General features: G+C 42.1%; 5 protein-coding genes, 1 long non-coding RNA gene and 1 other non-coding gene across 11 annotated transcripts; 2 read left to right on the top strand and 5 right to left on the bottom strand.

Annotated features, from left to right (window-relative positions):
* Positions 1–6,217: 6,217 nt before the first annotated feature.
* Positions 6,218–6,425, bottom strand: LOC133462986 (small nucleolar RNA U3). Its single transcript, XR_009784310.1, has one exon. It is a non-coding gene; the product is annotated as a small nucleolar RNA U3 (small nucleolar RNA).
* Positions 6,426–16,361: 9,936 nt separating this feature from the next.
* On the top strand, positions 16,362–33,983 carry tnfaip2b (tumor necrosis factor, alpha-induced protein 2b). 2 transcript variants are annotated; one of them, XM_061743809.1, is made up of 11 exons: positions 16,362–16,514; positions 20,942–21,217; positions 22,508–23,168; positions 25,058–25,169; positions 26,387–26,509; positions 27,071–27,261; positions 27,343–27,469; positions 28,569–28,688; positions 30,124–30,279; positions 31,560–31,681; positions 33,430–33,983. In XM_061743809.1, the coding sequence occupies exons 1-11, from the start codon at positions 16,454–16,456 to the stop codon at positions 33,578–33,580; spliced, it is 2,100 nt and encodes a 699-aa protein (XP_061599793.1). In that variant the 5' UTR covers positions 16,362–16,453; the 3' UTR covers positions 33,581–33,983. The 2 variants fall into 2 exon arrangements, with proteins under 2 accessions (XP_061599793.1, XP_061599794.1); XM_061743810.1 differs by lacking the exon at positions 16,362–16,514 and adding an exon at positions 20,123–20,153.
* Positions 33,984–49,443: 15,460 nt separating this feature from the next.
* On the bottom strand, positions 49,444–61,870 carry si:dkey-196h17.9 (uncharacterized). The gene is made up of 7 exons (XM_061744278.1): positions 61,783–61,870; positions 56,997–57,414; positions 55,487–55,625; positions 53,680–53,781; positions 53,458–53,558; positions 53,224–53,340; positions 49,444–49,582 (listed from the first exon to the last, which is right to left on the bottom strand). The coding sequence occupies exons 1-7, from the start codon at positions 61,868–61,870 to the stop codon at positions 49,444–49,446; spliced, it is 1,104 nt and encodes a 367-aa protein (XP_061600262.1).
* Positions 61,871–65,262: 3,392 nt separating this feature from the next.
* On the top strand, positions 65,263–67,226 carry LOC133462718 (putative nuclease HARBI1). Its single transcript, XM_061744106.1, has 4 exons — positions 65,263–65,695; positions 65,796–65,911; positions 66,549–66,660; positions 66,751–67,226. The coding sequence occupies exons 1-4, from the start codon at positions 65,263–65,265 to the stop codon at positions 67,122–67,124; spliced, it is 1,035 nt and encodes a 344-aa protein (XP_061600090.1). The 3' UTR covers positions 67,125–67,226.
* Positions 67,227–67,439: 213 nt separating this feature from the next.
* LOC133462810 (uncharacterized) lies at positions 67,440–67,902 on the bottom strand. Its single transcript, XR_009784287.1, has 3 exons — positions 67,868–67,902; positions 67,590–67,655; positions 67,440–67,461 (listed from the first exon to the last, which is right to left on the bottom strand). It is a non-coding gene; the product is annotated as an uncharacterized LOC133462810 (long non-coding RNA).
* A 13,722-nt stretch (positions 67,903–81,624) lies between these two features.
* On the bottom strand, positions 81,625–91,888 carry vps29 (VPS29 retromer complex component). 2 transcript variants are annotated; one of them, XM_061743940.1, is made up of 4 exons: positions 91,781–91,888; positions 86,035–86,226; positions 84,670–84,905; positions 81,625–82,140 (listed from the first exon to the last, which is right to left on the bottom strand). In XM_061743940.1, the coding sequence occupies exons 1-4, from the start codon at positions 91,781–91,783 to the stop codon at positions 82,023–82,025; spliced, it is 549 nt and encodes a 182-aa protein (XP_061599924.1). In that variant the 5' UTR covers positions 91,784–91,888; the 3' UTR covers positions 81,625–82,022. The 2 variants fall into 2 exon arrangements, with proteins under 2 accessions (XP_061599924.1, XP_061599923.1); XM_061743939.1 differs by lacking the exon at positions 91,781–91,888 and having other exon boundaries at positions 86,035–86,241.
* A 2,003-nt stretch (positions 91,889–93,891) lies between these two features.
* On the bottom strand, positions 93,892–104,757 carry eif5 (eukaryotic translation initiation factor 5). Of its 3 annotated transcripts, none has more exons than XM_061743734.1 (12): positions 104,667–104,757; positions 103,958–104,158; positions 101,137–101,416; positions 100,886–100,967; positions 100,331–100,503; positions 100,084–100,195; positions 99,869–99,999; positions 98,691–98,852; positions 97,742–97,903; positions 94,968–95,132; positions 94,635–94,772; positions 93,892–94,295 (listed from the first exon to the last, which is right to left on the bottom strand). In XM_061743734.1, exons 3-12 carry the CDS (start codon positions 101,206–101,208, stop codon positions 94,197–94,199), a joined length of 1,296 nt encoding a protein of 431 aa, XP_061599718.1. In that variant the 5' UTR covers positions 101,209–101,416; positions 103,958–104,158; positions 104,667–104,757; the 3' UTR covers positions 93,892–94,196. The 3 variants fall into 3 exon arrangements, with proteins under 3 accessions (XP_061599718.1, XP_061599717.1, XP_061599719.1); XM_061743733.1 differs by lacking the exon at positions 104,667–104,757 and adding an exon at positions 104,373–104,643; XM_061743735.1 differs by lacking the exons at positions 103,958–104,158; positions 104,667–104,757 and adding an exon at positions 102,347–102,471.
* Positions 104,758–118,397: the final 13,640 nt, after the last annotated feature.

Below are 118,397 nucleotides of genomic sequence, written 5' to 3'. Positions count from 1 at the left end.
TTCTCTCCCTCTGAATTCAAATATCGGTTCAACATGGCCTTTTACTTTATGTAGAAATGTCGACATCGGAGCCGCTCGGTGGAACAGTGGGTTACGCCAGCGGCTCATATAAGAAATGTCGACATCTCACATGTGGAAGTAGTTAGAGCGAAGAGTTTCCTGCCAAGGATTTTTCTTTTCAGTGCAAAAGATTTCAAACTTTGGGAAAGATTTAGTGGAAGAGAACCGGTTGGTGCAACGTGCAGATGAGTCTGAGGAACATCTAATAAATCAATGGGGGGTTTTCACACCAACCTCCTTGCTGTGATGTGATAAATTATTTAAAATAGGTTGTATACGAAGGTGAAGGTGTCGCCTTCTGGGACATGGATGGTTGGGAGTTTCTCAGGTATTATTTATTCAATGCCTGTATTTAATACAGTTTTCTCTAGTTGTTTTTGGACACATTATGATCAACAAGGGGAGGTGTCACGTGTCAGCGCGTCAAAGCTTTCAGCGTGATGACCCACAATAAATTACTACACATGTATAGATAGATAACTCCGTGTGTTTGTGTGTGTGTGTGTGTGTGTGTGTGTGTGTGTGTGTGTGTGTGTGTGTGTGTGTGTGTGTGTGTGTGTGTGTGTGTGTGTGTGTGTGTGTGTGTGTGTGTGTGTGTGTGTTACGGTTTGTCAGCTATTTCTCACCTTCAACCTCTCCTGCAGATGAATAAATGACATACTCACACACTAAAAACCACGCGCACATTTGTCCTAACAAGAATGCAGAACTTCAAGCCTGACGTGGATAATAAATCAGATGTCATAGATTATGAATGAACGCTTTTATGCTTGTTTTTTGCCGAAGCTTTGGCATGTTTTAACACAAATCAATGAAACGCTGCGTGACTGTGGTTAGTTTAGCAGCTAAACTTTAGCTGCTCTGCTGTACCAACGGGGAAGCTGCTGAGACTTGTTTTTGAGTCTTGGTTCGGATGGATTATAAACCAGTTGCAACAACTTTTATTTAACATTATTGTTATTATCATTAATATTATATTTTTGTTTTCTGTGCTTTGTGATGACTTCTGCTGGGAATTTAAAAATAAACTGCATTGAACTGAGTTTAAACTTTAAACTGTGACACAGCGTTTGTTTGCAGATTCTGGGTTTATGTCACGCGGCTGGGGAAGCCACGTCTATTTACATGTTCAAGTGCTTTACATAAAGATCTATACATTTAAAAGGGTTTAAAACTGATTAAAACATTGAAAAAGACACCAACAAGTTACCTTTTCCTTACAGACTCAAAAAGATTGAAAGTACATCATGATTTTACACTTGATTTAGTTTTTTGACTTTCTTTTGGGTTTACTTGGTTTTCTGACGCAGTTTGTTTAGGTTTATGAAAAGATTTCCATTTTTAATCCTCTGACTTTGCAAAGGTGATGATCCCCCCCCAACACATCAAATCACCACTTGGCTCTTTTACGACCCTTTTATACCACTCCTAAAGCATATGTTTATGCTGGCCTAACAGTTTGAAAAAGAGTGTTCTGGTTTTTAATTGTAAAGCTAAAGCATATATATTTTTTTTTTTTAATATATTTTTATCCCGGTTTTTTCCCCATTTTATCACCCAGTGCTCCTACCTAACAGTCCTGGGCATTGCTCCCTCTACCAACCCCAGGAGTTCCTGCACTGAGCTCAGGTCTCCTCCTTAACCTGAGGAGTGAGCAGCAGCTTTTCACCAGACAGGGTGGGGTTTCTCCAGCTGGACGTAGCGCGTGGAAGGATCACGTTATTCCGGACGGATCCTCCCCACCCCATCTGGCACCCCGGCTGGCCAGAGGGGGCAGAATAGCCCAGGACTGTGTGCATGTTTTTGTGAGGGTAGCTCACATTAGCTACCCAAGGGAACACGGGGAAAACATGCAAACTCCACACAGAAAGATCCTTTCTCCAACCCCACCCAGGGTGTGGGCACTGAAGTCATGGGGGAACTAACACGCACTTCAGCACCCACAGCGTCCCAGGCGGCAATCGAACCCAGGACCTTCTTGCTGTGAGACGGCTGCAGTACCTGCTGTGCCACCGTGCGCCTAAGCTAAAGCATATTTGATGTTACTGAGGAGCCCTGATGAGCTGGGAATGATAGATGGAACACAGGAAGTCTCCCAACTCCAGTCAGAGTGACGCTGCAGGGGAAACCATGAAATTGCACAACTGTACTCTCCAGCCAGTTTAGCGTCAGCTAAACTGGTCTTTGTTGCAAAACTACAGTAAACAACAGCTTCAAAAGACACAAAGACACGCATGAATCACAAATGGTCCGATGACCCCTGAAAACAAGATTTCCAGCCACTGAGGTTATGTTGATGAAGTAAGAAAGATTGCAAATAACACTTCTATGAAGTTGATGCCTCTGATATGACATATACACATGTAGGGAGGTGAGCTCCCTGGGACCAATCAGCACCTGAAATCCTGACTGACGCACAACATTTAGAAAAAATGACCTTGGAAGCTCCACTGGACTATTTAGTTGATGTGTAACGGAGAATGGCAGAGCTACTTATAAAAACTGTCAGCTTTCCATGGAAAACTGTGGCTATGGTTGGGGTGCGAGGTTACTTTCGTTATTAAGTAAGGGGTAATGCCTGATGAGGTGTCTATTGACATAAATATATGGACGACGCGGGAGCGTGAACCGTCCGACACAAAGTGTAAATCATTAGTTTTATAACAAGCCACAGCTGAGCGGCTGAGCAACTATTTAATGTCTCGTCTGCAGCCGTTGGAACCTGGTAAGTTACAAAGTTTTTTAACAAGCCATAACTCAGTTTCCTTGGTAACACCTGAGGGTCTGACTAATACCTGGAACAATCACTACCGTCCCATAAGCTCCTTAATGGACACAGTGTTGATTCTCCAGTAACTAGGACGGACCTGAGATACGACGGGAGATATTCTAGTCCGCTCAGCTCCGCTCGGCTATGCTACAGTAACAAACAGTAAATAGATTTGTTTCAAAGAATCAAAGTCCAGATAGTTTCCTGATTCATCAACCATTCAAAAAAATAAACGTTTCATTAAGCTACAAATGTTTGTCATCAAAATTGTTAAATTCACCAAATAAATTAAAAGAAATTACAAAATCACTCATGTGTCCGTCCTGCGGTAGTCGGCTCGTCTTCTCTGAATCTCCGTTGCCGTGGTTACCACCTGGCAGTTGATCCAGCCTGCGCAATGATATTAAAGATATCAAGCAATTTGACCAAAGTTGTTTTCTAGGTGTCCATTAACACTTTTAATGGACACCTGCCAGCCAATCAGAATGGAGTATTCACACAGACCTTGGTATAAAGTAAATTAAATCACAGACTGAAGGCTGAGTTTATCCTTTATTTAACAGAAACAGAGTTAAGCTACATTTTGGGAACATTTTACAAGATCCGAATCCAGTTAGATGTGTAAAGGAACTGTATCTCCAGTCAGTCAGTCATAACAGATACTGAGGAGTTTGAACAAACTTTAAAAAGAGTTAACAAAACACAGTGCAGTGAAGGCAGGGCTTTACTTTAATTGTTTCAGTTAGTATTCCTAACAGTTCAGAAACAGTTCAGAAAAGGAGGAATGCAATCTTGCAATCTTCTCACTGCTGCACATGAGGCAGCAATCTGGTCAAAGGATGAGAGCCACACACAGCCTGAAAGGACCAGATGAATAACACACGTCTCAGGGCATGATCCAACTCACAAATTCCCTGAATACATCTGGAAGAGTTGAGGATTCATTTTGTGAGAAGAAGAAGCCAGTGTTGCGGAGTGAGTGGGAGAAGCTGAATGATGTTGAAACTGTACTCACTGACCAGTGGGGACGGTTCGGCTTATGGAGGGGATAATGAAAATGGGCCAAAAAAACAAATGTTAAAGAGTTACAAAAAGAGAAAAGCTTAGACACATGGATTCATTATATACATTTTAAAAAAGTTAGTTAATTGCAATGAATTGTTTTTTCAGAACAAAAATGGCAGTTCAAAGATCTTACAACTTCAGCTTTCTGCACCAGAAATGAAAAACTACAGAAAGTCTCACAGGATCAGAGTACCAGAGCTCATCTGCAGATCAGCTCTGGTTCTCCCGGAAAACTCCCACAGATCTAAATCACCCGTGTGCTTACCAGACTGCATCCTGTTTAGACCTCAGACACACAGAAAAAGTAAACCCTTGAAAGACTGGATATGACTAGAAGAAATGAGGGCTTCTTCATTTTGAAATGATGCTATTGAATATATATTTCTTGTAAACTTGCACAGATAAACTGAGAAAATGCTTTAACAGGCAACACTGAGCTAACTGATTCTCCTACCAGATCTGGTTCTGGAGGAAACATCATATTTCATTCAGCTAAGTCATTTACAAATATGATCTTTAGAGGAACTAAATTTAACGATCTTTGAAAGTACAATAGCAAAGGTTTTTGGACGTTCTTTGGCATCTTGTTTCTTTGTTTCTACTTCTACAGAGATGTCTGCTTTTGGTGAAAACACATGTGCACCTTTCTTGATAGCTGCAGACCTGACCGAAGAATTCCAGTAAAATATATAGAACAACCTTTTATTCATCATTGATAGAACATGATAAAAATAACCTGTTTCTTGTTCAGCACTGTAGCCAGGTTGACAGAGTCACTGCTCTGTTGAGCTGTGGATTCCTGCAGCTCTCAGTACTGAAGACTTCTAATAACACATGTAAGACTCCTAGAGGTCTGCAGTCCTGCACGTTTTAGAGGTTTCCCTGCTTCAGCAAAGCATGATACAAATGACAGTATCATCAACAGAGCTGTACAGACCTTGATGACAAGCAGAGATGTGTTGGTCACAAATCATCCAATTCTTATCGCCAGCTCTTTGAAGTGAACTCGTGGCTCTTCGCTCAGAGCTAATCTGATTGGGAGCCGATTTGTTTGTTTTTCTTGTGTTTTTTTCTGTTAAAGCCGCATGTAGTGGTTCAAAATGTGTGGTGGCATCTTTGTGTCCACGATGAGCAGAAGGGGGAGGGAGTTACAGGCATGCAGCACACCAACAGGAGGGAGAGGCAAGCAAGGACACCTCTAAAACATGCAGGACAGCAGCTCTCGAGGACCAGGGTTGGAAATCCACGATGAAGTACTTCATCATAGCCCTTTGTTTTTAATTCATTTATTTTTTGTCCTTTTTTGTTTGTATCTATCTGCATATATATTTTAGTGCTTAGTACCATGATTTGGTAAAAACCTTTATCCGTGACATACATATGCATTTTAATCTTGCCGCAGATGTTAGTTTTCTTAAAGTGCATGAATGTGTGTGTCCTTCACTGGTCCTCTTTGACATTCTAGAATCTAGTCTAACATATTTTATTAATATTTGGATTCGATATTCTGACAGAGAGGACCCAAATCACCAACGTGAAACATGAAACAACAAGACTGGTAGAAAGACAGTGATGGGTGCAGTGTGTGTGGTCTGGTGACTGCTGTAATGGTTGTGTGATGTGTCTTAGTAATAAAATGGGCAGCAGTTAAAAAAAACTGACATGCCAACAGACGACAGACAAATAGGCAAAGGACAAATACGTGTGCGTATGTCTGTGTGTGTGCGTGCGTGTGTGTGCATGTATGTGAGAGAGAAAGAGAGAGAGAGAGAGAGAGAGAGAGAGAGAGAGAGAGAGAGAGAGAGAGAGAGAGAGAGAGGTCTATAAAGTTTGTATTTTGTTTGCAACTTTCTCTTTATTGGTGATTTTTTTTTTCTAACAATAAAGGAAGTAAAAAAAATGAAAATTAACCCCCCAAGTTTGTAAGTATTTTTGAATGCATGTCTTACATGCATGCATGTATGATCATACAAATACATATACAAATACAATACAAATATAAACATGCAATCATGTAATAGTGACAGAAAATAAATCTACAGAAACAACAACCATAATGCTAATAACAACACTACCAATCCTAGTATCATTATTGCTAGTATTATAACTAGTAGTAGTTCAACAGTAACAAGGCTAGTTACATCATCACTGCCTCCCTCGTCCCTGGCGGCCCCAAGACCCCCAGAGACACAACCGCTGGCTTCTTGTTTTTAAAAAGAATGTTTCTAACCCAGTCTATCAGTTAAAAGATTTGACCAGGTTCCAAACAGTTCTGGTACACACTGAACAAATCATTACTTCATTTTTAACATATGAGAATCATCCACTCAGAACATGTTTCCTTCATCAGTATCAGATGAACCAACACTGAACAATCATCAACAGGAATGGAAACATCAGGTTTCCTCACTGGTCTCCTGCTCTGAAGAAAACACCTTCCCTCATCATCATGGGTAGCGAGACCACACTTGTTAGAAACACATTCCTCAAGCCAGAAACTAAAGTGAATGATCCCTGAAAGTATAATCTTAGTTTGTGGAGGCTGTTGTTTGGGATCTCATATCTACAGACATGGATTTCTGGTCCTGGTGAACTCCTGCAGAACAGAAGACGCCTCCTCCAATCAGGCTGGATCCTGACCAGGTCCAGTTTTTAAAAGTCCAAACATACAACAGTGTTTCCCAACCCTGGCCCAAGCAGCACTTGAGTTCTGGAGTCTGAAGTCACTGACGTAAAACATAAAGCAACAGATGACAACTACAAGTTAAAACAATTATAAAATACATATCTGCATAAAATTATTGTATTTATTAACAAGTATAGAAAAACTTGTATGGTTAAAAATTATTGTAGACAAAACACTTTTATTTTTCAAATAAACCGGAGACGCCCCGCTACCCGCACGGCGGGCGCTCCTCTGGTCCTGGAGAGCCGCTTTTGTGGGGGCTGGTGCACCTGCCCACGTCGGCGGCCGGGGCGGCTCTGTCTCTCCGGGCAGGCTGGCCTCTCGCTGGGTGGGGGTCGTTGGCCTGGAGGGTGAGGGCCTCCTGGTCACATGTCTGGACCGGGCAGGGTGGCCGGGGATTGCCTGGGTAGCGGTCCGCCGCCGCGGGATCCTTCTTCTCCTTCTTCCCGTGTCGTGGGGGCCCCGCCCGCGGGCCTCCTCGGCCACCGCTGGGAGGGGAAGGGCCTTGCTGGTGGTGGGTTGCCTCCCGCCCTCTTCTCCCCTCTGTGGGTGGTTTATTTCACTTTTCATTTGAAAGAACTTTGTCACTGAAAAATCAGCGATGTAACACAAGATAATTTCATTGTAAAGCTGACCATTGCAACTCAGACTGATTTTTTTAGTCTAGTTCTCAATTATAGACATTTTTAAGCCACAAACTCGCACTTCCTCTTTAAAAGTAGATTTTGCAGTATTTCAGAATGTAAGTTAAAAGTCCCCTCACACAAGTGTGACATGCAATGCTGAGCAGACACAAACAATGGTATGGGGAGCTTCCTGTTCTGAAGGAAACACCCTTACTGATCATCTTGGGCTGTGAGGTCACATTCATTAGAAACACTTTCCCCCAGTCAGAAAACAAGGAAACTAACCATGAAAGCATCTTTTCTCAGAAGACATGGATTTACGCTCCGGGTGATCTCCTGTTCCAATTAACTGCTGATTGTGATTTGTATTTGAACAAAGTAAAACATCTCGCTTTGAAGTAACAGTGGCAAGAGCCTTGAATGCAGGAGCTTTCACAAAAAAGTTAAGATATCAGAATGCTTTAGAAAAACATCTCTAAAGTTAAATTAGACAAATGTGAAAAGAGTAAATACATTCTATTCAATTTAATTTTATTTATATAGCGTCTATTACAATACAAGTTGTCTCTAGGATCTTTCCAGAGACCAGAACATAAACCCCCAAGCAATTATTACATAAACAATGGCAGGTAAAAACTCGTAGTGGGAGAAAAACCTTAAGCCAAACAGTGGCAAGAAAAACTCCCTTTAGGAAGGAAGAAACCTCGACCAGGACCTGGATCATAAGGGGGGACCATCCTGCTGGAGCCCGGAGCCCGGAGACTGGAGGCTGGCACCACCTCCACCTTTAAAACCAAACCTAAAACGTTTCTGTTTAGTAAACCTCTAGTTAGTGTAAACTTAGGGCCACTAGCTGAACTGTAGGACCAGACTAGGGCAGCTGGTCTCAAACATAGCTTCATGGTAGATATGCTGCTATAGAGCTACGCTGCAGGGGGACACCAACATGATCCACTGAGCAGTGCCCATCACTCCTCCTTCTCTTTCCTTTATCAGTTATTAATTAGAAGTATTTCATAATCATCATTGTTGTCCATTGTTCTTGTAGTTTGCTGTGCACATTTCAGGAGCTGCATGCTGACCTGCAGTCCCTCCCACTGCTGCTTCCACCTGCCTGTGTGGATGTCTGCTAGATGCTTGCTGACTAGTCATCCCTGTATTGCACCAGTTAGCCATGGCGTCTGTGTCTCTCTTTTCTCTCTTCTTCATTCTCTCTGTCTGTTTTCTCTTTTCCTGCTCTGCCCAGCTGGTCTTCAGCAGGAGGGTCCCCCCTTATGATCCAGGTCCTGGTGCAGGTTTCTTCCCTCCTAAAGGGGGATCTAATTATAATAAGGTAACATTTGATAGATGTTGGATGATGGTTTCTTGTCAGCACTACATGATTAGTTATCTGATGTTGCAACCCGTAAGCGACCAAGGACCGACTTTAACGTGTCAACTGACCATCAGTCAAGCGGAGCGGCTTTGTCGCTACCAAAGTCACTAAAACATGTTGACAGATTTTTGAGCAGTGTACCACATAAAACTGGTTCAAGTCAGTAAGCGCAACAAGAGTTCATACATATCAGGCACCCAGGTCTTTAAGGCGCTCTGACGATTTTTGAGAAAAAATAAGGATTTTAAGTGCGATCTAGAGTGCGAAAATATGGAGTTTGACCCTCGAATTGAATTCCGAAAATTGTCAGTGACACAGATAAGCATGAGTGCTGTATTTACTCCCCACACAGTCCCCGCTGCAGCAGAGGCGTGTGGTAGAGCACATGAAGCAGAAGTCACTGGTTATCTGTGGCTTGATCTACACGTCTTTGAGGTTTGAGGGTAAAAACGGTCCTCTGTGGCTGCTGCATGATGTGGAGACTCTTAAACCTTTCTGTTTAGTAAAGCCTATAGTTAGTGTTTAGTAAACCTCTAGCTGGTGTTGGTAAATCTCTAGTTATTGTAAGTTCTACTGTGTTAGAGTCAGCAGTCATAGTTGCAGCTATAGAACAAGACTATAATAGTTAGTCTCAAATATAGCTTCGCGGTAGATATGCTGCAGGGGGGCACCGACATGATCCGCTGGGCGGTGAACATCACCCTTCTTCTCCTCTCCTCTTCCCTTCCTCTCATCTCCATTTCCATTTTTATTTATTATAAGTATCTCATAGCTATCATTTTTGTCCATCATTCCTGTAGTTTCTTGTGCTGGCCCTGGTGAGCCTGGTGCTGCTCAAGGTTTCTTCCCTCCTAAAGGGGAGTTTTTACCTGCCATTGTTTATGTAATAATTGCTCGGGGGTTTATGTTCATATTCTGGAAAGCATCTAGAGACCACATCTGTTGTTTAGACGCTATACAAATAAAATTGAATTGAATTAGGCCAATGAATGAGCAGCTGAATCAGTGCAAGCAGGGGAGGGTCGGTGGAGTGCTGCTCTGCAACGGAAACACCTGACCTCCACTCTCGAGTGCACTGCAGCAGGTGTTTGGCTTAAGGTTTCTCTCCCACTAGGGGAGTTTTTACCTGCCACTGTTTATGTAATAATTGCTTGGGGGTTTATGTTCTGGGTCTCTGGAAAGATCCTAGAGACAACTTCTGATGTAATAGACGCTATATAAATAAAATAAAATTGAATTGAATTGAATTGAATTGCCCCGTGACCCTGAAAAGGATAAAGCGGGTATAGATAATGGATGGATGGATGGATGGATGGAGGAATTGAATTGAATTGAATTAGATACTACCACAGTAAGAAGAAGAAGCATTACTTGCCGTGATTACTTAGATCAGTGTTTCTCAACCCTGGTCCTCGCGCCCCCCTGGCATGTTTCAGATGTTTCCCTGCTTCAGCACATCTTTATACGAGGAGCTGTGTCACCAACAGAGTTGTCCAGACTCCAGACCTTGATGACGAGCCCGAGGACCAGGGTCAGGAAACATTGCGTTGGGTTAAATCATGTTTAAAGTTGAGAAAAGTTATTATTTTGATAATATACCTCATGAGGATGCAGACAAATTGAAATGTGTCTTTGTGAACAGGAAGAGTTCCTTAGGACGACAGCTAAATCAGTCTGAGATTACAGTATCTTTGAGTGTAGTTGTTTAGTCTCTTGACCAGGGGTCACCAATCCTGGTCCTCGAGGGGCCGATGTCCTGGATGTTTAGTGTATCTCTCCGTTGCCTTGAACAGGCTGTGTGCTGCAAAATGTGCTGCAATGGTGACCGGAATTTCCCGCGCTGTCCTGCGGATGTGACGTCAAATGACGCTGCATGCGCGTTCTCGGCGGCGCACGAGTAAACATTGGATACGCGTTTGAGTCATGGAGGCAGCTTCAACTTGAATTGGGACTGAAAACAGATGCTGACATGGCTCATTTCCTACTGACCAGGTAAGATAACATTGTAAGTCATATTTAGAGCTTGATTTGAACGGCGCTCCCGTGCCGGCTTCGCTGTTGGCTGCAGGAACCCTGACGGTCGTCGTGGCGCTAATGAGTCTCATTTCTGAGAGTAGCCTCATGCTCCTTTAAGAGAATTGTGCAGACCTCACTGACAAGCTGATGACGATGATTAATTAGAATCAGGTATGTTAAAGCAGATAAAACTCTAAAACATGCAGGACACCGGCCCTCGAGGACCAGGATTGGTGACCCCTGCTCTTGACGGTGATGTGTCAGCAGTCTGCAAGGGTTTTCCTGTTTTTTCTCCATTCTGTATGGTTGTTACGTTGAGAAGGGAAGTTTTAGCTCAGTGAGGTCAGGTCCTGTTTCAAAATAGGAAATATATTTTGCTTTACATGAAGTGGTTATTTCTCTGGGTTGTTTCACCAACCCCACCCAGGGTGTGTGGGCGCTGAAGTCATGGGGGAACTAACACACATTCAGCGCCCACAGCGGGAATCGACCTGAAATAATACATAAATATTAAATAAAAAACTTAAAATTGAAATAAACAAGTCACAAATAACAATCAATTACTCATCAAAAGAAAGTTACCTCCACCACCTCAACCCCCCACAAAAAACTGAAAGTAGGTCTAGCAGGTCTGAAATCAGAGCTAAACACGCACGTGTGCCTTTTACAATATAAATTGATTGATATACAACTATAAACAATTTATTATATATTGGCTAAAGTTTGTAGCTTATATATGACCAACTGGTCATTTTAACACTCCTTTTCAACAACATCCCCACCTTCAAGTGAAGCATGAGTTTCCTCGTGAGTGTATTCAATTGTGAGTGTATTTCCCACAGACTATAAGTTGTGGAATATTACTTTTTTAAAGATAATAGAACATTTAAAGCAACTGTAAGTGTAATTTTTATTTTATATAAACTTAAAACATTTAAAAATATCACTAAAATATTTTTGGGTAATCAGTTACAACTTATTAGGGTTTACAGTGTATGGATGGAGAAGTTTACTGAAATAAATCAGGGATTCTGCTGAAAAACGGTAGCGCTCTCGCAAATACTCATCGGGGAAAGCCAAAATGTCATACCGTGGTCTTATCACCTTCTCACGGTGAATTACACAGACAATTTGGGCTTCTATATCAATAATGGGACCTTCGTCAAAAAGAAACGCCATTGTGTAAAACAGGGGTCACCAATCCTGGTCCTCGAGGGCCGGTGTCCCTGCAGGTTTTAGATCAGGGGTCACCAATCCTGGTCCTCAAGGGCCGGTGTCCCTGCAGGTTTTAGATGTTTTCCTGCTTCATTGCACCATGATACAAGTGACTGTGTCATTAACAGAATTGTGCAGCCCTGGATGACAAGCTGATGACGATGATTCATTAGAATCAGGTGTGTTAAAACAGGGAAACATCTAAAACATGCAGGACACCGGCCCTCGAGGACCAGGATTGGTGACCCCTGGTGTAACAAGTTACGCAGCAGCCCTCCTGAATTTGCGCTTAAATACCCGAACATAACTGGGTTATCTGAACAAAACCTGAACAAAACCGGCATAAAACCTACCCCTTACCGGGTTAGGTTCAGAGCCTATGTTACCATGGTGACTTACTTAACCTGACCATTTTGGAACGAAAAACCCAGGTTTACCATTTACCCTGGGTTAACATACCCAGTTTAGCCACTAAACCTCCTTCTTGGAATACCCCCCTGGTTTTGTGTCATCTGTGTTCATGTGCCAGAAGGGGGGAGGGTTTCTCAACAGACAGGAGCTTGCGGCCTATGGTGCATACCTTCTTATCTTTCACTTCACAAAAGAAGAAGCAGCTTCTTGCACACGGAAGAACAAGTTATTGGTCGCTGGAAAAAACTTTAAGATTTTGCAACGGTTATTCCAGTGTCGCATGTTGACATAGATGTTGTTATTGTATGTTCCCCCACAAACCACTGTAAGAGTGTTATTCCCCACACATGACCGTTACACATAGCCATGTATGACTTACAAAGGGATTTTACCTTGTTGTAAAACATGTATTCAGGCCTACTGTTCTTAAGACTTAATGCATTTTGATAAACCTTTCCACTTTACACACTGCTACTGGTGTGTTTAATGGTCCAGTATCTCAACAATTGCACTCATGTGTGCCATATCACTTTTATTGGTAGTGTTGTTATTAAGAGTTTAATTTCATTTAATTGAGGCGCCATTAAAATGCCACTAAATATGAACAGCATGGAAAGTAGAAGTAGGTACAATATATTAGAATCAAACTGGTTCTGTATGTTGTAAACAGTATATTTTAGGTTGCAATCTATCTGCATACAGTCTTTCATCATTGTGTACAGACAGAAAACGTGTCTATAGCAACTGAAAATCACAACACGATGGCAGAAGACAGTCAAGACGAGGAGATTATGGTGGTCTTTGGGAAAATCCCAAAATAAAAGAATAGACTGGAAAAAATCCAGGAACAAGGACTTTATAGTCTACTAAGCGAGCTCAAGCTGAGTTGTTGTCCCCACACCCATGACGATTTTTTGCCAGAAATATTGAACAAGTTTAATACTTGTGATTGTCACTCAAAACACTGTTATGTTTTCTATTGTAATACCTGCTCTGAACTTCTTAAACCATACCCACGACAAATACCCCGTATTATAATAAAAAACTAAAACTTATACTGAAACTAAAGGAAAAATACAAAACTATAATAAGTCTGGATACCCACTAATCAAAACTAAAGTAATGACAGAAAAACATTACAAATCTGAATCATAAATATCATACATACAACATAAATAACTGCTACATGTGCTACGGTACCTGCTGGGCACGTGATGAGGGCATGCTAGGTGCATGTCAGGGAGGGGGATGTTCATCAAATCATTTTATTTAGCTGAATTATTATAAATTGTTAGATGATATTGGTGAATAAATGGCACAATAGATCCACACTTGAAAATGGAAATCTTTTTTTTTTTAAAAGCCTTTGACAGAAGGGCACTTTGGGCATCTGAGCAAAGGGGGCGGGGCTTCAGCTTTTCCACTAGGGGTCTAACGTGTCGAGTAGATACTTTTTCTGTATCTATTCTGCCGAGGTTCTAAGCTGCTGAGTCGGCTGTATCTGACATCATCACACTACAGGCCACCGATTGGTCGGGGGGTTGGAGTCAGACGTCTGAGTCAGGAAGAGGAAATCAGAGAAAGAGACTCTGACGGATTCTTGTTCATTTTATTCAACCAGCAATGGCAGCAAAAGTCTGTTTCATGATCCAACTCTGAGGTGCAGATGTTCATAAACCTGGTGCTGAGGAGAGAATTAAAAAGATCTAGACGGAGATAAGGAACGACCAGATCTACCAGGAGCTCTGTCTCTTCATAGCTGCTCACGGCTCCAGCTGACTTTTCAGCAGCACCGAGACAAACTAACAAACAAACAAAAAAAGCGTTGCCGCTTGAAGCTTCTCTCAGTCTCATTTTTTAACTTGATATCAAACACAAGCCACAGATCCAGCAGCACATCTATCATCTCCTCCAGGTTCTACATCTTTAGTGTTGTTGTCTTCTTCCTTTAGATCAGTGGTTCTCAACTCCGGTCCTCGGGACCCACTGCCCTGCATGTCTTAGATGTTTCCCTGCTTCAGCACACCGTGATACAAGGAGCTGTGTCATCAACAGAACTGTCCAGACTTTGATGACAAGCTGGTGACGACTGTTAATTAGAATCAGGTGTGTTCATGCAGGGAAACATCTAAGACATGCAGGGCAGTGGGTCCCGAGGACCGGAGTTGAGAACCACTGCTTTAGATCACACAATCAAATACGTCACAGCAGCTTCACTCCAACCTCCTACCTCCTCCAGTTGCTGAATTGTTATGGAAAAGAAACTTGGCCAAGTTGAGTCGAGCCGAGCCGAGGTGAGTTGAGCCGATAGACCCTGTATTTTGGCATATACAGGATACAAAGGGTGAACATGCATGATGTGTTCTCTATTCGGAAAAAAGGCACATAATGTTGTTTGAAGGAGCATGCAGAGTGCTTTGTCCGTGCATAGGGCACATAAGCAAGGAGGAGGCAAGTGTTGTGTAAAACATGTGGAGCAACACAGGCTGCATGTTCACCCAAAGTACAAGGACTGGGATAAAGTTCGAGCCGTAGCAGGAGATACAAACACAGCAGTGGCACAACAAAGTGAAGGTCTCCCTGGGGTCGCTGAGGCCACGTATCCCCGAGCTGTGTTAACTTTGCTCTGCCAAAGTGTGTCGAAGATAACGCTGACTGATTCAGTCTGCAGATTGTGGATACCACGATACACCGCTTCTGTGTGCATGACAGTCTAGTTCCAGTGTCCTCTGGGTCTCAGGCTGTCGCTCCATCATGACCGTAGAGGCATTTGTGCCAGACAACTCTGGACTGGATAAGCCACAATCAAAATGTGTCTGGGATACCTTACATGGCAGGGCGGAGGCAGGTCATGTAGAGTCTATCGAGAAGCCGACCCTGGTGATTGGCGACTCCATAGTCAGGCATGTAAGGCCGACTCCAGCGACCATAGTTAAGTGCATCCCGGGGGCCAGAGCGGGAGACATTGAAGCAAATTTGAAGCTGCTGGCAAAGAGTAATCGTAAATTTGATAAAGTTATCATAAATGTCGGAGCTAATGACTCCCGTCTTCGCCAGTCGGAAGTCACTAAAATGAATATTGTCTCGGTGTGTAACTACGCCAAAACCATGTCGGACTCCGTAGGTTTCTCTGGTCCCCTCCCCAATCTGACCAGCGATGACATGTTTAGCCGCATGCTCTCGCTCCGTCGCTGGCTGTCGCGGTGGTGTTCAGAAAACGAAGTGGCCATTATTGACAATTGGGAGACGTTCTGGGGAAAGCCCGGTCTGATTAGAAGAGACGGCATTCATCCCACCCGGGTTGGTGCTGCTCTTGTCTCTAGTAATTTGGCCTGTTTTATTAGACCCTCCCCCTGACAACGCAGGGTCCAGGCCAGGATGCAGAGCTGCAGTTTAAGACCCTTCTCTGCTGCTTCCTCAGGACCAACGCCTGCCAATAAAACTGTAGGATTGCATTATGTAATTGGCGACTCTAAAACTATAGGATTACATGATGTAATTGGCGACTCTAACCAGGTGCCTAGCAAAATAGAAGTGGTTGCAGTTCCCCGCCCTCCAAAAGTTCACCAGGTGCAGCGTTATAGAGGCGTTAACCAAAATAACCTTGTAAAAATTAAAAGACCCCCCAGTCTGGCCTTCGGCAGCAGGGTCCCCCCTTATGATCCAGGTCCTGGTCCAGGTTTCTTCCCTCCTAAAGTTTTTCTTGCCACTGTTTGGCTTAAGGCTTTTCTCCCACTAGGGGAGTTTTTACCTGCCATTGTTTATGTTATAATTGCTCGGGGGTTTATGTTCTGGGTCTCTGGAAAAAGCGTCTGGAGACAACATCTGTTGTATTAGACGCTATACAAATAAAATTGAATTGAATTGAATTGAATATCGATGAACAGCAATTATCAAAATGTTTTCTGATTTGTAATAAAGTCCAAGCTAGGATACTGACTTTATAAATCATTGTATCTTGTCAAAACATGTCTTCCCCCGTGGAAATATTGAGGCCGTTCATCGCCTGAGGTCTGATTTCTGAGACTGTTCTTGCACTTGTTCTCACGTCGAGCGCCAAGTCTAAGGACGTACATATAAATGCAAGTGAAAGTGTTTCCAGTAGCATCACTTAACCAACATCCTGCCACGAAAGACTGTTTACATCTTTGCCTCGGCTGACGAGTCAGGGTGATTTATACACCTGTCAGTCTCAGCAGTCGCACTTCAGCAGTCGCACTTCAGCAGCGATGTGTGAGAAGATTTTTGTCTGTTTTCCGGGCAGATCGTGCAGATCTTTCAGACTGAAAGGTAAGAAAAGCTGTTTACAACACATGTGTGGGCAGTTAAGCTGTCATTTATTTATTTGTTCATTTGTAAGGATCCCCATTAGCTATGCCCTTAAACACAGCTAGTCCTACTGGGGTCCACACTAAAAAACAATACATTTAAAACATACAGTTAAAAAGAAGACATAAACAAAGAAAACAAAATAACACGACAAACATTAAACTTTACATGTTTACATGTAAATCATTACCTTAAAGCAAAATAACCTACATGAAACATTCCAATATACAGTGTCATCAGGGTTAATGGACGAAAGATATTAGTTCTGTTGTTGTGTTGGGAAATATAATTTCACCAGGAAACGTTAGCCCTGTAAAAACTGCCAATAGAATCATATAAACAGTAACATATACAACCTTTACATACAACTGTTTTTTTTATTTCTAGATACATGAAACAACTGTATCTAACGTGAAATCTTGATCTTCATATTATTCAAAATGACCATCAAAGTCTTCTTTCGATGAGAATTTGAATGAGTTATGGAGCAGGTTGTATTAAAGCATAGATCAAAAGTTCATACGTGTTAATGTTTGAGCATCTTAACCTGCGGGAGGAAGTGAAACCTCGACACAGCGGTGCGGAAAATGTCTAAAACCCCACTTTCATGTCTTCCTTTTGTATACTTCTCAATATATTAGAGTTTATACTTTACAAGCACAACGCAAAATATAAAACATTAAAACATCTCAATGCAGGAATAAAGGATCTAAATACATGAAATCTGTACAGTAAGATAGTAAAAATGACTGCAATCAAACCAGAAATAATGACAGATTCTGTTTTTTAAATTGGAATTTTAACTGTAAACCGATCTATCACAGGGCAGTATAAGCATGAGTGCTGTATTTACCCCCGCACAGTCGGTGTGTGGTAGAACACAAGATGCAGAAGTCACTGGTAATCTGTGGCTTGATCATTGAGGTTTGAGGGTAAAAACGGTACAAATACCTGGGGATTCATTATTGATGGGGAGCTTACATTTAAAGCACACATTCAAAATTTGGTCTCTAAATTAAGGGTGAAACTCGGTTTCTATGACAGAAACAAGGCATGTTTTTCCCTCAGAGCGCAAAAGTTTCTGATATCAGCTACACTGCAAAAACTCTAAATCTTACCAGGAATATTTGTCTTCTTTCTAGTTAAAATGTCTCATTTTTAGTCAAAAATTCTCATTACACTTAAAACAAGAGTCATTACCAGAAAAATAACTTGTTATTTGACAATTTTCACCTGTTTCAAGTAAATTTTAAATTGAAATAAGTAGAAAAATCTGCCAGTGGGACAAGATTTATCTTCTCATTACAAGCAAAAAAATCTTGTTCCACTGGCAGATTTTTCTACTTATTTTAAGTGAAAATCTACTTGAAACAGGTGAAAATTGTTTTTTCCAGTGATGAGTCTTGTTTTAAGTGTAATGGGGTTTTTTTTACTAAAATGAGACATTTTAACTAGAAATAAGACAAATATTCTTGTTAAGATTTTTGCAGTGTACTTTCCTGCCTGTTTTTGATTACGGTGATGTGTACATGTGTGCGTCAGCCAGCCGTCTACAGTCCGGTGACTCTGGTCTACCACTGTGCTCTACAGTTCATAACTGGTTGTAGCATCCCACTCACCACTGGGAATTGTACACTAAAGCTGGCGTGCCTTCTCTGAATGTAAGACGATTTACACACTGGATGACTCTGATTTATAAGGCTCTTCTTGGCTTGGTTCCTGGTTATTTATGCTATGCTTTAAGATCAAATTACATTTTGCACCTGGCTGTTCCTCGTGTTTGGACTGATTTGGGGAAAAAAGCTTTTAGTTTCTCTGCACCCTCTGCTTGAAATATGCTCCAATCTGAACTGAAACTGAAACTGACGTCTGAACTTATTTCACTTCAAGCCTTTCACTCTATTCTAAAAGACCGACAACAAGAATCCTTTCGGCAGTGCCTGTGTTTTTAAACTACATGTGCCCGTGTTTTTAAATTATTACTGAAGTTGTTTTTTATTTCCTACATGTTACTGAAGTCACCACTACTGCACTTTATTGGCTAAAACAGTTTGCACTCTCATTTTAATGTTTGTTTGGTAATTGCTATTGTTATTTGTGGACGTGTGCTGCTGCTTTTCTTGGCCACGTCACCCTTGTGAAAGGTCTTGATCTCAATGGGTCTTTTATCTGGTTAAATAAAGGTGAAATAAAAAAAAATTAAAAAACCGTCCTCTGTGGCTGCTGCATGATGGCTCTTTAAAGCAATGAATGAGCTGAATCAGTGCAAGCAGGGGGGGTCGGTGGAGGGTTGGTGGAGCGCCGCTCTGCAACGGAAACACCTGACCTCCCCTCTGGAGTGCACTGGAGCAGGGTAACGCCTGAGGGCTGAACTGAAACTCACTGTGCAGAGCCTCAAGAAACAAATGTTTAAACCTCTCCTCTCGGATCTTTCTCTCTGGTTTAGACATATGTTATTGTTGAGGAAGCAGATGAGATCTTCTTTTCTAGAAAAGAAATTGAGGCTCTGCTTCATGCTCTTTGTATATTTCTCGACACAAAGCTGTCAGAATCATCTACGGTGATAGTTACAGATTTATCAACACACTGTTTTAGAAGGACTTTTGCACAATGAGTTATTATGACAGTCATTTATCAGCCACATTTAACTTCTTTGTCACTCTTTAACAGACAGGATAACAACTTGGATAACAACGTGGATGTCAATGTGGATTCTTACAAATCAATAATCATGTCAGTAATCAGTAATAAGCAATAAGATAAAGGACATGTTCTGGATGAAAAAAACTAAAATAAAAAACAGTAGTGGACTAGGGAAGAAAGAAAGTTAGATACCTAAACAAACTGTCATATCTGACTAACGACTCCTGTTCCTTCATACTGTCAAAGCTGGAACGTTTCAGGTTGTGTGCTATCGAACACAGGGAAGTACGGAAGAGTATTAGGGCCATGCAGGAGAAAAAAATATTTGCCAGGGGAAGATTTTTTTTTATATTGTGCACTTCAAGAAAAAAGTCGAAATGTCGAGAAAAAAGTCAAAATGTCGTGAATAAAGTTGAAATACATTTAGACTTTTTTCTCGAAATTGTACTTCAACATTAATCTCGACATTTTTACTTTTTTTTCAACATTTCGACTTTTTTCTCGACATTTCAACTTTTTTCTTGACATTTCGACTTTTTTCTTGAAGTGAAAAAAAAATCTTCCTCCTCTAAAATATTTTTATTTTTCTCCTGCCTGGCACTAATACTCTTCCGTAGGGAAGTGTAGGAGGAGAGACAGACCTTTTTTTGAGGAAATCCCTTCTTCTCTTCTTTGTCACTGTTACGGGTCTTTGTTTTACTGACTTTCTGAATGTGTTACACTATAAATGAGGGGGCCACCCAAGTTGGCTGAGTGGCCTGAGAGTGTATACAAAGGTCCTTAAAGCACTGGTTCCCTCTCAGCGTTGCCCAGAGCTGCGTTTCTAAATCTGGCTCACATGTTTGGGGGGGTGTCTGGAGTTTCCACCGCACAGCCCTGCAGGGGGAGGAGCTGGTCTGTGTAAAAACCAGACCCTGACAGCAGTGAAGTCAGAGCAGCCTGCGATCAGGGATCAGGGTGAGTCTGGTCTGCATGTCTGGGACTGTAGCACGCTTGTCACACACAATTTGACTTAAAGGGGACCTATTATGGCATTTAATGTATATTTTAAACAGGCTTTGAATGTCTTAAAAACAATCTAAAGCTTGTTTTTTCTACATAAATGAGAAATTCAGCTTCTGGGCCATGTCTTTATTTTTACCGCTTCTAACCTCCTTCTCTATGAGGGCTTCTGAGTGAAAGAATCATCGGGCGGCTGTACAGACACTGCAGAATCTGGTTGCTTTCCTCCTTCTCTGAGTTGGCAGGCTGAGGGGAGACCACTTTATATATGTTAAAGCAAGAGAAAACCTGTTTTTCATTATAGACCTATTATGAAACTTTAACTTATGGGGCGGCAGTAGCTCAGGTGGTAGAGCGGGTCGTCCAATGATCGGAAGGTCGGCGGTTCGAATCCCGCTCTGTCCCAGTTTGCTGTCGTAGTGTCCTTGGGCAAGACACCTTACCCACCTTGCCCCGTGTGAATGTGTATGAATGTTGGCGATATGGCAGCCACGCTTCCGTCAGTCTGCCCCAGGGCAGCTGTGGCTACAAATGTAGTTTACCACCACTGGAGAGAATGTGTATGAATGAATAATGATTTCTGTAAAGCGCTCTGGGTGTCTAGAAGGGCGCTAAATAAATCCATTTTCATTATTATTATTATTAACTTTACTTTGTTGAGAGACATCATGTAAGTAACAGAGTATTTGAAGCAACTTTTTCTTCTCTTCTTCCAACATTTGCATGTGCATCTTTCATCTCAGATTTGTCAGGACCGTTCTCGGAGCGCTGGGCCCGTTTCTCTGCCTGGACCAGGACCGTCACCCAGCTGGATACCCGGCCAGATCCAGACATGAGGATCCGCTCAGATTCAGAGCACGTCAGGGAAAACTTGTTTGCCAGTCAGAGCAGGAGCTCCCCGGCAGGGAAGTGGTTCAGAGGAAAACTCCCGAGATTCTGGGGGAATCAGAACCCCGGTGCTGCTGTCCCCGGCCCCCCGGCGGACGGACAGCCAGCTGTTGATGCAGGACCCTCAGCTGGTGAGAGATTAGCACCAAACTAATAATACTTTCTTAAGCTTGCACTCAGCAGTGCACGGATATCCGCCGGGGGTCAACATTTGTCCTTTGTTTTAAATGATGATGCAAGTAACACCCATTTATTGTGATTTCTGGGATCTCTTTGACACTTTTGCAAGCAGCGCAGACTTCTGGAAACTATTTCAAACTTTTTGTTCTGGATCTATGGAGTATTTGAGCACCAAATTCCCCCACAAGTGTGGAAATAAATATCCCAGACTTCTCCTTGGCAGCCACTCAAATGTTTGTGTTCTCACGGAAACATTAACTGTTGGGGCTTTTAAACTCAATCACAGTTTAACCGGTAGAAGAAAAAAATACAATGGAGTGCGTTTAGAGAAAATTAAAAACAGATGGGGCCTGGAAAATCTGACCTTGTGACTGTTCTAACAAATCTTTTTTGAAGTAAATAAAGTTTGTGGAGATATGTGCGACAGGTGCTGGCCCAGACAACATTTCAATACAAGAGATATGGATAAACAAGACTGGAATACAGAGTTAAAAGGCAGGATCTATTGAGAACAGGGCTGATTTTCCTAATGATTCCTATCGACTTCAACACCTTTCTGGGCACACACTGCAAAAACTCAAAATCTTACCAGGAATATTTGTCTTATTTCTAGTTAAAATATCTCATTTTTACTCAAAAAATCTCATTACACTTAAAACAAGAGTAATTACCAGAAAAATAACTTGTTATTTGACAATTTCCACCTGTTTTAAGTAAATTTTCACTTGAAATAAGTGAGAAATAAGTTAAAATAAGTAGAAAAATCTGCCAGTGGAACCAGATTTATCTTCTCATTACAAGCAATAAAATCTTGTTCCACTGGCAGATTTTTCTACTTATTTTAAGTGAAAATCTACTTGAAACAGGTGAAAATTGTTGTTTTTTCCAGTGATGAGTCTTGTTTTGTGTAATGAGATTTTTTTTTACTAAAAATGAGACATTTTAACTAGAAATAAGACAAATATTCTTGTTAAGATTTTGAGTTTTTGCAGTGCAGAGTCGATCTTTCCAACAACATTTTTCGTTGACAATTACACCCAAAAATCGAGCCGAAGATACCTTATTCATTTTAATGCTCTGTTTGAGGACAACAAAACTCTTGAACTAAAAGCTAAATTAGGTGAATCTTTTCAAAACTTCGTTAACTTCAAAATAATGATGATCAAACGTGCTGCATTTCAGTGATATAATTGTTCTTGACTGTGTGACATTATTGAAAGAGGCTTGTTTGTCTCCTTCAGCGACCTGCACGTTTGAGCAGCTTCTGCAGGACAAGCGTTTCTTTGAGGCCAGCCGGCAGCTGATCGACAGGGAGAACCAGCTGCTCGGAGACACGACGGAGCAGGACAAACTGAAAGACTGCGCAGAAGAGCTGTCTCAGCTCCGTGCAGACCACGACGCCCTGGAAAAGATGGTGGTTCAGAGTGTGCAGCAAAGCCTCTCCCTCGTCGCTGACGAGGTCATGGACGAGGCCGCGGCCTCCGCTCTGGCCGCAGCTCTGGCGTCTGCCGTGAAAGCCGTCTACGAGGAAGAGGTGCAGGACCAGCGGTGGAAACGGAGGAAAAGTCGGAGTCCCAGCAACTGGAAGAAGCTCCACGACGCCACGCTTCGTAGTCTGGTTGAGAGTCGCCTGGACAGCCCGGTGACGAGGCTTGCCGGCGAGGGGGAGCAGTCCAGCCTGCAGCTGGACGTCCAGGCCATGGGCCGGCAGCTGAGGGAGGACCTGCTGCTGGTGGTGACGGCCCTGAAGGGCTGCTACCCCCCGGAGGCCGACATCTGCCACTTCTACGCTACGCTGTACCACCAGGCCTTCAGCACCAGGCTCAGGAAGATGGCAGACTTTGTTCTGGACGAAAAGGACTGCACGTTTGTCCTGCGCTGGGTCAACGACTACTATCCCGGGTAAGCCTTCGGTACCAGGGGCGTTTCCTAGGGGGGGCCAGAGGGGGCCACTTCAATTCTTGGGGTGGACACCAAAACTGAAAGCCATCATTACAGGACTTTATTATATTGTTGTAGTATACAGGCTCAGAAATACTTTTTTTTTTTTTTTCTAACTTCTGTCTGCATATATATTAATGGTTAATACCATGTTGGTAAAAACCTAAGGCATATATATATATATATATATATATGCATTTTTAATATATAATATCATATGCATTTTAATATATCATATATTTATTTTATTAATACATATATAATACATATTTTTTGTATATATATATATATATATATATATATATATATATATATATATATATATATATATATATATATATATATATATATATATTTTGTTTTTATTATTAGGTTCAGAAATACTTTTTTTTTTACTTTCTAACTTGTCTGCATATATATTAATGGTTAATACCATGTTGGTAAAAACCTAAGGCATATATGCATACACATATTTTATTATTAGGCTCAGAAATACTCCCTGATGCTCTCTGAAGTTCAAGAAAAAAATCGATATTGCAATATATTGTTGCGCTCTCTGTCGCAATAAATAATCGATAAACTGACGGCAAATATCAATATTTTATTACAACACACTTAATGAATTTACGCGGTTGTCACCGCACTATTGTTCATGCACTTCAATTTGTCCATCTGTACAGTGTTTACATTTACAAGACTAGGAGGCAGTGAGGTTCTATACCAGGGGTCGGCAACCCAAAATGTTGAAAGAGCCGTATTAGACCGAAAAGAGTCATCTTGTTTACATTCCTCCAGGGAGATTGTGACGGAGAGGCCTGCCAAGCCGTTCTGTCAAGGGCAATTTATAGAATCAACAATTTCTTGCAGGCAGCCCAGTAATTTTCCGTCTGCCTTTCAGTCTCTGGATCATCAATAGCAACTCCAATCAGACGAATTTGTGATCACTTCCCGCCAAGGTGTTGTCAATCTTGCCAATGAGCTCAAACACCGCAGCTAACCTGCGATTCTGTTTGACAATCGCATCTAGCTTATGGCCCTGCTCTACCAGCGTCAGAGTCTGTGCATTGGTCGCTTTGCTTGACTATTCAGCCACGTCCGGCAGCTTTGAGAGAGCCAAAACAGCTGTCAACGTTTTACGCGTTTGTCGATACACAAGTAATCCCCCTCCTCCGGTCAAGAGGACGATCAGGAGAAATCCTGCTATCAAAATTCCAATTATGAAGGCCTCTTCAACATCCTCGACAGACAGAATTTTGAGACACAAAGGCTTCCAGTTTTTGTAAGAATCCATTGTATATCCAGAAAAGAATGTCCCGTCGGGGCAAGAGGGCTCCCTTACCCCCTGGCTTCTTGTCACAAAAATTTGGTCAATTGTGCTGAGAGACCAGTTAATCAATTCCATGTTGTAGGGTTGTAGAGTTTTCGGAGGAGTGAAAAAGAAGAGTATCTGAAGACGAGACAGGCAAAGCAGTAGCAGGGAAGGTTGATAGGGTTGGAGAGGAGCAGAAAAAGCGTCCACCTTCGCTGAGAGCCTGAAGAAGAAGGAGAAGAAATATGGAAATAAAACAAGTCTTTTTCATGCAGCTAGTAACCCAAATTCCAAGTAAGAAGCACAGGAAGCAGCGCTCGGGAGCGCAAAAGTAGCTGTGTGTTTATTTATTTTCTATGAAACATTTTATACATTGCAAAGAGAAACTAATGTCAAACAGTGATGACCCCCTCGGATTGACTGTTTATGTGGAGTATATGGATCTAATATGGGTCTGAATGTCTGCAAAAGACGTCTGATTTCTGTAGCTATGCTGTGGGATGCTAACAGAGGTGCATGTCATTTCTTTTCGGCGTGTCAGAATCCTCAAAATGTCTGAGTTGACCGGCGAGATCGGTGTTGCAGAGCTGGGAAAACTGCTGCCCGAAGACACGCTGAAGTCCCTGGAGGAGCAGTACCTGGAGAAGCAGAAGGTAACCCAGCTCGGCTACCAGCACTCAGCACTGGAGTCACATATTAGTTTGTTACGGAAGAGTATTAGGGCCATGCAGGAGAAAAAATATTTAAGAAAGGAAGATTCTTTTTTATTGTGCACTTCGAGAAAAAAGTCGAAATGTCGAGAAAAAAAGTCGAAATGTCGAGATTAATGTTGAAATACAATTTCGAGAATAAAGTCGAAATTTCGCCTTTTTTCTCAACATTTCAAGTTTTTTCTCGAAGTACATAATGAAAAAAAAATCATCCCCTCTCAAATATTTTTTCTCCTGCATGGCCCTAAAGGCTGAAATATGGTTCTGCGTCAAAACGACGCCGTGCCTACGGTGTGTGGTTTGGGTCGACGCAGACCACACGCCGTCACCTGCGCCGTCACTGACGTGCACCTCCCGAAAATTGTAAGTACGCGTCGAGGCGACGCAGACCACACGCAGACGGAGAGCGCTGTGATTGGTTCGCTTGGAAGCAATGCATTTCCGGTTTCCGGTTTGAAGCAGTCGTGAACTTTCAGGGCTCTTTTCTTCGTTTATATGTGATTTCTTTTGTTTTGGTTTTTTGCACAATAGTTGTCCTTATCTCTTTGATTCACTGTAACTGGAAAAAGTCGGATAAACCATTCAGAAAAAGATCGCTAACTAGCGGCCGCGGGGGGTACTGCACCGTGGAGAAATGGAGTGATGGAGAAGTCCGAAGGGTTCACGACGGCGTCACGGTGACGGCGTGTGCTCTGCGTTGGTTTAACGCAGAACCTTAATTCAGCCTTAATACTCTTCTGTAACAAACTAATATGCATATAAAATATCAAAATGTATCTATATATCTAAAATATGTTTTTATTTTTCTCCTGCCTGGTCCTAATACTCTTCCGTAGTTTGTAGATGTGTAAGATAAACTCATTTTACAGTGACAGCACAGTTAAATCATCCATGTTTTGCTGATTTTTATTTAAAAACACATGCTCCCAAAACCAGAAATTAAAAAAATGGTAAATCACTTCAAAATGTATGGAAATCATTGAGTCAAACCTGACCAGAAGACGTTTTACCAGCAGGACAATAACAGATATATTTGTTGCAGCAGCGATGTCACTGCAGCGTCCAGGAGTTAACGCGGATTTACAGCCTCGAGGTTTATGATGATTAGGTCATGCAATGAAAAGCTTTAATGTATAAGCTGCACTTTCCCGTGTGTTCAGAGTGACCTGTGGACGTACATACACCGGGTCCTGGAGGAGGAGGAGAGGAAATGGGCTGACGGGGAGGAGCCGAAGAGAGACGACGGCTGCTACGTCAGTCCTCTGGCGTTTGACGTCATTCAGGTACTAAAGCACTTCTTAAGTTCCCAGCAGGAACGTTTACAGCTGGGATTTCTCAAGACTGCATGATCCAGTATGTTTCACATTAACTGGAGAGAACAACACATCCAGAGCACTGAGGGAAGCATTAACGCCAGTTTATTTGTACAGCACAATTCAACAACAAGGTCATTCAAAGTGCTTTACAAAGACATTAAAACATGGATAAAAAGCATGATTTTAAAAAGTTTAACAAAAAAAAAGAATAGATAAAATCAGTAGTTAAACGATGATGCGCAGTGCCCACCCAATCAGCGTCGCCATTTGTTTGCGGTGGTTTTTGAAAACCTTATGTCCATAATAACACCATGCCAAATATCAAAAACTTGTCACCAAGTGTACAATCTTTATGATTTTTGACTGATTCCCTCCCAGCTAAAATGAACAAGGAAGACGGGGATGTTTTTGCTGGAGGAAAACTTTGACCTGTTGTTTTCAAAGATCTCATTAGACTTGATAGCTGGATTAGACCGCTGAGCAGATGTTTATTACTGTCCCTGCTCTGTGTCCACCACCCACGCTCAGCTCATCAGTGGCATGGTGACAGCAGCCACGGCCGTCACAGGGAGCCAGGACAAAGCCCAGGTGTTAACGTGCAAGCTCCCAGACTTTTTATCCTCCTGGTTCAAACACTTTCAAGAAAACGTCATGAAGCAGAACGGGAGCAACAACAGAGCGCATGTCAAAGCCAATCTGGGCTGCGTGGAACAGTTCAGGTACGTTTCTGATCCGAAGAGGAGGAGATGTACTTTTTACTCTTTGCTGCGAGCTAATGATCCCCCGTGAACTCTCTGCAGGGACGTCCTTCAAAGGAAAAGTCATTTCTTCCAGGAGGATGTGCAGAAAAGCTGCCTCTGCATCCTGACCGAAATGAAGCAAGCTGTTCATTCCTATTTACTAAGTCCTGTGCACAAGACCCTCAGGGTGAGTGCATGATGCTCCAGCTCTTAGGGAGAGTTCTAACATGCATGTTAAAAAAAGAATACAAAAAAGTAAAAAAAATAAATAAATACAAATATATATATATATATATATATATATATATATATATATATATATATATATATATATATATATATATATATATATATATGTATGTACAGCACTTGGGCAGACCTCACCACCATGTTCGAAACAGAGTAGGATTCAAGTAAACACTTATCCAGTCCTACCCCTGAATCTTACATACATTCTTACATATAATGAGTTTCAATAAACCTACTTATAAAACACACATAACCAAACACCCCCACTTCAATTCAGTTCATGTATTTGTTAGACAGGGACTGTACATATTAAGTGTAAATATGTGTGGTTGTAGCAAGAGACTAATTTCCACCATTTGTCCTCGCAGTAAATTAACGCCAGACACAGAATCGGACATCAGCAGACAAAGTAGACAAGATATGACATTCATACCAACAAAAACACAACATTAAAAGATACAACAGAAATAGATAAAAATCATTAAGCAATAAAACAAGTTGCAATTGATAAACCAGTAGGTGACTGTAAAGTTAAAGTGCTAAGTGCTTAAGTGCAAGAATTTGTAAAGTGCCGATGCAGATTACACATTGCTTCTTAAAGTGCTTTAATTGTCAGATCTATAGTGCTAATGCCTATTGCAGTAATAACTATTGCAGTAATAACTATTCAATATAGTGATATAATACTCAATTATATGTATATATAAATATAGTCAAAAACAAAACAAATCAAAGCAAACAAAAAGAAAACAAAACAAACGCCCAGCATTTAGTTGCTACTATGTATGTATGTAATAATAGAAGTAATTACTATGTATAGTATTACATTATCATTACTTTACTATAATACTACAATATAATAGAGAATAGACAGCAATGGTATAACAATATACTTGAATAACTATATAAGAGTAGATATACTATATATACACTGGTTCATATATATATTTACCTCCATTTATATACATAAAAATGACTATACTGAGGTCAGACATGATAATGATGACACTAATACCGTACGTTGCTGCTTCTCACAGCCACAGTACCTGAAAGTGGGAACCAAAGACTGGCTGAAGAAGGATTTGTTTGACAACCTCCTGAGCAAGATCGAGAAAGAAGCTGTGGAGCTGCAGGGCTCGTCCCTGCCCTGTCACCAGGTGAGTGAGTGAGTGAGTGAGTGAGTGAGTGAGTGAGTGAGTGAGTGAGTGAGTGAGTGAGTGAGTGAGTGAGTGAGTGAGTGAGTGAGTGAGTGAGTGAGTGAGTGAGTGAGTGAGTGAGTGAGTGAGTGAGTGAGTGAGTGAGTGAGTGAGTGAGTGAGTGAGTGAGTGAGTGAGTGAGTGAGTGAGGCTGTGTCCCAATACTCCCCCTCATTTTCTTCACTAACCCTAACTTTTGCGCGTTCCCGTGAAGGTAGTGGTGTCCCAATTCCTCTTTTCACCTAGGGGGAGGGGGCATAACGAGGGCTAGGGGCTGAGAATAGCCCCTTCAAATCGAGGGATTTCAGATGCTGACTTGGCGAGCGAGGGGGTATGAAAATTTCCCAGAATGCTTTAGCCGTAGGCTCTGCGTCGATTTGACTCTCCGACCGAAGGCAAACAGACAGACTCGTCTCAGAGAAATAGAGAGAAATAATCCTGTGACTCGTCAGATTTGTTTTGGATGTTTCTGATATAATAGTCTTCAGAAACCACAAAGTAATCCAGCTGTTATCTGAGTAATTTACACACTTTCAGATAAAGTTGCCGAAGATCACGGCAGAATAAAGGGATTTATGGTTCCGCGTTACACCAACGCAGAGCCTACGGCGTAGGTTACGTAACCTACGCCGTAGGCTCTGCGTCGATGTACGCGGCGACGCGCGCCGTACGCCGTACCCTACGCCGTACCCTACGCCGTACCCTACGCCGTAGGCTCTGCGTCGATTTAACGCAGACCCAAACTCCGGAGCCGGCAGACAGAAATCTCTACATGTCGGAGCAAATTTCTTAACAGGCGTAGCTACAACTGTTAGATTTCATCTATTAAACCAACATCTTCCTAAATTATTCTCGCATAATGGAGACTTTGACAAGACGGAGCAAAGCTGGTTTTTATTTTGTTAATAAAGTTTGACATACGGTACTTTTCTTCTTGTTTTTTTTTTTTTGCATTTGCTGTAGGATTTTGTAGCATTTCCTGTAGCGCAGCTCCATCAGGTAGATACGTAACTCAACCCCAGCCACTATAGTATGGTATTTTACCATATATTTAGTGCGCCTTATAATGCGGTGCGCCTTACAGTGCGGAAAATACGGTAGATAGTTTTAACTTCGTTTGTGTACAGAAAGTCTGTATAAGTCGACTCACTACGTTCAATGGAGGCAAAAGGAGGAGACTCTGCTTCTAACACATCCCTATTTAGTCACAAATGTATCAGTACTTATGCAGTTCTATGGAAACATTCGATTTTGATGTAGCTCTGTTAGCGCCAGGGCTAACATGAATCCATCAATGCACATCATTGTGGCCCTCACAACGCTTTGCAGTCCTCGCAACAGCTGCAGCAGTAACAGCGTGGTCTGGAGTAACTAATGGTGGTGGGGTTGTTTCCAGGAGCTGATGGGCCAGTTCCACAGGGAGGTGACTGAGGAATACGTCCGGAAACTCCTGAGAGGAGAGCTGAAGCTGAAGAGCAGGGAGCAGCAGCAGGCGGCCTACACGGCCGTGGCCGACAACGCTGAGGGTCTGCACAGGCTTTTCAGGAAGATGGTGAGGAGGACACTAAAATGATCGGGTTTTACCCAGATGTTGCATGTTACACTCCGGCAGATGCCAATGTGCTACGGTGGCTTTAGGGAACGTTATCTTAAAAAGTAATAGAGGGTATGCATTGACGTCAATTCCCCACTTACGCCTCCTTACTCACACTGAGTGGCAAAAATGGCTGCAACTAGTGGAGAAGACGGGATAACAGCCGATTATTGGCTTAAATTAAAGGCAGTTGGACTTGACAGTGACCCGTACAGTTACCAAGAACCAGTGGTCCATGGACATTAATATTTGGTACAGTTACCCCAAGAACCAGTGGTCCATGGACATTAATATTTGGTACAGTTACCAAGAACCAGTGGTCCATGGACATTAATATTTGGTACAGTTACCAAGAACCAGTGGTCCATGGACATTAATATTTGGTACAGTTACCAAGAACCAGTGGTCCATGGACATTAATATTTGGTACAGTTACCAAGAACCAGTGGTCCATGGACATTAATATTTGGTACAGTTACCAAGAACCAGTGGTCCATGGACATTAATATTTGGTACAGTTACCAAGAACCAGTGGTCCATGGACATTAATATTTGGTACAGTTACCAAGAACCAGTGATCCATGGACATTAATATTTGGCCACGAATCCAGTTTCCTGATATTTATATGTACTTAATTTCTACGCCGGGGAAATACACGAAGCAAAGCTTGAAGGCTTACAAAAGTCTTGACGCTTGGTCCGACTTCAAGGCAGGATTTGTTGTAGAAATTAAAGTGATGAGGACACCGAACTTTATTAATCCAACATTACCTGATACAAAATGGGAACCACAAATCCACGTTTCGGTGTCTGGAATCCAGTTGTTTCTGTGAATTGCAGTGATCCATTTGTCTCTCTTAAGCTTATTTTTCGGCAGTCTGTAAAACGATAACTCCGATTTCTTGCTAAATCTATGAGTACAGTTGATCGCACAACAGCTCTTTTCCATTTTAGATTTTTTCGATTTGCTCAAACTGAAAGTCTAGTTGCATCTGTGCCATCATGCGCATTCCCAAAAAAGTGCCAGGCTGTTGTGTAAGTGAACTTGTTATGTCGGTCATTTATCATAAAGTTCAAAGTGGAAAACACCTTGTTGGTGTAACTTTCAAAGGCGAGAGATGTTCTTTGTTCCCACGGACGTCTGTTAAACAACACACACATTATGACTCCCTAGCGGTCCTGGATAGAAATGTTCTCCAGAATCTCTCGCAGCGACCTGACTCTCGTGTCATCGGCAGGGATCAAAGGAGGAGTGGCTGAAGGAAATCCTGACCATGATGGCGGAGGTGTTGAAACTCCAAGATCTTCCTGCCATACAGATGCAGATAGTCTCTCTGGGATCTGCTTATCCTGACTTCAGGTAACTTTCATCTTGTGTAATTTGGATTCACTCCAACTTTACTCCGGCCAGCTGCCTGGAGCGTAACAGGGCTGGTGCGGACACAGCGGTGTCCTGGCGCGTGTGTGTCGCATCACATCAGGGAAATGATCCACAGAGCTGAGCAGGAGCAGAAAAATGAGCTGCAAGATGAGGTGCATCATGGGAAGGCACGGTTGCTGAGAGAAAAGTGTTACTGCTGGCCAGTGTTGTGCATGAACGAGTTCAAATGAACGCGTTCATTGAACACTCTCTGTGAGAACGTTGAGCTGAACGTAACTTTTTTGCAAATAAAGAACTTGAACGTGAACTTGTTCATTCTGCAGATCATGAACTGGAATTTGAACTGTTCAGATTATGTGAGTTTCAGCTTCACTGTTTAGGTCCAATTATTACAGATTACAGGACTGTCTCAGAAAATTAGAATATTGTGATAAAGTTCTTTATTTTCTGTAATGCAATTAAAAAAACAAAAATGTCATACATTCTGGATTCATTACAAATCAACTGAAATATTGCAAGCCTTTTATTATTTTAATATTGCTGATTATGGCTTACAGTTTCAGATTAAGATTCCCAGAATATTCAATTTTTTTGAGATATGATATTTGAGTTTTCTTAAACTGTAAGCCATGATCAGCAGTATTAAAATAATAAAAGGCTTGCAATATTTCAGTTGATTTGTAATGAATCCAGAATGTATGACATTTTTGTTTTTTTAATTGCATTACAGAAAATCACAATATTCTAATTTTCTGAGACAGTCCTTCTCATTTCACCATCGGGCGGCGCGCACATTTAAAATACTCGACGAGACGACGACTTCACACTACATTACCCACAATGCAGTGCACACTAGCATAACAACGGGCACCAGCTCCATAGCCACCGCGGCCCGAGCCCGGTGCATCTTTACATGACCAGTGAAGAGAGAGACGTTGCAGACGCAGCGTCAGCGAGACGTCAGATGATGATCCTTATCATTATCAGAGGGAATTATACACATCGTCTCCGAAAGAGTCCGACTGTAAAAATCTAACCTTTCTGTGAATTATGTCCAGCTGCACTGAGAAAACAAGTCCGAGTTTCTGCCTCGTCAACTTCAACTTTGAAACGTCTTGTGGAGTTCCATCCGTCCAGTGTGAGAAAATATCTGCAAGTCCTTGATAATCAAACAAAGTCATCATGAGATTTACAGCCTCTGAGGAAAGTTGAAAAGCCACCAGGACAAAACATGATTGTATAGTTTAACAGTTTTAGGATAGGGGGGCGTTTCATTCGTACTTCTCACCTAAAGATATTGAAATGAACTGAATTTGAACTAGTTCAAAGTGAAAATGGTGAACTATGAATGTGAATTATTCATTTATAAACTATGTGAACTGAACTTTGAACTAGTTAATGAGAAGTATGAACTTGCACAACCCTGCTACTGCAGCTCAGAGATGAGAAGGGTCAGTCCTGCTTCCTGACTCCAGCGTTCTGCTGCCTGACCTCTGACCTCACACACATCCATCACACCTCTCAGGCGGAACAACAAACCTGCGTTAATAGAAACGTGCCGACCTCTGGACTCAGAACTTAAAAACACGCAATCGATCTCAGCTTTGATCTGTGGCTGGATTTATGGAGACTCATCTTAATTCAATGTTTGAACAACGTCTTCAGTGGTCGTCGTAATTCAATCTCTATTAGTAACAAATGTCTGTTTCTTTTCTTTTCCTCTCCAGCGAAAAACATGTTTCAGCTCTCCTCAAACTGAAGACGAACGTCTCCAAAGCCGACAGGAGAACCGTCAAAGAGACACTCTCAGACACTCGGAGAGAGTCGAACGCCGGCGCCGCCGCGCCGCCGTTCTTCTCCAAGATCGAGGTCAAGTGAGCCGTTGTTTGTCTGTTGCTTCCGTGTAGGGATTTGAACCTCGTAAGCTGGATTTTACCGAATCATAAGTCAGTGTGGCATTTGACACTGTGTGTTTTTGAAGATGTGAAACTGTAAATATCGTCGTTATCTGTGATGCACGTAAAAGAAAAGTGTCTCAAGTGCAATAACTGCTGGAGGATACGTGTGTGCTGTCTAGGAGACGCCTTTTAGTCCTTGTAAATCTGTGTTTTTGTAAATCTCTGATTGTGCACATTTTCATACCAGTTTTAGAAATTATTTTTGTATCATGTGTCTTGCAAAAGTAAAGTATAAAAGAAAAGAACATGTGTTTATGTGTGTGTGCATTACCTCAAATGTTCACTTGTACGTCTGTATTTACAAATAAATGCTCGAAAAACTTTGCTTTGCATTTATTACAGATTTTATTGTTAACAGTTAAAAACATGAACAAAAAAGCTGATAGGATTTGCTCCGTACTATTTCTATAAGTTTCAGCGCAACAATGTCCTACAGTTGGACATTTGTAGTTAGTTTGGTAGAAAACCTTTTAACTCTTTAACTCATCTAGGAACAGGACAAAACTTCAAGGATTTTTGTTTTTGAGCAGAAGCATAAAAACGGGGCTGAGTTGCCACAGATCACATTCTTGTCAGCGTGCCGACATACAAAATGGATGTATCACACTTCCCAAATATTTGAGCCAATGACAACATCCTGAAGCTCCGCTGGGATAACGACTAAATCATCAGTTATCGTTGCACGCCAACCATCGTTGATTAGAGCAAACACAGGTACAGCCGGGTGACACCTTACAGTCAGCTACGCAAGTTACCGCTTAACCAATGAGGAAGTCAATGTGGTTTAATTACTGGGAGACTAAAGAGGAAGCAAGAACTAGTTAACCATTTCTTAATCTTTAAGTTGTGAGTACGTTTTAAGACTAGTAATAGTTAAAGATTGAGTCAACTTAACTAACCATAAATGACCAGAAAGCTGCTGATTATTTCCTGACATTAGCCATTTAGGCGTTACCATGGCGACGACTGGGTGTAGGACGTTCCTACATTAATGAATCATAGGTAAAAATTAGTTAATGATTACGTTTGAACTGATCGTACTGATCTATCTCCACACCAGTCATGAATTAAGCCTGATTATATAATGATTTAAGTCTTATATATATATAGAATGTCATACATTCTGGATTCATTACAAATCAACTGAAATATTACAAGCCTTTTATTATTTTAATATTGCTGATTATGGCTTACAGTTTAAGATTAAGATTCCCAGAATATTCTAATTTTTTGAGATAGGATATTTTAGTTTTCTTAAGCTGTAAATCATGATCAGCAATATTAAAATAATAAAAGGCTTGCAATATTTCAGTTGATTTGTAATGAATCCAGAATGTATGAGATTTTTGTTTTTTTAATTGCATTACAGAAAATCACAATATTCTAATTTTCTGAGACAGTCCTGTGTATATCCCCTAAAAGGGAATTTTTCCTTACCACTGTTGCCTTATACCCAGTTATACCTCAGTAAACTGGGTATAATGAAGGACTTTATCAGGGTATTATCAAAGCTGCCGACCCTCCAGGTTTTTCCTTTTCTTTACTTAATAATTCCGCCATCAAACAGCTTTAGACAATTCTGGGAAATCATCAACTCCCTATTTTGGGAAGTGAGGGGCTCCCATCGAGCCGAGGAGTTTCCACTCTGTTTACTCGGAACAGCAGGTATAAGTCAGTCCTACAAGTCGGGAAAGGACGTGTATTTTCAGAGGTTGTTGGGGGAAACCGTTGTTGGCATGTGGCTTTTTTCCAGGATGTTGGTCTGGAGGGATGTGTTCAGGAAGTGGAGGGGGAGGCAATTAACATGTTTTTCAAGGAAGCCAGGACAAAACAAGGATGACCAACTCACGGGGCAGTGCAACGACACGGGGAATCACCACACCGAGAAAAAAAAACCTGGAAAGTCCATGGTGCTCTAGTGCTGTGATTTTAATTATTTCATTATTCTGAATTTTTTTCACACTTTGTACATTTTTTTGTGGTAAACCTCTTCTCCTTTTTGCCTCTATGCAGGTCAAAGATGTTAATCCAAAATCTGTCTCTGACTTGCTACCAGTTAATCCTGATTGGTTGTAAGGAAAAAATCAGTTGTGTCAGCTGATGAAAACACATGCAACTTATGAATGAAAACCTTTATTGTCCCCGTAGGCAGATTCGGTTTGTCAGCCAGTAACAGAACAGTTTAAGAAGAGTTAAAATCCAGTAAAGCCTGAATTAAGGTTCTGCGTTAAACCAACGCAGTGCCTATGCCATTGCCGTGACGCCGTCGTGAACCCTTTGGACTTCTCCGTCATTCCATTTCACCGCGGTGCAATATATATGGTTTACTGCCATGGAAACGTGACGAATCTCAACACGTATCTGGAGAAAAAGTCGTGCACAATAAAGATAATGAGACTGAAGACTTTTACCATCATCGACTGAAGCATTTTTGTCCAAATCATTGCTAAAGGTTTACAACTTCAATGTGGCTGACAATGACAGCTATAGTGTTTTAATGACTTTAGTCTTGGACTCAATAAGTTCAGTGATAATGTAAGTTCGTCACTTATTGTTATTGTGCTTTTCTTTTTTTTTTGTTTGGCAGAAATGTCTTCTGTCTCATTTTTTTTTAAACTTTATTTAGCACAAAAAATGTACAGATCAAGGCAGGGTGAAAAAGATATAAAATTAGGAAGTAATTACAGCAACAATGGTGAAGATAACAGATTCACACAAGAAACAAAAACAAACAAAAAGCACAAGGACAGCAAGGTACAATAGAATCAAAACAGCAAGGACTGAGTTATGGATGACTACAGTCTCTTGGCAACCCTATTCATATTATCAATCTTTTTCATATATTTAAAGTAGTTGGTAAAAACATGTAAAAATATAGTAAATGAGTATTTCCACTCCACTTTATATGGTATGATATTTACCCAAAATAATCACCATGTTGATAATGTTTGAATATTTAGGATCCAAGTTATCCATATAATAAATAACATAATTGTAAGTAAAAACAGGAATTTCATAAATTTTTTAAAGATAACTAATTATGAATGTCAGACCAAAAGGACTTTGTAAAAGAGCAATTGAAAATTAAAGCTGCAAGCAGCGATGAACGGGCCCTCGCACACTTGTGCACGTTCAGGCTGCAGTGGAAGCTTGTATGACTTGCATTAGACTAGAATCTAGTCACTAGATTCTTCAGGCCTGGATATTTAGCGCAGTGTTTCTCAATCCTGGTCCTCGTGGGCCCCTGTCCTGCATGTTTTAGATGCTACCCTGCTTCTGTACGGCTGTACGTGGCCGGCAAAGATGGATGCGCCCTCGTCCCCCACGTGCAATCAGACAGGATGGCGGCAGCGGTGTTTAAACTGTGATCAACTGGCGAAACGGCGCTGCAAAATAAACAAACAACAATAATGCCGGTAGTTGCCGGCGTTACACAGTAATACGCATATAGTAACTTAACATTAAACACAAATGTAGCTCTGAACCGCTCTAAATTAAACTGATCGCCCAAAACCATAAAACTTCACGCCTTCCAGTCTCCGGATCTGGGGCTGCGGGCTCTGTCGGGTGCGGATCGTGTTTCTGCCGGGGTTTTCCAGTCAGAGTCTCTCGGTTTCTGTCTTCTTCTCCCTGAAACGAAACGGGACAGCGGTGGAGCGCCGTCTTGGGCCGTGCCAGGCCGTGCTTTCGGATCAAACGGAGCCTCTCACGCGGCTTCGAGGTGCGGCGGAGGCCGGTCACTTGTGGACGTGCGGCTCTTCTCGTCGGTCGCCGAAGCGCGGGCGTCACAGATCCAGGAAATGCAGCTCACAGCTGAGCCGGGACGCCGGCTGGCCATCCTCAAGACGTCCCGATTCCTGATATAAACAGAAAACTTGGAGCGGGAAAAGGGGGTTAAAGGTAGAGTGAGTCAAGAGCGCAGCGCTCTGGTATCGGATTTTACGCTCGGCCCGTTAATCCAGGTCCCAAACAGCCCTCTTTCCCCCCAGCTCTCGGGAAAAATGGGGAGACGTGGTCCAGATGCGCTGGTCGGCAGGATGGGTCTATCCTGTGCGCTGGGCTGGGAAAGAGAGGGCGAGCTGGGGGAAAACAGAGGTTTTTCGTCCTGCGGGCTGAGGTGACATCATCAGTGCCTGGCCAGTGATTGGACGCGCCCTTCAGGCGCCGCCCCCAAGGCACAGTGGTCTTTGTAGTCTTTCACAAAGCGGCCATTTTAGGAGGCACTTAAAAGCTGATTTCAGACCGGGGGTTGAGCCAGCTTAAAGTCGAATTCACAAGTGTTCATAACAGTCAATAGGAGTTCATATGATCACATAACGTGGTCCAACAGCAGAAAGTAGGAACTATCAAATATGGACCAATCAGATGAAGGGGGGCGCGCTTTTTGGCGTCTATCGTCGCCACGGTAACGCTTTTGACTGAGAAAAGTAATGTGCATCGTCGCAGGATCGAGATGCACATTTTGATGTATAACACACCTGGGTGCACGTTACGGCTCGGGCCGCATTAACGGCCGAAGAAATGGCATAAATTGCGCCAAAATTACACGATTAATTCAAAATAGCCGACTTCCTGTTCGGTTTCGGCCATGGCGCCAAGAGACTTTTCTTTAAGTTGCGACATGATACAGGTGTGTACAGGGTGCACGTTATGATTCGGGCAAAGAAGCGGCTGAAGAAATGGCATAAATTGCAATTAGGGGGGCAAAAAGGCCCTCGTTTCGTAGGAAAAAAAAAATTAAAAAAAATTAAAATTCCTACAGATACAATAGAACCTTCGCACTGTAAGTGCTCGGACCCTAAAAAGTCCAAACCTTGCTGTAATCCAGCGAGAAACGGATCCTCCGACCGTTAATGGAAAGAGGGTCCTTCCTTGCAGCACGCAAAATAGCATGGCGGGTCGGGTAGCGAAGCACATTGAACTCCCTCTGATCTTTTTAACACGTGTTGACATTTAGATTCAAATTCGAAATATTCTTTCTATTTTGTTAAACTATTTATATTTAAAATAGTAGTTCTGTGTAAGTAAAAGGTCTCCCTGCTGTTTGGGTTCAAAAATGTTTTAAAAAAACAAGTGATTTTGACAGTTTAGTTCAATGAAGACAGATGTCTCACAAATGCAAACATCAAATGTGAATCACATTTTTTTTCATCCTTTCTTTAATCTTAGTCTTCTTTTATTGTCTCCTGTCTTAGCTCATATAGTTTCTTGGAAGTCCTCAAAATAATTTGCAGTGATTTATAAAACCTGTGGACTTCGTTGCTTTTAAAATATTTTTGTATCCAATTAAAGAGCCCACTTTATTGTCTTTTAAACATTCACGACAACTTGAGAGCTTTTTTGACACAGTTTGCCTGCTTTAATGTTCAGAAGAAAAACATTATTTTCTCTTAAGCTATTCCTGAAAAAGGTAAAAGAGACATGACATCCCGAGTTCAGGTTGCTCTACGGTAAAGAAGGAAACATCTCCGTCTCTGTCACAGTCTGCTGCAGGACAGACGTCTCCTGCTCCATCTGCTGATGGAGAGCGTCCAGCTCAGCTCTCAGGTCGTTGATGAGCTGCTGGTCCTGCTCCACTTTCTCTGCATGAGACTTTATTTCTCTCTGGAGTTCATGCTGAAGTGTTTCAGCATCCTTCCTCGCTGCAAGGACGTCACTTTCATATTTTACTTTCAGCTCCTGGCATGAATTCAGGGCCGTGTCCAGTTCTTGCTGGAGAGCCTGGCTTTTCCCTTTTTCCATCTGGATCTCACTGGAAAACGTCTGCTGGATGACAACATGAGCCACCTGTAGCTCCTCGTAGTCTTTCTGCAGCAGTTTCTTTTTTTTGTGTTTGATGGCGCTTTGCACCTGGGAAGCGATTTTAGCAGCGCCGAGCGTTTCCGTATCAGCGTACTTCTGCATCGTCTCAAGCTCCCTCTTTTTGTCTTTCCCCTGGTTGATATACATTTCCTTCAGGGATTTCTGTTTTTCCAACTGCAGTTTGGTTTCTTGCAACTCCCTCGACAGTCGCTGCACCTTGAAGTCTGCGTCCATGAATTTGGCCGTTTCCACACTCAGCAGGTGCTTCAGCCTGTTATTTTCTTCCACAAGAACATTGTGGTCCGTCCAGCTTTTGTGGTTTCCTCCTCTCCTCTCCTGACCACAATTCCTTCTGTTAGGAAACCTCCATGTTTGAGTGGACATTTTCAACTGGAAAAGTCGTTTGCCGATTTCAGTTGTAGATGAATAGATGTATTTCTTTCTTTCTTTCTTTCTTTCTTTCTTTCTTTCTTTCTTTCTTTCTTTCTTTCTTTCTTTCTTTCTTTCTTTCTTTCTTTCTTTCCCCGTCTGTATCTTTCCTACAATGTTGTTGAACAACAGGAGCGATCTGACTGTACCGAGGGAACTGATGGAATTATATATAGGCACTAACACATGTTGACATTTAGATTCAAATTCGAAATATTCTTTCTATTTTGTTAAACTATTTATATTTAAAATAGTAGTTCCGTGTAAGTAAAAGGTCTCCCCGCTGTTTGGGTTCAAAAATGTTTTAAAAAAACAAGGGATTTTGACAGTTTAGTTCAATGAAGACAGATGTCTCACAAATGCAAACATCAAATGTGAATCACATTTTTTTTCATCCTTTCTTTAATCTTAGTCTTCTTTTATTGTCTCCTGTCTAAGCTCATATAGTTTCTTGGAAGTCCTCAAAATAATTTGCAGTGACTTATCTAAAACCTGTGGACTTCGTTGCTTTTAAAATATTTTTGTATCCAATTAAAGAGCCCACTTTATTGTCTTTTAAACATTCACGACAACTTGAGAGCTTTCTTGACACAGTTTGCCTGCTTTAATGTTCAGAAGAAAAACATTATTTTCTCTTAAGCTATTCCTGAAACAGGTAAGAGAGACATGACATCCCGAGTTCAGGTTGCTCTCGGGTAAAGAAGGAAACATGTTAAGACGCTTAAGCTCAGTCAGCTTCGGTTTATTGACTTATAAGTTGTTTTCAGGCTGGCATCCAAAATTTCTGATTGTCTTCAGCATCTCAGCAAAGCTCTATAAAGATATTTTTAATCAGATTTGTCTTAAATGATGACTTGGACCAAAATAAATAAGTAAAAAAATATCAGAACAACAGAAAACGTCTGTGACTTGTACATCTTAAATGACAGCACAGCTGATATACATGAACATAAACTCATACAGTGATTTATTTTGAATGATTATTTTATTTTTATTTCTAGATTGAACTTACTTAGAAATGTTTTCTTACAAAGAACAGTGGTGGCCATAATAACAGCTTTAGTGGTCCATATTAAAAAAAATTAGTAGACAAGAAATGGGGCAGAGAGTGAGGTGGAGGACAAAAGGCCTCATTATAAATGATTCTATTGAACCACATTTAAATGCAGTGTCAGATTTTTGTTAGTCTTTCTTTCAGGAAATTTTTATTTTTTACTTACTTTAACCATGTTTTAGATTATTTCAGTGACCATTGTGGGCCTTTCTTTCTGTAATAGAAGGTTGCCAAAATGTATCAGACCCAATCACGAAGAAAAACCAAAAAGAAAAAGGTAAATATGATCTTTGAATGACTTTGGATGACAGGGTGTTCCTCTCCATCTCTCCATCCCACCAAGAAGGAGAGTCCAAGCTGCTGGTGATGCTGTGCGTGTCTCCCACGCAGCGCTTCCTCCAGAGTCCCTGCAGTCTCTGGTTTCGGGGCCGGAGCCCGTCAGGTCCAGAGGCCGCGGCCCCAGGGCAGAAGCAATGTGCTCAGAGTGAAGTGACGAGCAGAGGAGGACGTGGCGACAACCCCCATCCTCCACAAGTCTGAGGGACGGCGGGAAAAGAAACGTTTTTCACCAGGCCTGGCTTGCGTGCAAAATTTGGTGACCTTTGGGGCACGTTTAGGGGGGCAAAAAGGCCCTAATATCGTCAGAAAAAGAAAAACTAGAAAAACAAAAATAAACGAACATTAAGGGTATATGGAACATATTAAACAGCATAATCAGAAATAACTATAGGCAGATTAATTATCCGCAGTATTTTATAGAAAATGATAAGATCATACATAACCTGGATGAAATGGTTAATAAATGTTATACATTTTTTGTAAATGTTGGACCAAATTTAGCAAAAAAAATCCCAGATCCAGTGACATCTAATGACAATCTCATAGAAACAACAAATCCTAACACAATGTTCCTTAAACCTGTGGAGGAAAATGTATTATTTTAGATATTGTTTATTATAGATATTGTGAATAAATGCAAAAACAAAACATCAACTGACTATAATGAAATAGAAAAATAGTAAAAAAAAAAAGGTTGTTGACGGGATCTCCAAACCTCTGACGCATATTTTTAACTTATCATTACAAACTGGTCAATTCCCCAATAGCATGAAAATAGCTAAAGTTATGCCGTTGTACAAAACTGGAGACAAACTATAAAACAACAACAAATTACAGACCTGTCTCTCAAAAAGGGGGGATATCTATTGTTTTTCGGCACTACCTTGTTCTCCACAGCTGATATAACATGAATTACTCCTATGTGGGATCAATAAAGTTCTTATTTTTGCCATCTGAGAAAATTAAATATATTATATTTGGTGCCTAACTGTTTCCCAAGTATATTAGTGCGTGTGTGAATGAATAAATTAGACGTAAAACATAAATTTCTTTGTAGAAAGGCGCTTTATGAAAATAAGTCCATTTACTTGTATTAGTTTACAGCGCAGTCTTGAACATCCAATATGGCGGCGACGTTGACGTATCGCAGCAGCGGGCAAGAACACCATGGATGTATTATATAACGAAGAACACTCGATGTGGTGTCTACGTAAATATGTCTATGGCTGCTGCCATAAAGCGTTTTTTTTTTTTACAAACTTTATTGAACAAAATTCTGTAGGGTATACAATAAAAGGCACATGAAACAAAACAATCAATTATCTACAGATATTCAACATTTGGGGGGGGTTGAGAGCAAAAAAAGAGATACATTTACTGCAAGCTATCGGAAGTGTATTAATAAAAATTAAGAAACATAGACATTGTTTCATATAAGCTTTTGGCAATATCGTTTTTTTCACACATCAGTTTAAGAGACGCAAAAGTACAGTTTACATTCATTTTTCAGATGTACAACGGAGGGTTTGCTGTTATTCCATTTGCATTTATGTATGTGATATTTACCTAGTAAAATAATTATGTTGACCATGTTTGATATATTTCTTGGAAGATTATCCATAAATTAAGATTTGGTTGGAGTCAAAAGATGTGTTGTCAATCCCAGTGTTTAACCAGCTGTAGGTTCCTGCCAGAATTGTAATGAGATTGGGCAAGAGTAGAACAAATGCTCGACCGCTTCCGGTGTTGTGCCAAAAAGTGATTGCCTGCCAGAATCTGATTTCTCCCCACAAAATGGGTCTTTTTACCTGCCAAAAATTGATTGAAGGCCAAATACAGTTAATGAAAGGTTTTTTCTACCTAAATATGATTTGATCTCATTCTTGAGCTTTATAATATAAACACTAGAGCTCACAGGATTGCTTTTAACTCTTTTAAAGGACCATTACAACACAAAATAGGCATTTTCACCTGCCAAAAATTGATTGAAGGCCAAATACAGTTAATGAAAAGTTGTTTCTGCCTAAATATGACTTGATCTCATTCTTGAGCTTCATAATCTGAAAATCTGACGTTTGAACGCTATCGCTCAACGGGCTGCTGTGCGCGCTCCCGCGGCCACAAATCAGAAGAAATCAGATTCTGGCAGGCAATCACTTTTTGGCACAACACGGCTCTTCTTGGCAAAACCCACAGGGTTCTACAACAAAGTTAAATCTTTTGCGCAGAAATTCAGCAGCTGGGTATACGTTGTTCAAAATCTTAAATTGCATTTCTTTTATTTTTGCGGCTATTGGCCATTTAATAAATGTACAGAATTGATTAGTTATTATTTTGTCAGTTCCAATTTTTAATTTGGCTGGTGAGTTAAAATCAAAAAATAATTTGCATTTTAGAGCTTTTCCAATAATCTTGTTATTACATTTCTGGTCACTAATGTGTATTTCATCAAGTTTTAGTTCTGGAATTTTGACTGAAACATTTGAGTATATGAATGTATTCTGTATCAGCTGTATTAAAGGAAGTGGGATGGCTTTTAGAATACGATGGAATTCTCTGGAAGAGCAATTTATATACTTTCTTCTTTCTTTTTCCAACGAAATGAGGGCCTTTTTTCCCCCTAAACGTGCCCCAAAAGTCACCAAATTTTGCACGCAAGCCAGGCCTGTGGGCGTGGCAAGATGGCTCAACAGCGCCCCCTAGAAAACTTCGTGCCTCAAGCCCCACAATACGGTTTGACATACATGCACGAAAATCTGTACACACCTGTATCATGTCGCAACTTAAAGAAAAGTCTCTTGGAGCCATGGCCGAAACCGAACAGGAAGTCGGCCATTTTGAATTAATCGTGTCATTTTGGCGCAATTTATGCCATTCCTTCGGCAGTGAATACGGCCCGAACCGTAATGTGCACCCAGGTGTGTTATACATCAAAATGTGCGTCTCCATCCTGCGATAATGCGCATCACTTTTCTCAGTCAAAAGTGTTTCCGTGGCGACGCTAGACGCCAAAAAGCGCACCCACCCTTCATCTGACTGGTCCATATTTGATAGTCCCTACTTTCTGTCATAACTTCTGAATGGTTTGACATAAAGACTCGTGGCTGGTGTCATCCGCTAAATGTCCAGGCCTGAAGAATCTACATGCAAGTCATACAAGCTTCCACTGCAGCACGCCTGAACGTGCACAAGGGTGCGAGGGCCGCTCACCGCTGCTTGCAGCTATAATTGTTATTGTGCTGTTAATGCCGTTATGTTGGTTTTTAGTTGTTTCTTTAAATACTGCTCAGAAGAGTCAAAGGACCAAAACGTAATGATAACTTCATTGTCCTAATGGTGAATTAGTTTTTTGTTAATGATTGACTGTGATAAATCATTTATTCAACTAGGAATAGAGTAAAGATGTTTTATGATAGGGCCTAGTAATTTTGTGAAGTCAGTACATTATGGTTCATCCTACTGAAATGTAGGGAACTGCTGTTTTCAAACGGAGGTCTGCTGGAGCTGTATTTAATAAAAACTCAGAAACTTCACATGTGTTTATAAATGTGCCTGGAAAATTCATCATTTGCAGCTGATCAGGCCCCGTGTCCAGGGAGTGTGTGAACAGCGCAGTGCTGTGGATGTTTATTCTAACAGGGTGTCACCGCCATCTAGCGCTGGTTCCTCAAAGTACAGTTAACCTGTCAAAAAGTTACTTTCATACTTTTGATTGATTTTTTTCCATTTATTGATAAAAAGATTCACATTTTAAGACTCAGAAAAATAGAAAATAAAAGTTACATTGAATGCACTAGAAAACAATTAAACCCGTTAAAACAATTATGACACCTGCTACAACAAAAACAGCATGAATTCAGAATAATAAAGCATTTTACAACGTATAAAAATGTCAGTGCAAAAAGTGTAAACATGTTTACAAAAAATATAACAAGTATAAATAAGTATTACACAAAACAAACTGCCTTTAAAAAAATGTAAGTATATATACATAAATTATATATAAATATATAAATTATATATAAAACTTTATAAATATTCCAATATTAGTGTAATGTATAATAATGTATAAAAACAAGATACTTGTAGTGCTAACACATGAAGCAAATGTTTAAACTCATTTTTAAACTCGACTTCAGAGTTTTTCTCACTAATTCAAAAAAAGTTCCTGTTGTTTTATTTTGCACATTTTGGAGTATTACTTGAAATCAAAATATGGAGTACCTAAACTAATATCAAGTAACATTAATTGGATGTTTTTGGATGTTATATAAATTCACCACAATTCCACGAAATATCTTCAAAAACACACTGCGTTTCCATGCATCAATAACCATTTTAAAACCCGAATATTAGCAATAACCCGGTTTTGCACAGCCATGTAAACACCAATAACCCCTTTGAATAACCCGAATTTGCTCATATTCCGGTTTTTAAAAACCCCAATATGATCCCTGGGTTACTCCTTTTAAAACCTGAATATTCAGTCATGTAAACGCCAAACTGAATATCCCCATCAAACGGAACATGAATTTGTTTTCTGCACATGCTCTGTTCACAAGGAATCCTGGTGTTTTGAGTCCAGGAAGTTCTTATAAACACGGAGAAACCAAGACCAGGAGGAGACTAATCACTTCATAAATGTAATGAAGGATATGAACATTTCTGCATTTGTAGACGGTAGAAAGTACCGGGATAGCCAGATTTATAAGAAGGTGAGAGAAAAGTTGCGCGAAGCAGCATTTGTTTTGAATTTGGATACAGGAAGAAGAAGCGGAAATTACGTTAATTGCGTCATGATGTTTTCCGTGCATCGCTGGTTTGATCCAGATATCCTGAATGATTAATCACCATGTAAACGGAATATTCTGAATGTCTCAGTAACCGGTATATTAGCAATAACCCGAATTTTGACTGCATGTAAACGTAGTCACACATGTAAAGAATGAAGAAAAGAAGAGGCAAGCATGTGCTCATTTCTATTTCTAACAGTCGTCCATGGGTTCTCCAGGCTGGAGCTGCAAACGTCCACGCGGACGTCCACGCGGACGTCACATCCACACGGACGTCCTCCGGCGTGGCTCTCTCCCTGGGGAACAGAGCCTTTCACCAGGACTAACGCAGAAAGCTCCCAAACGTCTCAGACAGGCAGCAGAGAAGTTCAGGAGCAGCGGCAGGTGCAGCACGAGCCGCCGGAGCCAGAGCTTTCACTGCTCGGTAGGGCGGCCATCACCTCTCTCACTTTCCCTCTAGGAAGACCTTTCCATCGCAGCAGGGAGGGAAGGAGCTTCACGTCCTCGCTGGGGGAAACATCAGGGACACGCAGTCGGGGTTAGACAAGGCAAGGCAAGTTTATTTGTAAAGCACAATTCAACACAAGGTAATTCAAAGTGCTTTACATCAACATTAAAAACAGCAAGACACAATTAAACAGTAAATAACAAATACAATGAAATAAAATGATAAGAAAAGAGGTAAAATAATAAAAAGCACAAGTTGTTATAAAGTAAGGGCAGTAGAGTCCAGCAGGTACATTTCATTCTTACAATTCTTACAATTCTTACGAATTACGTTTTCTATACGGTCAAAACTTACAAAGACCGGGTCAAATACAGTATTACAAAAGTAATCTGTAACAATTTGTACGGTGAATTAAACCAATTTGACAATTTGACAGGACTGTCTCAGAAAATTTGACTATTGTGATAAAGTCCTTTATTTTCTGTAATGCAAAAATGTCATACATTCTGGATTCATTACAAATCAACTGAAATATTGCAAGCCTTTTATTATTTTAATATTGCTGATCATGGTTTACAGTTTAAGAAAACTCAAATATCCTATCTCAAAAAATTAGAATATTCTGGGAATCTTAATCTTAAACTGTAAACCATGATCAGCAATATTAAAATAATAAAAGGCTTGCAATATTTCAGTTGATTTGTAATGAATCCAGAATGTATGACATTTTTGTTTTTTTAAATTGCATTACAGAAAATAAAGGACTTTATCACAATATTCTAATTTTCTGAGACAGTCCTGTAAGCCACAATGCCTGTTTCCAGGTCTTATTTCACACAACTAACGAGAATTACGTTTCTATAAGGTCAAAACATACAAATACCGGGTCAAATACAGTATTACAAAGTAAGCTGTGCCGATTCGTGCAGTGAATCAAACCAATTTGACAATTCTACGTCACAATGCCTAAATTCAGGGCTTACCCATAACTTGGCGCGGTTTTCAAGAATCATTAAGTATTTAATTTAAGAGTATGCTTAAATAGAGCAGAGCCTCAACTCTCCAAGGAAAACATTCAAGTGGGTACATTCAAGGTGAAGGAAACCAGAACTCCTGACTTCACCTGTCATTAGGGGTGCAACAATATATGTCACGATACGTGTCGTGGAGGTGACAAACTGTATCGTGATATTGGGTTATTAATATTAATCTATTGTGTTGACTAGTAATGCGTATCCGACCACGCATGCCGACCGCACCTCGACCCGCGGAACAAAATCTGGCTCCGCTCAGAAGAAACTAGTACCGTTTTGGTCCCGATCACGGGACTCTTGCAGGGTTTTGAGCTCTGAACTTTTACTGATGTAAGGCTGGTGTAGAGTTAAGCCTTACGTTATTAAATTAAACCTTTTTGGGGTGGTGAGTAGGATAAACACGGGGACAACTTCTGCTGAGTTCCAGTGTACTTTAATGTCCCTCAACAGTGTAGGATTTTAGAACATCAACACAGCACCTAGTGCCGTATCACTCCGCCCAATCTAAAACAGACTAATCACTACAGATAAACTGACTAGTGTCATTATAGTCCCTGATTTACATCAGAATATAAAGAATATATTTATAAAATAATGAACCCTGAATTACCAAAATAACCTTCTTAACAAAAATAAATCTCTTACACTTATAAGGTGAACATGAATCAATCTTTTTTATGATGTAAAATTGTATGTATTTATTTACTTTTATTTATTTAATTTTAGTTGTTAAATTTCTGGAAAAGAAAAAATTCAAATCATACATGAGAGAAACTATTCAGTTTGTGGCTAAATATTTGTACTTGTATGAAACTGAAGATGCATAATGCAAACCTGACATTTACTTTTAGTTCAGTTTGTGGAAAATGGTTGGCCTGGCTTTCTCTTTAAAACTTAAACAGTTATAAAGCATTACAAACTGTAACAATAGGGCAAACACACAGCATTGTTTTGTATTTTGTGTCTTTCAAATAAAAGACCAATTTTTTCCAGTCATATGTTCCTCATTCAAGGTTGTTAAAAAAATACTGCTATGATATCGTATCGTTATCGTGACCTCAATATCGTGTATTGTACCGTATCGTGAGATTAGTGTATCGTTACACCCCTACATTCCAGTCTAGTGATGGTTTCCCACCCTGAAGCATCAGACGACCACCGTGTCGCCACCGTGTCAGTGCAGACGGCGTCACGTACCTCTGTTTAGCACACTCCTCCTCCATCTCTGCCACGATCAGCTTCAGCACATCTATGGACGGACACGCCACCAGTTGTGGGACTTTGAGCAGCATCCCGTTCCGCGGCTGGACGCCAGGAGCCTGACGCGACATCGTACATGCAGTTAATACATGCTTTGCAGTAAAAAGACTGAAAACGTGTGCGGGGGAGGATGATTCCGCTCACCAGCTCCGACATGGCCGAGTGCAGCAGCTGAGCATCGCAGCGGACGGCTAGTCCGAGGTCACAGGTCCAGCGCTTCAGCCGGGACTGGCTGTTCTGGGTGAGATGCTTCAGGTAAGTGTGAGCCATGAGCTTGTACGCCTCGTCCATCACTCTCTGGGGACAGAAAAACAGAAGGAAATGCTGCTTTATTGGATCAATTTTCAGGAGAAAAAACATTTAACTGCATATGTAGGAATAATATCGTGAACAACAGTTTGACTACCAGTTTTTACCCACGATTTACTCACCTTTTGTTCATCCGAAACATACGACAGCCTGGGGAAGTAAGTCTTCAAATCGGTGAAGTTGAGGAGCTCCCTTTTACTAGATTTGAAGTAATTTCTAATGATCCTCTGCAAGACAGAAAACATGTTTGTTCCATGCTGCTTTAAACGCTGCACAGATGATTTTTCATGGTCCCATTTATCTAAAACGTTGAGGTTAGACTGGTACCTCTGCCATGTCGGCGACTATTTCCATCAGGCGTTCCAGCGTGAAAGCCTCCATGTTTTCCAGCGTTCTCACGGTCTCCTTGAGCAGAGAAGTGTGGAGGCCTTTTCCTCCGGTCTGGACGTGCTGCCTGCACCCAAACAGGGGAGGAAATTAAACCATGCATCATTGTTAGGGCTGTTTGTTTAGCACCTTTATTAGATTAATTAATTACAATGCTGATTAACGCATTATGAAAATTAACGCAATTAATTATGATTGGCAAAATGCGCAAGCGTTTTAAATTTGTCCCATTGAGGGAGCCGTAGTTCACCTGGCAGTAACAGGTCACTTCCCTCCTGCTGCTGGTCAAACAGCAGCAGGAGGGAAGACCTGGACGACTCAGGGGAGACTCAGCAAATCTTTGCTGGACCTTTGAACGGCAAGTTTATGTATAAAAAGAAAGAAGACAGGACTATCAACAAGAACGCGGTGATTTGTACATTTTGTAAAAAAGAATGTTCCTATCAGCGGAGCTGCTCCAGCCTGAATTATCATTTAAACACTAAACATGTCCGGACCAGTTCCACTGTAAACGTAACAGCTACTAGTACTTGAATAGCTGTATTGAGTCAGCTTTAGTTTTAATTTTGAATTGAGAGTCTGCTTAAGTGCCTATTTGAGACTCAGCCTTATTTTATGACTTTTATTTAACTGTATTTGCATTGCATTTTTGAATAATGCACCTGGCCTAATTGGTTTGCTCATGTGCTTGAGCTTTTTATTTTGAATTTCATTTATGAAACACACTTCACCAATAAAAATTCAATTCAATTCAATTCAATTAAATTTTATTTATATAGCGTCTAATACAACAGAGTTGTCTCTAGACGCTTTACAGAGACCCATACCCAGAACATGACCCCCGAGCAGTTATTACATAAACAATGGCAGGTAAAAACTCCCCTAGTGGGAGAAAAACCTTAAGCCAAACAGTGGCAAGGAAAAACTCCCCTTTAGGAGGGAAGAAACCTTGAGCAGGACCAGGCTCATAAGGGGGGACCCTCCTGCCGAGGGCCAGACTGGTGGGTCAGGGACGGCAACAGCACAGCAGGCAGGTGGAAGCAGCAACGGGATGACCAGGGGTGGGGACCGCAGGCCAGCACGCAGCTCCCGAAGCTCCGGCCCAATCAGCAAGTCCCAGGTTGGGGTGCAGGGTCAGGGAAAGACTTGTGCTCCGTAATGCAAGCTACAAGCCACCCACGACCACCTGCAGGACAAAAGAGAGAAAAGGGAGGAGAAGGGGGGGCCAGCAACGGGATGACCAGGGGTGGGGACCGCAGGCCAGCACGCAGCTCCCGAAGCTCCGGCCCAATCAGCAAGTCCCAGGTTGGGGTGCAGGGTCGGGGAAAGACTTGTGCTCCGTAATGCAAGCTACAAGCCACCCACAACCACCTGCAGGACAAAAGAGAGAAAAGGGAGGAGAAGGGGGGGCCAGCAACGGGATGACCAGGGGTGGGGACCGCAGGCCAGCATGCAGCTCCCGAAGCTCCGGCCCAATCAGCAAGTCCCAGTTTGGGGTGCAGGGTCAGGGAAAGACTTGTGCTCCGTAATGCAAGCTACAAGCCACCCACGACCACCTGCAGGTTCCGGTGTCCGGCAAAGGATGCTGCAACATGGACAAAAGAGAGAAAAGGGAGGAGAAGGGGGGGCCAGCACAAGAAACTACAGGAGCGACTCTGACACACTAAAGTTTACACTACCTAGAGATTTACCAACACCAGCTAGAGGTTTACTAAACACTAACTATAGGCTTTACTAAACAGAAATGTTTTAAGTTTAGTTTTAAAGGTGGAGGTGGTGTCAGCCTCCTTAACCCAGATTGGAAGTTGGTTCCATAGTAGTGGTGCCTGATAGCAGAACGCCCGCCCTCCAAATCTACATTTAGATACTCTAGGAACTACGAGTAAACCTGCACTCTGAGAACGGAGAGCTCTGACAGGAACATAAGGCACTATCAGGTCTTGCAAATAATGCGGAGCTAAGCCGTTTTGGGCTTTATACGCAAGTAATAGAATTTTAAACTGGATTCTGAATTTTACGGGTAACCAATGGAGCGACGCTAACACTGGAGAGACGTGGTCTCTCCTGCTAATTCCTGTCAGTACTCGTGCTGCTGCATTTTGGATCAGCTGGAGCCTATTCAGCAAATTACTTGGACATCCTGCTAACAACACATTACAGTAATCTAGTCTAGAAGATACAAACGCATGAACTAGTTTTTCTGCATCACTCTGCGAGAGGATTTTCCTAATCTTTGCAATATTACGGAGATGGAAAAAGGCTATTTTACAAACCTGATTGACATATGGTTTAAACGACAAATCCTGATCGAAAATAACACCAAGGTTTCTCACAGTTGCACTGGAAGCCATCGCAACACCATCTAATCCGTTCCTAAGATGCTCTGGACCAAGAATGATAACCTCTGTTTTATCTGAATTTAGAAGCAGGAAATTTCTGGACATCCAGTCCTTGATGTCCCTAAGACATGCCTGAAGTTTAACTAACGGTTCTGTTTCATCCGGCTTCATAGACAAGTAGAGCTGCGTATCATCAGCATAACAATGAAAGTGTATGCCGTGATTCTGGATTATACTTCCCAACGGCTGCATGTATAAACTGAACAAGATTGGCCCTAGCACTGAACCCTGCGGAACACCATAACAGACCCTTGACTGTTCTGAAGAAACCTCATGTACATGAACAAACTGGAACCTGTCAGATAGGTATGATTTAAACCAACATAGAGCTGTCCCTTTAATCCCAACAACATGCTCTAACCTGTGCAGTAAAATGCCATGATCTATAGTGTCAAAAGCAGCACTGAGGTCCAGTAGAACCAGTATGGACACTAATCCCTTATCTGAGGTCCAGTAGAACCAGTATGGACACTAATCCCTTATCTGAGGCCATAAGGAGGTCATTCGTGACTCGAACCAGTGCTGTCTCTGTGCTATGATGCATTCTGAACCCTGACTGAAAGACTTCAAACAGATCATTTCTATACAAATAGTCACATAACTGGCTTGAAACTGCCTTTTCCAGAATTTTAGACACAAATGGAAGGTTGGAAATTGGTCTATAATTAGCTAAGGTGTCTGGGTCAAGAGAAGGTTTTTTAAGTAAAGGTTTAATTACTGCCACTTTGAAAACCTGTGGTACATATCCTAAACTTAGGGATAGGTTAATTTGGTCCAGTATTGTCGTACCAATAAGAGAAAAAATATGTTTGAATAGTCGAGTCGGGATGGGGTCTAACATACATGTGGTTGACTTAGCTCTATTGACGAGTGAGGTCAGCTCAGGGAGGTCTATAGGATCAAAACAGTCTAGAGGCAAGTCAGAGCGTAGGGAAGTCGCTAAAGCTGAAGAAACGCCCACAACCGGCTGGTTGATTTCTTCTCTAATTCTCGCGATTTTACTGTTGAAGAAGCTCATAAAGTCCTCACTACTGAGAGCTGCAGGAATGCACAAAAATGTGGATTTTAAATCTTCTCTTCTTAGTGTATTCAATTGATAAGTCATGCACTGCAATTTTGCAATGTCCTAGAATTCAAATTCTTTATTTGGGGACATTTACCAGATATGAGATTAAAATGCAATTAATTACATTAATTAATTATAAATCCTGTAATTAATTAGATACATTTTTTTAATCGCCTGTCAGCACTAATGATTATTTAACCTGGATTCTATTTAGCAAAGAGATGCAAAGCCGACCGTGCTCACCTGAGCTCTTTGCATGTTTTCAGCGTCTTGAGGAAGCGTATCGTTTCCAGGTTGCCTCTGTTTCCCAACCACGTCTTTGTTTCCTCTGCGAGCGCCTCAGTCTGCTCCTCTGTGTATCTGCAACGCCCACAATGTGCAGCGTGAACAAGGAAACGCGCAACATCAAGCACATCCAACTTGCTTGCCGTTCTTGACGTTGTGGCCACGTCGTGCATGCAGGGATCAAAGACTCACCTCCGGACCAACACCAGCAGCTCTCGGAGACAAACCTCCCACACCTGAGTGTGCAGTTCTGAGCTGATGTCACCCGCTGCTTTGGTCATGGCACCAATGCACTTTAAAAACAGATTTAAAAGCAAAACAATATGTGTGAGCAAAGTTAAACTTGTTGGAAAGTAGATGTGATTTTGCAGGACACGAACGCAATCCAGTACAAACACAAATACACAAAGGTACCTGAATGATGTCCACGTAGAGTCCAACGTAGGCTTCCTCACCGTGATGCGTTTGGGCTCTGTCAACCTCCAGGACTTTACCCAGCGACCCCCGGACATGGATCTGCAGACACGCGTTACGTCAGGTGAGCACACTTGAGCTAATAGAGGGAATGAGCATGACGTCACAGATGCAACTTCACACTGAGTGTCAGAAAGACTGAGTGTCAGAAAGACTGAGTGTCAGAAAGACTGAGTGTCAGCGTAAACTTTCAGTTTGAGCAACTGGAAAACATCTAAAATGGGAAAGAGCTGTTGTGCGATCGACTGTACTCATAGATTTAGCAAGAAATCAGAGTTATCGTTTTACAGACTGCCCAAAAATAATCTTAAGAGAGACAAATGGATCACTGCAATTCACAGAAACAACTGGATTCCAGACACCGAAACGTGGATTTGTGGTTCCCATTTTGTATCAGGTAATGTTGGATTTTTGGGTAGCTAACGTTAAACGGTCAAATCATAAAGTTCGGTGTCCTCATCACTTTAATTTCACAAACAAATCCTGCCTTCGGACCAAACGTCAAGACTTTTGTCTGCCTTCAAGCTTTGCTTCGTGTATTTCCCCGGCGTAGAAATTAAGTACATAAAAAATATCAGGAAACTGGATTCGTGGCCAAATATTAATGTCCATGGACCACTGGTTCTTGGTAACTGTACCAAATATTAATGTCCATGGATCATAATAATAATAATAATAATAATAAATTAAATTTATAACGCACTTTCCATTCGAGAATCTCAAAGTGCTACAAGAAAAAAAAATTTAAAAATTAAAAAAAAAATAATAATAATAATAAAATAAAATAAAAAAAATAGAATAAAATCATTTATCATAGCTGGCATATGCTTTCTTAAAAAGGTGGGTTTTGAGCCCTCTCTAAAGAGAGTCAATTGTCGGTGGTTCTCTCAGGTGGGCGGGGAGGGTATTCCACAGTTTAGGGGCAACGGAGCAGAAGGCCCGGTCTCCCATTGTGACCAGTTTCGTCAAGGTGGGTTTGAGGAGGTTGTTCTTGTTTGTTGAACGGGTGCGAGTGGGGGGCTGAGGATGGATCAGCTCCTTGAGGTAAGGGGGTGCGTTGCCATGGATGCATTGGTAGGTGAGTAGGGAGATCTTGTATTCAGTCCGGGAGGAGATGGGGAGCCAGTGCAGTGAGTGGAGGATGGGAGTGATGTGGTCATATTTGCGCACTCTCATCAGGATCCTAGCATCACTGGATCACTGGTTCTTGGGGTAACTGTACCAAATATTAATGTCCATGGACCACTGGTTCTTTGGGTAACTGTACGGGTCACTGTCAAGTCCAACTGCCTTTAATTTAAACCGAGAATCGGCTGTTATCCCGTCTTTTCCACTAATTGCAGCTGTTTTACTTACAGTGCGATACGGGGGCTGGTCCAGTGGGAAAGTGACATCAATGCATACCCTCTATTCTAAACATTATGGATCATTTGTGTTCCAAAAAATGCTTGTTTTACTTGTTCTGTCATATTAATGTCATATTAAACTCTGGCGTCTCCGATGTCGGCTCTTCCTATCATTGTGAAGCAGAATTCACCAAGCGTTCATCCACTAATAGGGAACGTGAGCTGGGGTTAGACCGTCGTGAGACAGGTTAGCTTTACCCTACTGATGATGTGTTGTTGCAATAGTAATCTTGGGAAAGCTGTCTGTGGTGACGCTGCCGTCGCAAATGGGACGTAAGACCGATCCTAACGCGCTACAGCCGGACCGAAGCTCATGCAGATGTTTTTGTGAGCGCTGCTACGCCACTAAAATGAGTGTAAAACATGTTGAGTAATAAGAACATCCAGACATGTACCTGCACGCTCTCCAGCAGTTTGACCTTGGCCTTGGTTTCCCACTCATGCAGCAGCCGCTGGTCGGGATTATCAAGCATCTCCTGTCTGGGGAAAACATTGCAAACATCAGAACTCTGTTATCTATCATGTTTCATTTCCATATTCACTTTTGTATTCAGAAGAGGAGAAGACTCTGACCTCTTTCACCAAATATTTTATATCATGGCTATTGGAGGAACAACACTGTTATCACAACCAGGCTTAAACCTATGTAGTTTGTCTTAATGTTAATTATCTGTTTTAATTCGTACGTACCAGGGCAATGTGCAATGCAACAGGTACTTTGTACTGTATGTCACACAACTTGGATACTCTCAGTACCATAATATTACCATCGCTGGTATTTCATTATTGTAATATGCATTTTTTGCTCCAGTCACTTGTGTATTTCCCCGGCGTAGAAATTAAGTACATATACATATCAGGAAACTGGATTCGTGGCCAAATATTAATGTCCATGGACCACTGGTTCTTGGTAACTGTACCAAATATTAATGTCCATGGACCACTGGTTCTTGGTAACTGTACCAAATATTAATGTCCATGGACCACTGGTTCTTGGTAACTGTACCAAATATTAATGTCCATGGACCACTGGTTCTTGGTAACTGTACCAAATATTAATGTCCATGGACCACTGGTTCTTGGTAACTGTACCAAATATTAATGTCCATGGACCACTGGTTCTTGGTAACTGTACCAAATATTAATGTCCATGGACCACTGGTTCTTGGGGTAACTGTACCAAATATTAATGTCCATGGACCACTGGTTCTTGGTAACTGTACCAAATATTAATGTCCATGGACCACTGGTTCTTGGTAACTGTACCAAATATTAATGTCCATGGACCACTGGTTCTTGGGGTAACTGTACCAAATATTAATGTCCATGGACCACTGGTTCTTGGTAACTGTATCAAATATTAATGTCCATGGACCACTGGTTCTTGGGGTAACTGTACCAAATATTAATGTCCATGGACCACTGGTTCTTGGTAACTGTACCAAATATTAATGTCCATGGACCACTGGTTCTTGGGGTAACTGTACGGGTCACTGTCAAGTCCAACTGCCTTTAATTTAAGCTGATAATCGTCTGTTATCCCGTCTTCTCCACTAGTTGCAACTGTTTTTGCCACTCAGTGAGAGTAAGGGGGCTGGTCCAGTGGGGAAGTGACGTCATTGCATAACCTCTATTGAGGGAACAAGCTAAGATGTTTTTCGTGTTTTCAGACTCAGATGGTGGATTTGGGAAAGCCCTTTACCTGCCACATCTCTCTTACTTTCCTCCTTCCCTCTGTTTCTTTATTACTGTTTATTTGCATATGAAGTGCAAAACAATTCCAGATTTCCTGGGTAGGGCAGACGCTAAATCACCACATGAGTAAACACACATGAACAGACAGTTACTCACCCCAGATATGTATGTGAGACCCAGTTCATCAGCAGAAAGGTGTTTCTAGGGGCGTTGACCCTCTGGAGCAGCGTGTTCAGGTGAGTGAAGGTGTGGCGATGGCAGTGGTCCATCAGGATCCTGCTCTCCTCCCGGGAGATCACGGGACCGTGCGTCTCCAGCTTGTGCACCACTGCCTCCATCACATGTGTCAGGTGCTCTCCCAGGCTCCCGTCTGGGTCAGCGGGGGGGTCGGGGAAGCTCTGGGACACAAACGCCTGGATCAGCTGATCCACGCAGAGCTTCTGCTTCTCATAGTTGGAGTCCCTCAGATCCATTCTGGAGGACTTTGCAAGAAGATTCTGCAGGAGTTGTTGTTCAGCACCGTCGTGGGGCTCGGGGGGCTCGGGGGGCTTGGGGGGGGCGTACCTGTGGCCCGCTTGGTTGGGAGGAGCCAAGAGAGAAAAATACGTTATTATGTCACAATCTGACACATTCTGGACTCTTTGTTTCAAATCCTTTTTATAATTTTTCACAATGAATATAAAAGTATCAATGATTCATTGAGAATGTATATCACAACCATAACCAAAACAATTAAAGCTGCAAGCAGCGATGAACGGGCCCTCGCACTCACGGCCACCGCCCCCCATAAGCATATCAGAAATGACCACCCACGACTTCCTATGTTAAACCATTCAAAAGTTATAGCAGAAAATAGGAACTATGAAATATCAACCAATCAGAACAAGGGGCGGGGCTAATCCGCACTAATTATGGTCAAGGACTCAAAACCGAGTCCAATGACACCACCCACAACTCTTTATGTCAAACCTTTCAAAAGTTATGGCAGAGAAAAGTTTTCTAGGGAGCGCTGTTGAGCCGTTAGGACACGGCCATTAATGCAAACCATGAAATATCAAATGTATCGCCAGACCTGGCTTGTGTGCAAACTTTGGTGACTTTTGGGGAACTATCAAAATATGGAGATGAAAGGGGGGAGCGCTTTTTGGCGTCTTGCGTCGCCACGGTAACACTTTTGAAAGAGAAAAGTAATGCGCATCATTGCAGGATGGAGATGAACATTTTGATGTATAACACACCTGGGTGCACGTTACGGTTCGGGCCGTATTAACTGCCGAAGGAATGGCATAAATTTCGCCAAAATGACACGATTAATTCAAAATGGCCGACATCCTGTTCGGTTTGGGCCATGGCGCCAAGAGACTTTTCTTTAAGTTGCGACATGATACAGGTGTGTACCGATTTTCGTGCATGTACATCAAACCAAACAAATTCCTACTGTCAGTGCTCGGGCCCTAAAAATACCCCCCACTGAAGGTTGTGCTGATGCAGGTTGAGGTGGTATCAAAATTGTGTTGTCTTACCGAAGAGAAAAAAGAAAAAGAGATCTTGGAATCTTGAGGTAGTACAGTGACCCCAACAACCCACCCCCGACCCCCCACCCAAATCTTTAAAGATATAAGTTAAAGGCACACAAAAAGAGGAAAACAAAGCTGGCAGGCGTAGTAATATCTAAACCCTGAGCTTCTCAAACGTCAAGGGTCCGCCGTGTTCACTCTCTCACGGTATAATCTATGTTGTATGAGAATCATGGAAATAAGTCAAAAAGGGTTGCCAGGTCTTATAAAATGTACCCTCTGATTTTCCTCTAATTGAAAATCTTATCTTCTCTAGAGTAAGACGGTGCATAATGTCTGGGAGCCATGAGTGTGTGTGTGGGCCGCCTGGCCAGGAGCAAGAAAGAGATCATATGACTCAGTAGAAGAATCATCCGGGGATCTTCATCGCTAGGAGGACCGAACAAAGCAGTCATAGGATTTGGAACTAGTTTACACGTCAGAATTTTCAAGAGAGTGTGGAAAACTAACCCTTGTACTGTCTTTGGGTCAAAATGACCTAATTCTCCTGTTCCTTCTTTCCCTCCTGCTCTCTCCTTCCTTCTCCCTTCCTTCCTTCCTTCCTTCCTTCCTTCCTTCCTTCCTTCCTTCCTTCCTTCCTTCCTTCCTTCCTTCCTCCTGCTCTCTCCTTCCTTCTCCCTTCCTATTTTCTCCCATCCTTCCTTCCTTCCTTCCTTCCTTCCTTCCTTCCTTCCTTCCTTCCTTCCTTCCTTCCTTCCTTCCTTCCTTCCTTCCTTCCTCCTGCTCTCTCCTTCCTTCTCCCTTCCTCTTTTCTCTCTTCCTTCCTTCTTTACTCCTTCCTTCCTTCCTTCCTTCTTTTTCCCTTATTTCCTTCATTCCTTCCTTTTCTCCCTTCTTTCCTTCTTTTCTCCCTTCTTTCCTTCTTTTCCCCTTTCCTTCCTTCTTTCCTTCCTTCCGTCCTTCTTTTCGCCCTTCCTTCCTTCCTTCCTTCTTTTCTCCCTTCCTTCCTTCCTTCTTTTCTCCCTTCTTTTTTCCCTTCTTCCCTTCCTTCCTTCTTTTCTCCCTTCTTTCCTTCCTCCCTTCTTTCCTCCCTTCCTTCCTTCCTTCCTTCTTTTCTCCCTTCCTTCCTTCCTTCTTTTCTCCCTTCTTTTTTCCCTTCTTTCCTTCCTTCCTTCTTTTCTCCCTTCTTTCCTTCCTCCTTTCTTTCCTCCCTTCCTTCCTTCCTTCCTTGTTTTTCCCCTTCCTTCCTTCCTTCCTTCCTTCCTTCCTTCCTTCCTTCCTTCCTTCCTTCCTTCCTTCCTTCCTTCCTTCCTTCCTTCCTTCCTTCCTTCCTTCCTCCATTCTTCCATTCCTCCTTCCTTGACCCGAAGACAGCACAAAGGTTATTTCCAAAAAACTTGTAATCGAGGGCGCAGCCAGTATATGTGAAAAAAGATTTGTGTCACATTCTCTATATGGGCTAAGAGACGTCACAGGTGACAGGGGTCACGGATCAATCAACAGCCAGGAATAAATACAGCTATTTGAACATGTCTACACTGCTTTCTGATGACGGAGCAGTCAGTCTATCAATAGAGCCGTTTCCAAGGAGACGGAAATCCTACAACTTTACTACAGCTGTGATTCATACATGAAGTAAAGCTGCTCCACCGTGTGTCTGTGTCTGTGCGTGTGCGTGTGCGCGTGCGCGTGCGCGTGTGCGTGTGCGTGTGTGTGTGTGTGCTTGTTTTAAAGCATGATCAGACGTCAGGTCAGGTCTTACAGACACAGATATCATTTTTGACAATCACAGTCCTATTTAAGTGTTATTTAAACAGATCAATTCCATCTCCTAAATCAAGATCTGACCAAACAGTGAGTAATCACAGCAGCCCATATCTGGTCTTTCCTTGTCATCACAGCCGGCCCAAGGCATAAGTGAACTAAGCGGCTGCTTAGGGCCCCGTGACCACTAGGGGGCCCCCAAGAGTTAAAAAAAAATAATGTAAAAAATAAAATTAGTTTTTTATGTGTGAGTGATGATTCATACGTTATCAAAGGTATGTTATTGTACAAAAACACAATCATTATTTAGATTTTTTTCTCCCTAATTTTACCAAAGCTTTTGCACATTTTTACATTGTTTTCAGAAGAAGATTATTTAAAGGAGCTTGAGGCCGGATTGTGGCAAGATTTATGAAAAAAATCCGTATACATTTTAAGTTTTCTAGTAATAATGTCAGATGAAGCGTTCCAAACCCAAAAGAATGATTCCTCTAGTGTATCTCTCCTTTGCCTTGAACAGGCTGTGTGCTGCAAAATGTGCTGCAATTCGGTCCCGAATTTCCCGCGCTGGGCTGCGGATGTGACGTCACATGACGCTGCATGTGCGTTCTCCCCGTTCTCCCGTGCCGGCTTCACTGTTGGCTGCAGTACCCCCAACGGCCGTCGTGGTGAAGGGTGGCGCTAGAGAGTCTCATTTCTTAAAAGGAGCCTCAAGCTCCTTTAACTTAATATTTGATTTTTAAACAATTCTCCTTACCTTGTTTCTGGTACCTCTGTTCATTTACATCATTATTTAAGTATTTGTTTTATTTTATTTGTTTATTCTATTTAATAATGTCTGTTTTTGGACATTTGAATTTTATCTGGAGAACATAATGACGAGGTACTGTTTATCTAAGTTGAGTGATTTTAATTATAGTTCTAGTTTTTGTAGTACTTTGTTGTTGCACTTAATTGTTGTTCCACTTCAAATTGTTGCACGTTGCTGTTGCAGTTTATTTAAAACCAAAAATAAAGTGGATGACGAGTTTACAGTAAATGGTTTATAAATGATCTATTTGATTATGTTGTTTCTTTTAGTAGGTCTACACTGTAGATGACACTCAGTATCACACTTAGTACTATATCATTTTAAATATTAAGTGTAAATCAACCCCAGGCCGCTCTTGTAGCTGAATTTTCTCCATTTCAGATTAAAAACCATAGATGGTAAAAACCTGCCAGTCTGACAGTAGGATGATGGAAACAACTCTGCTGCAACTGTGACCTTTGACCTTTTATCTGTTGCTTCTCTGTGTGGCCAGTAGGGGCAGTTGCTGACTTTGATCAATATTAATTGAAATATTATTCTGCAGGTTTGTTAATCTGTTTTTGCTTCCATGGTCTTAATCACTGTGGATTACAATCTAACTACAACAAAAAGTTCTTACATCTAGTTTTACAAGTGTATTTGTAATGACAGGAAAGAACATGAAATAAGTTTATAGTGGGTGTGTGAATGATCAATAATCAGTATTATTGGCAGTAATAGAGGGCCCCAAAATCACATTTTGCTAAGGGCCCCAGGAGGCTTGGGCCCTGCTTGTCATGCATGTAAAGAAGCAGAACACCTGTTTCTACTACTGATGGCAGATAATAACATAACAGATAATAACACTCACCGTCCTGTTGGTCATTGTTGTTGTTTTCCTCTAAAAGTGTGGTTGTGCTGCAGCTCCTCCCAGGTTTCCTCCATCTCTTGGCTCTCATGGTTATCCGTCTGAAAGCCTCCATCTCTGGGCTGTGATGGGACGTTGACACTGAGCAGGTCTGCTGTCTAAGACTCCTCTGACGGAGCAACTCCGGCTCTTATAAGAGGAGATGCTCTGCAGGGATTTTCCTGCTCACTCCCACTTTCACTTTCACTTTCTGTGCCTGAATGAGGCCTGTTGCATCAGATTCTTCAGAAATACATGAATACTACATGACAGGAGTACTACAGGAATTTTGCAGATGTGCACCAGTGCACACAAATAATGCTGTGCTGTAATCATGTGTATCCATATTTCTCCTGGATTTCACATGAGTTCACTTGAGTCCGACTGTAACACCAGTCTTAAGAGAGAAACGACACATAATAACCTAACAAGTAGTTAATCAAGTAACACAAGACCTTAGCCACAGAATGTAATTATATATACAGAGATACCATCTCTTTTGTTGTTAAACTCAAAGGAGGAAACAGTGCGAACATAATAGCAGTCATTGTTTGTTGATATGGAGATAGTCACAAATGACTATCTTACATAGGAATGTAAAATGATTTTTAGAACTAGGGCAAAAAGTGAGTGCATGTGAGTGCTTATGTGCACTCAACATGCTGCTGTTTTACTGTCGTTGATCTGGTTTTTTTTACTCGTTAATAGATTTACGTGGCAGAACAAAGTGCTCGCAGACCGAGGCGTGTAATCAGGAAAAGTCCCTCCTCACTTCTACTGTATATAAAGAGTGGGAGATGTACAGTAAAGGATTTCTTTTGTATTTGTCAACATAAATAAGGCAAAATAAGAAAATCCACATCAGACAACACAACGTCCGACTCTTAAACAACACAAAGTGGTTTGATTTTGATCTAAAATCTTAGCTTCACCGCTCATGTAAAAAATGTTTTTTTTAAAATAATTAATAATTATTTTCTAGGATAAGTGATGACTTAGCACCGTTTGACCAAGGATGTTGTCATCTGTTTATCTGTGAGTTGCAGCCTCTGTTGTGTCTGTGACATCATAATTAGGTAACTTACTTTCATTTTCTACAGGGCTGTTAGCTCACGCTGCTTCACTTTTCCCAGCTATGAATGAAAAGTGAGTTCCATCCCACACTTTTATGCTATCGCATCAAATCTAATAACAAAGAGCAGCTTCCAGACGCCACTTTCTAAAGTAATGCTCAACAAAATATTTGTGGAAGTCGTCTTTAAAAACTGTAGCAAGTAATAAATTCAACTGCATCTAAATCCGCTGACTTTATGTGATCAATTAGTTCAGTTCAATTCAATTAATTTTACTCTTCCATTAAATTCTGCTTATCTGAGTCTGGGTCTGGGGGGAAGCAGCTCAAGACGAGAAGTCTAGACATCCTTCTCCTCCAGCTACTACCTGCAGGTGTATCTACTCTGGTAACCTGCAGGTGTTTCTACTCTGGTAACCTGCAGGTGTTTCTACTCTGGTAACTGCAGGTGTTTCTACTCTGGTAACTGCAGGTGTTTATACTCTGCTAACCTGCAGTTGTTTCTACTCTAGGTACCTGCAGGTGTTTCTACTCTGCTAACCTGCAGGTGTTTCTACTCTGGTAACCTGCAGGTGTTTCTACTCTGGTAACTGCAGGTGTTTATACTCTGCTAACCTGCAGTTGTTTCTACTCTAGGTACCTGCAGGTGTTTCTACTCTGCTAACCTGCAGGTGTTTCTACTCTGGTAACCTGCAGGTGTTTCTACTCTGGTAACTGCAGGTGTTTATACTCTGCTAACCTGCAGGTGTTTCTACTCTGGTAACCTGCAGGTGTTTCTACTCTGCTAACCTGCAGGTGTTTCTACTCTGGTAACCTGCAGGTGTTTCTACTCTGCTAACCTGCAGGTGTTTCTACTCTGGTAACCTGCAGGTGTTTCTACTCTGCTAACCTGCAGGTGTTTCTACTCTGGTGCCTGCAGGTGTTTATACTCTGCTAACCTGCAGGTGTTTCTACTCTGCTAACCTGCAGGTGTTTCTACTCTGGTAACCTGCAGGTGTTTTTACTCTGCTAACCTGCAGGTGTTTCTACTCTGGTAACCTGCAGGTGTTTCTACTCGGGGGCAGGTGTTTCTACTCTGCTAACCTGCAGGTGTTTCTACTCTGGTAACCTGCAGGTGTTTCTACTCTGGTAACCTGCAGGTGTTTTTACTCTGCTAACCTGCAGGTGTTTCTACTCTGCTAACCTGCAGGTGTTTCTACTCTGGTAACCTGCAGGTGTTTCTACTCTGCTAACCTGCAGGTGTTTCTACTCTGCTAACCTGCAGGTGTTTCTACTCTGCTAACCTGCAGGTGTTTTTACTCTGGTAACTTGCAGGTGTTTCTACTCTGCTAACCTGCAGGTGTTTCTACTTTGGTAACCTGCAGGTGTTTCTACTCTGGTAACCTCCAGGTGTTTCTACTCTGGTAACTGCAGGTGTTTATACTCTGGTAACCTGCAGGTGTTTCTACTCTGCTAACCTGCAGGTGTTTCTACTCTGCTAACCTGCAAGTGTTTCTACTCTGCTAACCTGCAGGTGTTTCTACTCTGGTAACCTGCAGGTGTTTCTACTCTGCTAACCTGCAGGTGTTTCTACTTTGGTAACCTGCAGGTGTTTCTACTCTGGTAACCTGCAGGTGTTTCTACTCTGGTAACCTCCAGGTGTTTCTACTCTGGTAACTGCAGGTGTTTATACTCTGGTAACTGCAGGTGTTTATACTCTGGTAACCTGCAGGTGTTTCTACTCTGCTAACCTGCAGGTGTTTCTACTCTGCTAACCTGCAAGTGTTTCTACTCTGCTAACCTGCAGGTGTTTCTACTCTGGTAACCTGCAGGTGTTTCTACTCTGCTAACCTGCAGGTGTTTCTACTTTGGTAACCTGCAGGTGTTTCTACTCTGGTAACCTGCAGGTGTTTCTACTCTGGTAACCTCCAGGTGTTTCTACTCTGGTAACTGCAGGTGTTTATACTCTGGTAACTGCAGGTGTTTATACTCTGGTAACCTGCAGGTGTTTCTACTCTGCTAACCTGCAGGTGTTTCTACTTTGGTAACCTGCAGGTGTTTCTACTCTGGTAACCTGCAGGTGTTTCTACTCTGGTAACCTCCAGGTGTTTCTACTCTGGTAACTGCAGGTGTTTATACTCTGGTAACTGCAGGTGTTTCTACTCTGGTAACCTGCAGGGGCCTGTACTACGAAGCGGGATTTCGGGTTAGCGAGGTAACTTCAGGTTTAACCCTGGGTTTTCAGGACTACGACGGTGGTTCACTTTTTAGCGGGGCACATCGCCATGGTAACTTATGCTGAACCGCTAACCTGCTCCGGAGCAGGTTATGTTCGAGATACAGATCGCCGGGTGTAAAAGCACCGCCCACTGACCAATCAGCTCTCTTGGAAAATGACATGCCCTTTCGAAGAGAATCCAGTGGAGCTTGGTGCGCGGATCGTGAGAGGATCCCTCCGAAGAGAACGCGTATTCAGGGGCCGCCAAAACCCCTTTGCTTTCCCTGATGAGTACCTGTATGAACGATACAGATTCTCGACGGAGAGCATGGCATATTTGTGTCAGCTGCTCGACCCGTATGTGGCCAGTGCCACACGTCGGAGTCGTGCGCTCACAGTGCCCCAAACCATCTGCATTACCCTGCGGTACTTCGCCACGGGTACCTACCTGTATGCTGTGGGTGATGCTGAAAATCTAAGCAAGAATACAGTCTGCAATGCCATCCATAAAGTGGCACGTGCCCTCACAGACATGCTGGATGGATTTGTTGTGTTCCCTGGCCACTTGCCGACGCAGTCTGTTAAAGAGGGGTTTTATGCCATAGCAGGTAAAATATACATCAACCTATTTAACTACTTCATCTATAAATAATGTACACCCTATGACGTATACTATTGTATATTAAATGCAGCCTACTCCCGTCATAGGGTTCCCCAGAGTGATCGGTGCCATAGATTGTACGCACATTCCCATCTCCGCACGTCTGGGTGAGAATGAAGCGGACTATGTCAACCGCAAGTCATTCCACAGCCTCAACGTTCAGGTAAAGTTTGCAATGGTAATTTGCAATACACATTGTACATTCAATTTGGCACTTAATAGCAATATGTTGCCTTAAGTTAGAACTTGTAACCGTTTGTTAGTTCTCCACTTATTTTCATCTAGTATAGTACTGTCCATGTGTGTGTGTGTGTGTGTGTGTGTGTATATATATATATAGAATACAAAAAGCTTGACATAGAGTACAAGATAAAGAAAGTAAAACTTGAGGTGGAGAAACTGGAGTATGAGAAGGTAATTCAGTAACGCAATTCATTTCCAGGCATGGGAATACACATATGTATATCTCTATGGTAATCCACACACCTCATTGTGTTTGTTTTAAGCTACGTGTGTCTCGTGTAAGTCTGTCATTTATGTGATAGCTGCTGTAACACTAAACATTCCCCTTGGGAATAAATAAAGTTATCTAACAAGGGTACTAATTGTTTGGTCATACTGGCACATTGCAGGAAATGCAGTAGCCTGGATAATTAAAAGTAATTCCCTTTTAGCACATGTGGAAATATATGCACATAAGGACAAAATGACACAGCACAGGTCCAGTCAAATGCACATTGATGCTACAATGACTTCAATACTATTATCTTGTGGATTGTTAACCACAAATGCTTTTGCAGATGACATGTGACCATAATTGCATGGTCACGAGCATCGACGCCAAGTGGCCTGGGTCGGTCCATGACTCCCGGATCTTCAGGGAGTCCACACTGTGCCACAGACTGGAGCAAGGTATGGCAACTTTACTCTGCATATATGTCTTATGTTCTTTAAACTGCATTCTGTGATACTGATCATGGCATCATTCCTTTTTATCGTCAGGGCTGTTCAGTGGAGTGCTTGTCGGTGACAGGGGATATGCCTGCCAGCCCTTCTTGATGACCCCCTATCCTGACCCTGATGCAGGGCCACAAACTAGATTCAACGTGGCCCTTTCCAGAACCAGGGTCAGGATAGAAATGACATTTGGCATCCTGAAGGCCCGCTTCACCTGCCTTCGTGGGCTCAGAGTGGCCCCAGACCGAGCTAGCAGGATTGTTGCAGCATGTGTTGTGCTCCACAATGTCGCCACCATACGGAGGGAGAGGGCCCCTCCTGTCGACCAACAACCCCCTGATGTGGTGGACCCCATCACCCTCGACTACCCTACTGGCAGGGCTGTGAGAGAGGCCATCACAGACCAATTTTTTGCCTGAACAAAGAAATAACAGGCCTTGTATTTCAGTTATTCTTTTAATAATTTTTTTTCCTTCCATCCTTCTATCTTCTGCTCTCCCGTTCCTGAGGGAAAAAAGGAAGAAACATTTTAGTTTGTTTCCTGGAATAAAGGAAGAAACATTTTAGTTTGTTTCCTGGAATAAAGGAAGAAACATTTTAGTTTGTTTCCCATGATGAATTACGTTACTGAATTACCTTCTTTTCATACTCCAGTTTCTCCACCTCAAGTTTTACTTTCTTTATCTTGTACTTCTTGTACTCTATCTCCAGCTCCAGTGTCCTTTTATAAAGAGCTCTCACATTGTCTGCTCCAACCTGAAACAAATCAAACACATAATATAGTAGCTGTGACATTTAAGCATTGTCACTTTGCTATGGTAACTTGAAGAAAGGTGCAAATGTTACTCTTGACTACCCTATTTAAATGAAGGTTAATTCATTACCACTTGTGATCCCCTTGGCCTAGATGTGGAGGCCATAGGCTCAGGGGGAGGAAGATTTCCTTCTTCCTGCAAAATTAGGATCATAGCAATGGAAGCAATTGATTCATATTAGGATAGAGAGCACTTGAAGCAGTTTTTACTCCCATGTGCAGACCACCACCATTAGCAAGAAATTAAAGGGAAATCAATTACAGCCAAGTGTCCACACTCTCACCACCTGTGTTAAGATGGGCAAATTGACAACTGAATAAAATTGATTAAAAAAGACTTAAGTGTACCGCCAAAGCTCTCTCTGAACAGACAGAGACTGTCTCATCATCCTCCACCTGAAAACACAGGACATGTAAATGGTCTATTTAATCCATGATCAGCAACCACAGATGACATGGCAGTGTATATGACAGGTTGTTTCCACTGTTTTATACTCTGCTAACCTGCAGGTGTTTCTACTCTGGTAACCTGCAGGTGTTTCTACTCTGCTAACCTGCAGGTGTTTCTACTCTGGTAACCTGCAGGTGTTTCTACTCTGGTAACCTGCAGGTGTTTCTACTCTGGTAACTGCAGGTGTTTATACTCTGGTAACTGCAGGTGTTTATACTCTGCTAACCTGCAGGTGTTTCTACTCTAGGTACCTGCAGGTGTTTCTACTCTGCTAACCTGCAGGTGTTTCTACTCTGGTAACCTGCAGGTGTTTCTACTCTGGTAACTGCAGGTGTTTATACTCTGCTAACCTGCAGGTGTTTCTACTCTGCTAACCTGCAGGTGTTTCTACTCTGGTAACCTGCAGGTGTTTCTACTCTGCTAACCTGCAGGTGTTTCTACTCTGCTAACCTGCAGGTGTTTCTACTCTGGTGCCTGCAGGTGTTTATACTCTGGTAACCTGCAGGTGTTTCTACTCTGCTAACCTGCAGGTGTTCCTACTCTGCTAACCTGCAGGTGTTTCTACTCTGGTAACCTGCAGGTGTTTTTACTCTGCTAACCTGCAGGTGTTTCTACTCTGCTAACCTGCAGGTGTTTATACTCTGGTAACCTGCAGGTGTTTCTACTCTGCTAACCTGCAGGTGTTTCTACTCTGGTGCCTGCAGGTGTTTCTACTCTGGTAACCTGCAGGTGTTTCTACTCTGGTAACCTGCAGGTGTTTCTACTCTGGGGCAGGTGTTTCTACTCTGGTAACCTGCAGGTGTTTTATACTCTGCTAACCTGCAGGTGTTTCTACTCTGGTAACTGCAGGTGTTTCTACTCTGCTAACCTGCAGGTGTTTCTACTCTGGTAACCTGCAGGTGTTTCTACTCTGCTAACCTGCAGGTGTTTCTACTCTGGTAACCTGCAGGTGTTTCTACTCTGGTAACCTGCAGGTGTTTCTACTCTGGGGCAGGTGTTTCTACTCTGGTAACCTGCAGGTGTTTTATACTCTGCTAACCTGCAGGTGTTTCTACTCTGGGGCAGGTGTATATGGACAGGACAACAAGACAAACAAAAACTTAGACTTCTGGGGTGACATGAGGGAAGAAAGGAATAGCAGGGAGGATGGGAAGGACGACCACAAACAAATGCTGAAAGGACTCCTGTGAGGACATTCAAAAAAGACTGGGTTGAGGAAGTCAAACAGATCTGAACAAAACAACAGACTTTCAAAATGAGATAGGAAGCAGGTAAATAAAGGAGGAATGTATAAGACTAAAACATCCCAAAATAACCTAGAAACAGCAGGAGAATGAGAAGAGTTAAGTGCAATCCTGTCGTAAAAACGATGAGTAAATATCAGCAGCCCTTTTGCAACGTTTCTTTTACATTGCTGAGTAAACAGCCGCTGAAATTAATGTGCTTGACACTTATAAGTAATGTGATTATTTGTGTTCACGAGTAATGATAAAAAGCCTTCTGAGGATGAGAATGAGTGTTTTATGTTTTTTATGTGTACTCAGTTGTATCTACAGCACACTGAGAACAAAATGGTTTATCTGGTTCTCTAGGATCTTTTTTCCCCTTTTCTCCCGGTGAAGAAATCCTCAGGTCTAGACGAACCTGTAAAATACACATTTCCTGGTCTGATCCCAGAGCGTGCTGAAGGCGTTGCCTCCTTCAGTTACACCAGTCAAAGTTGACGAGGATTGCTCTGAGCCAGTCATTTAGCTGCCTTTGATTTCTTTTTAAATTGCTTGTTTATCTGCCAGCGCCAGCTTTCAGCTTATTGGTGGATTTCAAATTCCCTCCACTGAGCAGGAACCCGCCTCCGCACCAACACACCACAACACAACACACGCACCAACCCGGGGAATGTCCCTTGCTTTCCTGAACCTCCTTGAAATAACGACATACCTACCGGGCCTGATTGCCTCATAATGAGTATTTCATCAACTCTTCCTATTGTGCACTTTCACATGAGATGTGCATGCTTTTACTGTCCTTAACGGCAGAGAGAGTTGGTGTGGGTGAGTCAGATTTGGCAAACGCTGAGATTTGAAAACACCCTCAAAACCCAAGGACAGCACACGAGGGAAAATCCTAAGCAGCATTCATCGTTGTAATGATTTTCTACACTCCCTTGAATCCTTTTTAAGGTCATGGGGGGTCTATTCTCAACATTCTTTGAAACATGGGCTAAACATCAGTTTGAGTTTGAAGATTTTATTTCGAACATGCATGTTAAAAAAAAGAATACAAAAAAGGTAGCGAGTCTGAGTCTGCCCATCCGCCCCAGGAGCGCCGCCACGGAGCTGCCGCATCTCATGGTGGTCCCTACTACATCCGCAAATCACCCCCCCCCCTTCCCTCTTCCCCCTTTAACCTCTCATGGTGGCCTCAATTACGTCCGCCTTATGGATCCGCGTTAAGTCGACTCAGCCCTACGCTGTAGGCTCTGCGTCGGTGTAACGCGGAAGCATGAATCAGCCTTTAAATAATACAATGGGCGCATTGCGTCATTGGGCAATAAAAAAATAAGAAGTTTATATGCGCCTAATGGTTGCAAGAATACGGTATATAAATTACACAAATGTGATTTTGAAAATGTAATTATTATGTAATTGTTTGAATGTTATGATTCCCTGCTCTATTGTGTGACCAAACTGAGTGCTTTGGGAGGGCATGCACCGTGCACGTAGGATATTATTGTAGGTAGGGGCCCATAGCGAGTTTGTGTCCAGGGCCCGTGGTCATGTTAATCCGTCCTTGCAACTGCAGTGTTTCCCCTACCATTGTATTGTAACGAGACCCCCCGCCAGGCCTAAAAAAAAATTGAATATGCCAAAAATAAGCAACATATCCATTCATTCATAAATCAATTATCATTTACGTTTAGGAGCGCAGCGCTGTTTTGCAACGTGAGTCAACCTGCTTTGTTGCCTAGTAACGATGCGTGTAACGCTGCTGAGAGCGCGGGAATATTATTAAACATTATGGGATGTATAGAGTTTGTAGCTAGCTATGGCGCCGTCAAAAAAAAGAAAAAATATTGCAGGCGACAGACAACATGATATAAAGAAATGTTTCTGCCAGACTCCGGAGCCACGGAAAATAGATAAAGGGAGAGTAACAGAGACAACAGAGGAAACAATGACAGGTGCAGGTGAGACGGGAGAAAGAGGGGCAGATTGCAGTGGAGAGGGGGCTGCTCAATTACCCTTAAGCCTGAATTATGGTTCTGTGTTAAATCGACGCAGAGCCTACGCCGTAGGTCACGGCGTAGCTTACGATGTAGTGTACGCGGCGACGCGCACCGTACGTAAAGGTTAGATTAAGCCTAATGATTTCATTGAAAGTGATAATTCAGCAATATAGGCCTACAATGATTTTTGATGTAAAAACTTTGTTATATTGCTGCATGTCACATGTCACATGTCCAATATGCCGTCTCACGCGCCTCGTCTGGTTAGGGTTTTTTCGGTGGTACCACCGGGCCTGAAAAAAATTCTAGGGGAAACACTGAACTGCAAAGGTTTCATTTCTCCATCCAGTCCCGTACTTGAGGGGAAGCAGCCGTCGTACGGCCCTCGGTCAGGATCAGACTCTCCCGTCTGGAATTATCCTGAACCCGCGCTGGGACTTCTAGCAGCAAACTGGCTGCTGTGTGCAGGGGCGCAAGAAAACAAATGATATCTGCAGAAAAGGACACGAGGCTCCAACACAAAGATGTCGTGTAAAAGGTGGCTAAACATTAGTGTATAAAATACATCCTGCTCTGATAATATTTAGCTGAGTTAGTTGTTTCAATGACTTTTACCTTCCACAGGAGCAAAAACAACCCAGTCAGTTTAATTCAAGTTATTTATATAGCGTGTCTTACATTACAAGTCAACTGTCGGTGTCCAGATGAACAGAAACGTGAATCCTGAATTGCCACTTCAGCATTTCATACAGCGTATTGAACTCTTTCAGTTTCGGTCTGTCTGGTCACTTCTCACATGGAAATAATCTGGTTTGAAGCTCAGGGGAGGGAGGCTCTCGCTGAAATCTGTTACCAGAACCTGGCCCGGGTCAAGCTTGATAAGATACATCAGCAAAGCTCCCTCACGCTGAACGGGATGAGTGTTGGTTTGGAGCTCGGCCCACGTACGGCCCTCAGCATCGCAGACACGTGCACTCGGAGATGTAAATGTAAATGTAAATGTACTTTATTTCTATAGCCCTTTACAGCCACCTCTAGGTGAGCCAAAGTGCTTTATAGAATAAAACATACAGAAATACAACATACAATCATAAGACAGAGCAAAAAATAAAATAGAATAAAAAAAGAATAAAAACAATGAAAGAATAAAAAGTGTCACCACAGTACTGGGTATTAAAAGCCATTCTAAATAAATAGGTTTTAAGCCTTGATCCAGGTCAGAGATGGTGCGTAAGTTGCAGGTGAGCTTGTTCCAGAGCTGGGGGGGGTTGAAAAGGCTCGGTCTCCCCAGCGCTTGAACTTTGACCTGGGAACCTCCAACAACAGTTGGTTTGAGGATCTCAGCCCTGCCATGCTCACGCACCGTTAAAAGCTCCGATAAATAGGGTGCAGCAAGGCTGTTGAGTGAAAGCCAACATTAAAAGTTTAAAATCAATTCTAAAATGGACAGGAAGCCAATGGAGTGAAAAGAGGACCGGAGTAATGTGCTCACGTCTTTTAGTGTTAGTTAAAAGACGGGCAGCTGCATTCTGCACTAGCTGAAGGCTAATAGAGGACTTAGGCTGCGTTCAGACTGCCAGCCAATATCCGATTTTTAGCCCATCCAGATTGAAACTGGATGACTCTTTTGAAGTCTGAACAGTCCCAAACCGCATGAGATCCGATTTTTGCAAACCAGATGGAAACCACCTCCAGGAGGTAGTTTCATATCCGATCCATATCTCATTTGGGCAGATGCGTCTCAGTCTGAACATCCAAACACTCAGATCGGATATGACTGTCTCAGACGCTCCAAACCACCCGCCCATTTCCAGTTGTGGAGCTACTCATCCTTTCACAGAGAGCATGTACAATCTCTGATGTCACGTCAAAAACTATTATTTGTAGTTTAAGTGTTGCAAATTCACATTACAAATCATGTTTTAATAGCAGAAAAAAGACCGCATTTCCACGTTTTCCACGTTGGGTCGCCGCGTATCCTACGCCGTAGGTCTGCGTTGGTGTAACGCGGAACCATAAATCAGCCTTCAGTCGCGCTGTGAGCCTGAACCTGCAGCCCGTCAGCTCATCAGCTGCCAGTTGTTCATTGCTGGTTCGTTTTGTTAACTCTGAGCTTTGTTGGTTGGTTTGTTAGTTTTCTGGTGGTTTTGTTCTGAACACTTTTCTCTGTTTCTCATTTTGCTGGGACGTCGGGTCCCTCCGCCGAGACAACTTTTGCGGTATGCGTTCAATATGTCTAAAAATGATGCGCAGTGCCGACCCAATCAGAAACGGTACAGATATTTTGGGATTTTTTTATATATATAAAAAAATAAAATTATAAAAAAATAAAGGATCCCCATAACCTTTGATCGGTTGGGCAGGACGCACGTTTGGGTGCGTCCACCCCTGCCCCAAAACCAGCCTCGAGTTCCAGTAACAGAGGTCCGACGGGAGGATTAGAGTGAGATGGGGCAGTCTCATACGATTTCAAATATTGCACAGTGTATGCCCAGCTTTACAGGTATGGAACAGCATGTGAGCTGGCTCCATATTGTTATTGTTTTTGATGTCGCAATTACATGACTTTACACAATACACACGCTGGGTGACGCCTCCGCTCCGAGGTCGTTGCTACGGCAACCCGTCAGATCAGTCAATGATGTGGCCCAGTCTGAACAGAGCCAGATCCGATTTGGACACTTGCTAAAAACAGTGTGGACAGCCAGCCCTGAAAATTGGATATGAGAAGGAATCAGATATGAATCAGATTTGCCTGCAGTCTCAACGCGGCCCTAGAGACGCCAACATACAGAGCATTCCAATAGTCTAATCTGGAGCTGATTAGAGCGTGAACAGCTTTCTCCAGGTCGTCACGATTTTAAAAAGATTTCACTTTGGCTAGGAGGCGTAGCTGATAAAAACTTGTCCTAACAACGTTATCAACTGTTTGTCAAATTTAAAAAAAAACATCAAAAAATCACACCCAGATTTCTGACATAAGGACTAAAAGACGAGGACAAGGCGCCAAAGCTAGTCGTCACAGTTTTCCCAAACACAACGCACTCTGCCTTGTCCTGGTTTAAGTGCAGGAAGTTCTGGGCCGACCACTGCTCGATGTCAAGCAACACATGCAAGCAGGGAACGTCGTGCATCAGCCTCTCTGGACTTCAGTGGCAGATAGATGTGCAGATCATCTGCATAACAGAGAAAAGATAGATTGTGCCTGGCTATAATAGACCCAAGTGGTAACATGTATAAAGAGAATGAACCAGAATCGTGGTCACGATGACAAACATTTCATCTCAGCTGGGTCAAAACCTTTTCATTTCAAATTACCAACGCAAAAGGAAAGCACATCCTTTACGCCTTTTTTGATGTTTTGCGTCATTCTGTGATAATTTTGTACCTTATTACTGTCATTTGGGAGATATGATTATTTTAGGTCCGTTTGTGGTTATTTTTAATGTTTTTGTGTTTACGTCACATCCTGAGGTGGTAATGTAACATTTTTATGTGAATATTTGGATTTCTATGTTGTTGTTTTTAATATTTTGTGTCATTTTGGGAAGCCCGGTAGATCAGTTCAGCACGTGTCCATCTTCCTGTCAATATATACAACATACTTTGGTCCCTCTATTAAAGGAGCATGAGGCTCCTTTTAAGAAATGAGACTCTCTAGCGCCACCCTTCACCACGACGGCCGTCGGGGGTACTGCAGCCAACAGTGAAGCCGGCACGGGAGAACGGGGAGAACGCACATGCAGCGTCATGTGACGTCACATCCGCAGCCCAGCGCGGGAAATACGGGATCCAATTGCAGCACATTTTGCAGCACACAGCCTGTTCAAGGCAAAGGAGAGATACACTAGAGGGCTCATTCTTTTGGGTTTGGAACGCTTCATCTGACCTTATTACTAGAAAACTTAAAGCGACACTACGTAACTTTTCCACCTTAATATCATATTTCCAGAGTCATTGTGATGGTACATCAACTTACAACAGGTTTAATGACACCTCTGTCATGGTCTGAGGGAGTCTGTATCACCTTCACTGGCACTATGTAACTTTGAGGAGCATGGTAGGAACCCTGCCACACTAAAAAACTACAAATCGTTACGACTTTGACTGCTTTACGGCATACGTCACTTCCCCCTCCTTCCCGATTCGCAGTCGAGACGAAAATGGGCGGGGCTTGGAGCGCAAAGCTCCTCAGAACCTGTTGCTGCGTTGTGGCTGCAGCAGCTCCACATAACAGACGTGGGGAAAAGATCCTAATGGTTTAACTTTTCAACGGTTTCCTGCTCGGAGGCAGAACCACGCAGGCCAAGTATCTGATATAACAAAGTAAAAGAGTGAAAGAGCCGTCGGCTCGCTTTGGATCGCGGCTGTAACGACCAAACACACAGTAAAGCATGATTTATGGTTCTGCGTTAAATCGACGCAGACCTACGGCGTAGGGTACGTGGCGACGCGCAACGTACGGTGCGTGTCGCCGCGTAACCTACGCCGTAGGCTCTGCGTCGATTTAACGCAGAACCATAAACAGCCTTAAACCACAAACACTCACACAGACGGGCGTCGGATCAAAACACGGGTTTTATTCCCCACTTCTACAGCTAAACGCAGTTGCTGGCCAGCTCTCTGCGGTGCAATTAACCCCAATCTTCAGATAAAACTAGTTTGTTGAGGAAAAAATATTAACTCTATTTGTAGCTGCAGAGGAAAAAAATAATCTCACGAGGAAAACAAAAATATTGCTCACGCCTCTTCAACATAATATAGCAGTCAAAAAAAAAGAAAAGAGAAGTAAGAGGGATACAAAACATGTACCGTATGTTGTACTATTATACAAATTTATTGAAACACATGGGTCTTCAGGGATTCAGGGATCTCTTAGGGATTTCATATAGATCCAGACCGTTAATAATCATTATTTTCTCCATATACCGCTCCCTGGCTTCCTTGTTTAAGGTATCCCGGTAAATTCCAGTTCCTTTCCAGCAGTTTAACATCTTTTTTTTGCGTTCCTTCTGTTCACTTGGTGAAACAGAAAAGCGTCCTGTCTTCTCTCATCAAAACAAATGCAGCGACGGGATAGGAGTTTTCCAGCAGTACGCGCTGGTGCTCATGGGAAACGTAGTGTTCTTTCTGGTAAAACACTACCGCTTTTGTCCACAAGATGCCGCCAAACTCAGAAAAGCTGAAAGTTACGTTGTGCTGCTTTAAAACGTACACAAATCTTTTTCATAAATCCTGCCTCAATCCTGCCTCAAGCTCCTTTAAATGACTTTGAATACAGTCACTCCAAAAAAAACCTTTTTTGCAGTATTTTATTCAAATCGTATTTCAGCTTAAAGTATCTCAAGGGAGGAGGCAAATATCTTCAACAGCGAACAACAAATCACATCTCAGAGCAGCAGCACTTTCCTCAAAGTAAAACATTTTATACAATTGTGATAAACTGTAAATTTAGAGGATCATTAAACCAATTAAATCACACCGACATCCGTCTCCTTCTCATCATGACTTGACTTGAAGTTCATCAACTCATCCAGACTGTATTCTTTCATCGATGGCGGTCCTTATTGGAAATGTTGTTCACGTGTTGACATGGTTTTTTCACAATTTTGACTGTGACTCTATTTATGGGCTCCATCTGCAACACTTGAGTGACTTCAGCTGGCAGGAAACATGAAGAGCAGGGATCAAAAACTCGTGGAAAGTCCCCCCATATTAAGAACAACGCAAAACAACTGGAAGAGCAGCAATTTCTCTTAGAAATGTTGAAATTTGTTGTCTAAAACTTACTTCCGAATTGTTGACATTTTTATTAAAAAGGGGGTTCATGACATTAACAGAACAGAAATATGAATATTTTAGTCATAACACCATAGCAATACAGTACAATAGCTCTCTTTAACTTTAACTTATCAAGCACACTGAAACAAAAGTTGCTTTACAGGTAAAAAAAAACCTTTCACAATCTCTCTCTCTCTCTATATATATATATATATATATATATATATATATATATATATATATATATATATATATATATATATATATATATATATAAATAAAATATTGATTTGATAAAAAATACTAATTACAGTAAAGTAATAGCTGAAAGCTGATGGACCAGCCTCCCATTCTGTTCTCAGGAATCCATGGGAATACAAGCAGTCCTGCAGCTTGGAAGCTAAGCGCTCTGTTGGGACGGTACAAAACCAGAAATTCTTTGAGAGAACATGGAGTTTGGCCATTGAGAGCTTTATAAATAGGGAGAAGAATTTTTTATTATATCCTGAACTCAGAGCCGTCTGGGAGATTTGCGAGGCCCTGTGCGAAATGGCCGGGGGGGGGCCCTCGCACGTGAGCGTAGCAAGCGCGCGCGAAATTTTTGTTTTTTTCAGGTCGGATCGGGTGTCTATATGCGCAATTTTAACTCTCCAATTAGCAAAATACTGGATACCTTCCCCTGCCTCATCATCATCTCTTGCCTCGACGCGGGGCCCCACGGCTGCTTGAAACCCGGTCGGATCGGTGATTTTTGTAACAAATTTATCAAACGAGCCTTTCAGAGAGGCATTAAACTCTTCCATTTTCTTTAGTTTTTTTCTTTTTTCATCCCCTGATGGAAATTTCCTGAATCTGTCTCGTTCTCTCGACATTGTGTGACAGTTTGTTCCAACTCCCCCCGTCTGGATCAGAGCAGCTTGTGTCTGCGCTTGGTCTGATCAGTTGTATTGAACAACAGACACGCGCATCATTGCACATATATTTATTGATATGCACAGACTAGTACACATTTATGTCTGTAATGGAAAGTGACTGTTGATATTTATAAGGGAAAAAGAGAAAAAAGAACGAAAAAAAAAATTCAAAACATTTTTTTTCTTCAAAAACGGCCCATAGCGCGAGGCCCCGTGCGGTCGCACGGTTCGCACACCCCTTGCGGCGGCCCTGCCTGAACTTAATAGGAAACCTATGAAGAGAGGGGAAAATGATCTGTCCTTCCTCAGAACTCTGGCTGCAGCATTTTGGATCAGCTGGTTCACAGTAACTTTGGAATAATGACTGGTTTAAAGGATAAATCCTGATATTAGACAATGCCAAGGTACCTTACAGCAGTACAAGGTGTCATAGTAATACCATTGGATGTCACTAGCTGAATAGACAGTCTTCCTCAATGACACCCAGGTCCAAAGACAACAATCTTAGTCTTTTCTGAGTTCGGTAGCAAGAAAATTAGCATTCACCCAGGTCTTAATGTTGTTACGACAAGCTTGTAATCCAGTGAGTTTACTCATCTCCTCTGGCTTCATGGATGAATACAGCTGAATATAATCTGCAGTGAAAGATATTGAAAAGCAATGGTCCAAAGACAGAACCTTGTGGAACACCATGACTAAATCTGTTGTATTGGACAACTCCCCATTCACATGAACCAACTGTAATCTGTCAGATAAATATGATTTAATCATGGTTAATGCAGCTCCGTATACCAAATGACATGTTCAAGCCTCTCAAGCAATTTATCTGTTGTTTTGTAATTTTTTGTCCCTCATATTTATGTACTTTGTGAGCTAAGAAATTCCTTGTGTTCTGCTGAAGCTGCAGCCCAAGGCGAGATGACGAATCATTCAGATTTCCAGGGACTTTCCCAGGTAGTAGACACGTCTGGACCTGTTCTGGGCTACATTTGGCACTTGACCCAGTTATAGAACCAGCAAGCGCTCTCCGGGCAAGACATGACCCAAAACTCATGAACTGGTTTTTGCCTTGTATACGCTGAGCTGGGTGTGGCCCAGATTGTACCGAAGGTACCGTTGGCCGGGTCTGAGGTGCTTTTGGGCCACTACAAACACTCACCTTGAGCGGGCGGCGTCATCCAAAGCCAAATGTGGAAGAAAGAAAACAGCCGATATGGGCCAAACGTTCTTTTCTGTCTGGGTTTGTGTCACAGACCCCAGTCAGAACAGGATTTTTCAGTCTTCCACAACTTCAAATCTCCTGTAATCTTGGCCGGGGTGTAGTTTTTATTTTGTTCACGTAACTTAAGAAACAAATGAAGCAGTGCCAGTACTTTTTCTAATTTTTCATATACCGAGAAAGAGAGAAACTGCAAATAAAGTACCAACTTATAAACACTAAAACATCCCTCACTGCAGGTGCTCTTAGCACCGGCTGCTAAGAAACTTGCTAAAAACACCCAGGACTGGGCGATGGGGCAGCGGTTTACCAAACCTCTGGATACTCTCACTACCTCGGTTAGTTGGAAATGATTAGAGATCCAACCGTCTCCAAGCTTCTCTGGCTGATGTCCAATCAAGTGAGACGTAAATATTTGAGAGGGAGTATTTGTTTGTCATGTGGTTGTGGCCGGCTACACCTTACACACAGTACTCGAGTTGTAAAAAAAAAAATCAGGGGGGATGGTGGTTTTTATCATATGGGGACAGATAATTTGTGCTGATTACAAATAATATAATATATTACAAATAATAGCAGTGACCAAAACACCTGCAGAAATACTGCAGGGATGACATAGCAGCAGTTAAATGCAGCCTTCTGTAAGCTTTAAATATCCACTGGGCTTACATCAAATACATCAAAACACAACAATAAAAAACACTTTTCTGAACTTATCAATATGACTCTGTCCTTCACAGGATAAGTAAAATGGATCACTGCAAAAACTCAAAATCGTAACAAGAATATTTGTCTTATTTCTAGTTAAAATGTCTAATTTTAGTAAAAAAAATCTTATTACCGGTACACTTAAAAACAACAATTTTCAACTGTTTCAAGTCGATTTTCACTTGAAATAAGTAGAAAAATCTGCCAGTGGAACAAGATTTTTTTGCTTGTAATGAGAAGATAAATCTTGTCCCACTGGCAGATTTTTACTTATTTCAAGTGAAAATTTACTTGAAACAGGTGAAAATTGTCAAATAAGTTATTTTTCTGGTAATGAGATTTTTTTGACTAAAAATGAGACATTTTAACTAGAAAGAAGACAAATATTCCTGGTAAGATTTTGAGTTTTTGCAGTGTGTCCCTCCGGGGTCAACAAGAACCATTACATGATTCACATCCAGAAATCACAGCGCTTATTAAAAACAAAGAAGACAATAGCAAACAGAAGACGCCTTGCTGCACGAACGTGTGCAAACATGTACACTTTGTTGTTAACGTGCACATACTTTGGATTTGACCAGAAACTGTTTCTTTAACTTGGGTTTGAAAGGGAGCTTTGTTTGATTTCTGCTGGCGTCAGTGAAGCGCAGCAGTGACCTCAGGCTGCAGGTCATGAGACCTCGGGGAGGAAATTCGAGCTGGGAATGATTTCATAGTTGTTTTAAGGACCGTGGAGCGTGTGAGCGTGTGGACAGTCCTGCGGGCCATTCACCGAAAATGAAAGTGAATGTTTTCTTATTTTCCTTGTGTTGCGTGTGGAGTCTTTCAGCTTTTCCATTTCAAAGGAGTTTCCATTTCCCATTGTCTTATTTGGCCAGTCCTCCCACGACTCTTATACGCTGCAGGAAGGTTCAAATGATCTACACATGCTCGTCAGGTGGAAACTATTTTTAAAAAACAACTACTTTAATAAGCTCAGGTTGTAGTTTAGGTTTGGTTGCGTGGCTGCTGGATGAGCTCGTCCTGTCAGAACAACTCGTTGTTCCAACACGGGGGTGTAGGAGTGTCATTTTGAATTCACCATGGATATAGATATACAAGACTGTCTCAGAAAATTAGAATATTGTGATAAAGTTCTTTATTTTCTGTGATGCAATTAAAAAAGCAAAAAATGTCATACATTCTTGATTCATTACAAATCAACTGAAATATTGCAAGCCTTTTATTATTTTAATATTGCTGATTATGGTTTACAGTTTAAGATTAAGATTCCCAGAATATTCTAATTTTTTGAGATAGGATATTTGAGTTTTCTTAAGCTGTAAACCATAATCAGCAATATTAAAATAATAAAAGGCTTGCAACATTTCAGTTGATTTGTAATGAATCCAGAATGTATGACATTTTACAGAAAATAAAGGACTTTATTACAATATTCTAATTTTCTGAGACAGTCCTGTAGATATGAGTTATATTATACATACAGTATTTATATATCTATATCTCTATTAATATATATTGATTTATAGTTATATGTCGATATATAGATTTATAGTAATGTTTATGTATATTATTGGAGGTAAATATATGAACCAGTATATATAGCATATCTACTCTTATATAGTTATTCAAGTATATTGTTATATCATTGCTGTCTATTGTTCTCTATTATATAGTAGTATTATAGTAAAGTAATGATAATGTAATACTATGTGTTCAAATCAATCAATCAAATCAAACCATTGCTGTACATAAAAGCTGTTAACTTGGAATTTAATAGAAATCATCACAAGTCAAAGCAGCAGCTGGAGAACAATCCTGTTTTTATTATGGAAATGAGTGAAGAAGGCCGACTACAGGAAACAAAGGCCTGGCGTTTACACGTATAGGACACGACAAGTGAGAAATAATACAGACAAAAGAAAGAAAATGGCACCAAATATCTCTTTTGATTGCAGAACATGCGACATGTGCTTTCCCAGATGACAATTTGGATATGAGCTAATGCTGCTTACTTTATAAACAATATAATACACAGTTCTTTTAGGATTAATTCGCTGAACAGGTTGTTATAGCGTCAACGCTGAGGGGACCGAGGGAGCTGCTGCCCCCTGGTGGACAGGAATGAAACGATGCAGTGAGCCTGTTAACCCAACTCTCTTCTTTCCCCTTCCCTCCTCCTCTCCTCTTCCTCACACCTCTTTTTAAGATTTCTTGTATTCGATTCTCTCCACCTTAACGTCGTCACCGATCAGCTGATAAACGTACGTCACCACTGTGGACGCTTGGATGTCCATTAGTACAAAAGAAGGGATGATGTTTCTGGAAGAAGAAGAAGAAAAGAGTCATCAGTCACATGTTAGACCAGTTGAACTTCCAATATTTATTGAGAGAAAAAGAGTTTAAAATCAAAATGTCTTTCCATACAAAAAAATATATATATTTGTCATCTAACTCAACTAACTTAAGTTAAGCATCCATATGCAGCCCGGCCCAGGTGACGGCTACTAACGCCTGGGATAAATCGCATGGTTAAAGTTGGGTAATCAATGTATCCATCCATCCATCCATCTTCTTCCACTTATCCCTTACAGGGAAGCAGTCTTAGGAGAGATGCGCGAAACACACGTCACGAATGAGGGATTGGGGGGCACTGCCTTTCACCATTACTCATCATCCCCATGTACTTTTCATTCTTATGGCCCATTCGCATGGGATTAAAATTATTAGTTTCTAATAATTACAGAGGAGGTCTGTGATTTTAATCCTGTTCAAATTCACCATGTCTAATTTGTAATCTGAAATTTCCATCGCAAATTATTTATCCAGTTTCAGCAAACATGGAGGTCATAAAATTATTGTACATGTCCGTAATTCGATGAGGAATCTCAAAAACAAACAAAAAAAAATCCTCTCGTCGCCTTTTCTGCCTCTTTCCCGGCATAATTGTGTAATTTTAGACTCACTGCAGGTCCAGAGGTCAAGTCCAGACCCAATAGCAGAATGTGGGAGCGCCTTGGTGCAGAAGTGGATCGCCATGACGAATTCTGAGACTAAAGCAGTGTTTCTCAATCCTGGTCCTCGTGGGCCCCAGTCCTGCATGTTTTAGATGCTACCCTGCTTCAGCACACCGTGATAAAAGTACCTGTGTCATCAACAGAGCTGTGCAGACCTTGGTGACAAGCTAATGAGGACCTTTAATTAGAATCAGCTGTGTTGGTGCAGGGAAACATCTAAAACATGCAGGACAGGGGCCCACGAGGACCAGGATTGAGAAGCACTGGACTAAAGCCTGAATTATGGTTCTGCGTCAAACCAACGGCGTGCACACGCCGTCACCGTGTCACCGTGACGCCGTAGTGAACCCTTCGGACTTCTCCGTCACTCCATTTCGCCGCGGTGCAGTACCCCCCCGCTATGGGGTCGCGATCTTTTCCTGAATGGTTTATCCGACTTTTTCCGGTCACAGTGAATCAAAGAGATAAGGACAACTATTGTGCAAAAAAGAAAAAAAAAAAAAGAAAAAAAAAAAAAAAATCACACATACACAAAGAAAAGAGCGCTGAAAGTTCACGACTGCTTCAAGCCGGAAACCGGAAATGCGTTGCTTCCAAGCGAACCAATCACAGCCCTCTCGTCTGCGTTTAGTCTGCGTCGCCTCGACACGTAGTTACAATTTTCGGGAGGTGTTTGACAGTGACGGTGTCAGTGACGGCGTCAGTGACGGCGTGTGGTCTGCGTCAACGCGTACCACACGGCGTGGGCACGGCGTCGTTTTGACGCAGAACCATAACTCAAGCTTTAGGTCCAAATATCTTGGAATCTTCACCCTAAAACGCTCCACAACTGTCACAAAGCTGCTGGCGGCCGCTCAGCTGACATTCACGTGATGTCAGGTGTGTCGAGGCCACAGCCAATCACAGACCTCCATCAGACCCGTCCTCTATCCTCTTCTCTCACACCAACTAACTTTGCTAGGTTTTGAATTTGCTGGATATCTTTAATGGCCTAGCAGTTACGGTTATGAGAAAAATGGTCATTAGTTGCAGCTCTAAATGACGCTTTAGTAAAACGCCTTAAGTACTTAAGTCACACCTTGACTGTTGGATTTTAAATCTACAATAATCCCTGGCTATAACGCGGTTCACCTTTCACGTCTCGCTGCTTCACGGATTTACATTGTGCATCATGTTCTGCATTCTGATTGGCTAAACAGTCTCCCCGCTTCTTCACTTCCTGTGTCAATAACGTTGGTTGCTTAGCAACAATACTGAGAACGGCCAATGAGCTTCAGCAGCAGCTCAAGAACGGGACCTTTGATGAATCGTTCATTACAGTCTCAGATATAATCCATGGTTTCATGTCGGTTTAGAAGAATCTGTCTGCCCAGAAGAAAAAAGAGCGACAACAAAGACCCATAACTATGTTCTTCTCTGGAAAAAACACTCCTGCACCGCGGCTTTAGGAGAAAAAGACGCTAAGAGCGAGTCAGGATGCAGCAGCATCAGAAGAGCAGGGAAATACACACCAGTCACAATCTGTCCTACTGTACTTATTGTAATTTTTTATCATAATCATTTTTCATTTTCTCCCGTTCAAATCCAGTTACTCGGGTCGTGGCGGGGCTGATCTCCGCAATCTGAAGCCTTGTATAATAATTGTAAAAAAAAAACTAAAGGTTGCTACTTGGCGTATTTCACCTATCACGGGTTCTTTTTGGAACGTAACCCGCGACAAACGCGGGATTACTGTATTCTGGTTTTGTATAACAGCAAAGGAATAAATGTGTCAGTCTACAGGTTTCTGCGTGTCGTGTCTTTCCCGGTGTGAAGCTTTTGTGCAGACGCGTACCGCTCCAGTGCGCTGTAGGCTCCGGTGGCAGAACCGGGGTTGATGTAGAACTTGTTTTCGTTCTCAAACGCCTCGAACTTGTGCGTGTGTCCGGAGATGAGGATGTCGACGTCTAGTTGTCTCTGCAGCAGCGCCAGGCTGGCCATGTCGCCCCAGGGGATCACTTGGTGGCCGTGGATGAGGCCGATCTTGAACTGGCCCACGGTGACCACCTTCTGCTCCGGATAGTTCAGGTTCTGCAGGAAGAAACAAGAAAAATCAGACACCACCCACAGTGAACTGTTTTCACAGAGAAGCTCTCCACTGTAGGGGTGTAACGATACACTAATCTCACGATACGGTACGATACACGATATTGAGGTCACGATAATGATACGATATTATAGCAGTATTTTTTAAAAACCTTGAATGAGGAACATATGACTGGGAAAAAATTGTCTTTTATTTGAAAGACACAAAATACAAAACAATACTTTGCATTTGCTCTATTGTTACAGTTTGTAATGCTTTATAACTGTTTAAGTTTTAAAGAGAAAGCCAGGCCAACCATTTTCCACAAACTGAACTAAAAGTAAATGTCAGGTTTGCATTATGATCTTCAGTTTCATACAAGTACAAATATTTTGCCACAAACTGAATAGTTTCTCTCATGTATGATTTGACTTTTTTCTTTTCCAGAAATTTAACAACTAAAATTAAATAAATAAATAAATAAAAGTAAATAAATACATACAATTTTACATCATAAAAAGATTGATTCATGCTCACCTTATAAGTGTAAGAGGAGATTTATTTTTGTTAAGAAGGTTATTTTGGTAATTCAGGGTTCATTATTGTATAAATCTATTCTTTATATTCTGATGTAAATCAGGGACTATAATGACACTAGTCAGTTTATCTGTAGTGATTAGTCTGTTTTAGATTGGGCGGAGTGATACGCCACAGTACGGCACTAGGTGCTGTGTTGATGTTCTAAAATCCTACACTGTTGAGGGACATTAAAGTACACTGGAACTCAGCAGAAGTTTCCCCGTGTTTATCCTACTCACCACCCCAAAAAGGTTTAATTTAATAAGGTAAGGCTTAACTCTACACCAGCCTTACATTAGTAAAAGTTCAGAGCTCTAAACCCTGCAAGAGTCCCGTGATCGGGACCAAAACGGTACTAGTTTCTTCTGAGCGGAGGAAGATTTTGGTCCGCGGGTCGAGGCGCGTTCGTTACTAGTCAACACAATAGATTAATATTAATAACCCAATATCGCAATACAGTTTGTCACCTCCACGACACGTACCGTGCCGTTTTTTTGTATTGTGAAATTTCGTGGCAGATATATCGTTCCACCCCTACTCCACCGGCACACTGACCTCATCAAAGTCTCCTCGGACTATGTGGACGTCCCCGGCCAGAGTCTTCAGGTAGTCGTAGCTCTCCTTGGTGCAGAGGTTGCCCGTGCAGAGAATGTGCTGGATCTTCCCAGGGACCAGCAGCTTCTTGAACTTGGCCGGCAGCGTGTTGCACCGGTGGGGAATGTGCAGGTCACCTAACACCAGGACCAACTGAGCATTGCACATACATGTACACACACAGGCAGTTAGTTTAATCCCATCAGCTCAGACGATGCTTGTGAACGCTGCCAAGGGTAAAGAGTCCCTGCAGAACCCTGCTGATCAGGTCCAGCAGGAATCAAAGCATAAGACTCCATAACCACCATACACATTTCTTTTTTAACTTCTACTTTGTAAAAAAGGCCAAATAATGTCCACTTTTATGTGGTTGGCCGTCTCAGTCCAGATACTGTAGTACAGTGGATAAACAGGCTTAATTCAAGAAACCCGCAGAAGTGGGGAGTAAAAGTGTGTCTGAAATCAAACTAGCCTGAGAATATTATTTCCTACATAAATTTAAAAAATACAAAACACGTTTTATTTTGAATGCTATTGATTGAATTTGCACAGCTGGATTTCAGACACTCAGCGACAGATTGAAAGAGATTTCTTTTCATGTTTCTTCCCATAAAAACCACACGGTAACTCGGCCAACAGATTTATAGCACGTCTTAACTTTGGTGAGAACCAACGTCACATTTTAAAAGTGTTTTAGAGGTTCTGGTCGAGGCCATGTGAGCGTTTCATTTGTCTCTCTCATGACCAACCCAGCCACTTTGATTTTAGCTGGTGTGAACTAACTTTTGCCCAGTACTGTAACATCAAAACACCGAGCAATTCAATACATAAATATAGGCCTAGCTAGACAACCGTCTGGTCCTAAACATCTACAACCTTACTAAAAACAATGACATGCTGTATGAAATGTTGATAAAAGCAGAATGCAATGATTTTTCAGATCTCATAACTCTGTCTTTTACTCACGATGTAACATAAAGACTTTAAAGTGAGGAAACGTACCACCTAATGAAAGTAGCATGGCAGGACCAGATCTCCACTAGCCGGGCTGCTGGAGGATTGACAGAGGCACGTAGACTTACGCCTGTGTTGAAAAGATCAATTTTTTGATCCTAAATCGATTCTCATATTAAATTCCTAAAAATCAATTAATATATCTAAAGATCGATTTTTTTTCATCATTACATTGCAACTTTTGGTATTTTTTTGTTTATGCCCAAAAAAGGAATGTTTTGTTGAACACGAGAATAACTGGTGCCATGTTTTTGCCTTTAAATATGTTTAAAGGTATGAAAACATTAAAGTTTTCAGTTATAATTGCATACATTTTCTATATTTCTTTGCTTTATATACTTTCTTGGGGTTACATTTGCATAAAATGCTAAAAACCAAATTTTCATAAATGGGAAAAAATTTAAAAAATTTAATCCGTCTCTGTTTCCTCCCTGGATCTGTTTCAATTCAATTCAATTCAATTTTATTTATATAGCGTCTAATACAACAGAGTTGTCTCTAGACGCTTTACAGAGACCCATACCCAGAACATGACCCCCGAGCAGTTTGTTGCTTGATAGTTGTTTGATAATTCTGACCCACACGATGTTTCTGAAAGCAGTTCTATCAGCATTCTGGGAGCTGATTGGTCCTTACAGCATCATTAGCTGCAATACTTGCTGTTGAATCTCAATATAATACTAGTATTAATATGTTGCATAACTACAGTCATATAATTCATGCAACAGCTCAAAAAACTGTTTTAATAAAACTAACCCAAATCAATATCGGAATCAAATCGAATCAAATCTTGATAATTGATTCTGAATCTTAAGAATCGGAATCGGATCGATTCTTGACATTTGAATGGATCCCCAGCCTACGTAGACACATCCTTGTCTTACACACGAGTCCATCTGTTCAACACTTCTGAGTCTCCTCTGACACATCTATCTTATTTCATGTCGTGAGAAGTGCCTGAAGTCCAGAACTTTCACCAGCGGACAACGGAAGGTCTGGACTGCAAGCAACCCAGTTCAGGACCTGGATCCTTCTACTACAATGCTTATGTAGTGGACGAAATACAATCTTCCTGGTCCTTCAGGGGCTGCCACAGCGCCTCGTCTGTTTCCATGGTACCTACCAACTACCTATCCATCATCACACCCAGAACGCTCCGCTAAGGCCTCGCCCCTTTTCTCCTGCCTGCTGGCTCCATCTCCAACATCCTTCTACTGCTTCTCTTACTTTTGGCACTTTTCCACTAGAACCTACTCAGCCCGACTCGCCTCGGTTTGGTTCTTTCCCACTAGGGGTCTAACGTGCAGAGTAGATACTTTTCTGTAACTATTCTGCCGAGGTTCTAAGCTGCTGAGTCGCCTGTATCTGACATCATCACACTACAGACCACCGATTGGTCGGGGGGTTGGAGTCAGACGTCTGAGTCAGGAGGAGGAAATCAGAGAAAGAGATTCTGACGGATTCTTGTTCATTTTATTCAACCAGCAATGGCAGCAAAAGTCTGTTTGGTGATCCAACTCTGAGGGTCAGATGTTCATAAACCTGGTGCTGAGGAGAGAATTAAAAAGATCTAGACGGAGATAAGGAACGACCAGATCTACCAGGAGCTCTGTCTCTTCATAGCTGCTCACGGCTCCAGCTGACTTTTCAGCAGCACCGAGACAAAAAAAAAAAAAAAAAAGTGTCGCCGCTTGAAGCTTCTCTCTGTTATTTTTTAACTTGATATCAAACACAAGCCACAGACCCAGCAGCACATCTATCATCTCCTCCAGGTTCTACATCTTTAGTGTTGTTGTCTTCTTCATTTAGATACACAATCAAATACGTCACAGCAGCTTCTCCAACCTCCTACTTCTGATCTTGGTATTGAAAAGAACCGAGGGCGAGTCAAGTCGGGCTGAGTAGGTACTAGTGGAAAAGCGCCATTTGTCTTCAAGGGGGTCACACCATGGCTATTCTTCGGATGCTCTCGTTATTAATCCTTTCAAAATTTGTCACTCCCAAATCTCAATATCTTCACTTCCAACTGCCTCCCGTCTTCAGGTCGTTGCTGCTGCAGAGAACCACAGAGATGGGCTGGCCTCGCCGCCATCGTCAAAACCCCTGCCATCACGGTCGCTGCTACCTTTCCATCACAGATTACTGCAGACACCTCTCCACCTAGTCGTCTCTTTCCCTGTTTTTTTTTTTTTTTTTAATTTTAGACGTGACATCAAATAGTTTCCAAACCTGGACAGTTTTTTTCTCCCCACTTCGCCTAAGTCCGCCTCTCCAAGGCAGCTCTTTTTACACCCGCTCATGTCACTGACCTGTTGTTAGTAGCAACACCTTCTTCCAGGTGTTTATCTTTAGTCAAATTGATTGATCATCAAATCAATCTTTATTTGTATAGCGCTTTTCATGCTAGTAAAAACATGCAACACAAAGCTCTTTACATAAAAAATAGTGTCACATACTTTCCCCCCTTTTGTTGCCCACTGCGACTAGAATATGAGTTTGAGATTTTCAAATCCTCGCATCCTGTTTTTATTTATGTCACACAGCATCCCAACATTATTTGTTTTAATACACAAGCTTTCAGCTTCCGCATCCGTCTAATTCCTGGTTGATTGTGTGAGGGGTTAGTGTTTTATACATGGCACAATAGCCAAGAACAGGTATTATTTTGGATTAGATAGCTGCCCTGCAGTTCTGGAAATAGCAGCGGCTAGTCATGCTGAAGGATGCAGAAAGAGCAAAACGTCCACAAATGTGAGATCTCACTTCTGTGTTAGAGCGCCAAGCAAAAGGCGTGATGGGAAAACAGAAATCCAGCACTCAGCGAGACACTTACCCGGTGACCAGCCTGGTTTGATGAAGACAAGTATAGAGGAGCAGAGGTGGGAGGCGAGGGGAGTGGAGGGGGTGAGACAGGGAGGAAGGGAGGATGTGCATGTGGAGAATGACACAAGACATGATCAAAGAGTGAACAAAAAAAAAGTGGAGACAAGTGGGGAAAACTGAAATTAGAAATTAAAAAGTGAACGGATTAATATGACACATATTAATTAATTCAAAAGCGAATGTGAAAAATTAAACATACATGGAGGTTGAATCAATTGTTACGGCTGATGGTTAGTGATAACTACAAGCCAAATTGAAAAATGAAGCAACCTGACTAAGTGTGAGCAAATGCAAAATCATATGCTGAAGCAAATCTAAATATTCCCTTTCACTCACACACACCAACCCCCCCAAGGAAGTGAACGGGGCTAGTACCCACTAACTCTTTGCACTATTCTGCACAACTGTACATAATATAATTGCACTGGACTTTTTACCAACTACCTCCTCGCACTGCTGTAAATACTTACACACTCATGTGAATGCTGCAATCACCCATGTATAAAGGACTGTCTCAGAAAATTTGAATATTGTGATAAAGTCCTTTATTTTCTTTAACGCAAAAATGTCATTAATTATGGATTCATTACAAATCAACTGAAATATTGCAAGCCTTTTATTATTTTAATATTGCTGATCATGGCTTACAAAACTTAAATATCCTATCTCAAAAAAATAGAATATTATGGGAATCTTAATCTTAAACTGTAAGCCATAATCAGCAATATTAAAATAATAAAAGGCTTGCAATATTTCAGTTGATTTGTAATGAATCCAGAATGTATGACATTTTTGCTTTTTAAAATTGCATTACAGAAAATAAAGAACTTTATCACAATATTCTAATTTTCTGAGACAGTCCTGTAATCATATAATCACATCTCATCTTTGTGATAAATATTGTCATTCATTCATATGTGACCTGCACCTTGTAGCAATAGTTATTTATTAATCTGCACTGTGTACGTACATATATATATATATATATATATATATATATATATATATATATATATATATATGCTGTACATTGTGTTTATTTCACTGCATAAGCACTTCTGGTTAGATTTTAACTGCATTCCGTTGCCCTGTACTTTTAACATGTGCAATGACAATGAAGTTGAATCTAATTTCATCTCTAATCAAGGACCTATGTAGATGTATCCTGGACATAGAAGTGCAGGATGGTATTAACAAGTATCAGAAACATAATTGTCCCATTTGATGTCTAATAAAACACTGTAATCATACAGAAGGGGACAATAACAGGATCATAACTGTCATTATTGAAGCACAGCATGAGACATGCTGCTTGTTAGCTCCTCCAGCTAATGGCTGCTCACACAAACGTAAAAAAACAATGTGGTGAAAGCATTCCAACAAACAACAACGGTTGAAGAAAAAAGTATGAAGAACTTAAACAACATCGTGGAAAAGGGAGAAAAAAAACAGAGTTGAGGAGTGGTTGCACTTTGCAGCAATAAACTTTGGGAACTAAGCCTGATTTATGGTTCTGCGTTAAATCGACGCAGAGCCTACGGCGTAGGGTACGCTGCGACGCGTACCCTACGCCATAGGCGTCGTTGTAACGCGGAACCATAAATCAGCCTCTAGGCTGCTCATCTGTCATGTGATCTCTCGTCCACCTCGGGAACTCCCCGCTACAAACCCCCACAAATGCCGATGTGGACGCCTGGAGGACTCGCTACCGTCCTCCTTACGGGGAGAGCTGAAGTAAGAAACCGCCAAAAGCATCAAATCCTCGCTGTAAATGTGGGAATTGGTGGCCATTTCGCCATTTAATACTCACCATTTTCTCTGCTGTCTGATGCTATTCAACTTGAGGAAGTGATCGGCACGTCCGGCGTCCTGACGTCAGCCAATGGGAGGCCGTCTATGGTCCTGACATCAGCCAATGGGAGGCCGTCTTGGTCCTGACGTCAGCCAATGGGAGGCCGTCTTGGTCCTGACGTCAGCCAATGGGAGGCCGTCTTCCAGCTGCACGCGCCCGACTTTCCGGTGTCCTTTCAAAATAAAAGATGCCGTTTTTTAATTATCTCATTGGAGATTTCAAATAAATAACACACTGCATTACGGAGCCAGAGATGACATGGAGGAAAAAAGATTCGTTCCCACGAAATACTCATTCGTTCCAACAAAATACTAATTTATGGCCACGAAATATTAATTTGTTCCCACGAAATACTACAGAGATTAGATTTTTGCAGTTGTTGATGCAGTCCTTCTCGTCCTTCTGGTGGTAGTAAACTAGCTACAGAACCCATAACATGACGCCAGCGCTTAATTACATACAGGACTGTCTCAGAAAATTTGAATATTGTGATTTTCTGTAATGCAATTACAAAAACAAAAATGTCATACATTCTGGATTCATTACAAATCAACTGAAATATTGCAAGTCTTTTATTATTTTAATATTGCTGATCATGGTTTACAGCTTAAGAAAACTCAAATATCCTATCTCAAAAAATTAGAATATTCTGGGAATCTTAATCTTAAAATGTAAACCATAATCAGCAATATTAAAATAATAAAAGGCTTGCAATATTTCAGTTGATTTGTAATGAATCCAGAATGTATGAAATTTTTGCATTACAGAAAATAAAGGACTTTATCACAATATTCAAATTTTCTGAGACAGTCCTGTACTGTCCTGCATGTTTTGGATGTTTCCTGGCCTCAGCACACCTGATTCTAATTTTTTTTTTTTTTTTTTTTTTTTTTAAATTGCATTACAGAAAATAAAGAACTTATACACAATATTCAAATTTTGTGAGACAGTCCTGTACATTGGGGCCTGAATGATTACTTTGTGTCCTATCTGTGTCAAAACAGGGAGCAGTCCCTTTAGTAGGGACTTGCTTGCATTCATGTGCATCGAGTACATCCAGCAATTCATCTGTGTCCACAGAATTAAAGTCCTCCAAAGCCTTCAGGACAGATCTTTCCTCCTGTGTTAAAGCAAAAGGGAATCCTTGAAACTACTGGCTGTCGAGCCATATAGCACCTCCTCCAAAAATGGTATTGCAAGTTTCACTGGGAAGTAACCAGCTTGTTTCCACCCTACTACAAACCCTCTAGCTACAGCCTGCCATTCCTCCTGCTGAAAGTCATGCCTGATGAAGGGGACTTTCACGGCAACTCCCATAGTGCAGCTAAGCTATCATAGAAATCCATCAAAAACTCTGTCCGGCAGTCTCGCAAAACTCCACTTCCTTCCCCCTCTTCAAGTTCTCCATTTGGTAGACGCGTATTGATGTAGACCTCAGATGTAATCATTTTGGGGTCCTTGAAGGCATAAATTAAGCCAGTGAGACAGTGACCTCTTCTCACAATCAGTGTTACAGGACCTGTTTGTTGTTCAGGAAGTTCTTGGGCTGGAACATCTGCCTCCCCTGCAAGCACTGACACAGACAGTGACTGATCCAGTGTTTGATGAGGTGCATCATCTTCCTTTTCTGGAAAGACTGCTTCAAGGTTTGGTTGATCCTCAGTTATATCCAGCATAAAGCCCTCACTTATAATAACTGCATCAGAATCTTCGCCTTCGTCAAGAGTTGGATGACCATCCCATGGTAATGTCTCATTCAGCTGAAAATATCCACTTGTGGAAGCTCCATCATTAATGACCTGCTGGTGTGGTGATTCTGAATTTCTGTTTTCCACCAACAGACCCGCAACAGCGTGATTCTGTTCATTTCCAGTGCAATCTACTACTGAGTGCTGGCTTGTTACGTCATCACCCTCCACTCCAACTGGGCACCGCTGTCCAGTTTTCTTTTGGGTGCACAAATAAAGTCTCAGCATTTTCACTTTGCTTTCGTTGTACAGCTCAAGAAAAAAATTAAATTAAAAAAAGTCTCAGAAAAGACAACTGAAAAATCAGAGGGGACACTGAAGTCAGGTGGATAGCAAAACATTCTTTATTGACCGGAAAAATACAGGGAACCCCCAACAAATGAAAAGAAAAAACAAAAGTGCAGTCAAAATGATCCCAAAAACACCAATGATTAAAATCCCCAAAGCGACTTCATTTAGCCAACTAAATAAATCTCAAATTACAGAATTACTGTGTAGCAAGTAAAGCGCTATATTAAGTCATGCCATAAAGCAGAGCAGGATTTGCAGAGTGATGGGATGAGGAAGGGAAAAGGCCAGCCATTTAGGTCATACAGAGTCAAAGCCTCAAAACAAAAGCATCAGTCTCAGATCGCGTCAATGTCAATGTCGTCCTCTTCTTTCTCGGGTGTGTCTGGTTTCACAGTCTCCACTTTGAGTTCCCGGGCCGAGGAAGAGTACACCACCTGATGGAGGACACATTTACATTCATCAAGGTCTTTACGGAGGTCATGACAGCCTTTCAAATGCTCAACTTCAGTCTGGTAGAGTTTATGCATCAGCATGCTGCACTACAAGAGAGCTTTAAGTTTATTAACGGGATAGCAGGTATACATTTGTCTACACAAAGTGGTAAATACTGTTATTTTCAAAACATGTGAAAGTTCCATGATGGGAGCAAGAGCTATTTTCCTTTTCCAAGTCATCACCAACTACACATCTCATCATCATTATAAGGGTGTGTCTCAGAAGGGCCTGATTGTTAATTTAATTATTCAGAAGAACAATCTTAAAAAAAACTGTACCTCAACATTTTCATCATCTTCCTCCTCTTCCTCGCTCCCCTCACTCTCCTCTTCGGCCTCCTTTAGCCATTTAACAAAAGGAGCAGCCTTGGCATGGATCTCTTTGGCAAGTTCCTTGGAGACGTACTTCTTAGAAACCTGGCGGGGAGGAAACGGCTTATTAAAAGAGCGGCATTGAAATAAAAAAACAAAAAACAAATCCAGAAGAAAAACTGATCAAGTAAATAAGATGTTAACACAAAAAAGGTCAGTTCAATGCAAAAACGTTCCCCCTCAGAGTTTGTCACATATTTCTTTAGCCAGGAGAAACTGCAGCACGGCATGTGGCCTCACCTTCTCCGCCCAGGCAAAGATGACGTCCTCCTCCACCAGGTCGGCATCGTAAAGGTCCTTGAGGATGATGGCCACGCGCGGCAGCAGCTGCACCTGATGCAGCTTCACCACACACTCAAAGCCTCCCAACAGATACTTCTGGGCCTTTTTGTTGTTGTGGCAGAACTGAAAAAGGACAACATTTAAACACTTATGAGAATATATATAACAAAAACATTATTGTAAATATCACCAAGACAAGAGTTTTTACAGCATAAACCTAAAATTTTACACAATCGTGCATAATAAACTCTACATGAGTGAGAAGAGCTGAACAACACAATGTCAACATCTATAGCGGTAAAGTCGTTGGCATGGCAACCAGCTCCAATAAACTCCCTTACTGCAAAAACAACTTACATCAAGAAATCCTAATATTTTTCACATGTAGCTCAGAACTCAATAGCAATATTGATCCACTCTGCTGAACTTCAGTAGATCCCATTCCTCAAACAAACATTTCTGTCCATCAGCTTCCAGTGACGACTCCTCAACTCCTGCCTCTTATCCAAACATGCTCACTTCTTTAACAAGTGTTGTTGAGAAGCAGACAAAGGTTGCACCAGATGTTGCTTCGTTGGCATAAAACTCTTGGTCCAGTATCATCATGGGCATGATGACCTCATTAGGGCTGAAACGATTCCTCGAATAATTCGATTACAAAAAATGATCGAGGAATTTTCTCTGCCTCAAGGAATCGTTTAATTTTGCAGCTCAAAGCAGGTGTTTCGCCCGGACTACGTTTAATGCGGCACAACGCGCTGCCGCCACGCACGTAAAAGAAGAAAGAGGCGGCGGATATGTTTGGTTTTAGTAACATCATGCTCAGACAGTCTGCAATGGCCCAGATGGGAGACACATATAGCTCAGTGCTTAACTTTTATTTCCAATCCACGCTATATTCTTCTGGTCCGTTCTCCTATATGTTCCCCCTCTAACCCGGTACATACATAGGTTCCTCTAAACATCCGTTCACGCTACAGTTTTAACTAAAAAAAAAGGCAGAAATTGTCAGAGAAATAAAAACGTAATAAAGTTAACTGGGTAGTTTTCAGTTTTATCTCTGTATTCATTGATGGATAAAACAAGCAGCACTGGTGCCTAATGTGTTCCAATACAGCAGGTCTCAGAATTATATTTTGAACACTGCCAAAACTCAAAATCTTATACTTTAACTTAAAATGTGCTTGACACCAATGAAAGTTCAATTGAAACACGTGGGGAAAAACCCCTAACCTTTTAAGTTATGTGTGTTATCAGGTGTAATGGCATTTTTAAGTTAGAAATAAGAATATTTTTTGGTAAGATCTCTAGTTTTTTGAGTGAAGGCGATGAATTTGGTCGACTGGTGTAAGTTCAGGGTTTTTAAATGCACAGCCATGAACCTACTGGATTATATAATTTAGTCTTAGTGATGTCAATTAACATGTAACATCTTATGTATATTTATAATTGCTCTTTAACTAAACAAAAATATGTTTTATCCGATTAATCAATGCAATTTTCAGTAGAATACTCGATTACTAATATATTCGATAGCTGCAGCCCTAGACCTCATGTCTCTAAAACTTGATAATGATCAGGAGGATTTAGCAGGCGGTCATTAAGAGAACCAAACTGAGGGAAATGTGGCAGATAATGGTTAAGAGCTCAACCACAAGATACGCTTCAGTAAAGACAAAAACTGCTGGTTGCAGGTAACATGGTATGAAACACTACTGGGTTCCTGCAGCTCGGCTGCTCAGTAACTGGAGGTTGACGCATTCGTCACTGTATCAGCGATAATGTTGGTAAAAGTTGATTCATTCTTGTCTGCCTGCAATACTGCCAGATTGGGAAAAACGGTTCCCGAGAACAACCAGCGATTTCCTTTCCATAGCTTACACTGCGTTTGGGAGGTGATGCTGTAGTTAAAGCTGCAATGTCATACAACATGCTATGTTGAAGTGAACCAGCGTTTCCTTTTCCAGAGGGATGCTGCTCTACGTGTTTTAGACGTTTCCCAGCTTCAACATACCCGATTAAAAAGAACGGATTTCACAAATCTCTGAATAATCCATTTATTTGAAGCAGGAAAAGGCCTTAAACATGCAGGGATCACAACCCTGCAGGAAACTATAGAGCTGGATCCCATCGCTCACTGCAGGATATTTGACCAGAGCCAATGTCTTTTCTGGGGAAGAGTATCAGAATTAACAAGTGGCCTACACTGAAGTCCCTTTACCTGTTTGACACCACCTCTAGGAGAGTTAGAAACCTAGATGTGTCTGTAGAAGTGCAGCACAAATAGAGCTGACAGAATTATGCCACGATGAAAACATCCCACACAGGATGGTCTCTGCAGATTTTTACCATCGTAGTCTTCCAAATACGCATGACAATTAAGTCACTGTGAGATCACACAAGCAATTCAAGGGACTTAAGATGTCCTAGAAACTTGTGTGGCTGCTGTTCTATCTTGTTGGGTTTATGAAAAGAGTGTTCATTCTCATTGGCCCCTGGGGTCTTCAGTCGTGGGGGGGTCAAGTTTTTTGTTGTTTTTGGTTCACATTTTCAATTTAAGAGTGGGGAGGCAAAATGAATAAACACATATTTAAACATCTTTACAGGAATTTGAACAATTGCTTGTTTTACTTCTACGGAGTCGCCCTCAAATTGTAATTCTAAAAACGCCAGAACCAATCGTGCACATCATGGCAGTGACAGCAGGTTCACGTAAGAGTTGACCAACGTACCCGCAGGAAGTGGCGTTTGTACTTCTTGACCTGGTCTCGGATGTTCTCGTTGAAGAGCAGCTCGCTGAGGATGAGGGGCCCCATGGCCTTCACATCCAGACGCTCGGCCTCTGCCAAGATCTCCTTATCAGCTCCATCGATGGTTCCACTCTCCTTCTTTTGCTGGGTAGAAAAAAAGAGGGGGGCTATTAGTGTTACTTAGAATATCTGAAGAACTCCCTGGTTCCTGAGTTGGAGCCCACTGGTGTTTTATTGTGAAAATCCACCAGTCTGTATAGTGTTTGCATGTCTGAGTTCCTGCCAGCTCCATCTGCCGTGTAACATGATGCATTTAGCAGCAGTCGAGCACCGAAATAAACTTGATGTGGATTTTTAGCAAAACAAAGTTGACGGTCAGTTATGGTTGGTTCGGTTCACTGATGAGTGGTGGGGATTCACCTTTCAATAATCATGTCTACCTCATACTGCTGCACCTTTCACTTTTTTATAAATTGTATAGATGTTAGGAGCTGTCATTTGCCTATTGACTGTACAGAACTGCTGAGACCCTCAACAGCATGGGTACAGGTTACTTCAATTTAGAAGCTCATGATTATTTATATATACACAGCTATCAGAAAAAGCAGGAGAATGTCCCACAGGTAATTCGTAGTTGAAGATTTACTGCATTTCACTTGGTCGTTTTGATACAGTAGGCAATGCATTCTGTTTAATTCTCTGTTACGCTACATTTTGAATCAGAGTACAGCAGAATGACTAAGCTAATTTTCAAACACCGTCAGGAGTTAGTTCAAATTTAGATTTCAGCTTAGAGGGATTTTGTTATTTTTCTAAACCATCTGCAATCCCATCTTAAAGATAAGCAGATCAAATAAACACAAGTGCATGGAAGAAAATAAACGAATACTGTTAATCAGGTCTATTTCTCAAAAAGTAAGGGCAGTCTCACTTTTACAAAGCTGTAGAACAGGTTGACTCTCTCCTCCAGGGATTTCTCCAAGTCCTCGCTAAGCGTCAGGTTCTTGGCGTGGTCGCTGATCTCCTCCATGCGCCGCCTCTGTGCTTCCTCTGTAGTTTCCTCTGCCCAGTCTTCATCATCGTCATCTCCATCCTGAACAGCAGACACAAATCAGACACAAATCAGAGCTGGAGGAACTGAGAACATTTGCAAATTAGGGGTTTTACCATGTCCTTCTGGCGTTAAACGTTAGATAAAAGAGAAAGACACGTTCGGCTCTCATCAAGCCACCACTCTGATAAATGCAAGCACCACTATGAGAACGTCAACGGCTGCAACATCCATTTTAACTTTGCTGCAGAAATCCAGCCGTTCTTTAGTAAATTAACTCACTTCAACTCTTTGCTTTTTCAGCATTTACCTTTATAGCTGTCAAGGGGGGGGAAAGGGCACACAAACAAACCAGGATGATGTGGCTACGATAATAAATAAATTAATCTCCATTGACAGTGATGTCTTGAGCTGAAGCAACAGGTGGGTGTTTAGTTTAGATTTTGGTGGGAGCTGGGTCATGGGGATACTACGGAAGAGTATTAGGGCCAGGGAGGAGAAAAATAAAAATTATATTTTAGAGGAAGATTTTTTTTCATTATGCACTTTGCGAAAAGTTGAAATGTCGAGAAAAAAGGCAAAATTTTGACTTTATTCTTGAAATTCTATTTCAACATTGATATTTTTTCTCAAAGTGCACAATAAAAAAAAAACTTCCCCTCTCAAATATTTTCTCTCCTGCATGGCCTTAATACTCTTCCGTAGGATACAGTTGTAGGTTAATAGTGGCACATCTCAAACTCAACGTTGAGTGAAGGGGAAATTAAGCGACCCCTTGTGTTGGTACATAAATGATTCACATGCTGTCCTTTCACCCTGAACATCGTAGAATTCAAAGCGCTTTACAAGTGCACCACCTCCAATTAATGTAAAGCAGTGAGAATATAAAGCCACGTCCATCTTCGAACCACTTTAAATGTAAAGCTCATTTCTGAAGTCGCCAACATGCATTTTAATAACTAAAAAGTACCAAAATCTGAAAGATTCCTAGAAAACAACTTTGACAAATGCTATGGAGCATGTTGAAGAACATGCACAGATGTCAAAAGCGACCTCACCACAGCTTGAGGAGCATCAATGCCTCCGTCGTTTCCAGCCTCTCCGCTCCCAGAGCCATTCTCCTTGTCCTTCTTGCGGTTCTTCTTCTCCTTCTCTTTCTTTACAGATGCCGATCCACTATCACTGCTCTCTGTCCGTGTAAAAGAAGGATTGTCATCAGAACCACAAACATTTCTCATTAATACAGCTTTTCAACAAAAAACCAAGCCCTTACCAGGTGGATTTTTGAGGATGAACGTGCAGAGTTTGTGTCTGGTGTCTAGCATGCCACGGTATCCACAGGCCTTGCAGGAAGTTCCAATGGTTTGTTTCTTGGGATTGACATGCTGCAAGAACAGAAAGTGGGGGTTTCATGTTTAGCTACAACAACATTAATTACATGTAAGGGGGGCAGCAGATGGTAAATGATAAAGCACCTGCCAGCAAATAGTTAACATGAGTAAAACCCAACCCATATTTACCAGGTCAGTTTCAGGGTTTTCACACTCAGCACACAGCACAAATTTTCTGATGAACCCATCAAGCATATCCTGCAACTTGTTCGCCTCGTGGGATCCGTTGACGATGTAACGATCGTTTTTGGTATCAAACTGGGTTTGAGCGCCAAGTTCACAACCAAAAAACTTGGTTGGGTCTGCAGAGGAGGAAGGGAGCAGAGCGACGCAGATTACAATAACAACGTTAACTCAAAATAACACACATACTGGCTTAAAAAAACAAAAACATGCTCACAACTGATGGCCGCTTGAATATTCCTTAGTTGGCACAAACATTTCTAATTTAATTCAGTTATCAGTTTTGAATGTTGGGTTTGTCTGGCTTGGAAAGATAACGGTTAACACTCTTCGACACCAACCACCAGCTTCAACAACAAAGATTACAGAACCAAAACCCTGGCAGAAGTTAAGCCTGCGTGTCTGAGTTAGGAATGGGGGGGCTGTTGGTCTCTGGATACAAATACTCTATCGACTGTGCTATGACAAGCAAAGGATGGGTATATGACAGGTTTTACTCACATGTCGGAGGCCTGTTCAACGCCTTAGCAACATCAACCATGTTGACAATGACCGTCTTGATTCCATTCCCTTTGCCTTCCACCTGTGTAAAGAAAAACATTCTGACCAACAGGCTTGGAGAAACAAGATAACAGAACTGAACTTGATAATCATATCCAGGAACTTCGGATTGGTTTCTATACTGTGGAAAGTCAGATGCTCGACACATTAAATCCTAAAAACCGCAAAAAACATTGACGTTGTGCAGCTACCTTGGCAATCAGACGGGGCATCTTGTAGCGGTAGAACTGGTCTGACACGCTGCGGTTGACGTTGACAGACATTTTGGCTGGATGTTGGTACTATCAGTAAGATAAAAAGATCTTGGTTGGGGATTTTTCGGGATCTTCTGTCTGGAAAAGAGGGGATGACATAAACAACTGCAAGCGCGCTCGGTCTCTGACATGAAAAACGCTGTGCCGCTGTGGCTGCAAGCTCCTTGTTTGAAGGCTAGATTTCCACCACACAGGTTCCAACGGCTGCGCAACAGCTCTGAAAGAGAATAGAGAAAAACATTCACATTTAATAGAAGGAAGCCAGTAGTACCTGTGCTCTAAACAACCTCACTAAACAGATTGTAGGAAATAAAAAGCTCTATATTGAGATAGCTTTCCCCTCAATGCTGCGCTGATATTAAGGGCCTCTCCAATACGGCTGATCTGAACCAATTCATGCTTCAAGTGTAATGCCAATAAAACAGCAACCCCTGAGTGTTATATGATCAAAATACATTCCCTCTCAGGTCAAGGATGAGGGGTGAAAAGGTACTCAAATAACTATGTAGATTCCAATGAACCACTTCGAGAAATAACCAATTCAGCACCGACAATTCATTAAAAATGGTCCACATTCATATTGGAAATAATGCAAGAGATTCCCAGGATATGTGGGATACAATGGAAGGGATTCCTGTGGTGGATGACTTTTTAAATGACTGCCACCATTTAGACAAAGCAAAATGAGCTCTGACGATTCTAACTCGAGGCAAATGCAGCCCATGATTTCTATGTGGTATTTACTACAAAACTGTGACATGGACATCTGGTTTCTAAGTTAAAGACAACAAAACGATTCGGTAAACAGGGCGAAAGGGGAAGAGAGGCCATTGACTCTGCCTTGTCCTTGACCATAGTTTTTTTTCCAAACAGTGTTGACTCAAAAGTATTAACAGTGCAACTAAAATATAGACTGATTCTTTTAATAGCTGAAAAATTATTTAAAAGGTTATGAGATAATAAAGAGTTTATATTGCCGTTCCAACAATGAAAACAGTACAATCATAAGCAGACCATAATAAACCCAGCAGTACAATTTGCCACCAAACAGGAGGACTGTTTGCAGCTGCCCAATGTTAATACACTTTCAGAAACATATGGTTAATAGTAGAACGTACATTGTGATTTTTAGTTTAGTACAACTCACTTCAATGCCTGATCAGATGCACATGTGAAAAGCCTGGAGTAGAACCCGTTCACCCGAAACTACTGGTATAATAAAACCAAAGAGATATAGAAATGTACTGCCCCCCCAACGGTGGGGAAGCATTGGTGATCACGTTCAAAGATGAAAAACAAAACCAAACCCAGGCTTTTCAATGGGATGGTTTAACCTCCTTTTGTGCCATCATGTATACAAAAGTTGCTCTGTGCAAATCTTTTGTATTATTTGAGGGGCCCCTGGCAGAGGTGTGTAACCCAGGTGCCATAAAGTAAAAACCCAGTCCAGCAGTTGTTCCAACCGGTCACTAAACCAGCTCCTCTGCAGGTAGATGGTCGTTAGTGAAAACACCTGTTCTAAATGTACAGGCTGACCCACAGGTATATAAGACTGTCTCAGAAAATTAAAATATTGTGATAAAGTTCTTTATTTTCTGTAATGCAATTAAAGAAAAAAAAAAAGTCATACATTCTGGATTAATTACAAATCAACTGAAATATTGCAAGCCTTTTATTATTTTAATATAGCTGATTATGGCTTACAGTTTAAGATTCCCAGAATATTCTAATTTTTTGAGAGGATATTTGGGTTTTCTTACGCTGTAAGCCATGATCAGCAATATTAAAATAATAAAAGGCTTGCAATATTTCAGTTGATTTGTAATTAATCCAGAATGTATGACTTTTTTTTTTTGTAATTGCATTACAGAAAATCACAATATTCTAATTTTCTTAGACAGTCCTGTATGTTTTAATGACCAAATATCAGCTTAATGTAAAGAAAATGATTTGACTAATGGTGCTTTGAGACTGACCCCATTTCAAAATTGGTCTTAATTTAAGATTGATTCAAAACCATTTTTGATTTTGTAAAAGAAAAAACATTAAAGCACATTCCAGAGGTGTATAATCCAGGTGCCATAAAGTAAAAACCCTGCTGTGTTTCTGGATCAGCCTGTGCATTTAGAACAGGTGTTTTCACTAACGACCATTTACCTGCAGATGAGCTGGTTTAGTATTTGGTTGGAACAACTGCTGGACAGGATTTTTACTTTATGGCACCTGGATTATCCACCTCTGGGCCCTTGGCTCGGGTCATAGAAGGCCTGCTTCACTTCAATAAGTCACAAACACTAGGCCCAGCAGCTGCTACTCCCCCCCTGCCGATTTAGCACCAGATTACATTTTAGTGCGACTTGAAATTAAATAAAAATCCAAATCGGTTGAGTGGTCTGAGCTGGGGAGAGCCGGGAAGGTGTGGGCCGTCTCAGGTGGGACTAGCTGCTTATGGCTGATTTATGGTTCCGCGTCAAACCAACGCAGAGCCTACGGCGTAGCGGTGCGCGTCGCCGCGTACCCTACGCCGACGATTTAACGCGGAACCATGAATCAGGCTTTAGCTTGGCGCAGACTGCGTCACGGACACGAGTGACGGGCCTGGGAGACGCCATTTTGAAAACAGGAGCACGTCTAAATGTGGCACACATTGCTCAATATCTCCAAATAAACGCTGTATTATTAACTCTGATATTAGATTAACCAAAATAAAAACAACCCCCCACCCTTTCCCCCCTTATTAATCCAGACCACAACTTACCGTTTTCGCAAAACAAAGACATAAACAACGCTGATCGTCTAACTGCCGCAGTGAACGGTGGTCGTTAGCGGAGGAGTATCGATTGCAGCAGGGTCTCTGGATGGGTAAAAAGGTGCAGGTAAACACTCAGAAAGCGTCCAGACGGCGGGGGCTTGCAGGGCTCGGAGCAGTCTGGTCTGGGTCGTCCTCGAGGTTCGGGAACTGGGAGGAGGAAGCAGAAAAACACGTCTGTTAGACTGTAAACTGCGGGTCTTCAGAGGAGTGACGTTGGCGGTAACCGCGGTCACGTGACTCCACTAACTAACGCTAACGTGGTTTAATGAAGGAGCTGCAGCAGCAGGGAGCTCTGTCCTTAGGCGGGTTTATCCACTATTCCTCGCTAATAATGGACACGATACGGTTAAAATATACATACCTACACATCAATATATCTCCAGACTGACGGATATATCACGTTTAAGTCAGAAAACGCCCAATAATCAACGCCAATACTCGATGTAATATTCATGGAGGTGGAGAGATCGTGTCGCAGCTGCAGCTAACGCCGTTAGCCGAGTTCAACACGCAGTTACATAAACACTAACGCTGCCGGAGCGGAGCGGCTGGTAGGGCTGAACGGGAGGATATTTGTCCGTGTATCGCGGTGTATGGCTGTAACCCCCCCGCAGAGCAGAGAGGGCTGAACAGGGACGGGTAGAGCGGCACCCACCTCTCGAATGTTCTGGACATGCAGCGGCTGCTCGCTCCTCTTCTTCTGGGGACGGAATCACCGCAGGTGACGGAGCAGCGGTGGAGGAGGAGGAGCCGTACCGCCCCCTACTGGACAGGAGGGGAGAGCAGCAGGGCTGCTGTTTTCTACTAATTATTTAAAGGAGCTGTATGTAAGAGCAATAATAAAACGAATCATAAAATGACCCCGATATGTCAACAGACATTTAAAAATCATGTTCATTTCAAATACTTATGTCACTGACAACAGCACTCAAGCCAGGATATTCCAGTTTAAAAAGAGGAGTTGCAGCCCTCAACTGATGTTTATGTTGTCATTTTTTGTTTTGGCCTGAAGCTCCACCCTCCACCTATCTCCCAATCACCAAGTCAGTATTGTTTCTGAAGCTCCACCCTCCACCTATCTCCCAATCACCAAGTCGGTATTGTTTCGGCATCCGGGTTACCAGCTCGGCTGTAATTATCGCAGCAGCCGCTACGAACGTGTTGGATGAAAAAATGTCTAGCTTTCCAAAAACTAAAAGACCTCGTTATGAATCTGAGTTACGTCGTGACAAGGTCCGAAATAAAACAAGGATTTGTTTTTTTTATTGCCATGGCAGCCTACGTTCCTGCTGCATTCTGCAGCCTACCTGGCAACCTCTGGTTGGGGGGAGGAGGGGGAGGGTACACGCCGCTCAACAATATTTTGAAAGTGACTGCAGTACCAGTTTTGGCCATTTCTTACAGACAGCTCCTTTAATATGAATAGAATAGAAAGCCTTTATTATCATTATACTCAGTACTTGAGTTGTAAAAAAAAAATCAGGGGGGATGGTGGATTTTATCATATGGGGACAGATAATTTGTGCTGATTACAAATAATATAATATATTACAAATAATAGCACTGACCAAAACACCTGCAGAAATACTGCAGGAATGACATAGCAGCAGTTAAATGCAGCCTTCTGTAAGCTTTAAATATCCACTGGGCTTACATCAAGTACATCAAAACACAAAAATAAAAACAGTTTTCTGAAATTTTCAATATGACTCTGTCCTTCACAGGATAAGTAAAATGGATCACTGCAAAAACTCAAAATCTTAACAAGAATATTTGTCTTATTTCTAGTTAAAATGTCTCTTTTTAGTAAAAAAAACTCTAATTACACTTAAAACAAGACTCATCACTGGAAAAAACAACAATTTTCTCCTGTTTTAAGTAGATTTTCACTTGAAATTCCGGTAAGTAGAAAAATCTGCCAGTGGAACAAGATTTTTTGTAATGAGAAGATAAATCTGGTCCCATTGGCAGATTTTTCGTACTATTTTCAAGTGAAAATTTACTTGAAACAGTTGAAAATTGTCAAACAAGTTATTTTTCTGGTGTTATTTTTCTGGTGATGACTCTAAATGTTGAAATAGCAGTAAAACCACATTCATTGATGAAATGACATAAGGGATGGAAAGGGGGGATGATTTTGACCGTTTTTATTTCAGGGGGGATGCCATCCCCCCTCATCCCTCCTCAACTCCAGTACTGATTATACTGGTACAATGAGATTAGGCAGCAGCTCCGTAAAAGTGCACACATGCAAAAACTATGTAAACAAGCCAAGACTGTAAACAACAAAATGGGAAACAAGAAACATATATATATATATATATATATATATATATACACTGTAAAAAATGAGTGAATGAGAGAATAATAATGTACATGAATAAGTGGAAGAATATTGCATTTGACTGGATGGAAGAATATTGCACATAGATGATTAAGGAATATTGTACATTATGCATAGAGAATATTGCACAGTATGAGGTAGTTAACTGGTTAAGAAAGTTCACAGCTTTGGGGAAGAAGCTGTCTCTGAGTTTGTTTGTGCGGGTTCGTAAGGACCTGAAGCCTCCCAGAGGGCAACAGGTTGAAGAAGTGGAAACCGGGGTGGGTGTTGTCCTTTATTGCCACTTTTCCACTAGTCTCGCCTCAGCCCGGCTCGGCGCGGCGTGGCTCGACGCGGCTCCACCCGTGTGTTTTTGCACAGCCAGATGAGAAGTGGGGGGGTTGGGGTGAAGCTGCTGTGACGTACTCGATTGCGCAGCACCTTTGTTTGTGTCGGCGCTGATGAGAAATCAGCTGGAGCCGTGAGCGGCTGAGAAAAAAACAGCCCGTCTACATCCCTTTTTTAATTTTCTCGTCAGCCCCCAGGTTTATGAACATCTGCACCTCAGAGTTGGATCACCAAACAGACGTTTGCGCTGTATAATAAAATCGCTGCGAGCCGCGAGTCGCCTCGCGCTGACTCCCGCTTCCTGATTCAAACGTTTGACGGCCCCGCCCCCCGACCAATCAGGGGCCTGTAGTTTGATGATGGCCCCGCCCCCCGACCAATCGGTGGCGAGGAGGGTGGTGACCTCAGAAATAGTCCCGGCTCAGCCCTGATAGAACCTCGCTAGAATTGTTACAGAAAAATGTATCGGCTTGGAGCGGCTCTACCCGTCTCAGCCCTAGTGCAAAAGGGCAAAACGGGGCCGTGGCGGTTAGAACCGAGGAGAAGCGAGACTAGTGCAAAAGGGCCATAAGATGTTCCTTGCCCTGCTGAGGCAGCGGGAGCTGTAGAGGTCAGACAGGGAGGGTAGAGAGGGCAGAGGGCAGCCCATGATCTTCCGTGCTGTGTTTGCCAACCTCTGCAGCCTCTCTGCTGCATTTCTTTTACAAACGTAAAAACTTCATTACTACGGAGCCCCTAAAGGGACACGGATTTAAAAAAATATATATAATGAGTTTTACCCGCGCGTAAAACCTTTAAGTGCGCCCATAAAGTTGTTTACTTGCAAGCAAAGTGGTAAGGTTCTTATAATGAAGTCCCAGGTTAAAATATAGCTCAGCTAAATCCTGTAATGTCATTTCCATTCATAGACAGAGCAGGGCACAATAGGGCTTGGTCACCAAGGTGCATTCTGGGACGCGGCGGCCGTGTTGGAAGCCTCGTGAGTGTAAACAAACAGCAGTGAGTAGCACCAAGTGAACAGACAGAACGCAAAAAAAGATGTTAAAATGCCGGAAAGGAACTGGAATTTACCGGGATACCTTAAACAAGGAAGCCAGGGAGCGGAATATGGAGAAAATAATGATTATTAACGGTTTGGATACATATGAAATCCCTACTAAAGAGTGGAGCTCCTCGTCGGAGCTCCACTCTTTAGTAAGGACTAAAGCCTGTATTATGGTTCTGCGTCAACCCAACGCAGAGCACACGCCGTTGCCGTGATGCCGTCGTGAACCTTCGGACTTCTCCGTCTCTCCATTTCTCCGCGGTGCAGTACCCCCCGTGACCGCTAATTCGCGATCTTTTCCTGACTGGTTTATCCGACTTTTTCCGGTCACAGTGAATCAAAGAGATAAGGACAACTATTGTGCAAAAAAACAAAACAAAAAAATCACACATACACGAAGAAAAGAGTGCTGAAAGTTCACGACTGCTTCAAACTGGAAACCGGAAATGTGTTGCTACCAAGTGAACCAATCACAGCCTTCTCGGTATGCGTGTGGTCTGCGTCGCCTCGACGCGTAGTTACAATTTTCGGGAGGTGCACGTCAGTGACGGCGTCAGTGACGGCGTCAGTGACGGCGTCAGTGACGGCGTCAGTGACGGCGTCAGTGACGGCGTCAGTGACGGCGTCAGTGACGGCGTCAGTGACGGCGTGTGGTCTGCGTCGACGCAGACCACACGCCGTAGGCACGGCGTCGTTTTGACGCAGAACCATAACTCAAGCTTTACTGTCGCAGTTCTGCACAACCGGCGTCTTTGGCTACCTTGTTAAGGAGTGTGGGTGTATTGTATTGTAGTGAGGGTGTATTTGGATTAGCCCTTACTCTTAGGGCCAATCCCAATACAGGGGGTGTATTGTACTTTCTACCACTAGCCCTCACCCACTACCACTAGCCCTAAAAATGAAGCCACAAGGCCCTTGTAATGTTCCCTAGGGATTGGGACACCACTTGCTACGTCACTGCGTGGTTTACGTTCGGGTACGTAAGCGACTGCGTAGTTACGTTTGCACATACGTCACACCATATCAGGAAGCCCAGAGCTAAAAGCTGTTTTAATTTCAGCTGTAGCGCTGTTAATATTCCACTTTTTTAAGTTTTAATATTTTTTCAGGCGTAAAAGTAACCGTTAAGATCCCCAACCTGGGCTCAGTTTATCCAAATAACGCCTGTTAAGAAATTTGCTTAGATGTTTTCGGGGATGAGAAGAGCCGCCAGCTCGGGAGCTGATTTATGGTTCCGCGTTAAATCGACGCAGAGCCTACGGTGTACAGCGCGCGACGCCGCGTAACCTACGCTATAGGCTCTGCGTTGGTGTAACGCGTAACCATAAATCAGCCTTTATTCTCGCGAGATCTTCACAACAACGGGCATGCGAAGAATGAAAGTAAAATATATATTTCTCGCTAGAAATGTAATCAAAACACATTTTTATGCAGAAACTAACTCAAAATATTGATTCTATTCACTAAAAAATTTGAAATGTCCGCCATGTTTTTTTGTTTGATTCAAGTCTGCAAATGATGACGTAAAGCATTCTGGGAAATTTTTCTGGCCCTCGGTCGCGAAGTCAACATCTGAAATCCCTCACTGTGAAGGGCTAGATTCATACACACTAACCCTCGTTTTCCCCACTCCCCCTATGAAAAGAGGAATTGGGACACCACTACCCTCACGGGAACGCGCAAAATTTAGGGGTAGGGCTGAAAAGTAGGGGTAGTGGGTGTATTGGGACAGGGCCTAAGTCTGCTATCGGTACTTGGAAAGATGATGGAAACAATTGTGTATGAACAAATCAATAACTATTTATCAGATAATGAAATAATCAGTACTTCACAACATGCATATAGAAAGGCTCACTCCACTGCAACAGCATTGACGGTCATGTCTGATGATTGGCTTAGGGAAATTGAAATGATAAACATGATTGGTGCTGTATTTCAAAACTTTTCAGCAGCTTTTGACATTATAGATCATAACATATTACTAGAAAAACTGGCTTGTTACGGCTTTGAGCAATCTACACTCAACTGGTTCTACAGCTATCTGTCCAACAGGACGCAATCCGTGTTTTTCAATGGCAGCTACTCAGAAAACAAAACCATAACATAAAATTTAGCGCAAAATTTAGGGGTAGTGATGAAAAGTAGGACTAGGGGGGGATTGGGACTGGCCCTTATTTGTTGTTATTTTTAACTTTCTATTTTTCAATTGTTCTTACCATGTCTATATATAATCATGTTTTTTACTGCTGTGAAGCACTTTGTTGCCAGTAATACACACTGCACCTGCTGCAGCCACACTGTGATGGTTGTACTGTAAATTAGAGCTGCTATATGACTCACAGTGCACAACAGTGTGTGTGGTATGACCTACGACTCAGTGCAGTATTTTTACCTTCTCTTTCTCTTTTGTGCATGTTTGCAGGCTGGAGCCTCGGGAGCTGCGTTCTGGCCCCCACCCCCCGGTCATCCCGTTGCTGCTTCCACCTGCCTACGTGGATGTCTGCTGTTGCTGCTTCCGCCTGCCTGCACCCCAGCCGCCCCCCCCCCCCCTGCCTCCGCATGACTGTTGTGTGCTGCTGACGTCCCTGACTCCCCCAGTCTGGCCTTCGGCAGGAGGGTCCCCCCTTATGAGCCTGGTCCTGCTCAAGGTTTCTTCCCTCCTAAAGGGGAGTTTTTCTTGCCACTGTTTGGCTTAAGGTTTTTCTCCCACTATGGGAGTTTTTACCTGCCATTGTTTATGTAATAATTGCTCGGGGGTTTATGTTTATGTTTATGTTTATGTTTATGTTTATGTTTATGTTTATGTTTATGTTTATGTTCTGGATCTCTGGAAAGCGTCTAGATACAACATCTGTTGTATTAGACGCTTTACAAATAAAATTGAATTGAATTGAATTGAATTACCTTTTTATATTCAACATTGCTTTTATCCTATCCTAGTAATTGTTCTATAAAGGAATTTAGAACTGAATTTTGTCAAAATTCTGTATTATATCATTGCACCTAAATGTTTCTATATGATCATTTTTATCTTTAATTTTTATTTGCTATTATTGTTTATTTCTCTATTTCTCATTGTTCTTAACATGTCTATGTTCCTACTATGAAGCACTTTGAGCTGCAATTCTTGTATGAAAGGTACTATAGAAATAAAGGAGTTGGAGATTGCCGGTAGTCATGTTTTGTCGGTTTTGTTTTAGGTTATAAGTTTACCTGGTTCTTCTTATTTAGTGGGGAAAGTGCATGGTCCGACAGCCCATCGCGTCGCTGGCCCTGTGCTCACCCCTCTTTTGTTCTTTTTGTCTGGGATCTCCATCTCCTTTTTGGTTCATTACTTTTGGGTTAACCTTTTTCCTTGTTAAATTATTTGTTATTGTTGTTATTGTTATGGCTATTATGTTATTAAACGTAATTTTCTGAACTTGGCAGACTCTTCTTTTGAAACGAGAAATTGTGACAATTTGTTTGTTTGTGTGCCTTTACTTTTATTTCTTATTATTTTATACTTATTATCAATCCAAAAATAGTGATTACAAAATGGATAAATTGGGAGGTAAAATATTAATCAAATATTGATTTAAAATGGATAATATGGGATGTTCGGATTGGTGCAGCGTCCGCAGTTATGTGGTCGATGTACCGGACCGTCGTGGTGAAGAGGGAGCTGAGTCGAAAGGTGAAGCTCTCGATTTACCGGTCAATCTACGCACTTACCCTCACCTATGGTCATGAACTTTGGGTAGTTCAATTCAATTCAATTCAATTTTATTTATATAGCGTCTAATACAACAGAGTTGTCTCTAGACGCTTTACAGAGACCCATACCCAGAACATGACCCCCGAGCAGTTATTACATAAACAATGGCAGGTAAAAACTCCCCTAGTGGGAGAAAAACCTTAAGCCAAACAGTGGCAAGGAAAAACTCCCCTTTAGGAGGGAAGAAACCTTGAGCAGGACCAGGCTCATCAGGGGGGACCCTCCTGCCGAGGGCCAGACTGGTGGGTCAGGGACGGCAACAGCACAGCAGGCAGGTGGAAGCAGCAACGGGATGACCGGGGGTGGGAACCGCAGGCCAGCACACAGCTCCCGAAGCTCCGGCCCAATCAGCAAGTCCCAGGTTGGGGTGCAGGGTCAGGAAAAGACTTGTGCTCCGTAATGCAAGCTACAAGCCACCCATGGCCACCTGCAGGACAAAAGAGAGAAAAGGGAGGAGAAGGGGGGGGCAGCAACGGGATGACCAGGGGTGGGGACCGCAGGCCAGCACGCAGCTCCCGAAGCTCCGGCCCAATCAGCAAGTCCCAGGTTGGGGTGCAGGGTCGGGGAAAGACTTGTGCTCCGTAATGCAAGCTACAAGCCACCCACGACCACCTGCAGGTTCCGGTGTCCGGCAAAGGATGCTGCAACATGGACAAAAGAGAGAGCAGGCAAGGTAGTGACCGAAAGGACAAGATCGCGGATACAAGCGGCCGAGATGAGTTTCCTCCGCAGGGTGGCTGGACGCTCCCTTAGAGATGAGTTTCCTCCGCAGGGTGGCTGGACGCTCCCTTAGAGATGAGTTTCCTCCGCAGGGTGGCTGGACGCTCCCTTAGAGATGAGTTTCCTCCGCAGGGTGGCTGGATGCTCCCTTAGAGATGAGTTTCCTCCGCAGGGTGGCTGGACGCTCCCTTAGAGATGAGTTTCCTCCGCAGGGTGGCTGGACGCTCCCTTAGAGATGAGTTTCCTCCGCAGGGTGGCTGGACGCTCCCTTAGAGATAGGGTGAGGAGTTCGGTCACCCGGGAGGAGCTCGGAGTCGAGCCGCTACTCCTTCACATTGAGAGAAGTCAGCTGAGGTGGCTTGGACATCTGTACCGGATGCCTCCTGGACGCCTCCCTAGGGAGGTGTTCCAGGCATGTCCCACCGGGAGGAGACCCCGGGGAAGACCCAGGACACGCTGGAGAGACTATGTCTCTCGGCTGGTCTGGGAAAGCCTCGGACTCCCCCCGGAGGAGCTGGAGGAAGTGTCTGGGCTGAAGGAAGTCTGGGCATCTCTGCTGAGGCTGCTGCCCCCGCGACCCGGGAACGGATAAAGCGGAAGAAGATGAGTGAGTGAGATGAGTGAGTATTTGATCTTTCAAAATACACTAACTTTCAGGTCATTTTGGACAAACACGAGTACCTGGAGGGTCAATCTAGGAGAAACAACATTGTCATTGATGGAATACCTGAATCCACAGGGGAATCCTGGACAGACTCAGAGGTGAAAGTGAAAGACATGCTAAAGCAGAAGTTACAAGTACAAGGGGAGATTGAGGTGGAACGTGCACACCGCACAGGGAAACCCGATGTGATGAGAGACAGACCGAGATCTATTGTTGTTAAGTTCCTGCACCACAAGGACAAAACTGCGGTTCTACAAAGAGCCAAACGCTTGAAGGGCACCAAGATCTTCATAAATGAGGACTATACTGATGCTGTAAGGCTGAAACGAAAATAACTAATGCCAAAGCTGAAGGCCGCACGTGAAAGAGGAGACGTCGCCTATCTCAGACACGACAGGCTGATTATCCACCCTCGCACTAGCACTCCTAACTAAAGGAAGAAGGTACGACAATATTGAGAACTCTTTCTACACCCCATGACAAACATAATCCCGTCACAACATAAAAAAGTTAAGAATGGTTTAAAGGGATTGTGACATGAAAAACAAATTTTTCTTGATTTTTTGTGTTTTGTTGGGTGTCTTGACATCAATTACACCCAAAAAAAACGAGCTTTTAACATTCAGTGTATTGTGTGCTTTCTGGGAGTTTCCGCATAATTATGCAAAAACGGCGCATCTGGTTGGGTGGCGGACCTATACGTATAGGTCCGCTAAATCACCGCCCCCTCCACCCACGGACGGGGCGAAACGAGCAGCTGCCTGTGGGGCCGGAACGGGGCGAGGAAGGAAACCGGGCCGAAATGCGGTGGGAGGGAGGCCGGGCACCAACACCCCGATGCCGGCGGCTCCAACCGAGGCACCCGCTGGGACCGACGGAGCCGGGAAGCCGAGGATCCCGGCGATCCGGTTCCAAGAGCCCCTTCTGCCGCTGGCGGTTGGGGCTGGAAAGGGGGAAAAGGACGCGTTTTTCACTGAGCAAAAAACACTGTCATAAAAAAGCCAGGCATGGAGTACTGGAGTAAAGCTTTTCTTGTTACACCTTTTTAGACACATTTGAGGGATATTGGCCAAGACTTTTAATAGTGTTAAAAGCATGTTAAAAATTATGTCACAATACCTTTAAGTATTGCTCATATTAACATAAATAGTCTCAGAAGCAAAATTAATGAAATAACTGAACTACTATTTGAACATAACTTGCATATACTTGCCATCTCAGAGACTCATTTGGATGCTTCTTTTGATGACGCCTAGTTACAGATAAAAGGTTACAACATCTACAGAAGGGATAGAAATAGATATGGTGGGGGAGTAGCTTTCTACGATCAAGATCATGTTCCAGTAAAAGTGCGTTCGGATATGATGAATTACAATATTGAAATACTGTGGATACAAACCTATTTACCTCACAAGAAGCCTTTTCTACTTGGTTGCTGCTACAGACCTCCTAGTGCCAACAATGAATATCTAGAAACAATGCTGGAGAATAACACCGTGCTGGGTCAGGATACTTCCTTTATGGGTGATCTAAACATTGACTGGCTTGTTTGTAACTGTCCATTAAAAACCAAGTTTCAAATTGCCTCTACAACGTGTGGACTAACTCCAGTCATGAATACACCTACTAGAATATGTGTAAAACAAGATGGTACTAAAACAGCCACATGCATAGATCATATTTTCGTATTTTGTCTCTGCCCATTGGTTGTAGCAATCATAATCTAGTTATAATGGTGAGAAACATTAAAGTAGGTAAACCTGGTCCCAAAACGGTGCTGAAAAGATCATACAGCATGTTTAATCAAGAGGTATTTGTTAAAGAGGTGAAAGAAGTATGCTGGCTTGAAGTATTTGATGCCAATAATCCAGAAATGGCCCTGACTAAATTTAATAAATTATTTTTTCCACTTGTGGAAAAACATGCACAAAAAAGGTTCACTGTCAGGAATACAATCACACCTTGGTTAGACAATGAAATCAAAGAGGCTATGAAAATGAGAGATCTAATGAAAAAAACTGCAATTATAACAGGTAGCAAATGTGACTGGGATCTATATAAGAAAAAGAGAAACTGTGTTACCAAACTAAACAGGAAAAAGAAGAAATTATACTTTGAGAATCGAGTAAAGGAGGTTGAAAAGGATAGTAAAAAACTATGGGAGGTCTTAAATGAACTGACAGGTAGGAAAGATAAAAACAATCCAGCTTTTCTGGTAAAGGATGGTGAGTTCATTTCTAATCCCAGTGACATTGCCAATTATTTGAATGATTATTTTATAGGCAAAGTAGTGAATCTAAGAGAAAGTATGACTAATCTAGGTAATGATATATCTCATCTATTAATAAGGAATAAAATTATGAAAAATAGAAATTCTAAGTTCAAATTGGTAAATGTTAACACGGACAAGGTAATTGAACTATTGAAAAAGGACAAAGAAAAACCACCCGGTCTTGATGGCCTAGACAGCAGGCTTCTGAGAGTGGTTGCTGATGACATTGCTCCAGCGTTGGTTCACATCATAAACTTAAGTTTTACATGCGACACATGTCCTCTTGCCTGGAAGCAAGCAAAAATAGTTCCACTACCAAAAAATAAGAGACTGTAGTGAATGTTACGGACATAATTCACCTTATTCATCAAGTGTGGTCCCACACACCGTTCATTATTAAATGCAGTATATTGTCCTTCATGCAACTAGTGTGGTTCAGGGATGAGGCCCCTTTAAATGTGGTCATGACGTTGAGCTCCATGCGGTTCTAGCTGCTGGACAGCTCCATTTTGTGTTTCAGTGTTCTGAAGTTTTCTAATAAAACAACACACGTTTTTTGAATGGGAAATTGGCTCCGCGTTTTTCTGCAATTCCCACAAGACTACCTTTTTCTGGCTCAAATAGTCGTACAATAAGGGCCAATCCCAATACACCCCCTACTTTCTACCACTAGCCCTCCCTCACTACCACTACCCCTGAAAAAGAAGCCACAGATTTTAGGGCACTTGAAATCTTCCCAGGGGCCTGTCCCAATACACCCACTACCCTTACTTTTCAGCACCACCCCTAAATTTTGCTTGCCACGTCACTGCGTGGTTTACGTTCGGGTACGTAAGCAACTGCGTAGTTACGTTTGCACAAACGTCACACCATATCAGGAAGCCCAGAGATAAAAGCTGTTTTAATTTCAACTGTAGCACTGTTAATATGCCACTTTATTAAGTTTTAATATTTTTTCAGGAGTAAAAGTAACCGTTAAGATCCCCAAACTGGGCTCAGTTTATCCAAATAATGCCTGTTAAGAAATTTGATCCGATGTTTTGGGAGAAGAGCCGCCGGCTCGGAGCAGCAGCAGCTCACGGCCGGGTCAACCTGCGCCGTCGTCCCGGGGAGAAACCTGCAGCTCTGTGGAGAATTACCGCTGGCTAAAGTAAATCATTTAGGAAAATAAATGTTGGTTTAATAGATGAAATCTAACAGTTGTAGCTACGCCTGTTAAGAAATTTGCTCCGAAAATTTCGGGATCAAAACTGCCTGCCGGCTCCGGAGCTGATTTATGGTTCCGGGTTAAATCGATGCAGAGCCTACGGCGTAGGGTACGGCGTAGGGTACGGCGTAGGGTACGGCGTAGGGTACGGCGTAGGGTACGGCGTAGGGTACGGCGTAGGGTACGGCGTAGGGTACAGCGTAGGGTACGGCGTAGGGTACGGTGTAGGGTACGGCGTAGGGTCGCGTTGACGGTCATGTCTGATGATTGGCTTAGGGAAATTGAAATGAACATGATTGGTGCTGTATTTCTAAACTTTTCAGATGCTTTTGACATTATAGATCATAACATATTACTAGAAAAACTGGCTTGCTACGGCTTTGAGCAATCTACACTCAACTGGTTCTACAGCTATCTATCCAACAGGACGCAATCCGTGTTTTTTAATGGCAGCTACTCAGAAAACAAAACCATAACAGGTGGAGTTCCTCAAGGAAGCGGTCTTGGACCTTTATTGTTCACAATCTTTACTAATGACTTACTATGGGCATTAGAAAAATGTACTACGGGGATGACTCAACTATATATGCTTCTGCAAAGACTAATAATGAATTAGAAACTGTCACGATCTGAGGTTGAGTGGGTGTGTCTGGCTCCTCCCCACCTACCTGGCAACACCTGCAATCACTCTGGTGCAATCAGGCCCACAGCATTTAAGCCTCAGTCTCTCTTCAGTCCATGCCAGATTGTCTTGTGTTCTCCAAGCCTTCAGCCGTCTTTCAAGCCAAGTGAGTTCTCCAAGTTTTTGACCCATTGACCTCTTGATCTTTTTCTGCCCCCAGACCACGTTTTTGCCTAAGCCCTTGCCGGTACCTCTGCCTTCGCTGACAGCCTTTTTGGACCTTGACCTTTGCCTGCCCCTCGTCGGATTTTTGCCTGATCCTTGCCTGCTCAGATTTACTCCAATAAATCTTTTGAACCGTTTTCCCTTTGTGTCTGCATTTGTGTCCATTCCTCGTGTGCCTGACAGAAACTATTATAAATAACGAATTAATTAGTATAGCGGAATGTCAAGGTTGACATTCCCCCCAGCCTTCAGTTTCTGTCTTGCCCCGCCTGTGTCCCATCTGCCCTGATTGTGTCTGCACCTGTGTCACGTCATGTCTCGTTATCCCCTCAGTATATCTTGTCTTGTCATTCCTTGGTTCCCTGTCGGTCCGTACTGTTTCTTCCCTCTGTGTTCCTGAGCCCAGTTTTGATCCCTGTGATGTCTTTAGTTTCTTGATCCTGCTCAGCAGCGCTTTTAGTTCTTTGTTTTGCCTTCGATACAGTAGACCATCACATTTTATTAAACAGACTGAAGCACCTGTTCGGCCTCTCTGGTACTGTTCTTAAATGGTTCATGTCCTACCTCACTGATCGAAGTTTCTTTGTAAGTATGGATACATGTTCCTCAGGAATCTATAAGATAAGGTGTGGGGTTCCCCAAGGGTCAATTTTAGGTCCAACTCTTTTTAATCTGTACATGCTGCCCCTTGGGGATGTCATCAGGAGACACGGCATCAGCTTCCATAGTTACGCTGACGATACGCAACTGTACATTGCCGTGTCTCCTGATGACACTGGGCCAATTGATGCCCTTTTTAACTGTATTTTAGACATCAAGTTATGGATGGCAGCAAACTTCCTACAGCTCAACCAGGGCAAAACAGAGGTTTTACTCATCGGTCCCGAAGGCCAGACAGAGAAACTTTTACCAAAGTTACAGGATTTTAAACCCTCAAAATCAGTTAAAAATCTGGGCGTGATTTTTGACTCTGAGCTCACTTTTATTCCTCATATTAAAAACATAACAAATATCGGTTTTTACCATCTTAAGAATATAGCCAGAGTCCGCCCGTTTCTCTCTCAGGCTACTACAGAGGTGCTAATGCATGCTTTTATCTCATGTCGTTTAGATTATTGTAATGCCCTGCTCTCTGGTCTTCCTAAAAAGAGTATTAAGAACCTACAATTATTACAGAATTCAGCCGCACGCGTGCTGACGAGG

Source organism: Cololabis saira, chromosome 16, assembly GCF_033807715.1.
Source record: "Cololabis saira isolate AMF1-May2022 chromosome 16, fColSai1.1, whole genome shotgun sequence".
Classification (NCBI taxonomy): Eukaryota; Metazoa; Chordata; class Actinopteri; order Beloniformes; family Belonidae; genus Cololabis; species Cololabis saira.
Note: the sequence above shows the minus strand (reverse complement) of the source record. Positions and strands in the feature narration are given on the sequence as shown.

What these genes read in the sequence shown, in the direction of transcription:
- tnfaip2b (XM_061743809.1), top strand. Translation starts at nt 16,454, where the DNA reads ATGTGTGAGAAGATTTTTGTCTGTTTTCCGGGCAGATCGTGCAGATCT. An exon ending in GTCAACGACTACTATCCCGG is followed by an intron (nt 23,169 to 25,057) that starts GTAAGCCTTCGG and finishes TCGGCGTGTCAG; the next exon opens with AATCCTCAAAATGTCTGAGT. An exon ending in CTGTGCACAAGACCCTCAGG is followed by an intron (nt 27,470 to 28,568) that starts GTGAGTGCATGA and finishes TGCTTCTCACAG; the next exon opens with CCACAGTACCTGAAAGTGGG.
- si:dkey-196h17.9 (XM_061744278.1), bottom strand. Translation starts at nt 61,870, where the DNA reads ATGAGAGCCAAGAGATGGAGGAAACCTGGGAGGAGCTGCAGCACAACC. An exon ending in CAACAATGACCAACAGGACG is followed by an intron (nt 57,415 to 61,782) that starts GTGAGTGTTATT and finishes CTCCCAACCAAG; the next exon opens with CGGGCCACAGGTACGCCCCC. An exon ending in TTTACACTCATTTTAGTGGC is followed by an intron (nt 53,782 to 55,486) that starts GTAGCAGCGCTC and finishes GCGTGTCTGCAG; the next exon opens with ATCCATGTCCGGGGGTCGCT.
- LOC133462718 (XM_061744106.1), top strand. Translation starts at nt 65,263, where the DNA reads ATGACATGCCCTTTCGAAGAGAATCCAGTGGAGCTTGGTGCGCGGATC. An exon ending in GGGGTTTTATGCCATAGCAG is followed by an intron (nt 65,696 to 65,795) that starts GTAAAATATACA and finishes CTCCCGTCATAG; the next exon opens with GGTTCCCCAGAGTGATCGGT. An exon ending in TCCACAGCCTCAACGTTCAG is followed by an intron (nt 65,912 to 66,548) that starts GTAAAGTTTGCA and finishes ATGCTTTTGCAG; the next exon opens with ATGACATGTGACCATAATTG.
- vps29 (XM_061743939.1), bottom strand. Translation starts at nt 86,241, where the DNA reads ATGTGCAATGCTCAGTTGGTCCTGGTGTTAGGTGACCTGCACATTCCC. An exon ending in TCCGAGGAGACTTTGATGAG is followed by an intron (nt 84,906 to 86,034) that starts GTCAGTGTGCCG and finishes TTCTTCCTGCAG; the next exon opens with AACCTGAACTATCCGGAGCA. An exon ending in GCCTACAGCGCACTGGAGCG is followed by an intron (nt 82,141 to 84,669) that starts GTACGCGTCTGC and finishes TTCTTCTTCCAG; the next exon opens with AAACATCATCCCTTCTTTTG.
- eif5 (XM_061743734.1), bottom strand. Translation starts at nt 101,208, where the DNA reads ATGTCTGTCAACGTCAACCGCAGCGTGTCAGACCAGTTCTACCGCTAC. An exon ending in AAAACCCTGAAACTGACCTG is followed by an intron (nt 100,196 to 100,330) that starts GTAAATATGGGT and finishes CTGTTCTTGCAG; the next exon opens with CATGTCAATCCCAAGAAACA. An exon ending in ACAAACGCCACTTCCTGCGG is followed by an intron (nt 95,133 to 97,741) that starts GTACGTTGGTCA and finishes GTCCTTTTTCAG; the next exon opens with TTCTGCCACAACAACAAAAA.